Below are 144,179 nucleotides of genomic sequence, written 5' to 3' on the forward strand. Positions count from 1 at the left end.
ACGGTCCAAACGCATGAAAACACATTTCACAGGAAGCAGAAACACAAATGGTGAGTAAACATACAAAAAGTTGCTCCCCTTGTTAGTAATTAAGGAAATGCAAAAAGAGACTGTAATGACATACCACATAAACCCCACTGAATTGGCTAAAACTAAGTCTTATAATCACAAGTCAGTCTCAAAGATCAGTAGAAACTCTTACACACTGCTGGTGGGATGATAAATATACACAACCGCTTGGACACAATTTGAGAATACCTTGCTAGTTGAATGTTCACATTCCCTATAACTCAGCAATTCTACTAGTATGTACCCTACAACCGCTTCTGCACGTGCACACAAGGAGCCATCCATAAGGACATTCATAGCAAGACTGAAACGGTATTTCTACCTTCTTTCCTGCAAGCATTGAATAGATGCAAAGTCTACCTCTCTGGGTGAAGTCACCTAGAATTTTAGTTATATGCATAACTCCTTAGGGAAGTGCTTAAAAATTAACAAAGAAGATTTTTGTAGAACTACTCACTCTTTTTTTATTCTGGATAATTTTAACCTATCATCAGATTGGCAAGTCACCTCTAATAAAATATAAACTGAAGATAGATTTTTTTTTTCTTCGTTGTCTAAGCTTTTTAATTTTGTTCTCCTTTGCTATTGTCTAGTTCCAAAAGGAGCAGCTTAGTGTGAAATTTGTGGGAAAGATGCTCTTCAGAGTTTAATGTCATTATGTAGTAACCCGATGAAAATCCAGCATAAAGAATGTAGGTGTTTCTAGAAAATGCTAAAAATTATTTGAAAAATGAAGTCATAGACATAATTTCTCTAAAATGGACCGTTCAATCATAGAGTTGGAGGTTGAATAAATGAATGGATGATTGAATGAAAGGTTGTTTCAAAATGCATCATTAATGAATTGGAAATAATCAACTGTGTCACTTAGTCCTAAAAACATTCCTCTAAGGAACTATTAGCATCATATGGCAGACTTTAAAAAAAAAAAAAAATACCCAAGCCCCAGGTGAATTGAATCAGAATCTCTAGGAGAGAGGAGTAGACATTAGTATTTCTTAAAAGCCCCCGGATGAGCCTAAACTGTAACAGGTTGTGAAGCACAGAGCTACAGCCTTGTATGACTTCAAAGTGAGACCCAAGGACAACGTCACCTGGACCGTTGTTATCATTCAGAATCTTTAACCCCACCCAGACCTGCTGAATCACTCTGCAGTTTAACAAAGTCGCCAGATGACATGTAACAGTATTAAAGTTTGAGAGGCTCTGGGGAGTTGGAATTGCCTTCCATCCTGCATGCTATTCTGCTACATCTTGGATCAGGAGGTTGGGGACAGGTCTTTAAGATTCTGTTCCCACTTTAACCTGAAAATGAGTGTGGGGTGGGTGAAATAGGTGAAGGTGGTCAAAAGGTGCAAACTTCCAGGTCTAAAGTAGATAAATCCTGGGACTTCCCTGGAGGTCCAGTGGTTAAGACTCCACGCTTCCACTGCAGGGGGCATGGGTTCGATCCCTGTTTGGGGAACTAAGATCCTGCATGCTGCACGGTGCGGCCACAATCAATCAATCAATCCTGGGATGTACTGTACATCACAGTGACTATAGTTAATAACACTGTATGTATATTTGAAAGTTGCTAAGAGAGTAGATCTTAAAAGCTATCATGCGTGAGGAGCCCCAAATAGCTGAGGGTCAGACTCTGTTTCAACTTCCAATTGAATGGAACTATGTGTTCCCTGCAGAAATATCCTTCCGAGGCCACAAGCCCAAAGTCAGACAGGAAGCAGGTCTTCTTTTGGTGGTTATTTGGTGTCATAGTGAGAAGGGCCACTCCTATCCCCCCACCTTGGTTCCCAGGCCACTGCAGTCCGGTTATGGGGGCAGTGGCACCAAATGCTGGCTGCTGGTTTGGGGAACTGACTGCATCCACTAGGCAGGTACCCACCTTGCAGGGTCTTGCCTTCCAGCTGTCACCATATCTGTCTTCAGCAGGCCCCTCTATTAAGCAATCTCTTTCTAGGGAATGAAGCATGTGATAAAGCCAGTGAATTCCATGGCCAAGCTCCCACTGGCAAATGACAGCCTCTGAAAAGGCATCTTCTTTGGGGAGGAGATGCTGAGTTGCAACACCATGGTGATAGATAAGACATTCTCTAAGCTCAGGAATGTTGGTGCTGGCAGAAGTCCTGGGGGCAGGGAAGGAAAATCTGTGATGGGAGCAAAGGTCTGTCTCTCTGAGGCTGGTTCTGGCCCCTCCGTGATGGAAGGGGTCTCCGGCTGGTCCCCTTGAGGAGCAGTGCCATTTTAGGGTCTCAGTGTTGGTCACCTGCCAGCAGATTGGACATTCTGCCTTGTCAGGAGCCAGACCAGCGCTGGTGAGAGAGAGTACGCTACTGGCCTGTGCACAGCTTCCACCCCCGCCTCATGTGTCCTTTGCTCATGGACCCATGGAGCAGGCACATGGGTGGCGAGGAAGAGACTTACACACATCCACAGGGTGCATCATCTTGACCACCTGATTATTGCTCTGGGCTGCGTTGTACCTCCTAAATCCATGTGTTGAAACCCTAACCCCCGTGTGTCTGTATTTGGAGACAGGGCCTTAAGGAGATAATTAAAGTTAAAGGAGGTCATACGGGTGGAGCACTAATCCAATAGGACTGTTGCCCTTAGAAGAAGAGGACGATTATATGTTCATTATAGCTTAGTAAAGCTGGAAAAAAATTTTAATAAAAATGAGGAGCAAAGGGAAGAAAAGACCAAGAGACGTCAAAAAGCCCTCTATGCATGCTCAGAGGAGAGGCCAGGTGAGGACGGAGAGAAGGCCACCTTCTATAAACCAGGAAGAGAGGCCACACCAGAAACCAGTCCTGGTGGCACCTTGAGCTCGGACTTTGAGCCTCCACAACTGTGGGAAGATAAATGGTTGTTGTTTAAGCCTCCCAGTCTGTGGAACTGTATTCTGACAGCCTGTGTACGTTCTGTGCACATTCCAAAAAGTCCAGCCACACGTCTCTCCCCAAGCTCTCCTGTCACTAAACAGACAATTTATTTTTTCCAAGTCCCCAATCAACGTGGTGAACATGTTACCACTGGCCATGAATTGGATGGATGGCATTCCTCAGACCTCCTTCCCTTCCATACGGAATAAACCAGAAGGAATGCCTGGAGTTCCGCCCACTGGGGGGACCGCCTCTCCCTCCCTACTTTCAGGCCATCCCTGCGCAGGGCCGCAGCTCAGCGGCTCATCCCTGCTGTCTGGTTCCACCCTACCATATGCATCCATTAATAAATCCAGCCCCGCTTTTCCTCCTCTGTATAGGCTGCAGGGAACTTGCCATTCAGGCCATCAGCATGTGTTGAGAGGCAGTCAGGCAGTAGGGAGAGGTACCGTGGAGCCTGGACTGACTGAGCTGTGGTTTCCAGACCTGCAGAACTTGGTCTCAATGTATCATTCACACTTTACAGCGATGCTGCTGGGCATGTCCCGGGCGTGATGGGCAGCTTAAATCACATAGTCCTTTGTGACCCAGGGTCAAATGTTCAGTCCCTATGGGGCTCTGCAACAGTCCAGGAGCTGCTTTTCAACTGAAAAACTAGTTATCAGCAGTTGACTTTACTTGGGTCCTATTGGGCTTGCCAGGAGCCCCCGATAGCATCTCTGTCTGCCTCAGATCCTTCCACGCCACTGGGTCTGCTGCTCAGACTGCTTGTAACGCAGCCTGGATTTGTTTCTGAACCCCTTTCATACCCTGTGCCCACTCAAAACCAGTAGCCTTGTCAGATACCCAGTAATTAGGTCAGAGCGGCACACAGAAAATTATGGTTTAGTTTGCCTCTAAACTCGCTACATGTTGTGTCTCCTATGTGGTACACGGGGCGAGATGCAGCAGCTATCTCTCCCATGTAGCAGGAGACACCCCAACGTGCCCCAGACCACTGGGCCCCTGGAACCATCAGTGATGTCGCAGCCGTGGACTTCCCAGGGGGTTATCTCCCAACTTCTTCAAGTCCACGTGTTACCAACGCACCTGAGATGCCTGCCACCTCCTGCTCCCCAAATCAAATTAGCATAATGCCATCAGTGTAATGGGCCAGCGCCATGCCCCATAGAATAGCGAGACAAGCAAGCTCCCTCCAGATTATATTACGACAGCAGGATTCGATTTAGCTCTAAGGCGGGACAGTTAAGATATAGTGCTATCCTTGGCACATGAAGGCAAACTACTTCTAATTTTTTTTTTTTTTTTTTTGCAGATAGAGAAAGGGCATAGTGTAAGCATTTTCCAGATAATTAGGTGCATACCAGGTGCCTGAAAGTGTTGCCTTTCGAGCAGCCAACCCACAGCAACCCTGCTAAGAGAAAGCCAGGGTAATGAATTTGCCAATCGGTCTCCAATCTCCTGCTGGTGCCTCCAATTACCTAAGTCCATCTGAAAACCAATCCTACAGGTCAGCCCGTGGGACACAGGCAGAGTGGAGAAGGTGGAGATTGGGTCAGAGATGCAAATGGAAACCAGCCACCGTACTGGAACATGACATAGCACACACCAGATAAACGAATGAATAATTAGATCCTGCTCCAATGTTAAGGAAGGAGTCCTTTCTTAAGAATAGAATTTAGGAGTCATGTCACTGGGCAGGAAGCTTTCTGGATCAAACCGATTGAAGTTAGACTGCCAGGACAGGATGCACTTTCTGACTATTTAATATACAATGGAGTCAGAGATCTTATATGCTAGCAAGGGCAGGATTTGAGGTTTTGAAAATTCTAGTGTCCTCTGCTGATACACCAGTGTTTCAACCGTCTCCTTAATGAGGTTGAGTTTTATCACAACCTAATGCCTCCCGCTTTCCGCTCGAGTTGGGGCACATTCTTCCTTCTGGAGATTATCAGGAGGTACAGGGTATTAAGATATTGGCACCTATGAACCTTGAGGACATTATACTAAGTGAAATGAGCCAGTCACAAAAAGACAAATACTGCATGATTCCAATGAGATGAGGTACCTAGGGTAGTCAAACTCACAGAGACAGAAAGTAGAATGGCGGTTGCCAGGGGTTAGGGGGAGAGGAAATGGGGAGTTATTATTTAATGGGTACAGAGTTTCAGTTGTGCAAGATGAAAAGAGTTCTGGAGAAGGATGGAGGAAACAGTTGCACAAGAATATGAATGTACTTAATGCCACTGACCTGTACACTTAAAACTGGTTAAGATGTTAAATTGTATGTCGTGTATTTTACTACAGTTTTAAAAATTGGGGGAAAAAAGACATTGGTACCTGCTGTAGAAAAGCATACTTTAGAGATTCCTCAACTGATTAAAATCCCAGCATTACCACTTACTAGCCTTGGACAAGTTACTTAACCTCTCAGACCCTCAATTTCCTTACTTCTAAACTGGTATTGATAATGCCTATCTCACTGGGATACTGAGAGAATTAGGGGGATAATATGCATAAGCATTTCCAGCAGAAGCCCTTTATAGACCCTGATGCCCTTTGTCCTTTGAAAGAAAAACACAGGAAAGGAACCATCTTAGGACAGGCAGGCAGCTCTCAGAGGCAGCTTGTTTGGGCCCATCCTGTCCCATGAGGCATAAGGACACGTACAGATAGATCCCTTAGGTGCTGACCACCCTCGCCTACAGGGATTATACATTTTCACATGCTGTTTCACATGCGGTTCCTTCTTCCTTTCTGTTCTGGCCACACCCCTCCTCTTGTGCCGACAGAAAACCTGATCATCCTTCAGATCTCAGCTTAAACACCCTTTCCTTTGCAGGCCTTTTCTCACCTGGTCAGGGAATCCCTCCTATAACACTGTGCTAATGCCATTAGTTGTCTGTTCAGCTACTCAAGATCATAAACCCCACGAGAAAAGGGACCATGTCTGTCTTCTTCCCACTTGTAAGCCCAGAGCCGAGTAGATCCCAGGGAAATGGGAAAGGATGTAGGAAAACAGTGGAAGGACGTGGGGGCCTTGAGAACAAGAAAGCACCATCCTTGACCAAGACATTTTAGAAGATTCATAGAAGACAGAAAGTGGATAGACAGTGGATCACAGCAGAACAAAATGATAACTCCAGACCACCATGGAAGGAGTGGCTGTCTTTCCCGGCAGAGCCCTGGAGCAATTCCAGGACTTGGAGTCAGCAAGTTGGGAAGAAGGAGGGATGACTTGAAGGGCCATCTGTAGACTGGCTCAGACAGTTAGTCCCTCCCCTCCATGAAATATCTGGAGAAGCACCACTTACTTACTGGGGCCGCAGCCCTGGGAGTCCCGACTCCGACAGTGTAAAAGCTGTTTCGTGAAGGGGTGGGGGCAGCAGACTGAGGCAGAGCGGGGGCTAAGACTTGGGACCCCACACGGAGCCCCAGGTAAAGGTCTCCACTATCAGAGGGGATTCCTGTTGGTTCTCACAATTCCGAGCCTGCCTGTGAAGGGGACGGACCCCTTTACACAGACTTCTTAGCCAGCCCCCGGTTCTGGTGGGGATGGAGGGTGGGAGCGGGGCGGGGGAGAGACCTTTCAGGTAAACGGGTCTATAGCTATTTGCAAAGGAAACGCATGTAAGTTGCCTGTAAAAATCAATGTGTCCCATCATTCCTGAGCCAAGCCATGCCAATCAAAGATCGTAGCGGTTTAAAAGCAACTAATGCTGTGAAAGGCCAGAGAGTGGGAGAGAAGAAACAACACTTAAAAAAAAACCTTCCTAATCTAAACTCCAAAAGATAGACTATTTATCCATTGAAAAGAAGAATAGAAACAGATGGCCATGAAAAAAGAGCCCTGAGAAAATTCAAAATTCTCAAAAATTAAAAACATGATTGCTAAAATGAAAACTCAAAAGTAGAAGGTCTGAGCGAAGTAAAAGATCAAACAGTGATCCAGAAGATACGGACAGAGAGATATTCCAAAATATGGAGCAAAAATGAGGGAAAGTTAAGAAACATAGAGGATTCGATATCTATCTAATAGGAGTTTTGGAAGGAGAGAACAGTGAATGAAAAGAAAGTGTTTAAAGAAATAACTAAAGATAATTTCCCTGAACTGAAAAAAACCTTAAGTGTTCAGGTGGAAAAAGTTGACTCGTACCAAAGACAAGGAATTAAATACACACACACACACACACACACACACACACACACAGACTTATTTTGATTAAGGTCCAGAATGCCAAGTTTAAAAAGAAAACCGCTAAATTTTGCAGTGAGGAAAGAAAAGAAGTCTCTCATAGGAAATAAGGAATACATTAGAATCAGGAATATCTAAAGTGACATCGTTTGCTAAAACATAGGGGAGCAACGACCCCCAAACTTAAAACTACATCCAATCAGACAAGCAAATGTGAGGATAAAATTAAAATGTTAAGCACTCACAAAGTTTCTCTCTCCATATTCCCTTTCTGGAAAAATTAATCAAGGATGTGCTTCTCCCAAAGGGAGAAGGAATCCACGAAAGAGGGAGGTGTGAAGCCCAGAAGCCCAGGAACCACAGGGGGTCATGTGTGTAACAGGCCTGGAGAGCTGTCAGTTCAGATTAAAACGGGAAGTAAAACCCCAACAAGAAGATGTCTTTAGGAAAAAAATAGATTTCATTACACACATGGAATATTTAGGAACCTAGAAATACTTAATGACAAAGTGAAGATATTTCAATAACTACATGTAAACACGCACACACACATACACACAAAAGGAAACTAGAAACTGGGGAAGACAAAACAAATGCTGTACAAGCTAGTCATGATCCGAACAGGAAGCTAATTAAAACGTGATTTTGAGCTATGCAGAGAATTTAGAAAAGTCTTTCATCGTGACGCAGGTGTCATGACACTATACTTTTCTGTGGGTTCAATCGCATCACTTGTTTTTTCACTGAACCTCTATACAGAGCACAAAAGACTTAATTATAGTTGTAGGACAGAATGAAGATGTAAGAGCAATGGCAAACTTGAACAGAAATAGGGAACGGGAGAGAAGCAGAAAGACCTGCAGATCCGTGGTGACCTCACCTCACAGGGTGGCCGCCTTTTACAGAGCTTAGGAGAGCTCGGAGGGAAACCCCTTTCCCCTGCGGAGTGGGATCTAGAGAAGGGAAAGGGAAAGGGGAAAAGGGGGTTTTGTACCCCAGAGCCTGGCTTCAGCAGTGACCGTGGCTTTGGTCTTTAATCTCAGGTGGGACTTTCTGTCCTCATCACCATAGGAGTCAGATTCTCAGCCACCGCTGCTTGTTTTGAGACCCACAGCCCAGGTCCCACTCGGCTCTTACCGTTTCTTTTCTCTTTCTTGTCCTCATGAGTAATTGTCTTATTTCTGAGCCATGTTCTATCTTTTTTTAAAAAAGTTTCCTCTGTGTATATTTCGTTTGGCATTGCTTACTGTTTTCACAGAGGATGAAATGCACCTTGCTGCACCATCTTGACTGGAAAGCCATTGTATTACTGCTATAATTCTTAAAATGATATCTTAAAACATGGAAAATCCATTCCTCTCTCCTTGTAGGATCTAATCTGCAAGATACTGACATTGTGTAGTTATTGGTTTTTATACACATGCAAAACCAGAACTTATCTTTCAGATCAACACAGTATCCCTTTTCTGAACTCCGAAACAGAGTTATTCCATGAGGGAAACCGAGGCACGGGAGAGGGTACCATTGATGTTCAAGTGGTTCACCCACCCTCAACCTGTGCCCCGCCCCTCCTGCCCCCAACCCCGCCTTCGGGGAGGAGCATATGCAAATACCTCAGAGTTCTGAGAGGTCCGCGTGTAATCTCCACCCGCGGTGTGTTAACAGTCGCCCGCCCGGTCAGCACATTTCTCCTTACAGGTCACCCTAAGCCACTTCTGCTTCTTCCCTTCTCTCCCGTCTCAGCGGAGATGAACAGCTGGCCCTCCTCTGCCTCCTCCTCCTCTCCCCTCTCCTCTGGGGCAGAGTCCATTGGGTAGCAGGAGATCATTATTTAGTCACCCTCTAGCCGTTTCTTTCCCTGGCTGGCTCACGCTCCTTCCTTAAAGGTCTGTCCTAGGTCTTATTCTGAGCAGTTAGTCATCTGGTGGCTTTTCTTCGAAATCCTTCCTAGGCGCTTTTCCTCGCTAAGCGCTGAGGTCGGAATGGATTGGACACTCTTCTGGTAAACATTTCCAGGAGGGCTGAGACCGTAATCCTTTTCATAATTCTTAGGATTAAAACATGAAACACAATGAAGCAAACCACTGACAACTGTGCCCTAACAAATAAGGAAGCAAATACATAAAGTTGGGGGGTTGACCTCATTCTTAAACATTATCATTCTGTTTCCTGCTCTGAGCCAGCCTGTTATCTGCCGGGCTGTTTTCCTCCCAGTGTCCATTCTCTCCATTTTTTGTGCTCAAACCCCCAGTTATTGGTTAGATACATGACCACTCAGAGTAAAGACTGTTTCCTAGGCTCCCTCATAACTTGATGGGACTCTGAGACCAAGTTCTGACCAATGGAATGTTAATGGAAGTGTTGGATACAACTACTGACAAATATTTTTAAAGGGTAAGGGCAGGCCCTTTCTCCCCCTTTCTCCTTCTCACTGCCTGGAAAAGGAGATCAGATGGTAGGGATCCCTCCAGGGCCATGAGGCAACTCTCTGTGGATGGAGAGCAATACAACGAAAGGCCCCCGGATCCAGATAATCACGTACTGGTTAGAGCAGCCCTGGCTACCTGCTGGCTTATTTAGTGTGTGAGAGAAATTAAATTCTGTTTTCCTAAACTGCTGGTGTGTAAGTGTGTGTGGCGGGGAGGGTATTTATTTATTTCATGAAGCTAAACCTGATTAAGCGGCCCTTGGAATGTGTTTATATATGTTTCGTTTTGTTTTGTTTCGCTTGCAGAGGATGATACAGACAGAGAATATCCAGCTGGTTGTGTTTTTCTCTCCTCTGTGTATGAGCAGCTCAGGGGTACCAAATGCTTACTATATACCACGTATTTGGTATGCCTGGTTTCATTGAATCCTGACATAAACCTAGGATGCTATTCTTATTTTCACTTTAAATGAGAGTACACTGACACCCGGAGGTTAAATAACCATGCTCAAGGTCACATCCCACAGCCTGACCCTACAGCCCACCCTCCTGGCATGTGAGCATTGATTCTGTTCCCCAAGGACCTACCGCAAAGGTGTTCATAAAAGTTACCATGCGTTGAGTCCTTGCTCCATGCAGGCACTGTGCTGGGACAGAAAGCAAATTCTAGAAAGGCTGGAGTGAATTGGTATAGGGGAAGCAGAGCAGGCAAGGTAGCTAGGGGCTCAAATTGTGTGTTTCCAAATTCAGAGCGCCTCTCAGCAGTGCTGTGTAGTGCAATATTCCTCTTTCCACTGATGCATTTTGAAATTGTGATTGATAGATGCATTCCTTTTGAAGCTCAGTAATCCAGGATTCTTTCTTGTTCTTTCGTCTAAATTATTCTCTTAAATGGCTTCACCTGGACTTTCCCTTTGTTTTATGTTGAGAATATTGATGTCATAAGAATCTTATTCATCACATGCTGATATTAATTCTGGAAAGTAATTACTCTGAGGTACATTTTATCTTACTCACATCCAAACTAATTATGAGACGATAGAATATGAAGTATGATAAAAATACAGTAATTTATCAGCTATTGACCTGGAGATATTATACATGACTTAAGCCACAAATAAAGTCAAATGAAAGATTCATTAGTGTCACTTTCATAAACTAACAGACTAACATTAAAAAATCATCCCCTTTTAGACTAACAACCTTTGGAAAATTCAATACTCAATATAGTCAATAAACTATTGATTGATGACACATGAAAATAACCGTTCTTAGTTATTCTCCTTTAGCTGTTCTTGAACAGGAGACAACTCTTCATTTCCACTTTGAACAATTTGTAAGGTGAAATTTCAGTCCAAATTAAACTATCCTTGTGAAATTCTTTCATAAATTTTTACGCTCCTTTCTGGCTGCTTGAATAATCAACCTCACCATCTTTTTAATTGAGAATTACAGATAAAAGCATGACTCAGAGCTGAATATCAATCCTACACATTGTAACTTTGAACCAATATTGCAAATTAGATTCTCTGAGCCATTTTTTTTTCATGCTGATGCACTATAATGACACAAATAATATCAGTTGCAGGATATAAGAACTACTTTTCCTAGGAAACTTGTTCATAGGGCTTTGAACTACCTAACTAGTTCTTGAATATGGAAGCAGTGTTGTTTCTGTAGTACCATGCCATTGTAAGAAGAAATGGTGAAGCATAAAAACAACTTAAAAAGAGACAAACTCTATAGTTTTGATCACTGTTAAAAAATAAAATAAAAATTCTATATTGCAAAAATGTGGCATTCAAAAAAAGCAAACTACAAATTTGTAAAAATAAATATTTAAGACAAAAATATAGAGAGCTCATACAAATAACTTAAAAAACCATAGGACACCAACAGAAGCGTGGGCAAAGACTTCAGATACATAATTCACAAAAGAAGCGTTACCAATAGCTAATAAACTTAAGAAAAGTTACTCTCGAAAACAAAGAGATGCAAATTAAAATGCACAGTGATTTTTAAATATATAAGCAAATATTTTAAAATAATGCACCATTAAATAGAAGTGGTTGGAGTGGACAGCCTTGCTTTGTTCCTGATCTTAGGGGGAAAGGATTTGGTCTGAAACCATTAACTGTGATGCTAGTTGTACATTTTTCAGATTCTCTCTCTTTTTTTTTTTTTTTCAAACTCCCAGTCCATCTCTCAGATGATCTTTTTTATTTTTTTCAGTTTTTAAAATAATTTTTATTGGAGTATAGTTGCTTTACAATATTGTGTTAGTTTCTACTGTACCTCAGATGCTCTTGATCGGGTTGAGAAATCTTCTTTTTATTCCAAAATTCCCTTCTGTTCTCTATTTTGACAATAATGCTCAAGGTTGGCAACAATGCAACAAGACACGATACTCTGCTGTGGGAGTGTAAGTCTGCACACTCTCTAGAAATCATGTTAGCAATATGTATCAAATATTTTGTGCCATATTTTATGTCAGTCCTTTTGTTTCTATACAGTTGACCTAAGAAAGTCATCTGATACATGGTTAAAGATTTATTTACAAAGATATTCATTGGAATGTTATTCACAATAGTGGCAAATTGAAACTAACGTAAGGTCAATATTGGAGGATGGTTAGGGTAATTATGGCCAAACATAAAAGAGAATAATACGCAACTATTCAATTTCAATTTACAGAGTCTTTTTAATGCCATGTGAAAATGCTTACAAGTGGGGCAAAAGTATGATAAAGACAAGATGTGGCCCAGGAACTTGGTTTCAGAGTCAAGGAGGTGCGATGAATGGATTTGAAGTGACAGGGCTCTGAGATGCTGATCAGGGACATGATGTGGGGACCAGAGACTGAGTGAAGACCCAAAGTAGGGTCGCAAAACCATAACTCTGCATTCAGTGGGGGAAGAGGTAGAACGCAATGTAGGGAAAAAGAAACAGAGAGTCATCAGCGAGGAAAGGCAGAACGTGGAGGCGACAGAGACGGCGCTGCTTTAATACGGAAAGCAGAATGTTCTCCTCCGTAAGTCCGCCCATCCTGAGCACCAGAGTGAGATCCAGCACTCCAGACCGGACTCTCTTCAAACTGCAGACGAAAAAGACTGGAAGGAAATACACCAAAACGTTAACCGTGATTTTTGTCTGAATGGTGGATTATGGGTGACTCTAATTTCTTTCTTCATGCTTTTACATGTTTTCAAAGTTTTATAATGACAGAGAAGTATTTTTAAGAATTTCCGACCATAGAAAATCAGCTTTTTAATTCCCTGTGCCAAGTTCAGAAACATACTACAATGGGACAAAATAACTAAAAGATGACAAGACTTCAGGGTACATCCTCTTAATCTCCAGGCCAACTGCCAGTTGCTTTATAGATGAACTTTCTCCCCAAGTGTCCTCAAGGCACTGCAGTCACCTATGCCGAGTTGAAACCGTGTCAGATATGTTTCCTTAAACAGTTGTTTCAGGTGTAGCAGTCCATGGGCAGTTTTTTAAATAACTAGTCTTAACATATTCATTCAGTCATTCACTGTGTTCCCACTAGATGGTGAAAGTATTACAAAGACGAAGTAACTAGGTCTATATGTCTTATGTTCAAAGTCCTCATGTGGCACGTAGGCTAGAAGCAGAACAAATGAGCAAAGCAGGAGTTTTAGAGAAGCGAAAGAATACTTCTGCCTGAAGAGATCAGGGCAGTCTTCACAGTGGAGGTGATATTTGGACTTTACCTTAAAGTAAACGGGGTTCCAACACGTAGCGAGTGGAGGATGCCATGATCTCCCTGAGGGCAGGAACTATATTTATCTTGTTCACTACTTGTTCTGTAGCTACTTATTCTGTAGCTACTAGCTCGTTCCTGGTGCTTAGTCGGTGTTCAGCAAACATTTATTTAATGAACATTTGTGGGCAGGGTAGAGAGAAGAGACACATAATCAAATTCTCAGCAGTGGGGAAACAGGTTTATTCATACAAAAGCTACTTTTCTTTTGTGGAAGGATAGCTGGGTGAGGAGGAACATTGGAATTTAAACTGGAAAGTTATATACGGAGTCCAGGTATGCTAGACTAAGGAGCACACAGTAGGTAATCATGATGGTGGACTAGAAATGTTCATCTGGAGTGGTTTTCAAAATCAATGGAATAGATCAAAAGTGAAGAGACCAAGTGTAAATCTATTAAAAGAGTATTGGGTAGGGACTTCCCTGGTGGTCCAGTGGGTGAGACTCCATGCTTCCAATTCAGGGGGCCCGGATTCAATCCCTGGCTGGGGAACCAGATCCCGCATGCCGCAACTGAGACCCAACACAGCCTAAATAAATAAATATTTTTTTAAAAAAATAGAGAATTGGGGCTTCCCTGGTGGCGCAGTGGTTGAGAATCCGCCTGCCGATGCAGGGGACGCAGGTTCGTGCCCCGGTCCGGGAGGATCCCACATGCTGTGGAGCGGCTGGGCCCGTGAGCCATGGCCACTGAGCCTGCGCGTCCGGAGACTGTGCTCCGCAACGGGAGAGGCCACAGCAGTGAGAGGCCCGCGTACCGCGAAAAAAAAAAGAGAACTGGGGAAATGTGGATGCAGACTGTGTATTTGATGTTAAAGAATTATTGTTTTTTAAAATTTTATTTTATTTACTTTATTTATTTATTGGCTGTTTTGGGTCTTTGTTGCTGCACATGGGCTTTCTCTAGTTGCAGTGAGCAGGGGCTACTCTTCGCTGCGGTGCACGGGCTTCTCATTGTGGTGACTTCTCTTGTTTCAGAGCATGGGCTCTAGGGCGCATGGGCTTCAGTGGTTGTAGCACGTGGGCTCTAGAGCGCAGGCTCAGTAGTTGTGGCGCATGGGCTTAGTTGCTTCGCGGCATGTGGGATCTTCCCGGACCAGGGCTCAAACCCGTGTCCCCTGCATTGGCAGGCAGATTCTTAACCACTGCGCCACTAGGGAAGCCCCGAGGAATTATTGTTCATTTAGGTGTGATAATAATATTTTGGTGATCTCTTAAAGAAATACAAGGAAATATTTACAGATAAAATAATATGATGTCTGGATTTACCTCAAAATCATCCTGGAGGGTCCAGGGGTAGGGGCACCGATGAAACAAGCATGGCTATGTATTGATAACTGCCAAACTGGGGGATGGCAAAGGAACTTTCTGGGGTGATGAGAAGGTTCTATATATTGATTAGGGGTGGCAGTTAAACAAATACATACATTTATCAAAACATCGTACACTTCAAATCCATGCATTTTACCATATGTAAATTTTTTGTAGAAAAATTGGGTGATGGGTAAATTGGGTTGATTTTACTATTCCCTCTACTTTTTTTTTTTTTTGCGGTACGCGGGCCTCTCACTGCTGCGGCCTCTCCCGCTGCGGAGCACAGGCTCCGGATGCGCAGGCTCAGCGGCCATGGCTCACGGGCCCAGCCGCTCCGCGGCACGTGGGATCTTCCCGGACCGGGGCACGAACCCATGTCCCCTGCATCGGCAGGCGGACTCTCAACCACTGCGCCACCAGGGAAGCCCCCCTCTACTTTTTTATATGTTTGAAAATTTTCATAAAAAATAAAAAAGAAGAAGAAAAGAAAGAGAAGAAGGAAGAAATCTGCTAAAGCATTGGAAGCAGGAGAATTACTTAAATTAGAGCGGAGGCATGGAGTGAAGGGGCACAGATTAAGACTGACACCTTTTCAGGTTCAAACAGGTGATGGATCGCTGGATGGTGCAGGGTTCTGCCTCACTGGAGCACTCACACAGTGTTGCGGAACTGCAATTGGCTTGGGTTGCTTTAACCGAGGCATTAAGAGGAGACAGCACAAAATAATGTATTCGGTATTGTCTGATGCAGCTCCCATTTTCTGCAACCAACTCCATTATCAGCATCATCAAAACGCCTACTTGATATTCTTATCCACAAAACTGTTGCTATGTCATCTCTGAAGGAAAGAAAAAAAAAAGACAGTGAGAAGAAAATTTCTTTTATGTGCTTTGGTTATAGGATTGAGCCTTTCTCAGGCCATTTAATAGTAGACCCAGGAGGAAAGGTATTTAGGGCTTTCCAGGGTAGGCCTAATCCTGAAGAGGTCTGGCCCGGTAATTACTGTGCCCTGAGTGCCTTCTTCTGTTGGAACCTATGTCCATGGGATAGACCATATTGCCATTTTCATGTCTGTTGATTTGTTTGTTTTGTTTTTTTTTTTTTTGCAGTACGCGGGCCTCTCACTGTTGTGGCTTCTCCTGTTGCAGAGCACAGGCTCCAGACGCACAGGCTCAGCGGCCATGGCTCACGGGCCCAGCTGCTCTGCAGCATGTGGGATCTTCCCGGACCGGGGCACGAACCCGCGTCCCCTGCATCGGCAGGCGGACTCTCAACCACTGCGCCACCAGGGAAACCCTGTTGATTTGTTTTTATTTTAATATTTGAATGGGAACAATCTGGGAATATTTTCGTTCAGATTTGATATTATGATGACTAAAAATGACTATCAGTGGTGCTTAATGTAAGTTTATGATAACATTCTGAATTACATTCAAACGAGTTAAACATACTGCCCCAGAGATACGCTGACAGGATGGAAAGAAGACATGACCAGAGGCAGCTCTGGCCTGGAAGTGGATCGTTCCCCTAATCCCACCAAATGGATGCATTTACCCAGCATCTGTTCCTTGCTTCTTCCCTTCTCCTTTTTTCAGACCTTAAATTTAATCTTCTGGTTCTGAAGATCAGAAGTCTGACGCATGTCTCACTGGGCTACACTCAAGGTCCGGATGGGGCTGTATTCCTTTCTGGACACTCCAGGAAGGGGTCCATTTCCTTGCGTTTTTCAGCTTTGAGGACCCACCTGTTTTCCCTGGCTTGAGCCCCCTTTGGCCATCTTCAAAGCCAGCATCCTAGCATCTCCCTGACCCCGCTTTCATCAACACATTTTGCTTCTTCCCTTCTGACCGAATGCTTGCTTTGGCCAGGGTGGTCTTCATCCCTCAGACAGCCTTGTGCCTCAAGGGGACAGCCCAGCTCTGGGGGTGAGCCCGCTTAGTCAAAGCAAATCCCCCTACCCCCCGCCAGTGATCTGTTCAGAAACTAACTTTTGTCCATTTCCTCCCCTTAACTGTGAACTCCATGAGAATGTGGATGGTCATCTGCTTTGCCAAGCGTCTGGAACAGCGCCGGGCACGTAGTTCTCACTTAATAAATGAATTTATCTTTTTCATTCCTCTTCAGCAAACTTTAACTGATCACCTGTTTTATGTCAGGGACTCTTCTGAGTGCTGGGGATGAGAAGATGTATAAGACTCCAGGAGTCTAGCAGGGGAGACAGACGATTCCCTAACAATGCGCCGTGATAGACACTGTCATGAAGTTGAAGGGAGAAGGCTGAGTGGGCACTGCCTGCAGGAGACGGGCAAGGCTTCCCAGCACCTCCGACATCCAGCAGACCGTGGAGGATGAGCAGAGGTTTGCCAGGTGAAGAATTAGGGCAAATGCAGTGACCACACAATTTGTTGCCTAAGCCAGGACACTTTGGAGAGCGAAAGGAAGGCTATTAATAATTACACCGAGCAACAGGTGTAAGCAGAGACTGTTCTGGGCAAACCAGGCCACATGCTCCTTCTTGGCGGGAGGAGCAACGTGGGCGAAGGCAGAGGTGGCAGAAGCGCGAGGGGAGAGGGAGACCTCAGTGTGTTGGGATGAGAAGTGGGCGCGGTTGGGGAGGAGCTGGTGTGGCAGGTGGGCGCCAAGGCGAGGGACCTGTCCTGGCGAGCAGAGAACTTCAGCTTGGTCCTGCAGCCCTGGGGACCTGTGGGGCTTCTCGGCGGCAGAGCACCAGGCAGGTTTGCATCTGGAGACAACAGCTCTGGCTGTCCCAGGGAGAGAGGCCCAGAGGGACCCAGACTAGAGGAGGGAGACCAGAATGGAGGCTGGTGCGGTGGCTCGTTAGGGGATGCTGGGCCCTGATCTCAAGCGGGATGGGAGGGCAGGTCCCAAAGGAAGCACATACACTAGGTGTTCCTGAGGTGGAACTGATGGAAGGGCAGAGGTGGGAAAGCAGAGACGGGTGATGCTCAAGTGTCCAACCTCGGTGACTGGTGGCTCCTGCTGGGGACACGCAGAAAATGACCTCAGCTGCCTGGCAGACTCAGAGTCATCGGGGAGCAGGTACAGGAAGCTGAACCTCGCAGGGCCAAGTGCCCAGCCAAGCGGGCAAGCCAAAAGCTAAGTCACTCGATCCAAAGGGTCAGCACAGGTGGAAAAGAGGGAGACCGGGGAAGCCTGTGAAGGAGAAGCACTAAAGCAGACGGGCAGAGGGGCAGGGACCGAGGCCTGGTTTCAAGCTGAGCCACAGGCATACCTGGCGTGTCTGTAGCCTCCGCATCCCAGTCATGCTTCAGAATGGAGCAGGGATCCCCGGGCAGACCCCCGGGAGCGCTGAGAAGACAGCGCCTAAGGGTGGCAGAAGAGGTGAATCTGGAGGCAAGTCAACGTAACTGAAGTGATCTGTGGGACCAGAGGGCAAAGGAAGTCCGTATGAAGGAACACTGGCGTTATCTGTAAGTCCTTGGTGAGTTTTTTTAATGATTGTTTTTTATTGTGCTAAAATATATGTAACATAAAATGTACCATTTGAACCATTTTTAAGTGTACAGTTCAATGGCATTAAGTACATTCACATTCCTGTCCAACCATCACCACCGTGTATACCCAAATCCCTTTCAACAGCCTCAACAGAGACTCTGTACTCATCACACACCAATTCTCCGTTCCCCCTCCTCCCAGCCCCTGGCTTCCACTGTTCTACTTTTTGCCTCTAGGAATTTAACTATTTTAGATACTTCTTGTGAGTAGGATTATACAGTATTTGTCCTTCTGCTACTGGCTTATTTCACTTAGCATAGTGTCCTCAAGGCTTATCCATATTGTAGCATGTGTCAGAATTTTGTTCCTTTTTCAGGCTGAATAATATTCCATTATATATATTTGCCATAGTTTGTTTATCCACTCATCCGTTGATGGACTCTTGGGTTGTTTCCACATCTGGCTATTGTGAATTCATTACTCTTTGAATCAAGCAACCATACACTGTTCTGAATCATCTTGTTGAGGAGAAAAGAGGAAAGAATCCAGGGAGGCAGCCAGGCACTCTTTTATCTCACACATCCTGGGGGCCAGCTGTGGTTCTGAGTCCTTATGTGCAGTATCTCATTTAATCTCCCCAACAACTTGATGAAGTAGGGATCTTCCCTTCGTATAACGAGGAAACTGGAGCTTAGAGGGTAAAGGGCTTGTTCAGGATCGCAGACTGGATATCCTCTGTGGGTGGAGGGGAGGGACTCGGCCAAGGCGGCACCCTAATTCTTAACTTGAAGCCCATTGGTATCTCGGGAGTCGACTACTACTAACAACCGTAGAGCTTTATAAAATCTGTTTTTCCCTTATTTATTATTTTCGTCGTCTATTTCCTATTTCTTAGTAATGATTGACAGTGGAATCCTTAAAATAAAAAGCTCCTTGCTGCTTACAGGCAGCAAAAACAAGGAAGCAGTTCCTCTGGGGACACTGTGTGCCCAGGTTGTCAAAAGGAGCAGCCCTGGGCTTGAGCCTTGGAAAGATGGGCGTGCGTTTCCCTGTTACCTGGAAGACCTATTCAAAGATATTCTGGTATCATCTGTCGTTTGTGTATCCTCAGGTTTTGTGTCAGAAAGCAGATATATCTGCTCCTATGTGTAACTGTTGTTAAAAGGAAAAAAAAGTAAAATTTCTACCACGCGTAGTAGAATTGACCAGAAGGAATTGGGAAAGGTTAAGGGAAAGAAAAAAACAAGCCCTACAAAAACACCCAGAAAAGGTTAAGTTGCCTGGGGAGATGAGCACTCTTCCTGTGCTGGGGAAAAGCACAGGACTGTTCTGTGGACAGGTGTTGGGTAATGGTGGTCATGTGATCATGGATCACGTGATCACGTGAGGAACTGTGATCACTTCACCTCGTTTCTGTTGGGGCCTGGAGGATGGAGCGCCAGGAACAGAGAGGACTTTCTGGGCTCACTTCCCTTCTTCCCATCTCTCATTTCCTCTACAGCCTCTTCCTTTTGACAGAGCAGGAGAAACACCCATTGCTAGCCCTCCTGAAGCAGGCAAACGAAAGCTTGCCCTTCTGTAAAGAGACTGTTATCTTCCTTCACTTGCAGAGTCTGAGCCAGTGCAGGCAGAAGAGCCCAGAGTCCTAAGGAAGGAAGTGTCAGAGTTCAAGTGTGTGTTCTATTTAGGCAGAGACAGACCAGAATTGAACTAGGCTTGCACTAAGTTACTTAAAAAAATTTTTTTTTTGGTTTGGATTGTGCCTAGTAACTTAAAAATATTGTCGCATAACTGTCTTTTATTTAAGTTTAAAAAAATTCAATTTACTTAATTTTTGAAATAGTTATACATTTGCATGTTTGCAAACTCAAAAAGCATAAAAAGTATGCAGTAAAGTTCTCTCTTCCATCTTGTTCGCCAATTCACCCATTCCCACTTCCACAATCCTGGGAAATCACCATGAACTATTTCTTGTATGTCTGACAGGAGTTTCTGTATGCTAAATATATTTTGGAATTTTTGCGTTTAACATTGCTATGCTCTGCTGTTTCAATAATTTTTAAAAAGAAGAAGTGGGAGCCATGCCTGTTTGTCTCAAGTGATGACAGATCTTGTGTGTCCCAGGAAACCCCCAGTGGGTATGCTGCCCCGTACTAGGTGCCCTAGGCAGGCTCCTCGAGGTCAAGTGCCCAGGAGGCCTGGTGGGCGGGAAGAGGCAAAAATGGCAGTAAAATCACAAGTCAGAGCCGAACGTTTACAATACAAACTCCAAGTGTATGGTTAAACTCTGGTAAATCATATAGAAAAGCCACCCTGACATTTTTGAGAAGCAGGTGGTTAAGGAGAGGGCAGGATGAAGCGAGAAGCTGTCTCCAGAGGAAAAAACCTAGAGGCACAGTAAAGAAAATCAGAGCTGTGTTTGGGGAAGTTGCAGATGCTTGAGACTTTCTGGAGTCCAGAAAGTACATTTTCTTTTCTTTTCCTTTTTTCCTTTTTTTTTCTGATGAACTTTCTCATAAGAGCTGAGTAAATGCTGAACTGAAAATGGGAAACTCCAGACGGAAGGCAGTCAGAGAAACAGCAGAGTATCTGCGAGCGCTTTCTTTTTTTTTCGGCGGTACGCGGGCCTCTCACTGCTGTGGCCTCTCTCGTTGCGGAGCACAGGCTCCGGACGCGCAGGCTCAGCGGCCATGGCTCACGGGCCCAGCCGCTCCGCGGCATGTGGGATCTTCCCGGACCGGGGCACGAACCCATGTCCCCTGCATCGGCAGGCGGACTCTCAACCACTGCGCCACCAGGGAAGCCCTGCAAGTGCTTTCTGAGACTTCACATTCATTGTGTTGATCAGTCAAGATAAATCAGCTCTATGTACCAGGATTCTTCTGTTTTTATTTGCTCTGGAGGCGGACATACTTAAAGTGTAGGTGTTTTATCCGTTTCTGTTCATTCACTAACATTTATTTATTGAGCACTTACTGTCCTTTCTCAGGCCTTGGGGACAGAACTCTAAAATAGGTTTCCAGTTCTCTTGAGCTTACATGAGAGGAGGGGATCTGGTGGCATCAGGGCCAGAGGAGGTGACCCTGTAAAGGAGGGGGAGTGTTCCAGGGAGAAGGAACGGCCAGAACAAATGCTCAGAGGTGGCATGGAGCTTGTCGGTGCTTGAGGAATAAGACAGGCAAGTGTTACTTAAAAGATATAATTATATTACTCTTTGAGATTTCCCAACTTTTCCCATTGGATCAGGTGACCCTACTCTCTAGTAAGGGGTAGCATTTTGGATGACCCAAAGAAGAAACAATCACTTTCTTCTCTGAACCCTTATAATACTATAAGTCACACAACTGGTACTTAAAGTGATTTGTGTACAAGTCTTCTCTCTCAACCAGATGGCATGCGTTTTTACTTTTTCCTTTTTTTTTTTAATTTATTTTATTTTTTGGCTGCATTGGGTCTTCGTTGCTGTGCGCGGGCTTTCTCTAGTTGCGGCGAGCGGGGGCTACTCTTCATTGTGGTGCATGGGCTTCTCATTGTGGTGGCTTCTCTTGTTGCAGAGCACGAGCTCTAGGCTCGCAGGCTTCAGTAGTTGTGGCATGTGGGCTCTAGAGCGCAGGCTCAGTAGTTATGGTGCATGGGCTTAATTGCTCCACGGCATGTGGGATCTTCCCGGGCCAGGGCTCGAACCTGTGTCCCCTGCATTGGTAGGCGGATTCTTAACCGCTGCGCCACCAGGGAAGTCCTGATGGCACGCTCTTTGAAGGAACAAGCTTCTTTGTTCCCTGTTTCCAACAAGACTTCACGAGTCAGAGGTACTCAACAGATATGTATTGACTAAAAAAAAACAATTCAGATGCACATTGCTGAGTAATTACATGACTGGAATGGATCATGTTTGTATCCAGGGTTGTCGCTTTATGGCTCTGTCTCTCTCTCTTCTCCCCTTTTCACAGAAGAAAGGGGTGGCTGATGGAAGCATTTGAAAAGGTAGCCCCTTCTCAAGTTAAGCTCTGCAACTTTTGCACTTTTCCTAAACAGCCGGGATGCTCCCCAGCCTCCTGCAGTCAGGTTCTGCTTAGTGAGGAGCTAAGTACGAAAGAAAATATTCCAGTTTACCTCTGTGCTCACCGGAAGTCAAGGTTTTCTCCCCAGGTACCTACGTGTTAGTTTGATGTCTCCTTGAGATTCTCTGCCATGTTTAGCCTCAACAAATTCCAGGGTGGGAATCCAAATGGAGATTATGAAGAACAAGAAACAGGTTTTCTGGTAGGCTGATTCTACCACTTGGTACTGATGGATATGATGGTAGAGGTTCCAGAGACCATAATCCCTGCTGGTGTCCCTGTGGGTCAGATTGTCCCCTTAACATTCCACACTCATCTCCACAGACTCCACAGAACACCCAGTGTCGCAGCCTTAGACGTCCCTCTGGCTCCCATGGGTCAGTGCCCGTGACTTTCCCTCTGCCTTCCCCTCCCCCGCTACTGTCCATCCTATTCTTCTGGATTATGAGGCTGTCCTCAGCTTGTCCCTCCTGCAGGCAGGGTTAGTCTCACCTGCCTCAGAGCTGACTGCACTTAGTTCTCCATTCTCCCAGCTCATTTTCCATAAAACTCATCTGTCTACTCCCTGAGCGCACAGATTTCTCTTAATCATCAGTAGATGACCAAGAGATATCTGTTTTAATGAATGAACTCATTTTTCAGTTTTAAATAGAATGTAAAGGGGCTGTGCCTTTGGCCCTCTTTGAAAACCTAGATTTAAATAACGACAAAGGTTTAGATACATTAGCTATATGCTATGCTGCCCGGCAAATCAGAGTCATATATCCATAGGGCATATGCTTTGACTTTACTCATCTGAATTAGAAATCAGCCTTGAAAAGTAAGTCACTGATTTGTTGATTCAAACCAACAAAAGAACATCAGTGTTTTGATTCACATCCACCTCTGGACAGCTGGATGATGTTAATTAACGCCACCAAGAAGGTTCATTCATTCAGCTGTCAACGAGCAGGGTAGAGAAGGGGAGAGACCCTGGGTTTTCAAGTCAGAGTGTCTGGGTGTGGCCCCTGGCCCTGCACTGGCTGGGCAGGGCCATGGTGAACGTGGTAAAATGAGCACAAAATGATCCAGCTCCAAGGGCCCTGGGAGGTTACATTGGAAAATGCATCTAAAATACTAATCAGGGGCTTCCCTGGTGGCGCAGTGGTTGAGAGTCCGCCTGCCGATGTAGGGTACACGGGTTCGTGCCGCGGTCTGGGAAGATCCCACATGCCGTGGAGCGGCTGGGCCCGTGAGCCATGGCCGCTGAGCCTGCACGTCCAGAGCCTGTGCCCCGCAACGGGAGAGGCCACAGCAGTGAGAGGCCCACGTACCGCAAAATAAATAAATAAATAAATAACAAAATAAAATAAAATACTAATCAGGCGACTGGCACACGGCAGAGGCTTGTTATATCAGAGAGAGTAAACTGGCAGCCTGAGGGCAGTACTTGCCCATCCTGACTTTTAAAATGTTGATACCGAATGTCCATTCAAAGCTCTCCAGTCTATGCTGAGTGCCAGGCACTTTTCTAACTGTGTCTCCATGTTTTATCCTTGTCACACCCCTCTGGGGTAGAAATAATCATTACCCTTATTTTCCAGATGAGGGAAGTGAGACAAAGAAATACTTACCTGTGTTTATTTTGTAGCTGTAACCTGGTCCCAAAGGAGTGAGTGCCTCTCAGCCTCCTTCTGTTAGAATCAGAATGAGGCACTTTGACTTGAGCTGGGTTAGCAGGGTGGATACAAGTGTGGCCTCTGGAGCTGGGTCAAAATCCTTGTTCCATCATTTATTACTTGTGCAACCTTGGGAAAGTTCTCTCTGTGCCTCCGTTTCTTCATCTAGAAAATGGGGACGATAATAGCGCCTACTCCGCTGGGTTGTTATGGGGATTTGAGGAACTGCTTGGCGCACGCGTAATTCCTTGATAAGCACTCCCTGTGCTGCGGCTGTCTTCCATGCCTCTCCACCCCCTCTCCACACATCCTTCCTCGCCCCATCAAGGGCAGCACAGCATTTCACCCATTGATGTCAGCTGGTGCAAACCCAAATGGCTTCGTGGAAAAGAGAGGTGGCAGAAATATATGAAGTGGCACGTGGTTAAGTGGAGACAGGAAGAGAACAGAAAAGATGAAGTGGCTTGCAAGGAACTGGACCGGAAAGGATTGTGTAAAATTATTCAAACAAAACCATTTAAAAACGTCGTGCTAACCAAATGGAATGAGCTTGCCCTAATTTGTTTACTTGCTTGGTCCCTGAAGTTATCTGGGTGTAATTTGTAGCTGATACACTCAGGAAGGCCTGAAAGAGGTCAGTTGTACACAAACTCATCTTTCCCTACGTACAATGAAGCTCTTTGTAAAGCTGACACGGTTGCAGGTAAAAACTGTATTCTAAGTCTAGATGATCCCTTTCAAGTTCTGGGGGTACACGTGTGACATTTCAGCTATATCTTATCTTCATCTGCATTACATATGGTAAAAAACAAACAAACAAACAAAAAAACACCCCAGTGCATCACCTAGCACATGGAAGATTCTCTCTTTACGTTTGTGCCTTTCCATTCAACCTTAACGCTGGGGAGGTGAGGCATTGGGAGGTTTGCTATTAGGATCTGTGTTATCACCTGTGAACTTATTTTTTAAATTTTTGAAAATTTAAAATCTTTTGGCCACGCCACGCGTCATGGGGGATCTTAGTTCCCCGACCAGGGATCAAACCTGTGTCTCCTGCATTGGAAGCGTGGAGTCTTAACCAGTGGACTGCCAGGGAAGTCCCTCATCTGTGAATTTAGATGGCTATAACATCAACTAAACAACTTCAGATAATTCTACCAGAAATCCATTTAGAAAAGCCCTTGTTCTTACACACACTTACGTGTAAACCTGGTGGCCTCTGTTCCATGGACAAGGAAAGATCTTGGTGGGCAGCCTAGATGGAGATGGGGCTCAAATTCTGACACATTAGACCTGTTCAACGGGACAGAATGACAACTAGACTTTCATCCAAATAGATGAGACAGATAGGGTCCAGTCTGTCATGCGCATGGCAACACTGGTAGGAGGCCCAGGCATGCCCTGGAGGTCTAAGCAGGATGGAACATAGCAAGAAACAACTCAGGTGGGTGATACTTCCAAGTCTAGGCAGGGAAATGGGGAGGTGGTCCAGCTACCTGAATGTGTGGTTCTGGCACATTCTAGCACTGGCTCGGGTATCAGGGCAATGAGGGAAGTCCCGGCTTCCAGGGAGGCAGGTGCCTGTAGCAGCAGGCCAGCTACTATGGGACTTGGCTATATTCTGTGTGCAATTTTGTTTCCCCCAAGCAAGCTTATAATGGAAATCACTATGGAAACAGCATGCATGTACCAGAAATCTATTTTTCACCTAAATTTTGTTTGAATGTTTTGTGTTTTAAATGTTTTGAACTGAAGAGTTAAGGCATATCTGATTTTAGAGATTCGTCTGTCATTTGTCGTTTCTGCCCCACTGAAATGGGGGAAACTAAAAAAGCATCCCATCAGTTCTTCAATCGTGAAAAATCACAAGCTTTCTAATACAATAATTTATAAAGTTATTCTACTAACTTGAACTTCTTTCTCAAATAGGAAGAAACGAAGCTGAGCTGTCTGACACGAAGAACAGGGTGCAATGATGCATTTTATCGAAGCGGAAAATAGGAACTATCCCCCCTGGCTAATACTGCTTCAGCATTTCTCACAGGACATTTTTCTTACTTGCGGGACTTCTTGTCCCTGGGAATAACATCATCACTGCTGGGTTGAGATCCTTCCCTATTTTGCAACTCAACTTTCAGAACAAGTATATTTAGATACTATATTTATAACCAAATGCTAAATTTATGGCCAACAAGCGGGCGGAAATCAGCTTCGCCCCCTTCCCCATAATTTACCTTTCTTAATTCAAGGAGCCAAATATAGTTTCTCCTTTGCCTCTTTCATTTTTAATTAATTAATTTGTCTTTCGCGAAATTACGGTGTTCTGACCCAGGTTATTCACCCAATGTATGTAAAAAGAAACCACCTTACATTTTAGGTGCTTGGGACATTGGATGACCCGGGCTATTTTAACCGTTCAGAAGCAGGTTTCTTCCCACCACACCCAGAATTATCGAGATCACCCCCTCACTTTTCTGTCTGGGCTAGCTGTTCCCTCGCCCTTGGTAGAGGCTGCTGGTCAGCCCCTTCCAGGATTGACGCTGGTCGCCCCCAGCACCCTTCTTGCCCCTCTCGCGGCGCGCGGGCTCTAGGACCGCGAGGGCCGCGGGCGGGAGGCGGTGGCCCCTCCGAGCCCCGCCCCGGCCGAGCGCGGGGTGGAGCCGGCGCGGGAGTTCCCCGAGTCGCGCGCTCCGGAGCCGGGGAGGCATCCGCGGGGAGCGGGCGGTGCCGGCGCGGGGAGTGGGCGGGGCCCCGAGGGGTGGGCGGGGCGCGCCGCCGGGCAGTGCAGCTGCCAGCAGGCCGGGCATTAGGGCCTCGGCGGAGCCCGCTCCCCAGTGCGCTGGGCGGGGTGTGCGGCGGGCGGCTTCGCGGGCAGGCGCGGGCCGCGAGGCAGCGGCTGCGCCCTGCGCCGGGGAGGAGCCGGGGGCGGGCGGGCAGCCGGCAGGCGGGGGCTGGGGCCCGCGGCGGGGAGTGCCGGAGCGCCGGCGGCGACGACGGCAGCGGCGGCTGAGCAGGGTCGGTGCGTGGGTCCGCGGCAGCTCGGGGTCCGCCCGCTGGCTGCGGTGCGAGCGGGCGGCCCGGTTGCCCTCCTCCCCCGCCCGCCGCCGCCGCCGCTGTGATTGGGTGGAAGATGGCGCTGGGCGGATGGAAATCCTAATGACAGTCTCCAAATTCGCCTCCATCTGTACCATGGTAGGTGAGGCGGGAGGGCGCGGGCGGCCCTCGTCCCCGCCCTCGCCGCCCGCGGGGCCTAGCGCGGGGACCGTGGCCGGGAGGGGGCGGCGCGGGCCGGGCGGGGGCGGTTGGACGGCGGGGCGCAAGCAAGCGCGGAGCGGCCCCGGGAGGCTGGCGCGCGAGGGTGGCCGACGGGGGCGGCGCGGGTCGTCGGTGCCCGGGCTCGGCCGCGGGTCCCTGCGGCGCCGGGCTGTGGGCGCGCGAGCCGGGCCGCGGGCCCGGCCGGGGCCGGAGGTGGAAGTACACGAGCGGCGCCCGCGTTTCCGTCCGGCGGCGCACGGGTTCGGGCCCGGCTGGCCGGGCCCGGAGGGTCCCCAGCGGGCGAGGGGCTGCGGCGGGAAGGCAGGGTCCCCTTCCCGGCCGCGAGGGCACGGAAGTCGGCTCAGGTTTCCTCCCCGCGCCTCTGGCGAGGCCGAGTCCCCGCCGGCGCCGAGGGGAAGGGGGTGTGTGTGAAGGTGGAAACTTTAAATAAGTGCTGTCGAAAATTTCCCCCTTTTCTCCTCTTCTGAGAGGAACAAGCTCTCCCGTTTCCAGCTGCGTGTCAAGGTGGCAATCTTGTCTTTGGGAATCCACGTTGATCTTCAAAGCAGCTTAAGCGTTCCTGTCATCTGTTTACTTGAACGCCCCAGACGCATCAGTGTGTGGCTTCAAGTGTTTCTGTGCAGGAACTGACGGCAAGGGTTGCTGTCTGTGTTTTACTGGGGCTTTTAAATCGACTTTAAGGGAAAAGTACTAATGCCTGTGGAAAAGTCCCGAGTTGAGCAGAACGTGGGTGCGTTTAAATCTTGGTGTTTTGTGGTTGGTCAGAAGAACCAGTTTTCCACACGGTGGGGCGAATTCGTTTTATTAGCTCCTTATGACTTACATCTTGCCATCTTAAGTATGAGCCATCACAGAAAAAAAGTTATTTTTCACCACGTGGGCCTAGTGATGATGTTATTAAAGACTTCTGAAATCTTTCCTTCTGTTTTATGGCTTATCAGACCTTTTTATGCATGTGGGAGATCCCCCCCCCCCAGCAATCTTCCATTTAAGGGTGGTACGTTTCATATACCTTTCTTTAAGGAGCGGTGAATCAGATAGAAAAGATGCTTTAGAAGCAGATTCTGTACTGCACGCTGAGGAACAGTATAAAAATGGCTGAAATCAAGTGGGATTAAAATCTACAGTATTAAAGACATCACACTGAAGAATGAATCATGAAGAATCCATTTCCTTAAATGGATGTTTGTTTTTCTTGCACAATTCATATTTTAGGAACCATTGATGTTAAAGGGACTGTATTTTTTTTAATTTTCTTTTTTTAAAAATTAATTAATTTATTTTTGGCTGTGTTGTGTCTTCATTGTGCTTCATTCGTTGCGGTGCGTGGGCTTCTCATTGCGGTGGCTTCTCTTGTTGCGGAGCATGGGCTCTAGGTGCGTGGGCTTCAGTAGTTGAGGCTCACAGGCTCAGTAGTTGTGGCTCGCGGGCTTTAGAGCGCATGCTCAGTAGTTGTGGCGCACGGGCTTAGTTGCTCCGCGGCATGTGGGATCTTCCTGGAACAGGGCTCGAACCCGTGTCCCCTGCATTGGCAGGCGGATTCTTAACCACTGCGCCACCAGGGAAGCTGAAAGGGACTGTATTAAAAGGATATCCAAGGATCAGGTAGATTAATTATTTTTAGATATGCCAGTTTTTATTGTCTTTCTAAAGGAATGTGATAATTAAGTCTTTGAAAGTGATAATCTTACCAGATTGCTGAGCTACACAGATTGTCAGGTCATAGTTCACTGTCAAAGTCTAGAGTTTGTGGAGTGATGTGTTGCTCTTCACTGTTTCATCCACTCAAGTATATCAGGTATACATTTAGCACCTACTACGCAGAAGAGGGTGTGCTGAGTGCTGGGGATACAGCAGTGATCAAGACAGCCTCTGCTTTCATAGTGTTTACATTCTAGTTAAGAGAGACAAACAATATTCACATAAACGTATTAATATATGCTCTAATCAGGTTAAGAAAATGAGGCAGAGAGAGATTTGCCAAGTCAAACACTGAGTAAGTGGGATTTTGATCTCGAGAATTTTAGACTCCAAAACTCTCTCTAGGGCTTCCGCTCAGGTGCATTAATCACATGCGGTGTGTGTGTATTGTTGGCAGATAGGGAAACATCAGTGGCCGGCCAAATGAGATTGATCCAAAAAGTAGTGTTAAAATTGTATGTGCCTGTGTTCATATTTGAAGACATTCTGGTGCGCTCCCAAGGTAGTGCTAAATATGTCCAAGTATCCTGCAATCTTATTCTTTAAAGAGAACTTCCGTCTGTCTTCTGAGGTGCTACAAAATTGACAGTCAAGAAGAGCAAAGGTATTTATCTCTGTGCCTTTGTAGATTTCTGACCTGGTCACAGCTGTCTCTCAAGCAGGTAGCCTTCCTTGAATAATCTTAGCCCTGTCCCTCCCCACCCTCCATCCCCCTCATACAATTTCACAGCAGTTTTGTGATCTCAGTAGCACTTACCATACTTGCTGTGTTGTAAATTTTTCTGTTATCTCCTTATTGGATTCTGAAGGCCTTAAGCGAAAGGACTATCATTTATTTCACAGCTTGGTGGAGGAGTACCTTCTGCATACAGTAAAAGTCCCTCCGCATCCTTCATTTCTGCTGATGTCTGGGGGCAGTAAGTTTGGTTAAACATGTCTGAGGTTGGGGTTGTGTGTGGGGTGATGCAGAGGAGAGGGGCTGGTCCTAATGACAATTATCTCTCAGAATCCGCAGCTGTGAAAACGCTTATAATGAGTTGACGTTTTATTCTATAAATAATAACGTTGACATAATTTTTTCACATGTCAACACAAGGTACCTGGGCAAATAGCAATACCTTAATAGGATTAAGTAACTGTTAAAAACAAATCTCTTTTGATGTGTCTTATTCTAGATCACAGTTGTTCCTCTGACATGCGAAAGTCAGTTAAGTTTGTTTCTCTTAAGTTAGTGTTACAGCCTGACAGTGTGAGTGATTATGTTTAGGTTGCAATGAATCAATTTGCAGGGTACCTCTAGAAATGCCTCTTGTTGTTTGCCCATGAAATAATTTCAGTGTCACGTGGTGCTTGTTTTGCTGATGAAGTAGCTTCAGACTTCAGGGCCTGGCGCAGAGTAGCTACCTAATATTTAATATTATACCTCATAATTGTGAAATAATGGGGAAAGTGACCGAATGCATGTAGAGGAATGGCCTGTGTTTTGAAATTGAGGTGGAGGCTGTAGAGCAGCTTGTGGTGGCCCAGGAGTAGAAAGTGACCATACGGGTCAGGGTTGTTAGGAAGCACAGCGCTGGGGGCTCCACGGATGTGAGAAGCACCCCCGCTTCCTGTTTGGGTTGTAGGAGTCCTGGCGGGGAAGGGCGTGCAGGGAGGGGGTTGAATAAAGGAGAAGTCGTTGCAGGGGAACGTGGTCGATCGTGGGGTGGCCTGGCTCCTTGCCCACCCTCAGTCACTGGGTGTCAGCTAGATCCCCTAGAACATGGTGTCATTGAAGCCAAGGCCACAAGTCTGCTGCTTGGTGGGTCTGAGAGGTTTGCTTTGAAAAAGCCTGTACCCAGCACAGCACCCTGCGCGTGGGAAACTTTAAGCTGACTGCACTTACTGCAGGAAAGTCACAGGTGAGACTGGCTCTTTGTCTTTTCTTATTGTTTGAGTCTCACTGGGGTCACTCACGCAGAGTCAGGTGCGTGTGTGGTCAGTGCAGTTTATCATTCCAGAGGGAGGGGCGGGAGGAAAACCTCAAACCCCGCGGTGCCTTGCTCGGCGGGGTGCGGGGTAGGCTCTTCATGTAGTCCGAATATTAGAGTAAATGATAGCAGCCCTTGTTCCTTCTTGAGAAATAGGGTGGCTGTGATTCTTTTATTAGCGAAATATTTAATTCATTTTTATTAATATTTTAGTAGTAAAAAAGTGTTTCCTGTGATGGGAACATTCAAAGTGAGTTGCCATTGGTTTAATAATTTTGCTGTTTTTAATGTTAATTTAGGAGAGATGAAAACTTCAAAAATAAGGAGTCTTCTGTCATATAAATGGTTGGATAAGGAATGTTTGAACATGTGTTTGAGGACCTTAGCAGAGAGATTCTTTAGAATAAGTTTTATTTAAGCCTGCTGATCATTCGAATTTGGCTAAAATACATATTGGACATTAAAAATTGCACATTCTCATTATAGAAAATTTGGAACGTATTCTATAAAAAAGAGTTTGGAAACTCTTAAGGCAGCAGAAAAGAAAATAACTTACTTTCCCTCCCAGACCTTGTCTTGTCTATTTTTAATTTATTTTTATTTTTTAAATTTATTTTTAATTTATATTATTTATTTTTGGCTGCATTGGGTCTTTGTTGCTGCGCATGGGCTTTCTCTAGTTGCAGTGAGCGGGGGCTACTCTTCGTTGCGGTGTGCGGGCTTCTTGTTGCGGAGCACGGGCTCTAGGCGCACAGGTTTCAGTAGTTGTGGCATGCTGGCTTCAGTAGTTGTGGCATGCAGGCTCGGTAGTTGTGGCTCGTGGGCTCTAGAGCGCATGCTCAGTAGTTGTGGCGTACGGGCTTAGTTGCTCCGTGGCATGTGGCATCTTCCCGGACCAGGGCTTGAACCCGTGTCCCCCGCATTGGCAGGTGGATTCTTAACCACTGCACCACCAGGGAAGTCCGTCTTGTCTTTTTCAAAAAACTATGCCCTAGGTAAAATTTCACATTTCAGTTTTCCACGTGAATTATTGGCACTTACCACAAATAAAGGTAAGACCATTGGGATTTGAAACTTTTCATATGCTTAAAAAGTATCATTTTAAATACCATGTTCAATTAGGTGAAACAGGTATAAAGACTCTAGTCTCATATCATTTGGCTTTGCTTACCTCTTGGTGGTTTTCTCCTTCCACCTCCAACTAATCTTTTTATAATAGATCTCTGAGTAGGTTAATTATTTACTGTCCCACGACCCATGTGGCCAGTTCAGCCAGACTTGATCGCAACATACCTAGTTTTCTTCCTTGGTTCTGGGCTTCTGATAGGCCCCCAGAGACTGAGTCCACTTCCATTTTCTCACAAGTTCTTTCTTCCTGCCTTTAAAGTCAGATTTATTGAAGCTCTCCTGAAACTTTTACTGTCTCAGGAAAGATTATTTAAGCATTTGTTTAGCTAGCATTAATTCCTTTCCAGAAACCTTCATTTTTTAGATTTAAATAATCTGATTTTGTGTTGAATTCTCTTTCAGTAGCTCAATTCCAGAAACTTAATATAGTATTTTGTAATGTATCCTACTGCATGGTATATTAAAAAGAGCAGTTGGACCAGAAGGAAACTTCTAATCCAAATTTTGACATTTAGATCTGTGCATATGGGAAAGTCTCCTAAAACTTTGTGGGTTGGTTTTTCTCATCTGTAAAATAAAGGGGTTGGACTAGACGCGTAAATATTCCTTCTGTGTTTGTTTCCTTCTAGATCGAAAACTCAGTATTCTCTGATCCTTTGAGTGTTTATAAATTTTATTTTATTTTATTTTTTATTTTATCTTTTTGTGGTACACGGGCCTCTCACTGTTGCGGCCACTCCCGTTGCGGAGCACAGGCTCCGGACGCGCAGGCTCAGCGGCCATGGCTCACAGGCCCAGCCGCTCCGCGGCATGTGGGATCTTCCCGGACCAGGGCACGAACCCACGGCCCCTGCATTGGCAGGCAGACTCTCAACCACTGCACCACCAGGGAAGCCCTATAAATGATTGTTGATACCATCATTTTGGGAATGCTAATTGTGTTTAATTGATTTTCTTTTACCTGTTTGACCCCCTTCACCCATTTCTCTCCACCCCCCCACCTCCACCACCTCTGGCAAACACCAGTCTGTTCTTTGTTCTATGAGACTTTTTTTTTTTTAAGATTCCACATATAAGTGAGATAATATGGTATTTGTCTTTGACTTACTTCACTTAGCATAATACCCATGATATTCATCCATGTCGTCGAAAATGGTAAGACTTTTAGTCCTTTTTTATGGCTGAGTAATATTCCATTGTATACATGTACCACATCTTCTTTATCCATTCATCCATTGATGACATCAGGTTGTTTCCATATCTTGGCTGTTGTAAATAACGCTGCCTTGAACATAGGCATGCATTTATCTTTTTGAGTTAGTATTTTTGTTTTATTTGATAAATATCCAGAAGAGGAGTTGCTGGATCATATAGTAGTTTTATTTTTAATTTTTTGAGGGACCTCCATATTGTTTTCCATAGTTGCTGCACCAACTTACATTCCCACCAACAGTGCACAGTGTGGTTCCCTTTTCTCTACATCCTCACCAACACTTGTTATTTCTTGTCTTTTTGACACATTCTGACAGGTATGAGGTGATATCTCATTGTGGTTTTGATTTGTATTTCTGTGATGGTTAATGATGTACAGCATCTTTTCATGTTACTGTTGGCTATGTGTATGTCTTCTTTTGAAAAATGTCTATTCAGATCTTCTGTCCATTTTTTGATCGCATTGGTTTTTTTTGCTGTTGAGTTGTCTGAGTTCTTTTATGTATTTTGGATATTAGTCCCTTATCAGATATATGATTTGCAGTAGTTTCTCCCATTCAGTAGGTTGCATCTGATGATGTTTTAAATAATATAAGGTGCGTGGAATTAGATATAGTTAAATATGAATTATACTTAGTTTCCTAGTTTGTTTTTTTCTTGTTTGTTTGTTTGTTTTTTTGGCCACGCCGGTTGGCTTCTGGGATCTTAGTTCACTGACCCGGGATTGAACCCTCACTCCCTGCAGTGGAAGCATAGAGTCTTAACTGCTGGACCACCAGGGAGGTCCCCCTGTTTGTTTTTTTTTTTTTAATGTTATAGAATTTATGGAAAATTACGGTCCAAAGTAAATATTTCTTCCTTCAAAAATATTTACTGGAGGTTAGTGATAGCACCATTTTATTCATTAACAGGCTAATCCACGCTGTTTACTTATTTTTGACGTTGTTTTCTTTAACGATGCCATTTTAAAAAAAGATTTGAGGGACTTCCCTGGTGGCGCAGTGGTTAAGAATCCACCTGCCAATGCAGGGGACACAGGTTTGATCACTGGTCAGGGAAGATCCCACATGCCACGGAGCAACTAAGCCCTTGTGCCACAGCTACTGAGCCTGCGCTCTAGAGCCTGCGAGCCACAACTACTGAAGCCCGCGTGCCACAACTCCTGAAGCCCAGGTGCCTAGAGCCCATGCTCTGCAACAAGTGAAGCCACTGCAATGAGAAGCCCAAGCACCGCAACGAAGAGTAGCCCCCACTCGCAGCAACTAGAGAAAGCTTGTGCACAGCAGCAAAGACCCAGCACAGCCAAAAATAATAAATACATTAAATTAAATTTAAAAAAAAGATTTGAATTTGTACCCTTTTTGAGATTCTGCATTTATTTTTGTGGGTGTGAGTGTGACCTTGAACAAGTTACTTCGCTGTGCCACGGTTTTCTTGTCTGTAAAATGGGGGTGAAATAATGTCTACTTCATAGGGTTATAGAATGGTACCTGGCCCAGGGTTAATCATCTGTAGTGTTTGTAGTTATTATTATTACCTTTGTAAAGTGACTTGCTCCCCTCCATGAGGTAAGGACTCATTGGCACTACTAATTCTAGTAACCAAAATTGAAATTTTTAAAGTAAAATGCAGTTATTTTAGTTCATTTTCATCATAAGAAAAATTAGTTTATTAATACTATATGCCGCTGAGAAAGCAGACATTTACTTTGAAGTTAAGTGAGCTAGATTATTATATTGCAAACTAAGAATGTAGATTATCTTTTTTCCCTGTTTTGAATATTTTGTAGAAAGATTTTATTCCTTTCGTATGGGAATAAAAATGTTCTAATTTGTAACATTCTCAAATATGTTCTAGAAGTTTAGATAAGTTGGGAATACTACTTTTAGAAGAAAAGTCTTATTTTTTCTACCAAAAAAATAGCATACCAACTTTTTGTCATTGTTAGAATGAAGTGTGTGTTAGCTTCAGGCCTTATTTCCTTTCAGATTTTCCTGTTCTTTCCTGAGGCCATATTGTTGCACTTGATTCACTCATGCCTCTGCCCCCACTGGAATGATATCTCTTGTTGGCCTGCGGTGCAGTTACCCAACCTGCTTTTTTTAGAAGAGGATTATTTGAATATCTGTAAAATAAGGTGTCGGTAGAAAAGGGTAAATGCTAGATGTTGTGAGGCGTTAATGGGTTGCTGAATTTAAAAATTTAATCAGAGACCCAGTATTGTTGAAAATAACTATACATAAGACTTCATCATTTAAAACCTTGTGCATAGAAGTTGTATTAGAAGGGGAGAGACAGTTTATATACGTAATTCGTTTTGGAAGAAAACCTATGAAGTCTTTACTTTCACAGAAGTACTCAGTCAAGAATGTTGTGATATCATGTAGTGTGAAGTACGTGATATTTAATGTAGAACGTGATTGCGTGAGGTGCTGTGTATCTTCACTCTCCTGTGTGTTCACTGGCTTATCCTTTGCTGCCGCTGCTTCAAAAGAAAGATCATTAGCTTTTCCTAAGAGTTGTGTGGTGTCTACGGAATGTCTAAGCGTGCTTAGAATCTCCATCTGTAGTCGTCCATGCATCTAAAGCTGCATGCCAATAACAATTTATTTCCAACTGAAAACAAGAAGTGGATGTTCTTCCAGTGATAACGGACAGATGTTCTTATTGAAATGCTTCGTAGGTGCAGGAACCAACCAGCATTTCCTCCTTGTGAATAGTGGTGTACTTTAATGGAGTTAGAATATTATTGCCTTTGATTTTATTTTAGTGCTTTTTATTTCAGTGACCTAAGTAAGCCTTCTGCCTGATGGTAAGTATATAAGTGCTTTTCATGGAAGGAGGGGTGGATTTATTATTTTTAAGCTAATAGCGACGTGTTCTCTGTCTTTTGTTTTTTTTTGTAAAGTGTCTTTCTTCATGAGTACTTTCAGGAAGCATTCGTGGAGGCTTGCATTCTGTCAGGGTGTATGTGGGTCCTGAGAATACAGAGATGACCATGATAAGCTCTGGTCTTACAGAGCTTCCCATTCGGTGTGTCCCGAATGGGTTATGGTCGTGCAGAGAACACCCAACTTCTGGTGGGTTTTCCCTGTGAAAATCCAGCCTTCACCTGATGACCACACTTGAAAATCTGCATCTTCTTCGCTTGTCTTCTTCTCTGAAGACATTTATAGATTGCCCTTTTCAACTGAAAAGATGTAAGTGGACTCTTCCACCTTTTCTGTCTCTCTGTTTGTGGTTTGTTCTATTACTTTAGTCCTTTCAAGGTGGCATGGCTGCCTTGCCCTTCCTTTCTCGTGTCCTGCCGTCTCTCTCTCTTGGTTGCAGTGTTTCACCCCAGATGTCACCATCTTTCCTTTTTACTTCTGGGACCGCACTGTGCTTATTATACCACCTCAGCGTGTTCTGTTAATGATGACCAGGGTCATCTCGGCAAACTTGGTGAGGTGGGAGGTGACTTCTGTAGTTTTCAGCTTCCCGGGGAATGTGTGTGGAGATCTGGCGCTCGGTGGCCTTAGTGGTGCTGGTGCTGAGTACTTCGCAAGCCGGTTTAGCAAACGTAGAGACGATAAATCCAGGCTGGATGCTTAACAAGAATTAGGATATTTGGGTCCATTTTTGGTTGACGTAAAGCTGGTGAGCCCTCTCTAAATGGGACGTGGTGCTGTGACAGGAAGAAGGCTGGGCTGAGTAGGCGTGGCCCTGTTGAGAAATGAAATTTCATGATAGAATATTTGTAAAAAGCTTCAGAATTGTATTCCTGGTAGACATGGAGTGGTTGGTAAATATTATTTTTTTAAAGCTGTCAATTATATATTTTTATTGTATTTAAATGCTAGAAAAAAGTATTCGAAAGCATTTATCTCTTCATCTATTTATTTGTAATACCGCAGAACTCCTCTTTAAATACTTGCCTATGGGAAATTTTTATTAATAGACCTATTTTTGTCTTATTTTCCTTCTGTCTTTTTTACAGCCAACCTATGTTTAGTACTGATTCTGAACTATAATGACGTGGTCGCTTTTAGAAATGGGGTGGTATATATGCCTTTGAGGTTGAATGAATTGTTTTGAACTATCAAAATGAGGATTTTAAAAGTGAAATAAACCACTCAGGTTTAGCTGTATGCATTGTTAAAGAATACTATGACCTTTGGTTTCCTTGGAAACAGTAGTTTCTTTTAATTCTTCATTTTTAAAAAGTCAAAAAAAATTATTATTTTAAAGAGTACAAAATTGTGTGAAGTAAAAAAAACCTATCTCTTGCAAAGAGAAGGAGGGGGCAGCCCTTTCCAAGAGTTAATTATTTGTTAGAGTCTGTGTGTGTGTGTTTGTGTGGCTGGATATTACCTGAGCATATATAAACATACAGTATTGTGTGTGTCATCACCCCCCCCAATAAAATTTGCAACTTGCTCTTTTCACTTAATGTATTGAATATAATGGACATTTTTCTTTGTCATTATATTGCTTCATTCTAGGTCAGAACTGTGCTCATTTCTCCATCATCTTCAGTGTTGATCATACTAGAAAGGTTGGATTATATAATACTGATTGCATATTTTCATTTTCTTTAACGTCAATTGTGTTGGTTTCCTAGGGCTGCCAAAACCAAGAACCCCAAACTGTGGTTTAAAATAACAGAGTTTTACGGTCTCACAGCTCTGGAGGCCAGAGTCCAAAATCAGCAGGGGCTGGGGGGTGGGCAGAGCTGGCGCCTTTGGAGGCTGTGGGGAGGCTGCTCTCTGCCTTTCTCCTGTAGCTTCGGGTGGTTCCCGGGCAGTCTTTAGTTTGTGGATGCATCACTCCAGTCTTTGCTTCATCTTCACTTGATGTCCTCCACTTTGTCTCTGTTCCTTCATATCGTCTTCCCTCGGTCCACGCCTGTTTCTGTGTCCACATTTCCCCTTTTTATACGGACGTCAGTCATACTGGATTAGGGCTCACCCTGATGACCTTTAACTTGATTACCCTTGTAATGACCCTGTTTCCAAATAAGGTTCATATTCTGAGGTACTGGGGGTTAGGACTTTCAGGTGTTTTTATTGGGGGATACGATTTATCCCAATGCAACAATGGAGCAGTCAGGTTCATTTTTACAAATCAGTATCAGTGATGTTCATTAAGTAGGTTATGTACTAGACACTAGAGTTGCATTTAAGTTTCAGACTTTGTCCTCAAAGGACTTGCAGTCCTTTATATATTTTTTTCATATATATGAAAAAATCAATAATGAAAGTAAAATGCTACATTAGAAAACACTTAATGCAAAAGAAAGCAATAAAGGGGAAATAGGAAAAAAGACAGGAGTCGGAAAAAATTTATAAAATTATAAATTTTACCATATACATCTTAGCTTGTCAGAATCACCTTTAGATTTATACTAGCATAATTCCAGTGGTGTATAGGAATGTTATTCCTATATATGTCCGTTCCCTTTCTCCCCTTTTAGGGCTTTATTTTTATATATATTACATCTGTTAATGTTATAAACACAGCAATACATTGTCATAATTAGTACTTTACCATCTATTTGCTAAGCCCATTACAGCTTTGCTCCAACCCGCCCCTTTGTGCTGTTACTGGTATATGTATGACGTATATTACATTTATCTATACCATGGGCCCAGTAATACTTTATATATTGTACATACATAACTATCTTATACAATTGCTTTTTAAATCAGTTAAGAGGAGAAAGAAAAAAATGTGTTTATGGTGTCCTCTGTAGTGAAACAGTTGCTGTCACGGGTCCTCTTGTTTTGTTCATGTGGACAACAACTATTACCTGAGGTCATGTGCTTTCATCCTGAACAGCCTCCTTTAGTATTTCTTGTTAAGTCGTGTCTGCTAGCAAAAAGTTGTCAGGGTTGTTTGGTTTGGTTTGGTCTGGGAAAATCATTGTTTCACCTTTAGTCTGAAAGCTTTGCCAGATTTAGTATTCTTGGCTGGCAGTTTTTTTATCTGAGCACTTTGACTGTGTTACCCCACTGCCTTCTTGCTGCCTCGTTTCTGTTGAGAAGTCAGCTGTCAGTATTATTGGCGTCCCTTCTAAGCGACTCATCCTTTTTCTCTTGCTGCTTTCAAGTTTTTCTCCTTGTCTTTGACTTTCAGCATTTTCACTATCATGTGCCTGTTTTGTGGGTCTCTTTGTGTTTTTAACCTATATATTCTTTTTTAAAAGAATAAATTTATTTATATTTATTTTTGGCTGAGTTGGATCTTTGTTGCTGCACGCGGGCTTTCTCTAGTTGGAGTGAGCGGGGGCTACTCTTCGTTGTGGTGCGCGGGCTTCTTACTGCGGTGGCTTCTCTTGTGGAGCACGGGCTCTACGTGCATGGGCTGCAGTAGTTGTGGCTCGTGGGCTCAGTAGTTGTGGCTCGCAGGCTCTAGAGTGCAGGCTCAGTAGTTGTGGCTCACGGGCTTAGTTGCTCCGCGGCATGTGGGATCTTCCTGGACCAGGGCTCGAACCCGTGTCCCCTGCATTGGCAGGCGGATTCTTAACCACTGCGCCACCAGGGAAGCCCTGACCTATATATTCTTAAATTCTGGTTTATGTTAAATGCCTGTACCTTTCAGTTGGGAGTTTGTTTTTTTTGGGGGGGGGGAACATTTTCGTTATAGTATAACATATCAACTTTGTAGGTCAGAATGATTAGATTAATTCAGAATCGTTACGTCTCAACCAAGAATATATTACTATAGTTAAATATTACATTCTCACAGAAGACATTCATAAGAAAATTGGACTCAAACTAAAATGAAATGATAGTATGAATTCCTTTCATGAGTTATATGTTGTTGTGCCTGTAGATTAGCTTCACTGTGTATTTATTCTACAGATCAAATTGTTTAGTGTTCTTTGGAAAGGCAGTGGTTATGAGGGTGTCCCGCTGCATGTTTATCGGATGGTGTATTAGATTTCTAGGGCTTCTGTAACAAGAGCTGCAAACTGGGTGGCATAGAACAAGGGAAATTTATTGTCTTACAGTTCTGGAGGCCAGAAGTCCAAATCCAAGGTGTTGGCAGTGTTATGCCCCCTCTGAAGATGTTAGAGAAACATCTGTTCCAGGCCTCTCCTAGCCTCTGATAGCCTCACCTGGAAGTATTGAGCCTCAGGTGTTCCTTGGTTTGTCAATGGCCACTTTTACCTGTGTCCCTTCACATCATCTTCCCTCTGTGTGTGTCTGTGTCTAAATTTCCCCTTTTTATAAGGACATCAGTCATTGGATTTGGGCTCACCTTAATGACCTCATTCTAACTTGATTACTTCTGTAAAGACCCAGTTTCTAAGTAAGGTCACAATCCAAGCTACTGGGAGTTAAGACTGCCATATATCTTTTTTTGGGGCGAGGGATACAGTTCAATTCATAACAGATGGCTTAAAGGAGTATTGCCATCTTAAGTTCTTTCAGAAATAAGATAGGGACTCAAGGAACTGTAGTTTTTTAAGGGGAGTAGCAATTAGTTAGTTTGGGTATCTTTTAAACTAACTAGTTTAAATATCTCTAACCTCACTTATGAGCCAGGATTGGAGCTCTGTAGTTGGTGGAATTTATACTTAATTTTGCATTAAACTAATAGTGGCTGACCTTTTCTGGAAGTCGATGTATCAGTAGTTAGCTGACTGCTTGATTTTTTTTTTTCCTCTTTGTGACTGCTCAATCCGTCACCTTCTACCCAGCCTCCCACACCCAAGTCTTTCACAGCTGTGTAATATTTTCTTTTAGTTACATGGATACTTAATAAGAAATTTTACTGTTTTACTGATTATAAAAGGAATAAATGTTTGTGATGGACAGCAATGTGTAAAGAAACTAAAAGTCACCTATAACCCATTAATCAATTACTAGTATTTGACAACATGTTTTTTGTATGTTCTCTTGGTCTTTTCCATATGTGGCAAACATGGTTTTTAAAACACAATTTGTATTAAATATTCTTTTACTGTCCTGTGGGTAATTGAGTTAATTATTAATGTTAGTGCTCTCAAATCAGACATTTTAATATATTCGCTCGTATATCTTTCTAGTCTGTGATGTCTTGGAAACCAAGATATATTTTTGTTGTTTCTCATTTTTTCTGTTGATAACAAAAGTTTGGTGTAACAGATTTAGAGAGTTTTGGAGTTAAAAAAGGACCTTATGACAACTAGCCTTTTATAGTAACAAGTAGTACAGGGGAACTAAGTCTGAGATCCCGATATTTCACAGTGATAAGCAGATTCTAAATGAACTCCTTCAACATAGTGGTTTAGATTGAAGTTATGTGGGAACTAGTTTATGTTATTATTAATTTGTCCTTCCTTCTGAGAAGCTACCAAACTGGAATAGCAAGCATTGGAAGAAAGTGGTTATGCAGGAAGTCTTCAACTAACAGACTGATTTCCAAAGATCTTTTTTTTTCAAAGGTCTTTTTAAAGTCAGTTGATTGGCGCTCATTATTGATTCTCCCATAGAAACAGTGTATAAATTCAGCTCATTAGCCAAACGGACAAGATGTGTTTTAGCCCTGATCGGTTACTCTGGCTCAGCAGCATCGTGGCACGTGGTTCACGCAGAAGGGCTACCGTTGCCACGTGGAAAAGTGGGGCTCAGAGTTTCATGTCTTTTGCTACCTGTCATTCTTCAAGAAGGAGACTCACTGGGAAATGTCTTACACTTGTATGGTTACTTGAGGAGAACCTGACGTTTGGGGAGGGTAGTGTGATGAAGAGTAGGCGTTCTGTGTCTGACACAGACCCGCGTTCAAGTTTCCCCTCTGCCATTTATTAGTTACAACTTTGGACATATTCCCTTAAACCCTTGAGTTTACTTTACATGTAAAATGGACCAAAAATAATATGTGTAACAATTGGGTAGTGCTTACTGTGTGCTTGACATTATTCTAAGTCCTTTACATGTATTAATTCATTTAGTTTTCACAGTAGTTCTTTGAGGTTGGAACTGGTGTTATCTTTTACCGATAAGAAAACTGAGGCACAGGTAGCTTAAGGAGGTTTCCCAGTGTCTTACAGAGCTGGGATTCAAATCCCTGGAAGTCTGGATCCAGAGTCTTTGTTTATAATTGCCATACTCAACTGCTTGTCCAAAAATACTGCTCTGAGGTTACTAGGAGGAGTAAATAAGATAGTATGTCAGGGGTCTGGTTCAGTAAATGTTAGGTCCCTTCTTCAGCTCCTTAGGTGTCTGCGAGCAACCCTGTGTTTTCATGGCTCACTGTGTACTCAGTCACAAATTATGAATTCCCTGTATCAGCAAAATGAGTTTTAATAACACACTAGCACTTCTCTTGATTTGTCTACACATTAGCTTCTTACTGCAGGTGGAAATCCCCAGTCAAAATTTAGGCAGTTTCGGGGACTTCCCTGGTAGCGCAGTGGTCAAGAATCCGCCTGCCAATGCAGGGGACATGAGTTCGAGCCCTGGTCCGGGAAGATCCCACATGCCACGGAGCAACTAAGCCCGTGCGCCACAACTACTGAGCCCATGCGCCTAGAAACCATGCTCTGCAACAAGAGAAGCCACCGCAAGGAGAAGTCCACGCACCACTACGAAGAGTAGCCCGCGCTTGCTGCAACTAGAGAAAGCCTGCATGCAGCAACGAAGACCCAGTGCAGCCAAAAATAAATAAATAAATGTGTTAAAAATTTAGGCAGTTTTGGGTGAGTAGAAAGGGGGAGGGACAGACACGGGGAAGGGTCTGTCCAGCACCGTGGTGGAGTCACTGGATGTCAGGGATCATCAGCGCCTGTAAACCCTGGCGCGTCAGCACTTCCCACCGGGGAGTAGGGCCTTCTCTTTGTAGTTTTGAATTATACTTACCTCTTTCTTAATTTAGGTTCTAATGAAAAAAATTAACCTTTAGATTAAAAGTTACACACATATTCAATGAAGGAAATCATATTTTTAATAGTTCACATTAATATTTTCAAATTAGATTTAACATTAGTTTTTTCCCCTTAACTTCTTTGAATGCTCTTCCTTTTTAATTGGAGTGCTTACAGAAGGCTTTAGTGGAATTCCTGTGTAGTGTTTTGAAGTTATGTAGTAATCTGTAGTTTTAGTACGTTGTTTTGGCTGAATACTCACTGTCAGCTGACATGGAAATAATTGTGAAATCTTCCAATCTCTTGTTGGAGCAGATGAACATTTTGCAATTAAAAATTTTAAATTTCAAGTTAAGATCTTTTAAAATGAATCTGTTATAGCTAGATATAGCTTCATTTACGTATGAAGAAAGAGTAGTATTAGTCAAATTTCCAGTCTCTTAAGGATTCAAAGTGCTAATTTTGGTTTTGTTATCTATAAAATTAGGATAATATCTAAAAGGGTTGTTTTGAAGATAAAATAGATTATATATATCAAGTACCTAGTATCGTCCTTGGCCCATTATAGATACTTAATAAATGGTACCTCTTATTATTATTATAATATTATTGTAGCTTATATTGCCTATGGGGACATAATAAGCCTTAAAAATTATTTGTTTGATTAATATACCTTGTTGATATAGATCAAGATTTCATAATCTAAAACTTTTGACTTTCTATATGTTTTCATAACTATACTGATTTGCTTAACGTATAAGTATAAACCTCAGTGAATTTTCAGATTAAATACACCTGTGTACCAGCTCCAATATTAAGAAACAACATTATCAGCACTTCTGATGCCACCGTCATGTTCCCTCCCAGTCACTACCCACCATCTTCCCACCATCTTCTCTTTCATGGGACAGTGCAGGAGTTTCTCTATTTTTTCTCTGTTAGGCCCTACCAAAAACATACTGTATGTATTAAAAGAACTAGTCTGTTTTTGAGATTAGAATTATGTTAGATGAGAAACTGTAAATGGGCTTCGTAAATAGCTTTTTACGTTGCATATTGTGATTTTTAATGAAAGTACACTAGTAATATGTTTTGCAAGTAGGAAGTGAGCTTTTAATTTGTATTTTACCTTATTATAGGGTAATTAGTAGAACCTTTTTGAGGGACAATAATCCTAGAATATCTTTTTCACTGTCACTTGTACATTGATGGTGAACAACAAAGGCAGAACTTCAGTTTCCTTTTCTGTAGGGATAAGTCAAGTTTGTATACTCCGTCCTTAGCATAGTACCTAGTTCACATTAGCCATATAAGAAATTGTTTTTAAATTAAATATCGGAATCAGTATAGGCAAGTACTTGTGTATGACTTTACCTGCATTTATTTATATCCTACCATGTAAGATAATTTAAGGTGGGCCTTGCATGTTTAGAATTGCTGTGGGAAAACTGTCTTTCTAAAGGAGTTTCAGACATTAAGTTTATCTAAGAACGACAGTTTTTGAAACAGCTTTATACATGTGTGTAGCATAAGCTGTAGGAAATTTATCACAGCTGTAGGAACGTAGGGTATATCAGCGTTACAGGAACTAATCATACTCCATTCAGATGTAAGCGAAGGCGCTCCGTTAAGTGTGTCTGCATCTTAAATGTTATATTTTTATCTGTATGCTGAACTTCTTTGCCGAAGAAATCATCAGTCTGGGAAAAGTCCAGCAAAATGTTAACAGTAATAGTTAGAGATGTGTAGTGTATTCGGTAGGAGCAAACTGAAAAGAATAAGGTGACTGTGCCTGGCAAGATAATGATTAACATATAGAATGTGAATACAAGGCTGCGGGATCATTTATTGTCTCACCTGGGGCCCTTTGGAAGTGAAGGGTGTGCCGTGGCACCTGGCATACTGTCTCAGGCAGGGCGGGGCGGCGTCCTCCTACTGCATAGTGAGCATGGATTATCCTAGAGTTCTAGAATCATGATTTCTTTAAACTCAAGAGAAGGAATAATAGCACAACTAAAGGGGCAAACACGATACAAAATGTGGCAAATGTAGAGCTTTGGAACTGAAAATAGTCACAAATTTAGCAGCTTAAGCCAACACACATTTATCATATAACAGATCCACTGCCAGTTGAGGCTGTGATGAGAACTGAGCTCTGGCCGACACACTGATTGCAGCCTTGCAGAGGGCAGGGCTGAGTGAGGGCCCTGGCTTTTGGCTGGCTGTTAGCGCTGAGAGATTGCCTACAGTTCCCTCTCCTCCATGGAACCTGTCCTCCGTGTAATCCTCTCCTCCATGCGGCGCCCTCTCTGCCAGGGGATGGGCTGTCTCACAGCACTGCAGCTTGTTTCTTCGAAGCCAGAGAGCAAGCCTGGGAGCAATGCAGACTCTTCTACAACCACAGAATCGTCGTCCCGTGACGTTGTCGTGTTCTGTTGGTTGGAAGCAAGTCACTGGCCCTGCCCACACTTGAGGAGAACGCTTTAATTCTGTCCACCACAATGATGCGTTCACAATCAGTGAGAAGTCTCAGTCTGACTGAGGTTTAATTCTTGCTTTGTGTGGTAAACATCTTACTTGTGATTATATTATGTGGAGGGGCTGCCTCTTTCTGAACTAATCAGTTATCTGTGTCACTTATTTGGCAGTTAATCGTGTTTTGCATTTTGTTTTAACCAAGCGTAGTCTCTTTTTATTACAGAAAAACAGACATAAGGTAGATGCATAGTATCATGTGCCGCCGTGCACCTATCCACTGGCTGCGGCCCAGAGCACCTCTTGACCAGCCAGTGTCTCCTTCCGTCCCACCTACTGTAAACCTCCCGGATTATTTTGAGGCAAATCCTGGGTATCGCTTTATTATCGAAATATTGTGTGACTTAACGTTTTATGTGCTGGATCCTGGTCTTCCTCTTCTGTACTGTATGTTCCCTGCGGATGTGGACTGTCTAGTCCATACCTTGCTTTGTCCTCGTGGTGCCTAGTGGGTAGGCAGCTACACACATGTGCGCAAAGTCATTTCAGAATCCGCCGGCGGTGGGGCCTCGCCGGCTCTTCGCAGTTGCTTTTCACGTGGACCTGTGTTGGGGAGACAGTCCCCTGATAACATAGCTCCGCAGTAACTCCGGCCTCTGGTGGGAAGAATTCTAGCCGGAGTTCTGCCTGACTTGTAGACGGAAGGAACCCCGTGAACACAAAGCTCGTGGGTTCCGGGTGGGGCGTCTCACCCAGCTCGACAGTGAAGGAAGCATGTTTCCCTCGCCCCCCTCCCCAGCTTGCTCTGGCTGCGCATGTGGACATATGGTCGTATCCTATGTAGAAAACAGCAGATATCTTAGGATTCGTGTATTTCGTAGACCTCGATGTTTAAGCGTTTGAATATGTAAATGTTTAGGGATGCGGCTGATGTAGTAAAGGGTTACCTATATTTAATTTATAAGTTTTGTTACCCATAGAGATCTGAGATAAAAAGTAAATTGTGAATGTTTTCGTTCATTTTGTGATGTAATTTGATTCATCTTCGGATTGTTCGTAGGCATCTTTAGCAGCAGCGTTTTGTTCTCGATACTTTTGTGGCATCCGGTGCAGTTGGTCCGAGCGCGTCATCTCTCCTTTCGTTTAAGTGCGTCTATCCCTACGGGCAGCACTGCTAAATTGGTCTTGAAGCATTGGTGGGTACTGTGGCTTGGAATGGCATATCTGTTCCTGTAATATTGACCACTGGTTTTTGCTTGCTTGTTTGCCGGTATCGCCATATAACGTATCAGTGATTGCTGACCTAGTCTACCCTTTATGAAAGTGATTTTAAAGGCGCCTTTGTTATAACATCCATCACGTACTATAATGAGATCGTATCTCTAGCATAATTAATACATGTGTTCAAATTTCTGACTTCTTTTCTAAAGGAATTAGAATTATCATTTATTGGGGTTGTTTCAGACTTCCTCGGATAACCCTTTGTTGTTCAAAATGAAGTAATTGTGAGAGTGTTGTTTGGTAATAGGAGAGACTCTAGGGGACCGGGATGGAAAGAAGCTCCCTCTTCTCCGAGGGTGCCCCGTCTTTTTGGGCAGGTGATGTGTGCATTCTCACCCTGGACTCACTGAACTCTTACTTCTCCCTCCTCTTGGACTGAATAGGGGAGACCTTTTTTTCCCCTTTTGCTGTGTCAGTTTCAGAATGTAACAGAAGATGAGTCTAGATGGCAAGCCAAATGTGATAAAGAAATTTTAGAAATTGAATTGCTTTTGGTCAAAGCACGTCCCTGGACATTGCCTCCAAGTTCTGTCCCATGGGCCTTCAGCAACCCTATAAAGAGAGCTTCTTTAGTCCTTTTTGTCTGAGTGTGCTGACACATTTCAGTTATATGTATGACTAGTAAAATTATTTTTTATAAATTAGAACAAGTTTGAATATTTTTCTGAAGTAGATAATTGATCTGTAAATTTCTCATACATTTCTGTATGTCATATTGAAGAGAACACTGTTGGACATTCTTGCTGGGAGCAGTGGTCTGACTGAAACAGCCTTTGGTGAGGGCTGCGCGCTTCTGCTGAGATTGATTCAGCACCAGAGGGGCTCTTCCCATTACTGTAGGTGTTTATTAGTAAAGTTTTTTATATGATTTAGATAATATATTCTGTGGAGAGTAGACTCCTTGAAGTAATACACTTGTTAAAATAAGAACTCCTGTTTTATAAGAAATCTGTCCTAAAGGACCCTGAGGCCAGTCTGTGCACATCCACCTCTCAGGCAGTGTCTGTGGGAGTAACAGAAAGATGTGTCTGCACGCGTGTGCTGAGTGGCTGCTCGTGCTTAGTTCATTAAACTTCAGCAGAGGTAGAGGGTAAATGGTGCTACCGATGGACCAGATCTTTTTGAGGAATTCCTAGAGGATTGGAAAGTAGTGACAGGAAAGAAAAGAACCACTGAACAGAACAATTGACTGTGGTCCTGCCAGGAGAGCCCTCGTGGAAGCTTGAATTTGGAGCCTGCCGTTCACGGTTGGCGTGTGGCTGTGATGCCATCACCATGGTAATCGCTGGAAGAGCTGGCTCAGGGGAGCCTTCTCTCTTCCTGTTCACACAGAGTAGCTGGCACGTGGGGTCAGGCCAGAGACGTGGTCTTTGCAGAGAGCGGGTGACCTCCTATCTGGGGGGCGGATAGGCCATTAGGGCTCAGGAGTGGAGAGATCAGGGAGGGGCGTGTGGTGGGCCGGTGTCCCTGCAGACGTGGGGCTGGGATGCAGCCACCCTCAGCCACGCCCCCTGGTACTCGGCCTCCCTACTCCTCCAAGCACCCGCTTCCTTGGAACTGGGAACCACCGCTTTCAGGACAAGTGCGGAGGAATCCCAGCCAGAGATACCGATGCTGGTCATCTTTCATTCACGAGTCAGAACAGCTAAGCAAGGATTTCCAGAAACTTAAGGAAAAGCGGGAGCTTGAAAGAGAACAAGAAACTTGGTTCTCCTTTAAGTGGCAGTAGTTTAATGACCAAGGGCCACATTTCTGTTCCTTCGCTTTGTTCTTTTTGGCTTTCCTGTACCGCCTTCTGTTGCAGTGATATTTTCTTTGTTTTCTGGCAGTCACCTGTAAAGCCTTTCGCGTGCGTAACTAAGCTTTTCTTACGTCGAAGTTGTTCAGCACCTTTCTCCCCTTCTGCTTCGAGCCAAGCTCCTGAGCGGCGTTAGCTGCCCCCTGGGCCGCTGTCCGTGGAGCTCTTGGGTTTTGAGTAAAGGGTGGCAGATCTAGTTGTCACTACAGAAGCAAATGTAAGTGTTACGGTCCCTGCGTAAGTAAACAAGTGGAGGAAGGAGAGAGGGAGAGGCAGAGGCAGCTGGTTTCATAGCGGGATTTAGTCCTTTATGAAATTGGTTAATCTAGCTAGAGATTTAAATGTAGAATTACTAGATTCCCTAAAGCAGTATTAAATCTAATGATTTGTAATAAAAATTAGGAGGTGACATGGGGAAGGAGAGTTGGAGGAGTGTGTGTGTGCCAGTTTTTCATTTGCAGGGCAGATTTAAAGCTGTTGACGAGATAACGATTATTTACAGCTGTGATAATAACCACCTAGAGCTGAAACCAAGCTGGTCCCAGCCGGTGTCTCTGGGGAAAGGACCTGAAGGGAGGGAGTGGCAATTAACACTTAGGTTTTACTCTCTACCCTCCACAGTTTGCATTGTTTTTCAGTTTGTGAACCTGCAGTATTTATTAAATAAAAGTGTTACACAAGGCATACAAAAGGGATCTGATGCTGGTTCTAGTCTTTACTACAGCTGTCCAGAGGGAGCTAACTTCAGACTTTTGGATAGATTAAAGAGCTGTGGGGCTTCCCTGGTGGCGCAGTGGTTGAGAGTCCGCCTGCCGATGCAGGGGACACGGGTTCGTGCCCCGGTCCGGGAGGATCCCACATGCCACGGAGCGGCTGGGCCCGTGAGCCATGGCCACTGGGCCTGCGCGTCTGGAGCCTGTGCTCCGCAACGGGAGAGGCCACAAAAAAGAGCTGCGTATTTTCCTTCTACCTACACAAGTAGCTTCCAAAACAAAGTACAAGTAAAGTACTTCACTGTCTTCTATTGGAATTTTCCATTGTGTTGATCAGTTTGCTAAAACGATCACTTAGGAGAATTTGAGTGACTGATGCTTCTAATTCCTTTACGAAGTGAAGTTTCACCCTCGTTGTTTGATTTCCACACCTGTGAGCTCAGCAGAGTAGGTGTTTCCCTGTGTTAAAAGGTGAGGAGACCAAGCCAGCTACAGTGACTTGTTCATGGCTCATGAAGTGGTGCGGAGCTTGGGCTCAGACTCTGTCCCCGATTCCGGGCCCCCGCTGGTCCCGCTGCCTCCGCACGGGAAGTTTATAATGTCGCCAAACTCAGGTTCCCACGCTGATTTCTCCCTGCATTCTGAAAATTGTATTCTAGTTGTATTTAAAGTATGTAAATCTGTGTTTATTTTAAAAGATGAATTTTACTGCAGTTCTTAAGAAGGGCCACCCGTGAACACTGGGTGTCATTCAGCCTCTTGCTGTTTCAGCAGCTGAAGGACACTTACTCTCAGCCCTGCTGAGCGGATCTTTTCTCAGACATAGGTGCGTCCCAGAATTTTCCTGATGTCTTTGTTTTGCACTGTTGTAGCTTGCTGAATCAAAGCAGTTGAATGTAGATGTTGTTTGCTTCAAGGATTAACTTATCTTTTTGGGCTTGTGACACTAAACAAGCCGCACTTGGCCTTATCTGATCCCTGCAGTTATGTTTTTCACCCAAGAAATTTTGAATTTCAGCAAGTGACTTGCCCTCCAGGAAAACGATGGTGGGAAAGGAAGCGTCTTTATTAACTCTTGTTTTGGGATCCCAGTGTAGCATCCTTGACCCTTGATCACCCGGTCTTTTTCTTTTTTTCTTAAAATTGTGGTCAAATATATATAACATAAAATTGGCCATTTTAATTTTACGTGTAGATTTCAGTAACATAATTACATTCAGCATATTGTGCAACCGTCACCACTATCTAATTCCAAAATGTTTTCATCACCCCAACCGGAAGCTCTGTAGTCGTTCAGTAAAACTCCCCATTCCTCACTGCCCTCCCTGTCTGCAGACTTCACTGCCCTCTAGTCTGCTTTCTTTTTTTGTTTTTTTTAGTCTGCTTCTGTCTTCTGTGGATTTGTCTGTTGTAGGTATTTCATGTACGTGGAATCATATACTGTTTGTCCTCTTACGTCTGGCTTATTTCACTTAGCATAATGTTTTCAAAGTTCATGCGTGTTGTAGCATGAATCCGTACTTCATTTCTTTATATGGCTGAATAATATTCCGTTATATTATTCCACATTTTGTTTATTCCTCTCTTGATGGACATTTGGAGTTGTCTCTGCCTTTTGGCTATAATGACTAATGCTGCTGTGAACACTGACACACAAGTGTCTGACTTCCTGTTTTCACATCTTTTGGATATATACCTAGGATTGAAATTGTTGCGCCAGATGGTAACGCCATATTTAATTTTTGGAGGAACCACCAAATTTCTTCACATCCTCACCAATGCTTGTTATTTTCCATTTTTTTCCCCTGGATTCCGGCCATCCTGTTGGGTGCGCAGTGGTACATTGTGATTTTGGTTTGCATTTCTCTAATGAGTCGTGATACTGAGCATCTTTAAACGTAATTATTTGCCAGTTGTATATCATCTCTGGAGAAATGTCAATTCAAGTCATTTGCCCAGTTTTTAATTGGGTGGGTTGTTTGTTCTTGAGTTGTTGGAGTTCTTTACTTTGGATATTTATCCCACTTGGTCAATAATTCCTTTAATATGTTGCTGAATTGGGTTTGTTGGTGCTTTGTTGAGGTTTTTGCATCTACTCGTAAGGAATATTGCCTGTAGTTTATAGAGTCTTAGTCTGGCTTCAGAGTCAGGGTAATGCTGGTTTCATAAAATGAGTTAGAAAGGGTTCTCAATTTATCAGAAGAGTTTTACAACCCCTGGTCGTAAGTGTTCTGCAGTAGTTGATGCTGAGGCTTTTTCAGCTGAATGGTGTTGGTGGAGGGGCTGACCCCTGGAACTTCCGGCTCTGTCCTTTCTGTGACATCATTCCACTTTGAGTGATGTTTTGGACAGGACTCCACGTGGTACCAGCTGCAGCCAGTTCCTTTCTATATTTGACAAAACTATTTAAGTTTGATGATAATTTTAGTTTTTATTACAGTTAGCCCCTAGAATCCGGAGTATGAACTCTGTTGTTATAGTAACAGAATAAGTCAGTCAATAATTTACATAATTTTGATTTCACTTCGACTTAATAATACCTTTTAACTCTGTGGTGATTTTCCTCTCAGGAATCTGAGGGACTTTACAAATCATTCACTTTACTGTAACATAGGATTTGGGGAAAATACAGGTGTTCATGTTTTCTCAAGTGAAAGAGCATTGCCCCACATTTTCTGATTGAGCACCACCGCACAGGTCAGGCAGCCAAGTCAGGTGTCTGAGGGTTGGCCTGGTACCAGTCCAGGGCCCCTTGTTTTTGATAGAGCTGAAACATTTGGTAACACAGAATGTTAAAACTGTCAAGAATGTGGTAGAAAGGGCTTAAAATGATGAGACATTTCTTGTAATTTTTTTTGGCCATGCAGGTGAATCTCTGCATTGAAAGGTATGCAGAGATGCTGTGAAAACCAAACCTTGCCCCCTTTTTTGGTCGTAGGTATGGTGCCAGTGATGGAGTTCAGATATAGCCGTGTTTTAAATGTTTAACCGTCCATGAAGGTATTTTGTGAATTATTTGGCGTTGGTAGAAGGGTTGGATTTGTAAAACTCATTGTGCCCATTCAAATCATTAAGTATGTTTGGTCATGTTGGAGAATTTTCTTTCTGATGTTATTGTTAAGCTAAACGTGAAGGAGTCACAGAGTAATTCTCCCTAAAGATGTCCAGTGTCGCCGCTGTTACTTCGGCAGAGACGAATTAACGAGATTTTTTCAGTAGTTCCTTGTCTCGTGATCACATACAGGTCAAAGCATGGGTTTTTTGGTTGTGGCACCAGGTCAGTGCCAACACTTTTCCATTCCTTGACTGACTTCAAAGATTTGAAGTGCATCTATGTCTTTATTCTCGTCATATAAATATTCTCTGTAAGTAACACACATTTAGCCACGAATTATATAAACAAACTTTTCATTGACGATATTAGGTCAGGTAATTTGAAGGTTGTAGCTTTTAGCTCACGTCTGATAGGAACATTGAGTTTTAGTGGATATTTGAATTTTTAGAGGTTAAAATTATATGCCTGTTGTTTTGGGTTTGGTCGTTAGTCGTTGATTTACAATAGTGATGCAGATGTGTAATTTGTTGCTTAGCTTCTGTTTTTTTTTTAATTTTTTTAAATTTTTTGCGGTACGCGGGCCTGCGGCCTCTCCCGTTGCGGAGCACAGGCTCCGGACGCGCAGGCTCAGCGGCCATGGCTCACGGGCCCAGCCGCTCCGCGGCATGTGGGATCTTCCCGGACCGGGGCACGAACCCGTGTCCCCGGCATCGGCAGGCGGACTCTCAACCACTGCGCCACCAGGGAAGCCCTAAGCTTCTGTTTTTTACATGGCATGTCTGTACATGTATCACTTTTAGGTGAAAAGGATTACATAAGTGCCGACTTCTGAGTAACTTTAAATTTTCAGTCTTTGGCCAGTGGTTAATCATAGAACTGAGTTTTCCCGAAGAGCTTAGATGAGGAATTTTACACGTGTAATATGTGCTTATGGTGGCAGTTGAAGGAGAAAGTAAGCTCCTTTAATTTCTTCTGGGAAGAATCCTGGGGGCGGGGTGTGGTCAGGCGGGTAGGAGGGAGGATGAGACATACACACGGACGTGTGCACACCTACCGTTGTACAGTGAACTTGTACGGTTTCCCGTTCTTTGAGGAGCTCACGGAGATGGCTTCCGGAGGACCTGCCTCGGGCCCTGCCTCGTGCGCTGGCCTTGGGCTCTGACCTCCCTGCGCGGCTGAGTGTTGCTGGCAGCACAGCCCGTCTCGCCAGGGTGGCTCTGCCCCGTGTGGCCGCTGCTTCTCAAAAGCACTTGCAGCCCCTGTGATCTGCTGCAACAGGGCAGCGCCGTCTTAGGTCCGGGCCAGTCCCGGGGTCCTTTGTCCTTTCTGTGGAGCCCGTTTTAACTCTGATGGCAGAGTTACAAGCAGAGAAGACCACTGTGGCGGGCCTAAGATTCTTAGAATGACTGTCCTGAGTGTGGGACCCCCAGATCCTTCATCAGTCACTGTGGGAATTTCAGGTCTTCGAGGGGTCCAGCCCAAGGTGGGAGTAGGAAGGGGCAGAGGGACTGCGTGTTCAGTGCCTTCTGTGCCAGGCTTCGCTCTGAACGCCTCCTGTCCATTTGGTGGAAACAGGCCACAGAGGGGCTGTCGTTTGCCCTGTTTGGGAGATGGGGGAAGTGGGGTTCGGGGTGAAATAGCTTGCCCTAAATTCGCACCTTCAATGTGACTCTATATTGCTACTGTTTTAGAATTGAAGCATTTTAGGTTTTCAGTAGGTGCCACACATCTGGTCTCTCTCACCTTGCTGGTGAGGAAAGTGAGCAGTGATTTGCAGAAGGTGACGCTGCTTAGTTGTTCACGTGTTAGAACCAGGCCAGGAAGGCAGGCCTCCTGGTTTGTGGGCCTCGCTCAGTGCCGCACAGCCTGAGCTGGAGGGGGACGCGCCCTCACTCACGTGCATCAGGGCACGTGCAAAGCGCTGATGAAAATACCTCGGAAGGAAAATCGAGGCTTGGCTTTTTTCGTTCTGTTTGTGAAGCCTTCCCCGAATTCTCCAGCTCTCAGCGTCTCCTGTCCTGACACCCTGTAGTGCGTACTGTGTTGTAGCAGAGCAGTTTGGTATCTGTTCTCTCCTTTATAACTTTAGATTTATTTTAAAAATAATTTTCTACCTGTCATCATGAAGAACTAATTTTTTTCACTGTGTACTCCCCAATTGGGTTATGACTTCGGCAGTTTCTCTGTATCCTTTTTAATGTATATCAAAAGTTTTCTGACTTGAACCCACAGTGAAAATTAGCTTTACAGTTAGACCTCATGTATGCATACTGGAATATTGGAACCAAAGTTCCACAAACCGTTGTTTACTCTTGGTAGGGAGATGTACTGTCATCTGTTCTGTTTTACTGAAAAAGACACTGGTGGCTGTGACCCACTGAGTTGTCCTCACCCTGCCACTAATGGGTGTGACTGTTTGAAAATAACGTTCCACAGTGTTTGGCACAGAGCTGTGCAGAAGTACTCAGATGCTTACTGAGGTTCATCCTTTCTGAAGGACTGCTGCTTTGAGATGATTTTTATGATGCCTGAAACTGAGGGTATGGAAATGGTTTGTTTTTTCATTAAAATGTTTGTTGTCTTTGACTTAGTTTCGGGGGTACAGCGTTTCCCGGGAGAACAGGCATGGACTTTCAGCCTTCTCTTTCTTCTCCGTTTTCTTGTTTAGGAGACAGAAACTTGTTTCTTACATCTTCGTACTTTGGAGTCATCCTTTTACAGCAGTCAGAGGATGTGTTCACATCCTCACGTCAGCTCTTCCTGTGCCTCCAGAACTGTTCTTAGTTTGCTAAGGTCACTTGCTCCTTTGACCATCAGGAAGCCTTTCCTGCCCGTTTTGGCAGTTCTCCTTTGGGTACTGACCTGATCTGACCCACTTCAGTATTAACCTTGGAATGGTAAACACTGGATTCTAAGATATGACTTGAAACACAGAAGTGGGGAAAATGTATTTTCTCATGTTTGTATTAAATACAGATTATCTACTATAAAGAACTGTAACTATCTAATGTAAAGGAGGAAGTGCCGGCCGGCCGTATCTGTGGGTTCCACATCCGAGGATTGAAAATATTTGGGAAAAAAATTCTGGAAAGTTCCAAAAAGCAAAACTTGAATTTGCTGTGTGTTGGCAACTATTTGCATAGCATTTACATTGCATTGAGGATTATAAGTCATTGAGAGATGACTTACAGCGTACGGGAGGGTGTGCATAGGTTATACTCAGGTACTGCACCACTTCACATAAGGGTCTTGAGCATCCTTGGATTTTGGTACACGTGGAGGTCCTTGGAACCAATTCCCCACAGATACTGAGGGACGACTGTATTCTTGATAAGTATGTTTTCTTGATGGAGATGTTCATCTTCTAGGTTTTCATCACTTTTTTATTTCCTACTAAAATGTATTAAGTACCCTGTCTTCTTAAACAGTATACACTGAACATAATTAGCTTTTCAAAATGATATGTCTTCATAGATACCATTTTCTACCAGGGTCTAGCTTTAGATTGTGGAAGAGATTTCCTTAATTTACTTTCTTGAAAACATTCCTGGGTGTCAGTTTGCTTTTGTGTAATTGTTTCTTTCTCATAATGGCACACGCAGGGCAGTCAGATGTGTGTTTTCCACGGTTGACTGTGTAAACAGTATTTAATCAGAAGCAGCTGTCTCCCAAGTGATTTTCTTTTTTCCTATTTGCAGATGGTATCTTCAAAACATAGGTATCCTTATCAACAAATAAAGGGTATCCTTATAGTTTCAACTTGCTCTTCTTTCGCTTGGGTGGTTATTTTTGGCATGATTCAGCGTTCTAAGAATCATACTAGGTAGGTTTAAGGAGGCTCACTCCATGGCCTGCAAAGTCTTACGTGGGATGATTGTTTCTGAGGATGATGCTGTACTAACTTTCATCCAGAGCCTTGTTAGTGTCTGACCTTTAATAGACTGTGCAACATTTTATCCTTAATGTTTTAATAAGATTGGAAGAGCCAGTAGGTTCACACATTGTTAGAAATGTGGGGATGGAGGTACTATAGAGATCAAGATCTTACATACGAGATAACCCAGATCCCGAGAGAGCAGCCTTTTTTCTCAAGGTATTACAGTTAGTTAGTGGCATGGCCAGAGCCAGACTCAAGCCTGTAGCTTTGCTAGTTGAGTGCTATTTTTAGTGTACCCTGGTCTCTCTCAGTAACTCCATAATGGCTCCACTTTTCTATGAAATTCTTTCCGTAAAACAATACTTCCTATTTTTAATAAACCTTTAGTTTCAATTAGTAGCATTATATTGACAGGGATATTGATTTTAAAATATTATCCAATATTAACCTTGTTTCTCAAGCACAGCTATTGAGGTTTTTTTTCTTTCTGATTTTATTTATTTATTTATTTTATTAAACTTTTTTTTTTTAAGAACAGTTTTAGTTTCACAGCAAAATTGAAGGGAAAGTACAGAGATTTCCCATATACCTCCTGCCCGCATGTGCACAGCCTCACCCCTTGTCAACAGCGCCTCCGGAGTGGCACACTTATTACAATTGATGAACCTATGCTGACACAGCATAATCACCTAAAGTTCATAGTTTACACTACAGTGTACCCTTGGTGTACTTTCTGTGGGTTTGAACAAACGTACAATGACATGTATTCATCATTATAGTATCGTACAGAGTATTTTCACTGCCCTAAAAATCCTCTCAGCTCTGCCTGTTCATCCCTCCTTCTCCTTAATCCCTGGGAACCACTGTTGTTTTGTTGTTGTTGTTTTGAACTGTCTTCATAGTTACCATTGAGTTTTTAACTTTCAATTAATTTTTATATTTAAAAGTTTTATAATTTTTATATTTAGAAGTTTATTTGGTTCTTTAAAAAAATCAGCTTAGGCTTTAAATTCTCATCTTTGTTCTTATAATCTGGCTTCTGCTATTTCTTTGCACATATTAAGCATTTGTTCTATATCATGTCTGAAATAGTCCTGGTATTTAATATCTTGAATCGAATTCTGCCATCTGTGCTTCTGCTGGCTTTTACTCGTGGTGCTTTGTTTTTCTGTGTATGTGTGATTTTTGATTGTGAACTCAAATCTCTTGGAGTTTTATTTGTGGGAATTCTTCGTGGGGTGGATTGAATTTGTCTTCTAGAGTGAGTTTGTAATTCTGTTGGTTGCTAGTTGTAGGGTGGAAGAGGGCACTGTCAGCTCAGAACCTCTTTGAATTACATTTTCTGCCTGATTTTGTTTGTTTGTAAGATCATATAGCATGTGTGAATTTGGGTCACAAGCTTTGATTAGGGCCAGCTTGTGGTTATGACTGTTGGGAAGATATTTATCATCTCCCCCACTCCCACACCAAGGACAAGTCAGGCAGGTTTCGTTGCCATCTCCTTCTGTGGTGCAGGGTTATTTCCCGTTCCCCCTTAGCTGAAGACGTAGCCCTCTTGGGCTCACTGTCATGCTGGGGTCTTCTGCTGGCCTCCCTGTCTTTGGTGGGCCCTAAGCTTCAGCACCTGGTTACCATGTTCTGTTCCATCCAGCTGTCAGAGTAGGGTGCACAGGTCACTAGTGTTGGCAGGTGACCTCCATGTAAAATCTGTGTTTGGCATTTGCTTATCTCCCAGGGTTCTCCCATGGCTTCGTTTTTTGGTTTCTGCAGATTCCTTATTTTCTCACCAGCTCAGTAAATTATTATTGTTTTAATTAAAAAATTCATTCACCTTTCGGTTGTTTTCATCAGGAGGGTCACGAATATCTAATTACTTCTTCTTGATGAATTTGTAGTAATAGGTACTGAGTCTAAAATAATCTTATGTAAGTTACAAAAATGGAGACAGAACGGTCAGAAAAAATGTCATCTTCCTTCTGAGCGTGCTGTTCTCAGACAAAACAGATGAATCCTGTTCCTCACGAAAGCTTTAGAGCAGAAATTCCTAACTGAGAACACCAACGTTTCTTCCCTTTATCCCTGTAAAGAATCGTGATTTTGTAAAGCATTGTTAATTGCAGTAGGGTCCTATTTCTCAAGTGTGGGGATGCAGGGCTGTTCAGAGCCATTACTGTTGGATGTTGACTTGTTCTAGGCTCAGCTTAAATCTTGCGGTGCTCGACTGTTATTTGACTTGATAGGGAGTGTCAGCCTTCAATAACATCTTCAAGGGATGATGTTTGAGAACTCTGGTAAACGTACTAAAAATTGTGTGGCAAGTTTTCGGCTTCGTGGTGGTTTTTCACCAGTTAGACTAACTGTAGTGTTGAAAACACTTAAATTTTAAAAAAAGCACTCATCGGGAACTGGATTGCCTTGTCTACACTTTGCCTTTGTAGTTAGCATTTGGCTAGAGGTAGGCGTGTGCTCTGGTCATTTCTGCAACAAAGTCTTGAATTCCTGCCGTGGGACTCTCCTCCTGTAGTTCACAGGATCCGCTCTGCAGCGTAATTATGCTGTACTGAGGTATAGTTTACTGTGCTGTGCCTTACTTTAGAAGTGTCGCCGAGCAAATCCCGTCCTCTCTGTACTGTCCGTGTCGATCTGCTGCCCTTGCCGTATCTGCAGCCACAGTCCCTCCCTGTCGAATCGTGTTGCTCGGCACGTGTGGGTTGGCTTAGAATTCCCGGGAGCTTTGTGTTACTACAGTAGTGTCCTCAGAAGTGTCGATAAAAGGGATTGGAAATATGACAGAATGTTAAGTTAGAAGGCACTTTAGAAATTACCGGATCTTCGGCTGTGAAAACCTAAGTTTGTGTAAACGCTTACTTGAAAACCCAACAGATAAGCTTAGAGCTGGGGGTTTAGAAAATTGCTGAGGAGACTGGCCCTTTTATTTTGCAAATAAACATTCTTAAATTACCAGAAAGGTTAAAGGACAGTGGTCTGAGTTTCCGCTTCATCGCACTTAACCTCCTCCTCAGTCCAGCCTCGTTGGATTGTGGTTCTGCTGGTGGTTCGGCTTTGGGGGAGTATCATGAGGGTTCTTCCAGGGGCCGTGTTGTGGAGTTGGCCAGATTGAGGAGATGATCTGTTTTTTTTAATGAAGCTTCCTCATTTTCTCCTTCTGATTTTTGTTTCCTTCTCTTGTTATTTCTTAGCTATTGCATGGAGCCGGTCATATTTATTAATATTACTGGCCAATGAGAGTAGCTTTTCTTCCCCTTGGAATTGAAGGGAAGGGAGAGAAGAGAAGCAGCATTTACGGACAGCGGCTCACGTACAAGGCACAGCCAGATGCTTTCACAAAAGCTTCAGCTCAGTTTATTCGTAGCCGCTCTGTAAAGTAGTTGGTACCATTTCCCTCTTACCCTTAGGGACTTGAGGCACAGAGAGGCTAAGAACTCGAACCGTAGTCAAAACTACCCTGAGGCCAGGATGGGTGGGGGAAGGGCTTTCTGAGCAGCGCCTGGAAGCGTGTAGGGACACCAGTGGGACATGGGGTGGTCAGAGCACACGGGTGTGGCACGCGATCGGTGTTACAGCGGAGAATGCTCACATGGTGTTCTGTTCTTGCTTCATCCCGAGGGCCAGAAATGCTTTCCCCAGGTCTGTGTACCGGCATTTTATTGTCCCAAGTACATAGATGCATGAGGTCGTGCTTTGGATGATAGCACCTTTTCTTGTCTTTTTTTTTGTGTGTGTGGGAAAGGGGTTATACTCATTTGAATACACCAATATAAGTTTAAATTCTTGCATGTGGCTTAGTGATAGTTTTCAATATATGTGAGGAAATTCTGCGACAAGATACTTGAGCTGGCAGGGGCGGAGAGCGGGCTTGTAGCCTTCCACCAAGACGGTTCTATTCAGTGGATCTTGAAGTCGCTGTAATAACTGAATTTCATGTTGTTATAAAACAGTTCATGGAGAGCCAAATTTAGAAATAAATAGTATCTGTGAACTAGTGATTGTGTCGGGGATTTATAGAAAGCCGAATAGTAATTCCTAAATTAAAAAAATAAAGACAGTATCGTGTATATATCCAAGTGCTGGATGGCTGGAGGGCATTTTAGAGGAAATGTCTCATTGTGGTGGAACTCGACCACCAACCCACCCGGTCCCTTCCATCAGTACTTACTTCAGGCCTGGCCCATCAGGAAGTTGAAGAGGCGTCGTCTGACAAAAAGGTCTGGGCTTCCCAGGCTTAGGAAACAGCAGGGGTGGGCTATGGGCACCCGGTGGTGTTGACCGTGGTCGCACCCTTGGGGAGGCATGGTGCGTGTGTCGTGTTGTCGTCTTGTGTGCAGCCCCGCAAGGTGGTGTTGGGCCGTCTTGTGAGTAGTATCAGCTGTACTTGTCTGGTAGGGTGTGTCCTTGGGAATTTCCAGGTAGACTGATGCAGAGTTACTGTGCTCTCAGAACTGCTTTTACTTCCCTTTCAGGCTACGTCTTGAGCCCATTTGCTAGTGTGTGCTGGTACTCAGGGCCTGTGTGCTGCCCACCACTTCCCCCGACTCCCCGTCCCTTTTCTTTCGGAGACCTCAGATGCACAGAATTGAGTCGGTCGTATTCCTGAGACCATGACACACAGTTACTGTCTGGGCAAGGCCCCTCTTTTGTTGGGCTTTATTTTATTTTTTCCTTTTTGTCCTTCACCCTGCAGTTCCACATCCCGGCCCTCTTCCAGCCCCACTCAAGTGGGTTTCATGTACATTCTTCCAGCCCGTTGGCCATGTACTGTTTTATATATATATGTGGATCTCGTTTTTACTTTGTTTACTTAATATTATGTTTTTGACAAGTATCCGTGTTTTTGTATGTAAACCTAGTTCATTTATTCTGACTGCTACATAGTATGCTGTCATTTTATAGACCATCTAGACTGCAGTCAGCTGTGCAGTCGTCAGTGACATTTCAGCAAACGTTCTTGTCACCTTTAATTCTGTGTGAGAAGGTTTCAGGTATATACCTCTGAAGAAGTGTTAGGTCACTGAATATATGCATATTTAATTTCACAGAATTTCAGCTCTCTGAGATGGCTGCTCTGAGATTACACTCCTGTTAGACCATGTGATTCAGCAGGGGCTCACGTCCATTACTTAAAACAAGGAACAGGATTTGATATAATTCCTTGATCCAGGCTTTGTCCATGAGAATGTTCCTGCAAACTAGTTTTTGGTCATATTATTAAAAGCCTTTATTCTTCACTATCACCCTTTGTTTTCTTTCCATAATGTTAGGTAGTTATAGGAAACAAGAAAATTATTATTATTATTTTTTTTTTTTTTTTGCGGTACGCGGGTCTCTCACTGTTGTGGCCTCTCCCATTGCGGAGCACAGGCTCCGGACGCGCAGGCTCAGCGGCCATGGCTCACGGGCCCAGCCGCTCCGCGGCATGTGGGATCTTCCCGGAGTGGGGCACGAACCCGTGTCCCCTGCATCGGCAGGCGGACTCTCAACCACTGCGCCACCAGGGAAGCCCCAACAAGAAAATTATTTTAAGGGTTTCTCTGTAATGTGTATATAATTGTGACAGTATTGGGAAAATACTGTAAATACTAAGATGTCTGTTTTTCATTTTATAGGGCGCCAATGCCTCGGCATTAGAGAAAGAGATTGGTCCAGAACAGTTTCCAGTCAATGAGCACTATTTTGGATTAGTCAATGTAAGTATCCGTTGATACATAGCCTTCAAATTATGCTTGGAAGTAGTGTTAAGAATGATGAATGCAGTTCATAATTTATTAAAGGAAATTTGTTCCTTTGTATCAGTAGACTTAATGCCAAGAAACATGACTTGGAATTTCAAAATGATCTCTAATGGGAGGGAAACAACATTGCCTGAAGTCTTTTTTTTTTTTTTAATTTATTATTTATTTATTATTATTATTTTCTTTGGCTGTGTTGGGTCTTCATGGCGGTGTGCGGGCTTCTCACTGTGGTGGCTTCTCTTGTTGCAGAGCCCGGGCTCTAGGTGCACAAGCTTCAGTAGTTGTGGCTCATGGGTTCTCTAGAGCACACGCTCAGTAGTTGTGGCGCACGGGCTTAGTTGCTCTGTGGCATGTGGGATCTTCCTGGACCAGGCTCAAACCCGTGTCCCCTGCATTGGCAGGCGGATTCTTAACCACTGTGCCACCAGGGAAGTCCCCATTGCCTGAAGTCTTAAGAGTCTTGGAACAGTTTCTAACTTGTCGGCCTGATTTTTTTTCCTATTTTGTGTCAGAATTTTCTCATAACCAAAATTTCATATGGCCTAGACCAAATGATCTCTTTGATTCTTTGAGAATTATTTACGTGTCTAAATATAAGTGATCCAAATGTACAGATATAAATACAGTTTTGTAACTGCCCCCATGTGTCTATAGCGTCTTTGTCAGTTTGCTTCTGGCGTTGTTCCAGTGGTATAGATTTAAAAGTGTGAAATATAAGGAAAAAACATAGCCTTGCCCTTATGGAGGTAATCATTGTAATTATACATTATTAAAACTTTGGAAGAACTTTCTTTAGAAGTTTTAACTCTTTCCTGAATCATGAGAAAACACCACCAATCTTTGTTATGTAGTTGTCATGTCAGTTTATGCTGTACTGTACTGTTAGGTGGATCCATGGTGAGTGTTTTAAAATATGTGTATTGGTGATAATACAGGTAAGAAAGTAAGTTATGCTGAACAGATTGGTGTGTTACTGAGTACTAGCACGTCATTATGTACATAGATTCCTTGTGCAATTTGAGGAGGGCAGTTGCGTGGTATGTGTGTCTTGCCTTGCTTGGGGACCCTTCTCTGTCTGTCTGCGCTGGGCATAAGCTAGTAACACAGGGTCAGCAGTGCCCACCCTCCTCCTCTTCCCCTCCCTAGAGGAGGCCACTCATTAGTCCTCGGGCTATTTTTTCTGGAATGTATCCTTACAGCCTAAATAAGGTACTTATACTGCCATTAAAAAAAAAACAACGAACTACTGACTTCCTGTTTTGGCAGATGAGAAACTTCACTCTCTTTTCTCACCATCCCTGCCCAACTTCACTTTCCCCCGTTCTCCCAATATGGAATTAATCATTGCTTTATTTTTCCATGTCCTAAACTTTCATTTGTTCTTCCCAAAGCCTTCAGCAGAACTAAAGAAAGCCAAAAAGACCTTCTCAGTATCCGTTTCCACTGAGCCGTGCCTGTCAGGTACCACCCAGCCCCCCGTGCTCCTCCTGTGCAGCCTGTACCTGGCGATGTCTCTTGCATCGCCCTTCACATTCCCTGCACTTGTCTCCTTTCCTTCTTCCCGACTTCTTTCCGGGTTTTTCCTCCCTTGCTTTGTGGAACACCTTCTGTAGATGCTTGTTTAGGAAATGTGCATGGATACAGACTTTGAGATCTTGTATATTTAAGACTGTTTTGGTTATTGTTAGAGCTAGATATCCTTCCTAGGTTACATCAGGGCTTACTCCACTGCTTTCTGGCTTCTGTTGATGCTGAGAGGGTGGATGCCATTCTGGTTCTCGATCTCTTATGTACAGGGCTTTTTTTTTCCCCCTTTAAAACGTTTTTGGGAGGCCTTAAGGATATTCTCTATCCACAGTGTTCTGAAATCTAATCCTGTGTCTTGATGGGGACCCTGTTGTGCTGAGTGTTTATGGACCCATTCAGACTGATGATTTATTTCCCTCAGTTGTAAAACATTTCTGATACTATTATTGGGATAATTTTCTTCCTATCGTTGTAATTTCTCTGTTTTGTCTTTTTTTGATATGGTTAGTTGTTATACTGAAACACTTAGACTGAGTCTTTATTTTTCTTATTCTCCCATTTTTGATCATCTGCCTTATTCTACATTTTAGACTATATCTTCAACTTTTTTGTCCAGCTCATTGCATTTTTTATTTCTTACAATGTTACCTTTTTTTCTTCTCTTGTTTCATGGGGGCAGTATTTTCTGTTCCTTTTCGCAGGATGTCATTTATAGTTTTTGTTGTTGCTGAGGTTTTCTGATGCTTACTGGATTGCTTCTGAGACCTTGGAGTTTATTCCCCGCCCCCTTTTAAACTTTGGTATCTTTCCTGTTGGAAGCTTTCCTCAAATTGTACTCATCTGTAAGGGTGAAATGCTGAAAGGATGACTGGGGCTTCTTGTGTTGTGGTGGGGCTGCTCTTTCAGTCTAGAGTGGCCCCTGGCGAATGCCCCTCCCTCCCACGGCCCCCATCCCATTTCAGTATCTGGAGCTGTCTCTCTGGGGCTGTTTATCTTCTGCCGGGAAGCCTCCTCCGGCGCCTGTCTGGGGTGGGGGTGGGGGGTTATTCGGGGTTTTATTTGGTCCTGTTTCCTGCTCGGTGCCTCACTGCTGTCCTTAAGGGTTCTCCACCCAGAGTCTCCTCTTCATCTTCTGCGGAGACTAAACCTGCAGCTGAAGGAAGAGTTGAGTACCTGGGGGTCTAAATGGTCCTTTTAAAGACTGACGACCAGACTTGTGTTCTCAGAGGTCCCCACCCCACAAAACGTCTCTGACCCTTTAGAGGTGAGTCCGTTGTTACCCATTTGTCTCTTAGAGACATTTGGGCTACTTCTCCGTCTGCCTTCTGTTTTCTGGAAGTTCGCTGATACCTCTAATCTCTCATTGTCTTCTTTGGCCTTTTGAGTTTTTGCCTAATCTGTTCTTTTACTGTCATTTTATTGGGGTATCATGGGGAGGAGAGTTAGATGAATATGTTTAATTTTTCTTGTTTATTGAGCAGGCTGGCCTCTACTTCTGATATCTGATGCGCACACTTACAGAGTTGTCTAGGGATCAGAAGAAGCCTCCTTTCAGTTCTGGGGGTGGCAGACCCCAGCTCTTCAGTCTCGTTGCCCTTTCCCTGTGGCTGTGGCTACCGCCCTTACTTGGCTCAGCCTCCAAAGCTAATTTGTGTCTTAAATTGTAGAAAAGTTGTGCCGATTTTTAGTGTCCCAGAAGAACCCATTTTCCTTAGTTAGAATAGTAGTATTTTCTATATTGAAGGCTGTTTTCCCTTTACCTTCTCCAGCATAAACATTCCAATCTCTCCATTTTGTGTCTAACTGACTTTTTTGCAGATAACCTCAAAACAAGTAAACGAATCTTAAAGCTCTATATTATTTTTTCTTCTGCTGGTATGTTGTTTTTAATTGGATACCAGTATCCAAATACCAGTGTTGATTGTGTGTAAAAAAAACAAACAAAAAAAGTTTCTAAGAAGGTATCATTTTTACTACTTCACGTGCATCGGTCTAAATTCAAAAGGTAGAATTTGTATTTCTCCCTGAAGCTGAGTAACCGAGATTCAGTAAAACCAAGGAAAGCAGGAATTTCTGAGAACAGTTTCTGATCTCTGTGCCTGGCTATTATGATGAAGAATTGAGATCCCTAAGGTAGCCAGGGCTCCAGCTGTGAAAGATTGAGGAACACCTTGAATTATATGCAGAAATAAATTGGTGGTCGGAGTAGATGCAGCAGAACTAGGATAGTGATGAACTTCTTCTTTGATCTGTGCCCTCAGGCTACTTCGCAGCTGTGTTGCCTGCCTTTAACCGTTTTCCATAAGCCCTGTTTTCAGCTCTTAAATTGTCATCACCCTTCTCTCTGGTTTCCTTCCCCCTTTTTTCTTTGTAGAGCTATCACACTATTATAGAGTCCCTTAAAAATTAAGGTTGGAGCTTTGAGGGGTCGGGGAGATGGCTTAGTTAATTGAGAGGTGAACATTTGAACATCTTCCTCCTGTCCCTGTGCCTGTCTGCCCAGTAGTTAGTGTTATAAACAACATGGAAGGTAGCTGCTTTAAGGCACTTGGTGGTTAATCTTTCCTAGCAATTGGATTCTGTTAAAGTGAGGCACATGTACATTTTCTTTTCATCAGTCTGTTCTTAGCTAAGTGTGCAGGTTCATTTTAATTGCTCTTACAAAAAGCTAATACTGAAAAGGGTTCCCATTAGATCTGCCTGATTGGATCCCTTTTTGCGACCGACCAGTAAGTGGTAGAATCACTCAATAGCACTTGCTTTTGGGAAATAGTGTGTGTATTTGGGCAGTTAGAAAATTAGACTTTTTTTCTTTTTTTTATGGCGAGAAGGGAAAAAAAAAACCCCCAAACCCCACAGTTAATTAATCTACCAGAAAATTCAGAGTGGTTACTCTTCACTTTGTTAATAACAGTCTGTTTTCCATTATTTTCAGTTGTAGATGTTTTTATCTTGGAGGAATATTTTCACAAAGGATAGCTTTTATGGCCGTTTACTCTTAATGGTAACTCTGATGCCATCACTGTGATTTACATAATACATAGAGTGGGGATTTCCTGTTGGGTTAACTCTTGTTAATACGTTAGTATCTCTGATGGTACAGGATGTTAGGAGAGGGGAAATACTTGTGTGGCTCGGGGTGCAGAAGCCGCCTTGAGGAGGGAGAGGAGCCTGTGGAAGCTTTTCTCTCGCTGTGAAATACCCACCTTATGTGCCTGCTGTTTATAGTCAGCTAAATTCTTTGAAAGCAAATTGTTTAATCTGATAAACCAGATTGCCTTTTTCCTTTGTCTTGTAGCTAATGAGTACTTATTTTAGTAAAGTTGATAGTAGTGATTTAGACTAGTAGTATCTCTTTCCTACTTTCTGTGCAGTCTCTCCATTTTTAAAAAATTTTATTATTATTATTATTTTGGCTGCACTGGGTCTTCGTTGCTGCACGCGGGCTTTCTCCAGTTGTGGCGAGCGGGGGCTGCTCTTCGTTGTGGTGCCCGGGCCTCTCACCGCAGTGGGTTCTCTTGTTGCGGAGCACGGGCTCCAGGCGCGTGGGCTTCAGTAGTTATGGCTCACGGGCTCTAGTAGAGCACAGGCTCAGTAGTTGTGGCACACGGGCTTAGTTGCTCTGCGGCATGTGGGATCTTCCCGGACCAGGGATCGAACCCTTGTCCCCTGCATTGGCAGGCGGATTCCCAACCACGGCGCTAGCAGTGAAGCCCAGTCTCTCCATTTTTAATAGCCTTTTAAAAATCATCTCATTATATGATTTTATTTTAATTTTCTAACACAATAGGTTCCCAAACACAAGTAGGTTTGTGGGGCTAGACCGTTATAAAAGTCTTTTTAACCTGAATTGCTAGTAGTCACTAGTTGGAACTCTGAATCCAGGGAACAGGGGCCATTATGGAGGAGAGTGAGAAATAAAAATGGAAGGTTTTGTAGGTTGTAAAGTTGATTAGGCCTGTGTCTCTTGGTTCTGTTTTCTTTTGCATTGGTTTCCTTTTCCTTTAGCTTCTCTCCACCTGATGGCCATCTTATATCATCAGAGATCCCAGACCGTCCATATCAAACCTGACCAAAGAACTCTGCCCCAAGGCCTCTGGCCAGATTGGATCCAGTGCCCGACCCTGTTGCAGGGTCTACAAAAGAGCTTGTGACTGACAGTCGTACAGAGCTTGCACAGAGAAGTGGGTTCCCGTGAGGAAGCCTGGGGCAGGGGGGCAAGGGAGGGGGGAGGAACAGATGTCCATGGGAATCTGGATTAGGTTCACCTGGCTGCAGAGAGGGGGTGGGTAGGGGCACGTGGGGTCTAGACCTATGTAAAACAGGGCCACCTGAACAGATTGTGGTTGGGGGAGGAGGGCCTTCCCGTAGAAGGGAGGGTGTTCACAGGATGGCACTGTCGCCAGCCAGCATGGAAGACCGTGGGGCACTTAAACATTTAAAAACATTTTTTAAAGGTAATACTGTTGACATAATTGTGATTAAAACCAGTAGTTTCCAAATGAAATATGTAAGATGATTCATTGGGGACCAAAGTATGAGCATTTCTAGTGTTTATTTTTATCTAAAAAGGAAAGATATAGGTTAAGCTTTACTAATTCTTAATAATTGGTTGACACTGGCACCCATACTACTCTGTCCATGTGTGTAGTGTTCCTATGTCACTGCAAGTTGCATAGTACCAAAGGCTAACAGTATCACCCCTCTTATTCATTTGTGCTGTTGCAATCTATTATGATTCAAGTGGAGACTTAGAGATTACAGGATTTAATCTATTTCAGCTAAGCTAATTTTTCAAAAGGGACAGATGGCTCAAAAAGGTTGTTTCAAAAATAACCACGTAGTGATGAGGTATTCCGAACTATGGTAAGTGCTTCATGGAGATCATTCATTTAATTCTTTGCAAGGTTGTAGAGGTGGGTGCTGTTATAAATGGCATTTACAGATGAGGAAACCGACGAAGAGAGAGTGGCCTGGTAATTTCCTAGGGTCGGGTAGCAGAACCAGACTTGAACCTAGATAGCTTGGTTTCAGATCCTGTGTGCTCAGTGGCCAGGCTTTGCTGCTGTCAAGACAGATAATTACTTAAATGAATTCAAACAAATTTGATAGATAGGATCGACTATCTAATACCATAGTTTAGAAAGTAAAGGCTGTCAAGGAGAGAGTCTTTTCCACTTGGACCTATGTATGTATCTTTACGGAGATACCTTTTTCAACTTTGATATCCCTTAGAACTACATAGCCAAATAACTGAACTGTCAAATCGCTCTATTAAAATCTATAACCCATAGTTTACAAAAAAGCATACTGTCTCATCGCTCTTACTTAATAATTTTTAGTGAAAATAAAAAATTAATATAATAATTTGAAATGTTCATCTTAATCACATTTGTTGTATTTTTAGTGTACACAATGCAGTACATATATTATTTCTAAACAAATATGCATGTATTAGGGATATGTGCTCAAAATGATCTTATCGATGGGGATATGAGAAATCTTTTTTTTTTTTTTTTTCCCCAAGACTCAGAGAAAGCAGGGATAGGTCACTGTGTTCAATAAACAATTGAGAAGTCAGTGATGAGACCTTTAATATTTGTTTCCCCTGATTTTAAACCTGGTCATGCCTTTGATCTTCAGAACCAGCTGAAAAAGCACAGGGTAGGTTTCAATCCTATTCAGAAGCAAGAGTGCAGAGGAAATCATCCCAGACAGTCTTTTGCATGAAAGCTATATACTTGAAGGATGTGTTTTTAGGTTTCAGGAACTTCAGTGAAAGTCACTACTAAAAATCAGGGAAATTGAAGGAAAAGCTTCAAAGTTACGAATAAGATTGAAAGTTAGTTTATTCTGGAGAAATAGTAGTAGTTTCAACCTTTACTTTTTCTTTAATGGGGTTGATGAAGGTAAGTAAAGAAGACCATAGTAGAAAGCCTCCAAGGTTGGTTGTAATGTTACCTATTGCTTGTAGTCAGAAGATTAACAGGAGGCGGACTTCAGCAGTCTCCACATGCCAGTTCCTTAGCTTATTTTATTTGCTTTTTTATTAGTGGGTCAAAAGCTTCATCATCATAATTGTTTCTAATATACTGTGAGCTGCTGTCTTTTGTTTATCTACCTGCTCTGTGGAAGTTGTTAGAGTTCCCTGTTGTTTATTCTTTAATAAAATGTCCAAATTATGGGGATTGTATCTTCTGTTCAGTTTACAAAGCCATAGTTTGTTGGTCATTGGAGTCATTAGACTGTTGTACAATTACTAGTATTTTTCAGACTAATTAATACTGATTAATTGGTAAGATAATCTTGGTCGTATTGGAGATTGTACTGCAGGTGTACTTAGCCCCTGGATAGGCTCTATTGAAGGATATCCATGGTTGTATTCATGATCAATGATATCTATGCATCACTGTCATATACTTTTAGCATTTCTCTGGAAAGCCTGTAAACACATCTGTCTTTACGAAATCAGTTCTTGGCTCCGCCTAGCAATGTGAACATAGAAGTTGTAAATCTTCGCTGAGTCCGTTGTCCTGTTCCTTTTTTGGGGTATTTAACTTCTTCCTCTGTTCCCTGAGTATCTTGTAAATTGGTAGTTCAGTCTAGACACGTGGTTAAAGTTTAGGGATTTGATTTTGTTTGTTAAGGCAAGAATACTTTATAGGAATTGCTACATATTTCTTGGTGCACCACATCACGGGATGTAAAGTTTGGGCTGTTCATTTTGAATGATGCTGGAAGGCATTGGGCGTTCAGGTCTGAGCCCCCCATTTTAAAGTTCCCCACCAACCTTTAACCAAATGTTTTAGGTATCCAGGGATAATTATCACCCAATCCATTATTTACAATGATTTCTTCTGGATTTATTAGCCAGAATTATTCTCTAAACAGTAACTTTAACGCCCCCTGAAATATGGTTTTTATGAGAAAGGTGGGGTAGAACTTTGATGCTTTCCTTTTTTATATTCTTGTTTACAACTTCCACTGGAGTCTAATAAACCACGTAGATATTTGTGTAGTTGATGTGCTTTTTAATCCATTGCAGTAATTCTTTTTGATGAAAGTTGGCTCTTCAAGCCACACGAAAAGATATTGCAGGCTAATCTTGTACATTGTACATTTCCTGTCCATTACGTTGTATAGCCGTATCTGTAAGTCGTCCTCCTTCCTTTTTGTGGGAGAAGGGTTTTTAGAGGCCACAGTCTGGATTCAGGGGAAATTTATTGATGTGGAGGCCTTTCAGTGGACAGAACCTGAGAACGCAAACACACACACACACTTTAAGATTTACAAAGAGGCATGAGTTTATACTGCTAGTTCTAATTCCAATTTAACTTTAAAGGGCTTTTACTCTTCTGATTTTTACTATTGTATCTTTTTTCCTTTACGTTAAAAAATTTGATTACGGGCTTCCCTGATGGCACAGTGGTTACGAATCTGCCTGCCAATGCAGGAGACGTGGGTTTGAGCCCTGGTCCAGGAAGAGCCCACGTGCTGCAGAGCAACTAAGCCCATGCACCACAACTACTGAGCCTGCACTCTAGAGCCCGCATGCCACAACTACTGAGCCCACGAGCCACAACTACTGAGCCCGTGCACCACAACTGCTGAAGCCCACGCGCCTAGAGCCCGTGCTCCGCAACAAGAGAAGCCACCACAGTGAGAAGCCCACGCACCCCAACGAAGAGTAGCCCCTGCTCACCACAACTGAAGAAAGCCTGTGCGCAGCAAAGAAGACCTAACACAGCCAAAAATAAATTTAAAAACATTTTTTTTTGATTCCTAGGGGATATTAACATAATTCCTTCCTTGCTTTGTCTTACAGTGTATCTTTAGTGGTTTCAAAATAGCAATATCAATGGGTTAATTCTAACAGTGTGAGTACTGAATGCTGTTTTAAGACTTCTTTGTTCTTTTTGTTCTTAGACTGTAGTTCAGTAGGCATGGATAGTAAAAATTCTGTGTTTTAAAGTTATTTGAAGTCATTCTTTTCTTTTTTTTTTAAAGCTTTATTTATTTATTTATTTTAAAATTTATTTGGTTGTGTTGGGGTTTTTTTTGCTGTGCACGGGCTTTCTCTAGTTGTGGCGAGTGGGGGCTACTCTTCCTTGTGGTGCCGGCTTCTCATTGCGGTGGCTTCTCTTGTTGCGGAGCACGGGCTCTACGCGCATGGGCTTCAGTAGTTGCGGCTCGTGGGCTCTAGTTGTGGCACACAGGCTTAGTTGCTCTGCAGCGTGTGGGATCTTCCCAGACCAGGGCTCGAACCCGTGTCCCCTGCATTGGCAGGTGGATTTTTAACCACTGCACCACCAGGGAAGCCCTCACTCTTTTCTTTACGTAGTTCTACCACCAACTTGGTACACGTTTAGGTCTGATTTATTTCTATTTATTTTCAATTTTAGGAATTTATTCTGTCTTTTTCATTTTAATTTAGTTTTTAAAAATATGGTTACAAGGTAAACTTTTTATAACCGTGTACGTGTACAGCAGTCTCACTTTCATTGCTCTTACTCTTTTCCCTTTCTCTATATATAACCATTTTTATTAGCTTTTGATATATTCTTCCTAGTTTTAAAATATAAGCAAACGTGTGCATGTATTTATGGACATAATTGAAGAGTGCCCGTTCTTCAGCATTCTTCTCCACTTGCCTGTTTCTGGTTACTGTATGCCTGACCCCGCCCCGTGGCAGTTCTCTGAGAACTGTCCTCGTCCCTTGTTTACTCCCCAGCTCCTCAGTGATGGACTTCTAGGGGTTTTATTAGCCAGCTTTGGGAGTCAGTGTCTATTAATGGGAAGGAAAAAAGAAGGCGAAAAATATTTATTAAACCCTGTGTTATTTTCTCTGTAAAGTAGGATGACTTTCTCCCCTGTTATTAAAGAGAAGGAAACTGAGGCTGAGTGATCAGTCACCTGCTCCAGGCCACGTGGCCAGTGAGAGGTGGGGCTGCAGTTCAGGCTTCAACTCTGGAGCCGAGTCCACGTCCTTCTGACGGATGGAGAAAAATGTGACCTGGCATTTCGGCATTTCAGTGGTTCTTAGGCTGTCACGTTGATGACTTTTTCATCTAATATTTCAGAGTATCTTGTTTTTCCTTATTTTTTGTTTTTGTTTATTTTTTGGATGGCACTGAAGAACCTGATAGTAAACCTCACTCTTACGTTTTTTTTTAAAGAATTTTTGAGAGTTACATTTTTACACGTACAGTATAGAAAATGCTTTGTATACAGCCAGTACTGTCATAACAGTGGGAATTGGAAAAGGAATTCGCCAGAAGCCTAAACCTTGACTAATCTCACTATTTAAATATGTAGTTCTTTAACTCAGTTTTGATAAAGGCCAGATTTATTGCATGTATTTTTCTTCCGTTTTAACCTGAAACTGATGCCAGGAGCACCCATTTAATGTTAGAATTGGGTGATTTGCAATCAGGACAGTTACTTGTACTCTCAGATGCCTTTTAAGTTATGAGGATCATCAATTCCCTGTCTTGTCTTTCTCTTCTCTCAGCTTTAGACATAGACATTCTTTCTCTGAAAACTGTGTTGCCTCAAATTTAACAAAAATGTTTTTTTCTCTTCTAGTTTGGGAATACTTGCTACTGCAATTCAGTTCTTCAAGCACTTTATTTCTGTCGTCCATTTCGGGAAAAAGTTCTCGCGTACAAGAGTCAGCCTAGGAAGAAGGAGAGTCTTCTTACGTGCTTAGCAGACCTCTTCCACAGCATCGCTACCCAGAAGAAAAAGGTTGGAGTCATACCTCCTAAGAAGTTCATAACAAGATTACGGAAAGAAAATGGTAATTCTTCTACTTCTTTTTTTTTTGCGGTTCGCGGGCCTCTCACTGCTGTGGCCTCTCCTGCTGCGGAGCACAGGCTCCGGACGCGCAGGCTCAGCGGCCATGGCTCACGGGCCCAGCCGCTCCGCGGCATGTGGGATCTTCCCGGACCGGGGCACGAACTTGTGTCCCCTGCATCGACAGGCGGACTCCCAACCACTGTGCCACTAGGGAAGCCCTCGTCTACTTCTTAATGTATTGCTTATTTAACAGGAAGATCAGGTGCAACAAGCATCAACTGATGATGCGTTAGCTGCTGAAAAGCCAGCGGTGATATTCCTGTCTCTAACGCAGTGCCAGTTTAGTGACGAGACAGTCACACAGTGATTACTGTGAGGTGTGATTGCTGTTTGAAGTATGTTGTACAAAGATCAAATTCTGTGTGCCAGGAAATGAGAAATCATAATTTCTCTTTTTTGCCTGCTTGGCTTTTCTATCAAGAAGAGTTGTGGGGTTTTGGGGTGTTTTTCTTTCACTTATTGTTCATTTGTTGTTCTCATAATGCTTTCATGTATGTTAACTCATTTGATCCTTACGATAACCTGATGAGAGAGCATGTTATTTACCCCATTTTAGCCATGAAAAAAACAGAAGCTAAAAGACTTGCCAGGAGTCACACCCCAGGGAAAAGAAAGACCTAACACAATAAAGTAAACTTTCTGGCTTAGGGTAGGTAGTTTTAACTTTACCTCCTGTCCCCACCCCACTTTTAAAAATAGTTACTGATTGCATCCCACTTCTCTTTTCTCTCTTAAAATATTTTTCATTTAATTTTCATAGCAAGTGCATAAGTTAGACATTACTTCCTCACTTTACGTGATGTCACTGGCTCTCAGAGACGTTAAGGGCACCTGTCAAGCCCCGCATTTCTTCCTGACATCTGAGCCCAGTGTTCTGTCCAGTGTGGTGTGCTACCTCAGAAGGTTCACTTGGACTCAAGAAACGTGTAGAATGCTGCTTGTTTGTTCGTTCGTTTGGATGTAGGCATTTCAATCACTGCAGAAATAAAATTGAGCAGTGTTTTTCGTTAGATTTGTTATCTATTAAATATATATAATGATGCGCACAGAAATATGACCTGAGAAGTCTTTAGTGTTGGTTTTTAAACACATCAGTGGGGAGGCCTGCCCTTAAGTCAGTTGACACTGTTCATTATCACATGAATTGAGATGAGCATGGGTCATATCTCGTTCCCTAAAACATATGAAGGTGCTGAAATAATATGGCTCTAGGTTACTACTCTTTTTGTTTTTGTGGTACGCGGGCCTCTCACTGTCGCGGCCTCCCCCGCCGCAGAGCACAGGCTCCGGATGCGCAGGCCCAGTGGACATGGCTCACGGGCCCAGCCGCTCCGCGGCATGTGGGATCTTCCCGGACCGGGGCACGAACCTGCGTCCCCTGTATTCGCGGGCGGACTCTCAACCACTGCGCCACCAGGGAAGCCCTAGGTTACTACTCTTGAATCTGATACCTATGTTAAAAATTTTGTTCATTTTCTCCATATACAAATATAGATCAGTTGATTAATTGCTCACAAAAACACATCTTTTTTGTGTTCCCCTGACTAAAGCTAAACCTACTTACTTTCTTGAATTGCAGATATGTATAGTATCTTCTGTTGGTAAGAAAGCCAAGTACAACTCTGTTAGAATGTGGACTGAGTGATTCAAGTCTTCTCAGAGAGTCTTTTTGTCTGTGTTGGTAGTAAACTTAGAAAATTTTGTCCTGGTAGAAAACTCATGTACTGTTAACCCGTGAGCAACATGGGTTTGAACTGCGCGGCTTCACTTGTATGAGGATTTTTTCCAATAGTAAATGCTGTGGCACTGCAGCATCTGCAGTGGCTCGAATCCACAGGTGCCGGCCAGGTACAGAGGAACCACGTATACAGGGGGCCAACTGTGAGTTATGTGTGGATTTTCAGCTGTGCAGAGGGTCACCTCTCCTAACCCCTGCTTTGTTCAAGGGTCAGCTGTACATGATAATTGAACATGCCATCCTTTCTCAGTGATTTTGTTAGTATTTTAGAAATGTTCAACATCGGAAACATAAACTTATACCGAATGCATATTATTTTCCTTTTCATGTAATAGTACATTTTCCTTGACCTTATTGTTTAATAATATATCGCATGTATTCTGTCTTAGTTTGGGCTGCTGTAACAAAATTACCATAGACTGGGTGGGTTAAACAGTAAACATTTATTTCTCAGTCTGGAGGCCAGGCAGTCCAGGGTTAGGGTGCCGGCAGATTCACTGACGGGTGAGGGCTGTCTTCCTGGTTTGCAGACAGCCACCTTCTCGCTGTGGCCTCTTACGGCGAAGAGAGAGGGAGAAGCAAGCTCTCTCGAGTCTCTTATAAGAGCACTATTCTCAGCCCTTAAGACCTAAATGAGATCCCAAGGGTCCCATCGCGAGATAGCATCATACTGGCGATTAGGGTCCCATCATATGAATTTGGAGAGGGGCAGGTGCATGCAGTCCATAACATTATCTTTACCTGAACAATGATTTTTAAATTTAGATCGACTCTCCTGCTGAACGCTGAGTTCACGTTTCTGTGTTTTGAAAGTTCTGTGTGGTTCAGTACCTGCAGCTTTATATGTTTGCTTATCAAAGCTGGGGTATCTTTCCGGTATTTGTTATTTTTTAGGAGTTCCATTTTTTTGAATTTTTTTGTGGGTTTAGGCAGAGTCAATTGATACACAGTAGACTTTTTAATTACTTTGTTGAATGAAATTGATTCCAGAATGAATATTCCAAACCCATCTTTTCATTAGCTTTGTTTCATTTTTCTATACCTCAGAAATAATATTTAATAGACAACCATGTTTATTACTTGATGTTGCTGGCTTTTGTAAATATGTTTTGATTTTTGGCTTTTGACTTTTTTCCCGCTAATTAATGTAGAGGAGAGCATGCAAATCAAAGAAGATTTAATAAGGTATCCATTGCATAACCCTAGTGAGATTTTATTGTCTGGTTTGTTTTAAATCTCTGGGAAGTGTATTACCTATTTCAACATCTCCACTAACTTTCATTGTTGGAGTGTTCTTTTTTCTTCATATTAGTTTATTAATTATACACCCTTTTTTTTTATTTTTATTTTTTGCTATATGCGGGCCTCTCACTGTTGTGGCCTCTCCCGTTGCGGAGCACAGGCTCACAGGCCCAGCCGCTCTGCAGCATGTGGGATCTTCCCGGACCGGGGCACGAACCTGTGTCCCCTGCATTGGCAGGCGGACTCTCAACCACTGCGCCACCAGGGAAGCCCCTCATTGTAGTTTTGATTTGCATTTTCCTAATAATTAGTGATGTTGAGCATTTGTTCATGTGCCTCTCGGCCATCTGTATGTGTTCTTTGGTGAAATGTCTATTTAGGTCTTCCACCAATTTTTTAATTGAATTATTTTTTTGATATTGAGCTCCATGACCTGTTTGTATATTTTGGAAATCCTTTGTTGTTTTATTTGCAAATATATTCTCCTATCCTGAGGGTTGTCTTTTTGTCTTGTTTATGGTTTCCTTTGCTGTGAAAAAGCTTTTAAGTTTAATTAAGTCCCATGTGTTTATTTTTGTTTTTATTTCCTTTACTGTAGGAGGTGGGTCAAAAAAGATATTGCTGTGGTTTATGTCAAACAGTGTTTTTCCTATGTTTTCCTCTAAGGGTTTTATAGTGTCTGGTCTTAGATTTAGGTCTTTAATCCATTTGGAGTTTATTTTTGTGTATGGTGTTAGGGAGTGTTCTAATTTCATTCTTTTACATGTAGCTGTCCAGTTTTCCCAGCACCACTTACTGAAGAGGCTGCCTTTCCTCCATTGTATGTTCTTGCCTCCTTTGTCATAAATTAGGTGCCCATATGTGTGTGGGTTTATCTCTGGGCATTCTATCCTGTACTGTTGATCTACATTTGTTTTTGTGCCAGTACCATACTGTCTTGATTACTGTAGCTTTGTGGTATAGTTTGAAGTTGGGGAGCCTGATTTCCTCCAACTCCGTTTTTCTTTCTCAAGGTTGCTTTGGCTATTCGGGGTCTTTTGTGTTTCCATACGAATTGTAAAATTTTTTGTTCTAATTCTGTGAAGAATGTCATTGGTAGTTTGATAGGGATTGCATTGAATCTGTAGATTGCTTTGGGTAGTATAGTCATTTTCACAATATTGATTCTTCCAATCCAAGAACATGGTATATTTCTCCATCTGTTTATGTTATCTTTGAATTCTTTCATCAGTGTTTTATAGTCTTCTGAGTACAAGTCTTTTGCCTCCTTAGGCAGGTTTATTCCTAGGTATTTTATTCCTTTTGTTGCAATGGTAAATGGGAGCGTTTCCTTAATTTCTCTTTCTGATTTTTCGTTGTTGGTGTACAGGAATGCCAGAGATTTCTGTGCATTAATTTTGTATCCTGCAAGCTTACCAAATTCATTGATTAGTTCTAGCAGTTTTCTGGTGGCATCTTTGGATTTTCTATATATAATATCATGTCATCTGAAACAGAGACAGTTTTACTTCTTCTTTTCCAATTTGTATTCCTTTTACTTCTTTTTCTTCTCTGATTGCTGTGGCTAGGACTTCCAAAACTATGTTGGGTAAGAGTGGCGAGAGTGGACATCCTTGTCTTCTCCTGACAAGGATGAAGTGGAAATGCTTTCAGTTTTCCACCATTGAGTATGATGCTTGCTGTGGGTTTGTCATATATGGCCTTTATTATGTTGAGGTAGGTTCCCTCTATGCCCATTTTCTGGAGAGTTTTTATCATAGATCGGTATTAAATTTTGTCAAAAGCTTTTTCTGCATCTACTGAGATGATCATATGATTTTTATTCCTTAATTTGCTAATGTGGGGTATCCCATTGATTGATTTGCGTATATTGGAGAATCCTTGCATCCCTGGGATAAATCCCACTTGATCATGGTGTATGATCCTTTTAATGTGTTGTTGGATTCTGTTTGCTAGTATTTTGTTCAGGATTTTTGCATCTATGTTCATCAGTGATATTGGTTTTTAATTTTCTTTTTTTGTGATACCTGTTTCTGGTTTTGGTATCAGGGTGATGGTGGTTTCATAGAATGAATTTGGGAGTGTTTCTCCCTCTGCAACTTTTTGGAAGAGTTTGAGAAGGATGGGTGTTAGCTGTTCTCTAAATGTTTGATAGAATTCACCTGTGAAGCCATCTGGTCCTGGACTTTTGTTCGTTGGAAGATTTTTAATTATGGTTTCAATTTCACTACTTGTGATAGGTCTGTTTATTATTTCTAATTCTTCCTGGTTCAGTCTTGGAAAATTGTACCTTTCCAAGAATTTGTCCATTTCTTTGTGGTTGTACATTTTATTGGCATATAGTTGTTTGTAGTAGTCTCTTATAATCCTTTGTATTCCTGCAGTGTCAGTTGTGATTTCTCCTTTTTCATTTCTAATTTTATTGATTTGTGTTCTCTCCCGTTTTTTCTTGATGAGTCTGGCTAGGGTTTATCAGTTTTGTTTATCTTCTCAAAGAACCAGCTTTTAGTTTTATTGATGTTTTCTTCATTTCTATTTCATTTATTTCTGCTCTGATCTTTATGATTTCTTTCCTTCTACTGACTTTGGGTTTTCTTTGTTCTTTCTTTAGTTGTTGTAAGTCTGTAGGGTTAGACTGTTTACTTGAGATTTTTCTTGTTTCTTGAGGTGAGATTGAATTGCTATAAACTTTCCTCTTAGAACTGCTTTTGCTGCATCCCATAGGTTTTGGGTCGTCGTGTTTTCATTGTCATTTGTTTCTGTGTATTTTTTAATTTCTTCTTTGATTCCTTCAGTGATCTCTTGGTTATTTAGTAGCGCACTGTTTAGCTTCTGTGTATTTGTGTTTCTTACACTTTTCTTTCCTGTAATTGATTTCCAGTCTCATAGCATTGTGGTCAGAAAAGATGCTTGATACGATTTCAACTTTCTTAAATTTTCTGAGGCTTGATTTGTGACCCAAGATGTGATCTATCCTGGAGAATGTTCCATGTGCACTTGAAAAGAAAGTGTATTCTACCACTTTTGGGTGGAATGTTCTATAAATATCAATTAAATCTATCTGGTCTGTTGTATCATTTAAAGCTTGTATTTCCTTATTTATTTTCTGTTGGATGATCTGTCCACTGGTGTAAGTGGCGTGTTAAAGGACCCTACTGTTATTGTGTTACTGTCGATTTCTCCTTTCATGGTTGTTAAAATTCGCCTTATGTGTTGAGGTGCTCCTATGTTGGGGCATAAACATTTATAATTGTTATATCTTCTTCTTGGATTGATCCTTTTATCATTATGTAGTGTCCGTCCTTATCTCTTGTAACAGTCTTTATTTTAAAGTCTGTTTTATCTGATACAAGTATTGCTACTCCAGCTTTCTTTTGATTTCCCTGTGCATGGAATATCTTTTTCCATCCCTTCACTTGCAGTCTGTATGTGTCCGTAGGTCTGAAGTAGGTCTCTTGTAGACAGCATATGTATGGGTCTTGTTTTTGTATCCATTCAGTCAGTCTGTGTCTTTTGGTTGGGGCATTTAATCCACTTACATTCAAGGTTATTATTGACATGTATGTTCCTATTACCATTTTCTTAATTGTTTTGGGTTTGTTTTTGTGGGTCTTTTTCTTCTCTTGTGTTTCCTGCCTAGAGAAGTTCCTTTAGCATTTGTTGTGAAGCTGGTTTGGTGGTGCTGAATTCTGTTAGCGTTTGCTTGTCTGAAAAGCTTTTGATTTCTCTGTTGAATCTGAATGAGATCGTTGCTGGTAGAGCAATCTTGGTTGTAGGTTTTTCTCTTTCCTCACTTTAAGTATATCCTGCCACTCCCTTCTGGCCTGTAGAATTCCTGCTGAAAAATCAGCTGATAACCTTATGGGGATTCCTTTGCATGTTATTTTTTGTTTTTCCCTTGCTGCTTTTAATATTTTTTCTTTGAATTTAATTTTTGTTATTTTGATTAGTATGTGTCTTGGTGTGTTTTTCCTAGGGTTTATCCTTTATGGGACTCTCTGTGCTTCCAGGACTTGGGTGACTATTTCCTTTCCCATGTTAGGGAAGTTTTGGACTGTAATGTCTTCTCATATTTTCTCAGACCTTTTCTTTTTCTCTTCTGGGACCCCTATGATTTGAATGTCGGTGTGTTTAGTGTTGTCCCAGAGGTGTCTTAGGCTGTCTTCATTTCTTTTCATTCTTTTCTCTTTACTCTGTTCCAGAGCAGTGAATTCCAGCATTGTGTCTTCCAGGTCACTTATCCATTCTTCTGCCTCTGTTGTTCTGTTATGGATTCCTTCTAGTGTATTTTTCATTTCAGTTACTGTGTTGTTCATCGCTGTTTGTTTGTTCTTTAGTTTTTCTAGATCTTTGTTAAACGTTTCTTGTATTTTCTCATCCGTGCCTCCATTCTACTTCTGAGATTCTGGATCATCTTTACTATCACTACTCTGAATTCTTTTTCAGGTAGATTGCCTATTTCCTCTTCATTTATTTGGTCTTATAGGTTTTTACCTTGATCCTTCACCTTTGACATATTTTTTGTCATCTCATTTTTTTTTTTTTTTTTTATGAGTGGCATTGTGTTCCTGTCTTACTGGTTGTTTGGCCTGAGGTTTCCAACACTGGAGTTTGTAGGCCGTTGTGTAGAGCTGGGTCTTGGTGCTCAGCTGAGGACCTTTGTGAGACCTCAATCCAGTGAATATTCCCTGGGGTCTGAGGTTCTCTGTTAGTCCAGTGGTTTCGACACAGAGCTCCCACCGCAGGAGCTTCAGCCAGATCCCCTGCTCGTGAACCAAGATCCCGCAAGCCACGTGGGGTGGCAAAAAAAAAAAAAAAAAAAAAAAAGAGAACAATAACAAAGTAAAAAAATAAAATTAGAGTAGGAAACTAACAGATATGTTAGAAAGACTATAAAAATAAAAATATAGATGAATCAACAACCGGAGAGTACATCAGTACCACAATAATAGAAAAAGAGGAGGAGGGAGAAGGAAAAGAAAAGAAAGAAAAGGAGAAAAAAGAGGGGGAAAAGGCCTTGGCTGTGGAGGGCGGGGCCTAAGCAAGGGCGAGGTTTGGGTAGTGGGCGGGGCCTATTCTTAGGACCCACAGGACTGGAAAAGGCCCTGGGGCTGTGGGGGGTGGGGCTTAGGCTCAAGGAACAGAAGGGGCCCAGGCGTGCCCCCCACCCCTGGTCTCAGAGGGCGAGAGACCTCACCTGGGAGCCCAGCAGGCTTCCTGGGCTCTAGTGGGCTGGGCAAACGCCCTACTCTCCTCTCCTGCTCCTCCCACCTGCCTTTCCTGTTCTCCTCTCGGCCTCCCTCCTATGCCCCCGGGGCCAGGGAGAGGGGTGGACCCTGGAGGGCAGAGGAGCGGCCTGGGAGCCCAGCAGGCTCCCCGGGCTGAGTGGGCAGGGCACACGCCCTGCGCTCCTCTCCCTCTCCTCCGGGAGGGTCCCTCCCATCTGCCTCTCCTGCTCTCCCCAGCCTCCCTCCTGGCCCACGAGGCCTGGAGGGGGCTTTCGAGCGGGGGTACCAGCCTGGGCGCTTAGCAGGCTTCCCGGCGCAAGTGGGCCAGGCCATTGCCCTCTGTTCCTCTCCCACTCCTCCCGAAGGGCCCTTCCCGCCTGCCTCTCCTGATCTCCCCGGCCTCAGGGGCGCCGATCCTGTCTGGCTTCCACTTCTCCTCCCGCTTCAGTCCCCCCACGTCCTACCTGTTCACTTGGGGGTTCCTCTCGTCTCCTTGGGCGTCAAGGCCCCCACAAGTGGCTGGCAGGCGCCCTAGTTGGGAGACGCTAACTCGGCATCTTCCCACACCGCCATCTTAGAATGTATTTTCTGGAGTGTTCTTAAATCAGTCTCCTTCCATGTTACGTTAAAAACGTCCCATTCTGTATTCCCAGTGGATGTTAGCTCTATATTGTTTTAACCACTATTGCTTTATATTACTAATCATTTAGATATCCCTTGGAAAGAATCTATTTTAATTTCAGTAATGGATTTTTGTTTTTAAAATTTTCATTTATGTTACCTATTCACAGCAGAAGACACTATAGCACTGTGCTCCTGCACGTGGTGTGACAGCAGTTGCTCCATATGTATGTTGTCTCTGATGACGGGGATATTTGCATTGCATTAATGATTAAAAGCTTAGTCTTTACTGTGTTCCAGGCACTGTGCAGGAATTAGGGATAATGAAATAAGACAGACCTCTGCCCTCATGGGGCTGACATTCTAGCGAGAAAGACAGACAAACAGTTACGTAAGATAATGTGTCATTGCTACAAATAAAAGTAAGCAGGGCAAGGTGGTAGAGGATGAGGGAGTTGATAAGTGGTGTGAGAGCAGAGATGTGAAGTGAGAGACAAGTCATTTGAAGATCAGAAGCAGGGTTGTTCCAAGCAGGTAGGACAGAAACTGCACTTGCCCTGAGTGCTTGAAGGACAGCAAGAAAATTACTGCAGGTAGAGAGGAGTGAGATGAAGGTCAAGTCAGAGAGAAGGAAGGGCCAGGCAGCTCCCGGTTTATTGTGAAAAGGCCACGGGAGGCCCCTGGAGGGCTCCGCTCTGCATCAGAAGGTCCCCTGGCCGCCGGGGGCCTGGCGGCAGGAAGGGGCGCCCATGGGCAGCGCGAGGAGAAGCATGGCGACTGGCCGGGAGACCCCTGCAGTCGTGGAGGTAGGAGACGAAGCCGTCCGCTTATGACCATTGACTCCTGTCAGCTCTCCCTTGTTTAGAAGAGTTAACACACAGGTTTGTGACCTAACCAACTGAGTTGACGCAGCTGGATCATCTAAGGAGGACTTGAAGTCAGACCAGCTGGCTCGAGGCAAAGTGCATTATTCACGTGGTTGTTTGGGGCCAAGTTTATTCTTCTCATGTCGTCTGAGCTGTTCCAACCCCTGTTGTCTGTTCCTTCATTCATTCACTCGAGAAATGTCAGGCACGTCTAATGTGCGGCAGTACTGTTCTGAGTGCGGGGGGTACAGCAGTGAGTGCAGGAGGAGGGGTGCTGCTTCTCAGGGAACCTGTATGTGCACAGCGGCATTCCAGGTGCTATGCAGAGACACAGGTACAAAAATATAAACACATTCAAGTGTTCGTCCTCCTCAAGCGAGGAAATGACTACTTGTTCACAAATAACAGCTATGAAATAGATTTTAGTAAATAATTTCTCATGTTCATTAATCCTTTTTCTCCAAAAGAGCATGAAAGGTATTTTGTATGATGAAAAGCTGTAGCTATTTCTGAATTATGAAGAAAACTTACTTTCAGGCAGTGATTCAGTTTCCCTCTTTTATTTTTTTTGCTTTGATGTTACAGCTGTACCAGGACTTTGATAGCTTATACGTTTCATATACGTTTATTTAATATTGACATTGTCTGTCTCTCCCGCTAGACTGTCAGTTCCTCAGTGTCGGGAGCCATTTGTTTCTATGTACCTTTGTAGTCCGAGGACTTAATCCAGTTCCTGGCACATCGGGGGTGCTTACTAGATATTTGTTGGGTGAGTGAATGCATGAGTGAATTTGTTTAATTTGCCAAAGCAAGTTTGAAGTCCGCCTTGCCCATTATGCTGCTTTGCAGAGAAGAAAGCCACCCAGAAGAAAGCTAAGGGTTTAGAAATTAGATATAATACAGTTTACAGGGACTGTTGTGAGGCCATTTAGTCGATGATGTTTGGATGTTTACGTGGTCTTGGTTGATGTTTAAAACTACAGTGGCTGCTCGTAGTTTAGGCTCTGCAAGGTTCTGGTATGTTCGGTTTACTATGTTTATAGAAAATGGATGATAATATTTAAAATATTTTAACAAAATAGAGTATTTTCTGATTTACTTTGCATCTCATTTGTAGAGCATTCAGGTCAATTGAGGTATTTCTTTGAATATGATGTCATTGTTCTGTATTAAAGGAACATCCCCCCCCAAAAGATATCTTTTTAAAAAATCTTTTAAAAAAATAAAAACATTTGCATATTTCTGCTTTACAAAAATATTTGTTTTGAAAAACATGCATGTATGCTAAAATAATTTAAGAGGGAAGAGTGAGTCTAGCTTGTGGCATTAAGCCGTCATGTAGCTACCCACTGTGGTGAATTATTCATCCCTCACCCTAACCAGGCCCTTAGCAGTGGTTACAAGTCTTTTTCCTGGCCCTCTCCCATCATCCCTCCCTCTGTATTCTCCATGACCCCCCAGTCTGTTTCCACTTTGTTCAAGACCCCGAATTGCCTCTAGCATAATCTCCCTGTAGTCCTCATCTTAGTGGGCCTCCTGAGGTTGGTGATTCTAGATTTGTGACCTGGGGAGGGGTGAGTGAGAGATGGAAGTTCTTGGTCTTTGAGGGGCCCCATTCACGTCCAGGAGCTGCCTGGACACAGAGCAGGTTAGGGCAGGAGTCGGGGTGGATGGAGAAACCATGGGTCAGGCCATTAGTGGGCGAGGGGAGGTTAGCCATGACCACAGAAGGGTGAGGGTTAAGGGTAGGATGGCCAGATCTTATGCGCTTTCTTGATTGAGGGAGAGTTTTTTTTTTTTTTTTTGCGGTACGCGGGCCTCTCACTGTTGTGGCCTCTCCCGTTGCGGAGCACAGGCTCTGGACGCGCAGGCTCAGCGGCCATGGCTCACGGGCCCAGCCGCTCCGCGGCATGTGGGATCCTCCCGGACCGGGGCACGAACCCACGTCCCCTGCATCGGTAGGCGGACTCTCAACCACTGCGCCACCAGGGAAGCCCGAGGGAGAGTTTTTATATGCAAGTGAAAGTGTAGTGGTTTAGGGGTGGCAGCAGGAAGCTAGAAGATGCCAAAGGTTGAAGAAATGGGGAGTTTAGAACAGAAAGCAGCTCTTAGAAGGAACAGCAGACAAAGGGTTGCAAAAGAAGAAAATCCCAAGGATGAGGAAGGAAATGAGGTACAATAAGTGGAGGCTGGGAGACTGGGGGGAGGGGCAGGGCGGTGTTCTTAGGGATGGAGGTTATTGCCATGAGAGGCAAGGGGAAAGGTCGTTGACCTCAGTCATCTCAGCCTTGGCATAGACCGGTCCATTGGCGGCGCCACCTGAGGGTTCCGAGCACGACCTGGCTTGATCTCGGAGACGGAGAGGATGGCCGGAGGGTTTGCAGAGGTGCAGGCGTCTCACGGTGTGGGTGGCGTGCAGTGACGTCTGCCGGAGCAGGTGGTGGGAGTGGTGTCAGATGCTTTGGATTCACTGTCCCTCGTGGGCAAAACCCAGAAGACACGCAGTACAGCAAATTAAAGATCAGTTAGAGATTAAGTCCACATGGACTAATGCAGGGACTCTTAGGACTCAGGGCTTTTATTGTTCTTAAAAATAACATAGGGAGTTTGTTTAAGGATAATCAAGCCCCTCAGGACAGACTTATGGCAGAGAAGTGAAGTGTGGCTCCAGGTGCAGTCCTGCATCATTGTGTTGGCCTGTGACATGCCCGTGGCCAGAGGTGGAGCCACAGGATGGAGCAGACAGTCCTGCTCTAGCACCTGCATCTTAAATGTGATACTTTTCAGAGGTCTTTTTGACACCTAGATTAAAATCATTATTTTCTTTTAATGTTCATGAAAATGAATATTTTCACTTGCTCCCATTTTATCTTTATAATAACCTTGCAGAGGAAGATGGCATTCCATTTTAGAGACAGGAAAATCAAGACCTTTTTCGTTACAGTGGGGTTGAATGTTTTTTCATGTGTTTTATTTAAACTTTTGAGTTTTGTTTCTATAAATTGTTGATTTCAAGTCCTTTGCCAACTTTGTATTTTCTGTTGTGTTGAAATAAACTCTTTATATTATATGTTGAAGATGTTAATAACTTTCAGGTTTCACTGTTTTTAACTTTTTCAATGAGTTCTAATGCATGGAACTCAGTTTTATGCAGTCATGTCTGTAGCTCTTCTAAAATGTAATTTTTTAATTCCTTTTATTTTAGGAAGGCTCTCCTTAAATTTTCTTCTCAATTTCTATTCTATCGTTTAAAAAACTGTAAACTGTGAACTTCCTGGCACTTATTAAATGTTTACGGAAGCTCTGAAGGTGAAGCTTCCTGACTGGGTGGTCATCTGAGTGCGTTTTGTTGGCTGGACCGCGGGCGCCTTGTGTGGCCAGGTGGACCCGGCTGCCTGTGTGTGGCTCGCTGGGGCCGGATGGCCTGGCTTGAATCCGGGCCCTGCCGCTTCCTGGCAGTGACTTTACCACTTGATCCCCTTTCCTCGCTTGTGAAATACCGTTAATAGCAGTGTCACAGGGCATGAGACCCTGCCCCTGAAGTCCTTCCTCTTCAGGCTCAGGGTGCGTGATGCAAGCACAGGTCAAGCACTTAATGTTAGCGACCCTCAGGTTTCCACGACATTTACTTATTCCTGTAACTACAGGGAACGTTCCACAGAGTTACAGACCTCACATTTGGAAGGGGCCTTAGAGATTCTCTGGATTAAATAGGTAGTTCATGATGCCTTTGTTCCCTAAGCCTGACTGCACAGCAGAGTCACCTGGAGGAGCTTTGAAAAGTGCAGGTTCCAGGCCTCATCTCTGACTTAATCAGAATCTCTAGCATGTATGGCCCAGTATTTTTTAATGTTAACAACTTCCTCTGTGGTTCTTATGCATTTGCGTTGGCACTGCCAAGAGGTTGTCCAGCTTCTACTTTAAAACTTTCCATGTTGGGACTTCCCTGGTGGTGCAGTGGTTAAGAATCCGCCTGCCAATGCAGGGGATGCTGGTTCAATCCCTGATCCAGGAAGATCCCACATGCTGCGGAGCAACTAAGCCCGTGCGCCACAACTACTGAGCCTGCGCTCTAGAGCCTGCGAGCCACAACTACTGAGCCCACGTGCCACAACTACTGAAGCCTCCGCGCCTAGAGCCCATGCTCTGCAACAAGAGAAGCCACCGCAGTGAGAAGCCCGCGCACCGCAACGAAGAGCAGCTCCCGCTCGCCGCAACTAGAGAAAGCCCGCGCGCAGCAACAAAGACCCAATGCAGCAGCCAAAAATAAAAAAAACTTGCCATGTTGTAATATTTGTGGAGTAATGGATTAAATGAGTTAATAAAAAGCCATTGTTTCTTATCTCCTCAGTACATTATGTGTGAGGATAGGTTTTGCTCTTTTCTCATTGATCTATTAGTATTCTTTTAAAGATTCTCTTTCATCGTAACTTTATTTTCTCCGAATTCAGTCATAATGTGTATATGTGAAAGATACCTATTTCTTGTACCTTACTCTAACAGTTCCAAACATTTTACTTAGCTCTGATAGAATACTATTCTTTTTTAAATTTAGTTTTTTAATGAAGTTATTAATTCTGAAATATGCTTATTTTCAGAGCTTTTTGACAACTACATGCAGCAAGATGCCCATGAATTCTTAAATTACCTACTAAACACGATTGCCGATATCTTACAAGAAGAGAGAAAGCAGGAAAAGCAAAATGGTCGTTTGCCCAACGGTAATATTGACAGTGAAAATAACAACAGCACACCAGACCCAACGTGGGTTCATGAGATTTTTCAGGGAACATTAACTAATGAAACCAGATGTCTTACTTGTGAAACTGTAAGTATATCATAAAATTTCGTGTAGAACAAATCTAATCCATTATATTCAGCGTTCTTTGAGCATGGGCATGAGAGATGCACTGGGAAGTTGTAATCCTCAGGTGTAGAGTATATGACTGCGACAGATGTGCCTCTCAGTTGTCCGCTGGTTAATAGTGAATACTGAGGTGGCAGAGAAGTACTTGCTGCCGTTTGAACTATTTGAGTTTGTTTCACTACAAGAGACCGTAGAGCCATATTCTGGAAATTATAGTCTTAGTTGAGCTCGTGAAACCTACAGGTCAGGGAAGTATATTAATCTGTTGCCCCTTTTCCTACAATCATGTTTGTTGTTTATGGTTGGAATAACAACTGAAGCCTACTGCGCACACTCAAGGAGGGAAACTACCCACTTGCCGGGTAGTTTGTAAAGATGAGCAGTAGGTAAATCTCTTGAAAACGATTTACTCGTAGGGTTGGATAACGCAGGCCTCCTGTTAAGTTCTTACCTTGTTCTCCCTTGACTCTTACTTAGGCATCTTTATCCAGTTCTGCCAGTGACCCCTTTACAGCACAGCCTCCTCTCAGCACAGGGTCTGGTTTTAGAGTTTAGTGGTTTGCATCGCATGTGGTCACCATGCTTCCTTTAGCCTCCTGCAATCTGGAACATGTTCATAGTCTTCTTCTCTTTTATGATACTTACATTTTTAAAGACTGTGCCCCTCCCCCTTTTAATCTAACATTCCTCGTATCAAGTTTGCCTGATGTTTCCTTCTAATTAGATGCAGGTTGTGCATTCTTTTTTCTTTTCTTTTATTAATTAATTTTTTATTTTTGGCCGCATTGGGTCTTCGTTGCTGCACGCTGGCTTTCTCTAGTTGTGGCAAGCGGGGGCTACTCTTTGTTTTGGTGCGCGGGCTTCTCATTGCGGTGGTTTGTCTTGTGGAGCACGGGCCCTAGGCACACGGACCTCAGTAGTTGTAGTTGCAGCACGTGGGCTCAGTAGTCGTGGTGCATGGGCTTAGTTGCTCCGTGGCATGTGGGATCTTCCCAGACCAGGGCTCGAACCTGTGTCCCCTGCATTGGCAGGCGGTTTCTTAACCCCTGCGCCACCAGGGAAGCCCCGGTTTGTACATTCTTGGCCAGAACAATTCATAGTTAATGTGTCCTCGTCAGGATATCACATACAGGCACACAGTTCCTTCTGCCCCTCGTTGGTAAAATTAATTTTGATCTCCGATTCACGATGTTGTTCAGTTTCTCCACTTCATAATGACTGTTTTTTATGCCCTTGTAACTAGTAGGGAGACTGTGGGAGACACAGATATTCTTGTTCCTCATCAGAATCTCCCCCCAGACTTAGCATTCACTGATGATTTTTGCCCAATCCAGTCTTTACTGAGATGGTTGTACTGCTAGTTTTTAGTAGCAGAGGAGAGTAGCGTGGTCAACTGGAAAAGAGTCCACAAGCTAGAAAGGTAAGGGAAATGCTTTATGGATGTTGGAAAGAATAACATAGTCTACTCAGTTAACTGAATCAGATAAACTTATACTGGCAGAGACTAATGAGGAACTCTTTTTTTTTTTTTCTTTTTAAATAGATTTAAGAAAAATGGAGTGGAAAGTACAGAGAGTTCCCAAATTGCCCCCCTCCCCACTTCCCCCTAATGGTAACATCCTTGGCATTAGTAAGGTATATTTGTTGCAGTTGATGGGCCAATGTCGATACGTTATTATCTGAAATCCATAGTTTACTTAAGGGTTCATTCTTGGTGCTGTCTGTTCTTTGATTTCTCTTTGTTTTGACAAATGTATAATGATGTGTCAGTCACTACAGTATCCTGCAGAGTGGTTTCACTCTGTGCTCCACGGATTCCTGCTTCCCTCCTCCTCAACCCCTGGCAGCCACTGGTTGTTTTACTGCCTCCATAGTTTTGCCTTTTCCAGATGCCATGTGGTTGGAATCGCAGAGTATGCAGCCTTTGCAGATTGGCTTCTTTCACTGAGCAGTGTGTATTTGAGGTTCCTGCATGTCTGGTCCCAGCTTGACAGCTCATTTCTTTTTACTGCTGAATTACGATTTATTGTCTGGAGGTACCAGAGTTTATCCATTCACCTACTGAAGGACATGTAGGTTGCTTCCAAGTTTTGATAATTATGAACAAAGCTGTTATGAACGTGCATGTGCAGGTTTTTGTGTGGGCATAACTTCTCAGCCTCTTTGGTTAGTACAGCGCTGAGCACAGTTGCTGGATCGCGTGGTAAGAAGAGTATGTTTAGTTGCGTGAGGAGCTACCAGCGTGGCTGCACCATTGCACATTCCCGCCAGCTGTGAGTGAGAGTTCCTGTTGCTGCACATCCTTATCAGCGGGTGCTGTTGTCAGCGTTTTGGATTTTAGCTGTTCTATTGTAGATGTGTAGTGGTGTCTTGTTTTAATTTGCACTTTCCTGATGACATATGATATGGAGCATCTTTTCATGTGCTTGTTTGCCATCTGTACATCTTCTTTGGTGAGGTATCTGTACTGGTCTTTGACCCATTTTTAAAATCAGGTTGTTTGTTTTCCTGTTGTTGAGTTTTAAGAGTTCTTTGTATATTTTGGATACCAGTCCTTTATCAGGTGTGTCTCTTGCAGAGATTTCCTCCCAGTCTGTGGCTTGTCTTCTCATCCTCTGAACCGTGTCTTTGGTAGATGAGAAGTTTTTAAGTATTAAATTTTAATTTTAATAAAGTCCAGTTTTTTCCTTCATGGAAATGCTTTCGATGTTCTTTAAATGCTTTTGGTGTTGTATTGAAAAGTCATCACAAACCGTCAACGGGTGTAGAGTTGTTGCGAGTGGGAGGCCCCGGGAACCGAGTCGGAGGTCCCTCCCATTGCATTGCGTCGTCTCCTTGCACGTAGGAAAAGTGATGACTAAAGTTCTGTCCTACTCCAGTTCAGATGAATAAATAGTAACTTCATTTTTATAAGATGATTTATTCATAATTCAAACAGAACATTGTTCAATTTTGGGGGGAAATAAAAGAAAGTCATAAGTGAAGATTACAGTTTGGCATTTTGGGCTAAATTTTTTTCTTAAATGATAAAACAATACAGATATCACATCCTTTGCCAAACATTCTCATTCAGTCTCGGCCTTTTTTTTTAAGAAATAGTGTATATGGTACAGTTTGTTCTATGCTTCACAGTATTACCAAGATTAGGAGAAGTAATGGAATTTCACATCACAGTAGCCTTTGCCAGTAAGCAGCCACAGGTGCACTTTGGTGTCTTACCTCTACGTATAATGAAAGTTACTCATTCAGTGTCCTTTTGAATAACTTGGGGGGAAAAGGATTCTTTATATACTTAATTATACTTAATAATACTAATAATAGAGTGCACTTAATTCTATCATTTTGGAACAGTGATTAAAGAAATCAAAGGTTGTAAAGCAATTATACTCCAATGAAGATGTTTATAAAAAAAAAATCAAAGGTATTTCCCTATTTTTATAGATAAGCAGCAAAGATGAAGATTTTTTAGACCTTTCTGTTGACGTGGAACAAAACACATCCATTACTCACTGCTTAAGGTAAGTGCAGAGTTATTTATTTTGACATGTAATGACTGTCTTTGGGTTTAGAATATTTTTAAATGAATACATACCTTTCTGGTATAGACAGAATCATTTTGTGTTTTACACAGGGGTTTTAGCAACACAGAAACTCTATGCAGTGAATACAAATACTACTGTGAAGAGTGCCGCAGCAAACAGGAAGCACATAAACGGTAAGTCAGCGTGTTTGACATTTATAGCGATTCTTTGCCAGTGCTGTGGATGGGCTTTTCTAGCTGAAAGCGATCTAGGACAATTTGCAATGAGAAAACATTCTTTCTTTTATCACCAACAGCTCAGACTCATTAGGTAATTCCTAGATAAACAGTATTCAACTCTGTACCCTCAGGTGACTTTCTGCATTTAGTGACTGTTTAATAATCATAAACCAATACAGTTAACATATTTTGCTTTGAAGCTTTCTTGATTATGTAAAGTTTTTCTTGGTGAGGAAGGATGAGGGGAAAGTACTTTACTCACCCTCACCCTAGTTTCCACTGTTCCTACATGGCGTTTTGTACCTTCTCTCAGTATATTATTATGAAGACGGTATTTTGGTATCAAGGAATTGAATCATCATCATCATCATCATCCTGATTATTTTACTTTTTAGTTTGAATCAAACTCAGAAAAGTTGCGTGAACAATACTAACAATGTGTTTTTTTTACCCTAAACCATTTGAGAGTGAGTTCCTGATATGATGTCCCAAGATCCTGGACACTTGGGTAGCTATTTCCTACCAAAAAGGAAGTCTCCTATGTACTGTATCCATCCAGGTCAGGAAAGTAACACTGATGTGTTATTGTTATCGTAGACCTTATTTTAGTGTCACCAGATATCCCAGTAATGTTCTCTATAGAAAAAAGGATCCAGTCCAGAATTACACATTGCATTTAGTATTCATGTCTCTTTAGTCTTTTTTACATTTAGAACAGTTCCTTAGTCTTTTCTTGACTTTCCTTATCTTGGCACTTGAAAATTACAGATTAGTTATTTTATAGAATGTTCTTCTTTGGGTTTGTCTCATGTTTTTGTATGATTAGGTTCAGGTTATGTATTTTGGGCAGGAATCATGCAGAAGGTGTTCTTCTCATTGTGTTCTTTTAAATGGCACACGATTCTAATATGTGTCAAGTGTCAGGGTTCCTAAGACACTCCTGGATTTGGTGATTGACTAGAAGGACTTGCAGGACTCAGCATATATAGTCGTGCTCACAGCTGAGATTTACAGGGAAAGGGGACAAGTACAACCAGCCAAGGGGAAGCCAGGCCAGCTTGCAAGAGTCCTGTCCCCGTGGAGTCACACAGACGTACTTAGTTCCTCCAGCATCAAATGTGATAACACGGGAGAAGTGTTGTCTCCCAGGGAAGCTCTTTACCAACTCGGTGGCCGAGATTTATTGGGGGCTGGACACGTAGGCGTCCTCTGCCTGGCATGTACCAAAATTCCAGGCTCCCGGGGCTTCCCTGGTGGCGCGGTGGTTGAGAGTCCGCCTGCCGATGCAGGGGAGGGGGGTTCATGCCCCGGTCCAGGAAGATGCCCCGTGCTGCGGAGCGGCTGGGCCCGTGAGCCATGGCCGCTGAGCCTGCGCGTCCGGAGCCTGTGCTCCGCAACGCGAGAGGCCACAGCAGTGAGAGGCCCGCGTACCGCAAAAAAAAAAAAAAAAAAAAAAAAATTCCAGGCTCCTGGAAGGAAAGCAGGTGTTCAGCATAAACCATATGATTTGCACAGACAGTTCTCAGGGGCATCGAGACACGCTTGTCAGTTAGGAAACGGTGGGAACACCCCCCAATCAAGTTCCCAGATGTTAGCCCAGGACCATCCTCGCACCCGGCCTTTCCGAGGACAGTCTGAGGGCTGCTCTGGGACTCTGTCTTGCACATCCCGTGACTGGTACTGTTCTCTTTGGACACATGACTAAGGTGCTGTCTCCCAGGGTTCTTCACTGTGAAGCTGTGCTTTTCCCCAGTTGTAATTCATATGTATTTTGAGATTGAAAGTTTGATGAGAAATGGGGATATTTACAGTTTTTTTCATTTTTTAAATCTCAGTGAGGACTCAGAGATTCCTGTTTTATCCCGTGGGTAATGATTGTCTCGTTTATTTTCATGTTCACATTATCCCGATTTGGCCAGCAGGAGCCCCTTCCCGCTGCCTCCTGTGTTTTTTGCCCCGTCCCTTCGTTCTCCAGCCCCTCTTTACTCTGTAGTGCAACAAGATGTCCAGGCTCGCTTTGTACCTTCCTTGCCGCCCACACTGGTACCAGCCGTTTCTCGAAGGAGCCCTGGTTCCTTTTAGGGGGAAAATAACATTTAAAAACCAGGACCGTGGTATAGGTGTGCTCGTTGCCGTTGCCGTGTCACTGTTCCTGGGCCCACTTAGTGAACAGAGCTGGAGGACATGCGTGCTCGTGTGTGTACATATGTACACACATTTACATCTGTGCTTATTTATCTGTTGGTCTATCTGTATCGAAAAACCACAAATTCACAACAGTACCTCCAGTTTCATCCAACACCATAGGGTTTATTCTGGTTTTCTCCTTTTTAATATCTGTAAGCCCCTCCTCTGACAGTACAGATTGGCTCCCATTATCCTTATATATTTAATAGTTTGGTCAGTGCCCCTGTAGGTAGCCAGGCTTATCACCGCACCCCTGCCCCCCAGAAATAAACCTGCATTTGTATGCTCAATGATCTTCAACAGATGGTGGTGGGAAAACCTGGTATCCACATGCAAAAGATTGAAGTTGGATCCTTACTTCATACCATTCACAAAAATTAACTCAAAATTGGTTAAAGACCTAACCATAACACCTGAAACTATAAAACTCTTAGAAGGAAACATAGGGGAAAAAAAAGCCTCACGATGTTGAGTATGGCAGTGATTTCTTGAATATGACACCAAAAGCACAAGCAACAAAAGCAAAAACAGATAAATGGGACTATATCAAACTTAAAAACTTATGTGCAACAAAGGAAACAACGGAATGAAATGACATGAATGGGAGAAAATATTTGCAGAATATTAACAGAATGGGAGAAAATATTTGAAAACCAGATATCTATCTGATAAGAGGTTAATATCCAGAATATAAAGAACTCACACAACTCAACAGTAGAAACCACATCACCCAATTAAAAATTGGGCAAAGGACTTGAGTAAACATTTCTCCAAAGATGACATACAGATGTCCAACAAGCATATGAAAAGATAACATAACTAATTATCTGGGAAATGCAAATCAAAACCACAGTAAGATACCACCTCACATTAGTTAGGATGGCCACTTTCAAATAAAAAGAGAAAATAATGAGTGTTGATAAGGATATGCAGAAAAGGGAACTGTGTATTGTTGGTGGAAATGTAAAATGTTGCAGCCACTGTGGAAAACAGTGTGAAGGTTCCTCAAAAGTATTAAAAATAGAATTACCGTATGATCCCGCATTCTGCTTCTAAGTACATATCCAAAAGAACTGATAACAGGATTTTCAAAGAGATATGTGCATTCCCATGTTCATTGCTCTAGTATTTACAATAACCAAGAAGAGGTGGAGGCAACTTAAATGTCTGCTGACAGTCACACATGGTCATAGGTCGTGTTCCCCTCACCCCCAGCACCATGTGCCCCAGTTAGTCGTGCTTGACATTAAGTTTATAAGAGGAAACTGTGGAATTTTATGTACAATTATTAAGCTTTTCTGTGTGGTCAAGACTTGCCCTTTTTTTTCCTAATATAAAAATTTAAAGCTATAAATTTTCCTCTAAACGCTGCTTTGGCTGTGTTCCCACAAATTTTAACGTGGTATTTGCGTTATCATCCATTTAAAAATCTATTCTAATTTCCCTTGTGATTTTGTCTTTGTCCCATGGATTATTTAGAAGCATATAGCTTAGTTTCCATATTTCAGGGGGATTTTGCTCTTTTTTTGTTTTTTAATTTTTGTCAGGAAAATATATCCTGTGATCTCTGCCTTTTGGAAGTTATTGAGACTTCTTTCATTGTCCAGTACATTAATGAATGTCCAGTTGTACTTGAGAAGAACATATATTCTTCAGTTTGAAATGGAGTGTTCCATAAATGTTGATTAGATCCGTAATTTGGTTGTTCATACCTTCCCTATTCCTACTGACTTTTTTGGTTAGAGAAGTCTGTTAAAGACTTTACCTCTGTGCATTTATCTGTTTATTTCTTTAATTCTATCAAATTTGGTACTTGGTACTTGAAGATTGTGTCCTCTTGATTAGTTGGCCCTCTTTATTGTGGAATGTCCTTCTTTTTTGTTTTTGGAATGTCCTTCTTTATCTCTAGTAACACTCCTTGGCTTGGGTTCTACTTTGTCTGATATTAGAATCAGCCAGAGCCAGCTTTGCTGACTTTGTTAATGTCTTTTTCCATCCTTCTACTTTTTAAAAATAGTTTTAAATTATGATTAGATATTATCTAATTATAATTAGATAATAGGAAGGTAAATACCTCTTACATTAGTGCAAAATGAACACACCTTATTGTTTTAAAGATGTAAAAGCAAGAAAATGTAGATCATAAATTCATCCAAATTTTAATCATTGTGTAGTAGGTAAATGCCATTTAAAAAAATCTAAATGGAAAATTAACTTATAAGTCAGTTTACAGAAGATAAAAATCAATGTCGGGGACTTCCCTGGTGGTCCAGGGCTTGAGACTCTGTGCTCGCAATGCAGGGGGCCCAGGTTTGATCCCTGGTCAAGGAACTAGATCCCACGTGCTGCAACTAAGACCCGGCACAGCATGCATGCATGCATGCGTGCATGCGTGCATACGTAAATCAATACATTTAAAAAATCAATGTCTATTTCAAACTTTAACTAAAAAGGAAAAAAAGTTCTCTGTCCTCCCGTTTTTTTCTTCAGTATATTTGTCTTTTGGAGAAAACATTACATTCTGAGACCACTTTTTTAACAACAGTGACAGAGATCAAGAGGTCCCTAAGGTCACCCTTCTCCACACATGTTTGAATGGAAGGAAAACTAGAATCCTATCAATTCTTTGGTGTGTTGGTGGAATTGGTGTTTCAAGCAGGAAATGAACTTCTTAGTTCTTCCTTCTGCTGCACAATCTCCATGATGAATTGGACTCAGCTTATGTATGTGTTCATTTCTTCCTGAGCCATTTCAGTATGAGAAGAATTTTGTGAGATAGTCTCTCATCATCTATAAAATGTGGCTCCACAAATATTTGTGTTTGACTTTATCCTGTGTCTCTTCACAAGTGTTGGGTTTCCTCTGGGAAGAAGTGCTGCTGGGAGGATTCGTGTTCCTCCCGTGTTGTCTGATGGGGCGTGTTTTATAAGCCAGCGTTTGGACATGTTCTGTTTTCTCCATTTGGGCCTTTCCCCCTCTGCTCTGGCTTAATTTCTAAAAGGACATTTTTCCTAACCCCCAGGTCATATCTGTCTCCTCTTCCTAATCTTAACTGCCTGTATCTAATATACTACTAACATATTTAACACTTAGAAAAATCCTTGTGGGTTTGCACCTCACTGGACATTTTCAAAGGATAGTTTGCTTTTATTGTTTTGAAAGAGTTTGTTTTAGCAACTCTGTACCAGTTTAATTGAACATCTGATGTTTAAGAGTTGGATTCCTGTATATATAAATATATATCTTGACTTTTTTACTTTCCGTATTTTCCCATGCCATTTAGAAACTTTCAACAACATTGTTTGAAGTTGTAAAATACTCTGTTGTGTTTGTATTGTAATGTATTTCAGCGTTTCATGTTGTTGAATAGCTAGGATTCTCCCACTTTTTCACAATATAAAATAACTCCAGAACTGAATTCTTCTCAGAAGTCTTGTATTTGAGATGATATATTTAGTCTTGATTCCTGAGGCAAAGGCCATAAAGGCTGTTAATTCGTATTGCTAGATTGCTTTCCAGGAACGATTAGGTTTTACATTTATTTTCGCTAATGTTTTCCAAAAGCCAGGTTAATAAACACTTCTGGAATAATAAGCTACCGCACCACATTTAAGACCTGTAGAATGCAGATCTAGAATGGTGCTATAAAATGAGTTGTTTTCACTTCGTTAGAGGCAGAGGTTTAATACGTTTCATTTTTTAATCATGAAAAGTGTTTTGCTTCACTGAACACACACAGAATTCAGTTCTGTAGTGTTTGTCAAGTACCTGCGTGTGCCAGGTGGAGAAATATAATACAAGAGATGGTTCCTGTCCGTCCGGAGTCCAGACCCTAGAAGAGAAGGACCCGTAATCATCTAAATGTTTTATAGTGTAATAAACTGTACAGATATGAAGTGAGCGTGTAAAGTGCTGATGGAGGGTTGAGGAGAACAGCTATTTGCGCCAGAAGATCAGGCGTCGGCGCTGAAGTGAAATGGGGGAGCAGAGGCATCTCGGGGAGAGGCTGCCCGGAGGGGTCCTTCAGGGCGTTGGGGGATGGGGAAGCCCGTGCTTTACAGGTGAAAGCTTCACTCCTGCGTTTCCAGGTTATTTTGTTCCCTTTCCAGGATGCACGCAGCCACCGCTCTCACTAAGGAGCTGCTCCTTGTCTCTGGCAAACGCCTTTAATGGATGGTCTTTAATGCTTTTCTCACTGTCTCCTGCTCTCAGTCTGTTACTGAATTATATAGCTGAATAGAACAAATGGATCTCAGCCTCCATTCACCTCCGAAGGAGTGAGCGGCCTTAAGGAACTGGTTTTTCCTGCAGCTGGCACAGTGACCTATATTTCAGAAGTACAGAGTTCTTAATAAAGGAATGTACCATCATATCTCTTTGGGAGCCGTACCGAGTGCTGTGTCAGATTATGTGGTTTGGTGATGATGGGGGGCAGGGGCCGTCTTAAGACTTTCAGAATTTTGCTTTGCTAATACAAAAGTCATGGGTAGAAATATGCAAAAGTGGGCAGTGCCAGGCTATGAAAACGATCAACTGTTACTTGAATCGTGAAGTTTGGTAGTTCTTTTAAGGACATGGTGAACGTCTTATGAAATTTTGTTTTCATGTTTATTTTAACAGGATGAAAGTTAAAAAGCTGCCCATGATTCTAGCTCTGCATCTGAAAAGATTTAAATACATGGATCAACTTCATCGATACACAAAACTTTCTTACCGGGTCGTTTTTCCCTTAGAACTTCGTCTATTTAACACTTCAGGCGATGCAACCAATCCTGACAGAATGTACGACCTCGTGGCCGTCGTGGTTCACTGTGGAAGGTAACAGGGCCCTGGGCCATGGTGGCAGGATGCTCGGTGGTGGGCAGGTGCACGCACAGGACGCTCGTGAGCCGCTCAGATATGCAGGCCCTTTGGAGGTTTCCGTAGCCCTCGGTGCTGTAGGACGAAAATAAGTTTATTTCAAATGGATATTTCAGATGCATTTTACCATTTCATTCTTAAAACCTTTACATATTAAAATAGTGTGTTATTGCCTGGATTTGGTACTTGTTCTTATTATTTAAATATTATTCTGGGAACTTTAAGTCCTGTTAGTTTTTCGTTTCCTTTTTTCTTGATTATTGGTTAAAAAAAAACACTGCTTAAAGCGATTTTACAAAGTAAGTTCTTTCTGAGATTAATTGGATATGTTCATCATGTTAATGATTGTGAAAAACGCTTTAAAAGGTTTTGGAGATAATCTTCAAAGATAAGCTTTCTGATTTTATCAGTCCGTGTGTTTGTTTCCTGTTAGCCAATAGAGTGTACTATCTCATCTGTAGATCTTAATTTATAGAATAGCTCAAAAAATTCTCAAACCACAGGAGTGTCACATAATCAACATTTATATTTGGAACATACAGTCTTCATTGACTGTTTAGAATTTCCTGTAATAATTTTATTTTTTATTTATTTATTTTTGGCCGCACTGTGCAGCTTGTGGGATCTTAGTTCCCCGACCAGGGATGGAACCCAGGCCCTGGCAGTGAAAGTGCTGAGTCCTGACCCCTGGGCCTCCAGGGAATTTCCTCCTGTAATAATTTTAAAACAGGTCACTCATCCTTTTCCCCCTGGCTGTTGCAAACTTGTACTAACAGCGTGTTGTACTCCAGCCTCTCCTTAGCTGTCCCTCCCTCTCCCAGCTTTCTGCTCAGAATATGTCAGGACAGCTGGGAGGGAGTCCACTTCTGTCACAGTCTTTAACCTCCATGGTCTGTGTCAGCCCATCTCCTGCCTCTTATCCTCAGCAGAAATCTTTGTTTTCCATTTTCGGAGCATTATGTTTCTAAAGAAAGAGTGATGACATCTGAACAGAGGAAAACAATATCGGGTACCTTACAGAACCCTGGTGTGATGATCAGACTGGAGGTTTATTTTAGCATTAAAAGTGGTGTTTTTTTTTAAGTTTTGAGGTATTTTCCTCTACAGTGAAAAAGTACTACCTTTGTGTCATTTTGTCACCTAAGATATTCATCTCAACTATGGAATCAAAGATCTGAGGAAACTTGGAGGCAGCTTATTCTTATATCTGAAGTTGCTACTTTTAAAATAGTATTCACCATAAAGAATAATCTGTGTTGAAAATTACTTCAAAGTCTGTAATATAATAATTGTGGTAGAATTATAATTTGATTTTAAAAGTATATATAAGCTTTTATAGTGAGTCATACTTAAACTGGGAGAGGTTAAAAATCTTTGACGTGTTCTTTGTAAAGAATTTCTTTTAGGGACTTCCCTGGCGGTCCAGTGGTTAGGACTCTGCGCTTCTGCTGCAGGGGACACGGGGTTCGATCCCTGGTCAGGGAACTAAGATCCTGCAAGCCACGAGGCACAGCCAAAAAAAAAAAAGAATTTCTTTTAAAAGAAATAATCCCACCTTTATTTTTACATTCTTCTAGATTTCTGTATTCCAGATTTGTTGAAAATGAGATGCAGAGGCAATTATAATAATTATAATGGTGCTAAGAGTTAAGTACTTAAAGCTAGCACTAATAATACTAAAAAAAAGTCACTTGTTTAAAGAAGTTTATGAAGTTGGAGCTTGATTTCAGAGCCCAGGATTCGATATCTGTACTTTTTCAAGCATCACATGGAATCCTTCCTCGAGAAAAACTATTGCCGAGGGTTGAGACTCAGAAATAACTACGTGCGTTGTTTTGTAGTTTAATTCAGCGTGTCCTGCCTGTGATCACCTCTCCTCCTCCCAAAAAAATGCTAGAAATTTTTATTTAAATCTTTTATAGAAGCAAATTGGAAAATCACTTCAAAAATAATAATTTTAGGGCTTCCCTGGTGGCGCAGTGGTTGAGAGTCCACCTGCTGATGCAGGGGACGCAGGTTCGTGCCCCGGTCCGGGAAGATCCCACATGCCGCGGAGGGGCTGGCCCCGTGAACCGTGGCCGCTGAGCCTGCGTGTCCGGAGCCTGTGCTCCACAACGGGAGAGGCCACAACAGTGAGAGGCCCGCGTACCGCAAAAAAATAATAAAAATAAAATAAAAATTAAATTTAAAAAATTAAAAAAATAATAATAATTTTAGGGCTTCCCTGGTGGCACAGAGGTTGAGAGTCCGCCTGCCAATGCAGGGGACATGGGTTCGTGCCCCGGTCCGGGAAGATCCCACATGCCGCGGAGCGGCTGGGCCCGTGAGCCATGGCCGCTGAGCCTGCGCGTCTGGAGCCTGTGCTCCGCAACGGGGGAGGCCACAACAGTGAGAGGCCCGCGTATCGCAAAATAATAATAATAATAATAATTTTAAAAGGCAACAAAGAATTTTATAGTATAGCTTTATATAAAGAGAATACTGGTTATATCTCTCAGAGTAGAGTACTGATTATTTGGTCTTAAAATTGAATGCCAGTTCAGATCAATGTAGCTTGATCTTTTGGGGGAAAGAATAGGTAAGGAATATTTTTATCTGTTTCAGTTTTTCTACTTTATAAAACGTGGAATATAGGGCATAGAAGAGCAATGCTAATAAACTTTGTATAAAATTAACTTTTATTTCTCTTTGTTTCAGTGGTCCCAATCGAGGCCATTATATTGCAATAGTTAAGAGTCATGATTTTTGGTTGTTGTTTGATGACGACATTGTAGAAGTAAGTAGTTTCCTAATTTCTTGTTTTTCTTCAAAGTTGTGTGTGTATTTTGCTCTTAACTTTTTCCTTCCAGCTTCTCATTGTATATGACAGGTCTTCAGATTGTAGTCTAATTTCTACTTCTTGCTCCCTAACATCCAGTCCCATTGCTGTAATGGTCAGCTAACCTTTAAAATGTTTAGAGGGCTTCCCTGGTGGCGCAGTGGTTGAGGGTCCGCCTGCCGATGCAGGGGACACGGGTTCGTGCCCCGGTCTGGGAAGATCCCACATGCCGTGGAGCGGCTGGGCCCGTGAGCCATGCCCGCTGAGCCTGCGCGTCTGGGGCCTGTGCTCAGCAACGGGAGAGGCCGCAGCAGTGAGACGCCTGCATACCGCAAAAAAAAAAAAAAAAAAAAAGTTTAGAATAGGAACTTCCCTGGTGGCACAGTGGTTAAGAATCTACCAGCCAATGCAGGGGACACGGGATTGACACCTGGTCCGGGAAGATGCCACGTGCTGCGGAGCACGTAAGCCTGTGCACCACAACTACTGAGCCTGCGCTCTAGAGCCCGTGAGCCACAACTACTGAGCCCGCCTGCCACAAGTACTGAGCCCGCATGCCACAACTACTGAAGCCTGCGTGCTTAGAGCCTGTGTTCCACAACAAGACAAGCCACCTCAATGAGAAGCCCTCACACCTGCACAGCAACCAAGAGCAGCCCCTGCTCGCCACAACTAGAGAAAGCCCGCGTGCAGCAACGAAGATCCAACACAGCCATAGACAGATAGATAGATAGATAGATAGAGGAATAAATAAAATTTTAAAAAATGTTTAGAATAAAACAAGGGAAATCTTTCAACAACAGAGCTAGTTTAAAAAAAAACACTAGGGCTTCCCTGGTGGTGCAGTGGTTGAGAGTCCGCCTGCCGATGCAGGGGATGCGGGTTCGTGCCCCGGTCCGGGAAGATCCCACATGCAGCGGAGTGGCTGGGCCCATGAGCCATGGCCGCTGAGCCTGCGTGTCCGGAGCCTGTGCTCCGCAACAGGAGAGGCCACAACAGTGAGAGGACCGCGTACCGCAAAAAAAAAAAAAAAACACTATTAACAAAATAACTTATTGAGCTATAAGGCACAGTAAAGCATGCAAATTTTAAACAACTTAAATTTTTACATGTGAATGCGCGCCCACACGTAACCGCCATCTAGATCAAGATATAGTATATTTTCAACACCCCAAGAAGCTCCCTTATTCCTCCTCCTGGTCAGTACCCACAGCTTTCCTCCCCTAGCCACCATCCTCTGGAATCCACTATTTTGAATTTTACTATGTTACTGTGATGAATTTTGCCTGTGTTTGAATACGAGGGGCTCATCCAGTATGACTGCTTTTGTGTCTGGCTTTTTCACTCATCAGTACCTGTGCAACTCAATCTTGTTGCCTGCAATGGTAGTTCTTTCTTTATTGCTGTCTGATTTTCCATTGTACGGCTATACCACGTTAGAAACTTGACTTTTTGTCCATTGTTGACTATTACAAATAAAACTGCCTTGATTATCCTTGTACAAGTCTTTTGTTGGACATAGGCCCTCATTTTCCTTGGGTGTATTGTAGATTGAACCATATGAAACAGCCATTTTTGTAGGTCCCAAATGGTTGACAATTAGTGGTTTCCTATAGTTCAGGGTAGAATAGAATTGCTGGGTCACACACAGGGTGATTGTATGTTCAGCCTTAGAAGATGATGCTAAACATTCTCCCCAGCGTCTGTACCATTTTACGTTCCTCCCCGCTATGCATGAGAGTTGCATTTGTTCCACGTTCTCACCAGTACTTGGCATCGTCCGTCTTTTTAATTTAAGCCATTTGGGTTGTGCAGAGCTGTTTTATGAATGAGAAAATGAAAGGCATTATTCTAAGAAAGCTTGAAGATTTTATTGGATTCAAGCAGTTCAAAGAGCTTGTTTTTGTACTAAAGTTTGTGTTTTGCCTCACAGAAAATAGATGCACAAGCTATCGAAGAATTCTACGGGTTGACGTCAGATATCTCAAAGAACTCTGAGTCTGGCTACATCCTTTTCTATCAGTCCCGGGACTGAGGGAACCGCGATGAAGAGAGACCTTCTGCCTCATTTCTTCTCTGATTATTTGGGAAAGGATCAAGCACCAGTTTTCCAAGAAAAGAGAAATGCAGGAAGCTCAGGGGGCAGTAGCACACTTTGCACACAGTAAAGCAAAGACTGGATTAACACGCTCTTCCTACTGTGGTAGTTGATTGATTTGCTCAGGTATCATGCTGTCTGCACAGTTCCATACAACGAGGCAGTGAAATCAGAGATACCAGCTCCTCTTGTAAAACAGCCTTCCAGTAATTGACATGCATTTTCTCTTCATTAATTGCACCAGTAATGATTGAACTCCTTGGGGGTGCAGTAGAAAGAAAAGGAATCTGTGAGGTTGTACTGACAATTGCAGGAGATGATGTTGAACACACTGCATACATTTGCCTGGTTGAACACATCGAGAAGCAGTACTGGGTGGTCTTTTCAAGCGTAAACCAGAAATACTTTTGGGCCCAACACTTGCAGTTGCCTTCCTGATGTAAAGAAACTAACAGATACTAGAATCCAGTGTCAGGAAGACAAATACGTTTGCTTCTCTGAAGAAGCTTATAATAATATACAGTATATGTATATCTAGGGAACAGTTGGTCAAAAGTGGCTTTTTGTTTCCCCAAGGGGAAAGACTGGCTTTGTAATTATAATTTTTTTCCTTATTTATTTTACTTAAAACTGGTAGAGTCTAAGTATTGTATGAAGTGCCCATGATTCTGTCGTAAATTTCAGCATATTTTTATTAGTTTTTGTCAGTTTAACTAATCCTTTTGTTTCTGTTTTTAAGGTGAATTTTAAACTCTGTTTTAAATCATAAGTTACCTTAAGAAAAATAGCAATGAGAGGAGGTACATACTCTTTTTCGGGAGGAACTGATATCTCTGGCTAAAGATTTGTCCTAGTTGTCACTTATTTCATTCAGTTTTAATTTCAGTAAAATTAAAAACTATCCCAAATTCCCTGTCATTGTGGAATGATCTAAGAAGTCCTGGTGCGGTGGTGGTGTGCGGCCTTGAGAGTTCGTCAGTGCTCTGCTTCAGGTTGAGGCCACGTTTGGAAAACTCATGTCATAGCAGCTACGTTACTTTCAAATGTTCTTTATCCTGGAAAGAAGTGATCCATCCCAGCCCCAGCTCCTGGAGAGCTAACAGACCCTGTGAGGGTTACATTTTAATGAGGTCGACCAGAAGTACTTTGAAAGCAAGTCTTTTTTTATTTTTTTTCCCCTTCCACCTTTACAGATGTTATTGGAATTTAACTTTGTGTTTAAGACTTCATTCTGTTGGGAGTTTCAAGAAGTAATATGTGTGATGCAAGATGTATGTAAACCGTTGCAGTTGACACTTTGCCATGCATCAAGAAGTTGTCTGACAGTGGCCGAATGTAACTTGCTGAAAATAATTGAATATATATTCAAGATAATAGCAATCAGGCCTTAGATGTTCTTTATTCATGTTTTTTCGAGGCAGGAATCTTTTTCTTTTAATCGTTGTAATTTTGTAAACTTATTTTACTAATACTGTTGAATCTGAAAAACAAGCAACAAAAAAATGTTTTGTCTGCTGCTATTATTAACATTTATTATCTGTATCTTTTAGCTCAGGAAATGACTTCACCTGTTCGTTCCATGGATCGATCCTTAACAGGGTCACTTAGCTAATGGGGCTGTTGAAACAGATGTACTGGGAGAAAATGATGATATATTTTGACAGATTGCTTTTTAAGAGACAGTTTCTAAAGCCTTGCCCTGGCTGGAGTGGTTCTGGTGCAGATTATATGGCCTGCCTGATCCACCACCACGGCACAGAGAATCACAACCAAGAGTGTGGGCAAGGTGATAGCCGCGGAGGTGGAGGCATCTTTTATTTTGAGGGCTTTAGCCAAATTGTCTTGGAATTTAAAGCGAAATTTCTACAGCTTTCAGTATGGAGACGAGGAGTAACGTGAAGCTGAACCAGTTTTTCCTTGCGTTGGGCCACAACATGTATGAGAAAGAGAGATGAAGTCATTTGCATAAAGGTACAGCCTTGGGTTACTACGTTGTGTTTGTTTTTACATTTTGCATTTAAAAAAACGTACAGTGAAGTAAAAGCCAAGGTTAGATTTCCTATTAAAGCAAGTTCTAGCGTTGTTTTTGAGTTCCATGGTAGTCACACACTGTTCACATCTACACCCTGTTTAATAGGATGACTTGTCGGGAGGGGACGATGGGGTGACGGTTGTCAGTTTTCTGTGTACACTCTGAGTGCAGCTGCATCTACGTAAAATGTCTTGAAGCTTCTCAGAAATACAGTATACTTTAAAAACATGTAGGGTTAGGGTCGGGGGGGAAAATGCAGATACAGTAAGTAAGAAAAGTGACCCATATCGAACACGTTGTGAGGTTGTGTGCTGGTCCGACTGATGGAACTGAGGGGTGGGTTTCAGTTGTAAATGGTGGCTGATTGCTGTCTAACTGTGTACATGTATGTTGGGATGGCTATCCCATATTTTGTATATTGGAATAAAAATTTCTATAAATTATCATAACTGAAAGTAAATATTCTAAATTAAGTCTCACTTCTAAGTCACATGGCTTCTGTCTTGGCGGCTTTACCTTTAGAAGTTGGCTCGAGACAGGAGCCCTGAGACTCTGGGCAAAGAGAAGAGGTGAGGAATGTAATATATGGGTCTCGTCACCTCTAACCGTCCGTGTAGGGTTTTTTCTTTCCTTGACGGCAGTAGAAAGACCTCACTCCCATAACTTACTACTCTTGATACTTTCTTTAAAGCTACTTTTCAATAAAGATTCTCTCATGAGGTATTTACCTGGGAGTTGGGAGGCTAAGGCGCTCAGGTCCTGGCTCTTCAGTGAATTTAATTGTGTGACCTTGGGCAAGTCACTTAACCTCTCTGTGCTTCAGTCTCCCTATCTTGTAAAATGGGAGTAATACCTACCTCACAGGGTTGTTGTGGGGATTAATTAGATATAATATCTGTAAAGCATCTAAGGTTCTTGAAGAAGGCGCTATATAAATACAAAATAATATCTATTAAAGTTGGTTTATTTGTGCTTGTGGGGTTTTGTGTGTTTTTTCCTTTTTTACTCAAATGCATTTGCAAACTAGAAGTACTACACACTTCGGACACTGTGTTACTGGTTTTGCTCAGAAGTTACTACTTTTGGGACCCAAAGAGATTTTCCCAGAACACATCCCGTTTGTGTAAAATAGCATTCCGTACGTGCCTGCGTGTTTCTTCAGCACGTACCTTGCATTTATTTGTCTTTATTTAGTAGCATTGTCCTTCCAAAAATCCCAAGTTTAGAAATGTAAACTTAGAATCTCAGAGGGCAAGGTATCTTAACAGTCACTGTTGCTAGCACCCCTCCTCCCTTCCAGGGTGGTACTTGCTCCTGTAAAATCAGCACTTGAACTTGAGAACTTGAAGCTTCGTCAGCTGTTGAGTGACTGCTGTTTATTTATCCTCACCATTCTTGGGAACCCTGGCCTGGAGGCGCTCTTGTTTATTCACGTCTCTGAAGGACTGTTCTCAGAGTGAACACAGTACCCGTAGGTGGGGAACTGAGATAATCATCTGTATCATGTTGAACTTTGAGTAGATGACACTGTCTGTTTTCAAGAGTTTTTCGTGGACTGTTGGAAAGCCAAGACCACCCCTCCCGTTTTCCAAGTTCCTTTGTCTTCCAGTACCTGTGCCTGTTATTTGAAAGCTCTTCCTCTTCTCCTCATTGATGTGTTTTCTGTGATAACCCTTTTTTTTTAAATCCAGAGCTGCTGAAATAGCCCATCATTTTTGAGTTGAGCATGTGATAGGCCCTGGACTCAGCATTTTACCTTTTTAAAAGCTTCATCTTGAAGACAGTGTCTATGAGGTTCATTTTACAAAAGAGGAAACTAAGGCTTTTCAGAGGTTAAGTGATTTTTCCCAAAGTCACTCAGCTGGAAGGTAGTAGATCCAGGTGTCAGTGGATCTGAACCCCTTGTTTCCCTGTGGAAGGTTCTAAATTACTCTCAGGAATTCTCCCTCAAGCAGCCACTATGGACCCCTGATTTCTGAAGAAACAAGCTTACACGATCCATCATATGCCACTTAACTATAATCCACCTTAATACTGGGCTCCTTTCTTAAATTTCCTCACCTGCTGTCCATGATGTGCCCTATAATTAAACTGATCTAGGACTTAATGAAAACGTCATACCTTCTAATTGTTTTCAAAGAAGCAAAACTCTTTGAAGATCAAAAAAACAGTCCCACTCCACTGAGAAGTCGTTCCCGAATCTGGATAATGAGCAGAATCACTGGAGGAATCTTACAAACGTTCAGATTCCCGAGATCCATCCCCGAAGATTTTGACTGAAGATGAGAAATCGAGTTCTCAAGGGCTTCCAGGTGATTCTCATCACCCAGGTTTGGGCCTGTGTTAGAACTCACCTGAAGTTCTAGATCAGGGTTTCTATAAGTTCACTGCCAACCTGGAGTTGACCTGTTGGGAGCATTGTCAAAAAGTCAAATCATCTAAGGAATACTCATGGGATACTGAAGAGGGACAGAACTCTTGTCTTTACGTACAGCATCTGAAGGGCTGCCGTCTAGGGGGTGTTTTGCTTCTAGGGTTGAGTTGGGACATAGCAATGGGAAGAGCAGAAAGGCCCTTAAGTACAAGGGAGAGCTCTCTGTTGGCTCAGCAGTGAGAGAAGACAAGAAATGAAGCCTCGAGCAGACGCGTTTTACCATTGGCAGGTGGGGTGCCTAGACCGGCTCAGAGGTTGTGCTAGAAAAACAAGCTCCTTCCCACGTGAGGCTGCAGGGACAGGGCGGACAGGGAGCCATGCATCCTAGGCCAGGGCTCGTATTCCCTCCACATCACACTGCCCTGCATCTTTTAAACTAGCTGGACGTCGGGTGCTGTCATTTACCGCAGGGAGAATCTAGATTGCACTGGTCAGTTAGGGTGGGAAGCACCCCTTCGCCTGTCCCTGACTTGAAAAGAGGTAGGTGGGTTGAGCAAAGCACACCCGTCTCTAGGTTTCAGGTGGCAGGAGCTGATTTCGTATGCTGTCAGTTTGTGCGGGCACAGCGGCCTTGGGTGAACCTACCCTGCATGAAAGACGCACTCCACCGTCTCTCAAAATACTTTCCTTTGGAGAACACTCAGGTTCTTGAGATTTAGGGACCTCCGAATTGTGGCCAACTTGGTAGAAGACATTAAAACGTGACCAAGGAGCGATGGCTCCCCTTGTGCGGTGGTGCAGCCCTTGCCCAGTACATCCTGGCAAGCGCATGTTGGGTCATTGACAAGATTGCGGAAGAAGAGGCGTGATTTTACTGTGCTCGGCCGTGTCGTCACAGAGCCTCACCCACTGCAAGGCCCAGGAACAGGACCGTGATCGCATACTGTCTGTGCACAGTTTGGGGTGATAAAAGCAATGATGACTTGTGTTGTTTATAACCTATTTACTGAAACTTCCGTTTGCTGGTAGCTTTTCCCTTCAGGAAGGAACCATTTTCCAAATGGAGTTTGTTTTAGGATGCAAAAATGAATTTTTGGGCTTCCCTGGTGGCGCAGTGGTTGAGAGTCCGCCTGCCGATGCAGGGGATGCGGGTTCGTGCCCCGGTCCGGGAAGATCCCACGTGCCGCGGAGCGGCTGGGCCCGTGAGCCATGGCCGCTGAGCCTGCGCGTCCGGAGCCTGTGCTCTGCAACGGGAGAGGCCACAGCAGTGCGAGGCCCGCGTACCGCAAAAAAACAAACAACAAAAAAGAATTTCTTGGCTGGACTTGACTGGTTAGTTTTTAATAACCTGCCAGAGTGTCGCACTTATTTAAGGAAAAATAAAAAGTGATGATAGGATGATGAGGAACGTAGACTTACAAAATGGCCTGTCCGTGGATAAGATGATTAGATGGGATCATGGAAGCTTCAGAAAATATAAGCATCTTACCTATTTTCCCAGCATTACATGTATTTATCATTCTAAAAGCCATCTCAATTATTGCACTCTGCCCAACAGATGTATATTTTAAGTTCCTATCGTGAACCCAAGTATGAGCAATGTAGTGTCTGGACTTCCATACATCATATCTACTCTATTTTACCATATATTAAGCTATTGACGAGAACCGGTTTGAACTTACATTGATTTACTGAACGTAGTTACACAGTGAGATAAGGCTTAAGATCCTATCCCAAAGCAGGCAGGCAGGCAGGGGTGGGAGATTTGTGCTCTGAGAAGCAAATCCTGAGCTGTGGTGTGGAGAGGGGTCTGGAGGGGCCAGAGTTGGGTGTGTGTGATGAAGCTTCAGGGCAACAGGACTCTGCCGCGGGCTGGCTGGGGCGCGGGCGAGGGGAGCAGTGTCTAGGAGGACTCCTGGATTTGTCTCACTAGCACAGCTTACGACACAGAAGCCTTCTGCTGAGAAGCCTGGAGGAGGGCCAGCTTGGGGGTTACGTCATAGTACTCCACGGTATGAATACCACGGTTTCTTTATAAGCATTTGCTTTTGTGTGTGTGTGGTATGCGGGCCTCTCACTGCTGTGGCCTCTCCCGTTGCGGAGCACAGGCTCCGGACGCACAGGCTCAGCGGCCATGGCTCACGGGCCCAGCCGCTCCGCGGCATGTGGGATCTTCCCGGACCGGGGCACGAACCCGCGTCCCCTACATCTGCAGGCGGACTCTCAACCACTGCGCCACCAGGGAAGCCCCATAAGCATTTGCTTTTAACAAACTCACACTGCCTGGCAGTTCGGGGAGGCCTAGCCCTGATGGCCGGGGAGTCACTGGAATTCACACGCTCAGGATCTATTAGCCTCTGTCCCACATGCCACGGGGCAAAGCTTTAACAGTAGAATTTGAGATTAGGTACAAAGTTGAAATGGCTCTTGTACTTCTGAGATAATTACTCTGTGGCCAGGGAACTCCCAGAATGTGTTACAAGGTCTACAGTGATTCCGAGGTATTTAATAGCTGAGGACAGATTGGTAAGCTTAGCAGCCTCGTGGTGAAGAATGTTGGGTGTCTTGAAAGCTTTTATTGGAAATGAATCGTATCTATCCTCTGCTCTGGCATAAATAATTTCCTTCTATGGAAAGGTGATATGTCTTAAGGACCGTGGAGGGGCTTTAGAACGAGAGAAAAAAAAAATGCAGTTGAAGGGCAACTTGCAAAGTTTTCAAAGGAAGTTTTGTGAAGTGAATTTACTGCTAGACAGATTGAAGTCCAGTCTGATGAATCTGATGGACCTGCCCCAGGAGCCAGGTGCCACTCTGTGAGATGCAGGGGTTGCAGTCCCATAGGAGGAGGGCTGATTCCAGGGCAGCCTTGCAGTCCCCGGTTCACTGGTATCAAATATGCTCCCATTCTCTCCACGGGGAACTCTTGTCAGAGATAGCTGCTGACGCGTCAAGTTTCTCCGACACAGATCTCTTGGTATCCTTCCCAGCACCAATCTAGATCTGAACTGGTGGTCACTTGGTGACCGTAATGTTCATTGCCTTCTCCTTTATATGCCGGGCTAATCAGACACACATTAAGTGGGCAGCGAGCCAGCCCTTCAGAGCCTCAGGACCCAGTCCCATAGCCCGTAAGCCTGCTTTCCTCATTTATAAAATGGCAAAAGTAAGGCCATCTTGAAGGAATGTCATAAATGGAATTGAGATACATGTAAGATACACCTGGTACAGTTCAGGGCGACAGTCCCTCAACAGCGTTGTCTAGAAACTTCAGCGGAAACCTAGTACTGATTTCTTAGATATTGAAGAGTTATTATGTGAAAAGCATCACTTCAGTTGTTGCAGGGGATGTAAAGATGGCTAAGACACCATTTCTGTTCTCACGGCGCTCACAGCGTAGAAAATAAGCTCATAGTTGAAGAAAGACAAAACGTGAGTAAAATGTTCTTCAGTTTCCGCAGGAGGTGTCAGAGGAGACTCACGTGGTTTAGAGCGCATCCCAGCTCCGCTCCACGTGTCAGCTGAGCAAATGCCGGGCTTCATTCAGCTCCTCGCCTGTGAAATAGACATCACTGGATGCTGCCTGAGGGTCCAGAGGGTGAGGATTGCATTGCAAGGGCTCAGCCAGTGCCAGCAGGGATCTATTGATGCAGCTCCTGTGATTGAGCGCCCACTGTGTGCCGCCAGCTTCCAAGAGCACAGAGTGAGGCCTTGTGCAGCTCAGTGGAGGAAGCAGGCAAGCCAGTAATTAACTGCAAGGATACAGGGTGTGGAGAGCCCTGATGGGGACGTAAGTAAGACAACGCAGGAACACAGAGGCAGAGCATCTAAATCAGACTGCAGACAGGGAAGGCGCCCAGAGGAAACGCCACTTGAGCCGAGCTTTCCAGGAGAAGTGAGGGTTATTCAGAAGAAGGAGGGGATAGAGAGGGGACGCCTCTGATTATAAAGAAGACAGTATGTGAGAAAGTGCTGTGGACAGGAAGCGTCACGTCCTTGGGAGGCGCGGCTGTAGCGTGGTCAGAACCAAGAGGCAAGGAAGGTAAGGCTGTAAATCCAAGAGCGTAATCGATCAGGTAAGGAGTCTGGATTTTCCTAAAAGGCAGAGAGGGGACCTCGGGAGCGTTCTAAGCAGAGGACTGATTTCTCAGAGCGACGCTTGCGAAGAGCCTTTTAGCAGATTCCTCCTGCCTGGAAGAGGAAGACCAGTGAGAAGGCTGTGGTCATCCGGCTGAGAAGGCGTGAGAGCCTGGCCAAGGGGCGGCTTTGGGGGTGGGGGGCGGGTTTGGGACACCAGATGCTGAGATGGGATCTTTAGGACGTGACTGCCATGGTGGGGTTCTTGCGGGTTCTCTTGCAGGCCGTTTGGTCCCTCTCTTCACGCTCCGGTGGGGCAACCTCACCTACTCCACGCCTCCGACTATCAGCGACGCTAGTGACAAATCTTTACCTGTTGCCTAGGTGCCTTGAGCTCCAGGCCCTTCTAGCCAGCTGTCACGTGGGCCGCTCCATCCAGATGTTACACAGGCACCTCAGACTCACCTGGCTCAACCCCCATCCTGCCCTCACTCACGTACACAGGTCAGAGACTGGGAATCGTCCTCCACGCCTTTATGTCCATCCTGCCAATACATCCAGACCTCAAGTCCTCTCAGGACGACCCTCTAAATCTCCTGAGCCCACCTACTTTGATATCTCTAGGCCATGGCTTTGGTCCAGGTCGCCACCACCTTGTGCCTCCTAATCAGCATTTCGGCCTCCAGTCCTGGCCTCGGTAAATCCATTCCCCACAGTGAAATTTGAGGGCTCTTTTTTTTTTTTAATTTATTTATTTCTGGCTGCGTTGGGTCTTCGTTGCTGTGCCCAGGCTTTCTCTAGTTGCGGTGAGCGGGGGCTACTCTTCGTTGCAGTGCACAGGCTTCTCATTGCGGTGGCCTCTCTTGTTGCGGAGCACGGACTCCAGGCCCACGGGCTTCAGTAGTTGTGGCTCGCGGGCTCTAGAGCGCAGGCTCAGTAGTTGTCGTGCATGGGCTTAGTTGCTCCGCGGCATGTGGGATCTTCCCGGACCAGGGCTTGAAACCGTGTCCCCTGCATTGGCAGGTGGATTCTTAACCACTGAGCCACCAGGGAAGCCCCTGAGGGCTCTTTTTAAAGCGCGCACACTTCCTGAATACATGCTGGAAGAACTCATCTAAAATGCACACATGAAATGGGACCGAGCTAGTGCAGAACGAGATCGTGTGGCTGATTCACTGGGAATTCTCAACACGAGCCGCTTCACTGCTGTGTCTTAAACGGAGCAAGCGTTTTGCTGAGTGCAAATGTCTGAATATTCATTAGGTGGAGATTTGGAAAAATGGCTTAAAAATTTTTACATCCGTCTTCTGTGCACATCATAGAATGTTTCCTGGAAGTAGTCAAGGGAGAAATCAGACAGCCAGCTCCTTGTTCCAATGTCATTCCCTGGATAAAACCTCTTTGCCCCATTGATTTGAAGAAATGCCACCTCCATCAGGTCCTGAAATCCCGCATGAACTTGGAGCTCTCTGGGGCCCTCTCTTCGGCTTCCAGACCTGCCTGTCTAGTCCCAGGACCACATAGCTGTGAACCCCATGGTCTTCACGTCTTAGTAGCACTTCAGTGAAAAATAATACGGACAAGCATACAGGAGTGCCTAGTGCTTTCTGTCTGTGACTATTTAATACATTTCAGAAAGTATTTGGGCACTGATTTTTTTTTTCACAGAACGCTATTGGCGTCCTGTGGAACACAGGCATTCCCTGGATTTGAGAAATACTGAACTTGTACATCTTGCTTTAGAAAGGCCCAGCAGGCCTGTTGACCCAGGAGGAGGTCAGACTCACGCGGCTTTTACTGTGCACCTGCTCTGGCCAAGCATCGTGCAGGAAAGTGTTCAGGTGTCTCGTCTCGTTTAATCCCCACCTCAACCCTTTGGAGCAGCGGTCATGCCCTCTGTTTTACTGGGAAGGGTGGGAGATTCAGGGGCTGTGTTCCGACGAACGTCTAATACCTACCGAGCAGCGTGCCAAGTGCTGGGGTGGACGGCTGCTTCTGCCCACGCCCTGTCCTCAGTCACGCTGCACTGTGGCTGCAGCCCCAGGAACAGGAGTGACGGGGCGACTTAGGGAGCACTTGTGAGCAGGCCGGGGCTCGCCCTACCCTCGCACCGCCTGGTGCTTCTCCCCTGCGGGAGCTGGGAGACGCTGGGCTCGAGTTTGCAGCCTGCACAGTGGACCGCTCTCACCCTACCTCCACTCCCAGGCCCAGCTTTTCTGCCCCGGGCCTTAGAGCGGGCCGTGCCCTCTGCCCTCATCCTCATCGTACCCTCACGGATTCCTCAGCAGGATGTCACTGCCGCCCTGGGCCGTCGTGTCCTGGGCTCTCCTGGCCACCAGAGGGCCGTGGCCGGCCGGGCCCCCTGCGGGCAGGATGGAGCTGCCTCTCAAACCCAGGACCCGCCACGGCGAGGCCAGCTGGGTAGAGCAGTGACGTTTACGTGATGCAATAACGCAATACGGCCCCCACCAAACTCCTGGGCACGCGCCACACCTGCCCCCCATCTCCCTCGTTTACTCAACAGATACTTACGAACCTCCCGCCGAGACACGGGGCTAAACATCAGATTTATCCGTTGTTTCCATGGAACAGTGCCTCGGGGTTCAGGCTGCGGGTCCAAGGTTTGAGAGCATCAAAGTGGAGAGATCACAAACTCTCAAAGGGAAGTAAAATGTCTGGACACACCATCCAACCATGTTGTTAGGAGGGTCCTTCCTGCACCTGCACTATGGACGCCAGCGCCCCTGACGCTGTGCACGTCATTGACCTTGACCGCTGAAGCCTAATTCTCCAGTTTATGAAAGGATATTACCTTCGTGAGCAGTGTGAGATGGGATCAGAGTTCCGTGCAGGGCAGTGTTTGCACAACTCAGCCCAGCTCTTTGGTTTCCCAGCAATTGTTACGGAAGCAAGAGCCGGTGCCGCGATCCACTGATGACTCCGGAACAGGGCGGGCAGACTGGGGGTGTGGAGAGACGGGAGGCCGCTCCCCACAAGTGCTCCTAGCCTAGTGCCGTGGGCCCTTTACATCTCAGCAACTGCTTCTGCGACAGAGCAATCCTTCATTTTGATAGTTTACGCACATAATTTGGTTCCATGCGGGCGTCTTGTCAGACTCAGGCAGTGAGTCCCCAAAACCAAGGCGGGGTGAGTTGAATGGGGGAAATTATTGTTTTCTCAAGGATTAAAATAAACAGAGAGGATGGGTTATTACATACTCAATAATGTTGGCCCCTTGATTAAAAATACAAATGTAATTCAGCTCAAAATCATTCTCTAGTTTGCTGTTCTACAAAATTAGATTCCAGTCATAAATGAGCTGACTCTCTTAAACACAAGCCTTTTCCCTCACGTCAACCGTCTCTGGAGAAACAGCCTTCCTAGCTTGGATTTTCCATGGATGGAATTTTGGCCAAAACATGACTAATCTGCTTCCTACAATCATTAAAGGCTAAGAGGCAACATGGCAGAATGGGGAAGCTTGGACTTTGGAATCCGATCAACCTGGATTCTTTACCTGACCAGCTGTGTGAGTTTTGGTCAAGTTACTTAACCTCTCTGAGTCTATTTTTTCAGGTAAACAAATGAAATAAATTAAAACATTTAAAATGAGGATGACAATGTCTACCTGATGTGGTTGTTTTTAGGTGTTCAGATACTGTATATAAAAGTGCATGACATAGTACTTGGCAAAGATTAGGCCCTCAGGATATGGTAACCAGTACTATTACTAATGCTCAGTAGAACTCAGATTAGAAGGCTGTACACATTGGTTCCAGAACCCAAGGGCTTTTTCCTCATCGTAGAAAGGGAAATACACTAAGCCAGTGGTTCTCAGTTTCTGCAGCTGATTAGAATCTCCTGGGAAACCTCCAAAGATTCTGCTTTTTTTTTGCGGTACGCGGACCCCCCCACTGCCACGGCCTCTCCCGCCGCAGAGCACAGTCTCCGGACGCACAGGCCCAGCTGCCACAGCTCACGGGCCCAGCCACCCCGCGGCACGTGGGACCATCCCAGACTGGGGCACGAACCCACGCCCCCTGCATCGGCAGGCGGACTCCCAACCACTGCGCCACCAGGGAAGCCCCAAAGATTCTGCTTTTAACTGATCTGGGATGAGGCCGGGTGTTCTTCTTCCCTTTTTTTTTTCAACTGAAAAATAGTTGACATACAATATTATACGATTTCAGGTGTACACCACAGTGATTTGAATTTATATATATTATGAATTAATCACCACGGTAAATCTAGTAGCCATCTGTCCCCGTACAAGGTTATCACAGCCCTATTGACTGTATTCTCTGTGCTGTACGTTACATCCCCGTGACTTACTTACTTTACAGCTGGAGGTTGGTACCTCGCAATCCCCTTCACCTATTTCAGTCATCCCCCCCACCCCTCCCTCTGGCGACCACCTGTTTGTTCTCTGTATCTATGAGTCTTTTTCTGTTTTGTTATGTTTGTTTGTTTTGTTTTTTAGATTCCACATATGAGTGAACTCATATGGTATTTGTCTTTCTCTGCCTGACCTATGTCATTTAGCATAGTACCCGCTAGGTCCATCCACGTTGTCACAAATGGCGAGATTTCTTAGGGGCTCACGTATCTTTTCCAATTAGCGTTTTCATTTTCTTCAGATACATCCTCAGAAGTGGAGTTGCTGGATCGTATGGTAGTTCTATTTTTAAGTTTTTGAGGAACCTCCATAGCGACTGCACCTGTTCACATTCCCACTAAGAGTGCAGGAGGGTCCCACTTCTCCGCATCCTTGTCAACGCTCGTTATTTCTTGTCTCTGACAATAGCCCTTCTGACAGGTGTGCGGTGATACCTCATTATGGTTTTGATTTGCATTTCCCTGACGATTAGTGATGTTGAGCATCTTTTTAATGTGTTTATTGGCCATTTGTATGTCGTCTTTGGCAAAATGTCTACTCAGGTCCTCTGCCCATTTTTAAACGATTGTTTGTGTTTTTGATATTGAGTTGTGTGAGTTCTTTATATATTCTGGATATGAACCCCTTATCAAATATATCGCTTGTAAATGTCTTCTCCTATTCAGTAGGCAGCCTTTTCATTTTGTTGCTGGTTTCCATCACTGTGCAAAAGCTTTTTAGTTTGATGTAGTCCCAATTGTTTATTTTTACTTTTGTTGCCCTAGCCCGAGGAAACAGATCCAAAAACATATCACTAAGACTGATGTCAAAGAGCCCGTGTCTTCTTCTAGGAATTCTGTGTTTCCACATTCTTTTAAACATGCACTTAATGCGCTGTCAGGGCTGAGAAGCCCTGCTCTGCGTCCTAATCAGCTGGGACAGGCTGACCAGACGTCAGGAAGCCTCACAGTGGTATTCGCTTGGGGTCTGGCCTTCAGCCTCATACGTTCAGAACTATCTTATCAGAACCCTCGAGGTCATTGGTCTTGGAGAGACAGACACATGGTGAGATTCAAATGGAGAGGTCTGAATGTCATCTTATTAATTTATGATGAAGAATATACCTGTCAAACTGACCAAGTATATGTGTTGGCCTGAACAGCGTATTTTCCGTCTAAGCAAACTCCTAAGGAAGCCACGTGATGAGGAAGGACTCGGAACAGAGGAAGTGGCCCCGTGGTTTGAACGTTGACTGCCGTCGGGCCTGAGATCCCACGAAGGGTATGTGCCCTTTGGGAAGGCTGGATGCACCGGCCCTCTTTGCCAGGTCCTCTGTCACCCGTGAATCGGTCTGCACGGCATGTCGTCGGTTTGCTTCCAGATCATCTTTTCAGGTCACCATGATCAGGTCATTCAGAAATGGATTCCAGAATGGGAGTCAAGGCAGCAGAACTAGCTCACATCTGGGTCTAACAAAATGACTGGTCATTCCATCAGAGAAGGGGAAGGTCTGGACCGTGGCTCTGTTTTTTTTTTTTAATATAAATTTATTTATTTTTAATTTCGGCTGCGTTGCTGTGCACAGGCTTTCTCTAGTTGTGGCGAGCGGGGGCTACTCTTTGGGCTTCTCATTATGGTGGCTTCTCTTGTTGCAGGGCACAGGCTCTAGGGCGCATGGGCTTCAGTGATTGTAGCACGTGGGCTCTAGAGCGCAGGCTCAGTAGCTGTGGCTCACGGGCTTAGTTGCCCCGCGGCACGTGGGATCTTCCCGGACCAGAGCTTAAACCCATGTTCTCTGCACTGGCAGGCGGGTTCTTAAACCACTGCGCCACCAGGGAAGTCCCTGTAGCTCTGGTTTGATGAGAGCAGGTGTCATAAACATACATATGAGTGCCCCAGAGGAAAGGACCTGGGCCTTGAGCTCTGTCCTTCTCATTCCCAAGGAAGATTTGAAAACTGCCATGAAAGCTGTGGCTAAAATTTTGCCTGAAGGATTATAAACATTTAACTTGGCTTGTAGAGCTCATTACTGATTCCACATCTGGGCCGAGTTGGGGATGGTGGACCAGGGTCCAGCAGCTTCTGAAGCCCGTACATCTGAGGAGAGGATGAACGTCCTATGACCAATGTGCGTGTGATCCTGCCAGGCCGGGTTCCCAGCAGGGGGACATTAGGAAGAGGGTGTCAGGGAGTGACCGGATGGGAGGAGACCCACAACTGAGGCCATCATTCCCCATCAGCACGTGGGTGACAAATGACCAGAAGAACAGGGTGACTGAGACATTGGGGTTGTATAAAATGTTACCCAGGGAGGAAAGCAGGAGCTCAAAGTTAGGTTCACTTCGGGTTCAGAGTCTTTTGGTTTTTTTTTCTGGCCACACCGAGTGGCTTGGGGGATCTTAGTTCCCTGACCAGGAATTGAACCTGGGCCCCCTGCAGTGGAAGCACCGAATCTTAACCACTGGGCCGCCAGGGAACTCCCCAGAAGTCTGTCTTTTAAAAAGGATTAATTTATTTAGAATTTAAAGATCACCAAAGAATTGAGGATGACTATCCGGTCTTTCTTACTAGAGAGTGAGAGCTAGGTTTGGTTTACTAACCAATGATACAGGTTAACTGTATTGATAGAAACCCAGCATTCAGTATGGCTCTGATACTAACTTTAGTTCCTTCTCACGAATGCTAGTTCCTTGGCCGGGGGGGCAGAGGGAAATCTCTTGCCTAGGCTGTGTTTGGATCTTTGCTACATTTAGCCACCCTAATTTTGCTTTTCTGATTCTCTCCTGTGGGACCCAGACCGGTTTCCATCAGATAAACCATGTGCTTGCGTCAGGGACTTGTTTTCTACAGGAGTCCTATTTTCCGACCTCCTCTATGCTGTCTCACTGGAGCAAACTCGCTGGCAGGTAGCAATGAACCTGGTGTCTCCCCAGCTCACCTGCACACCTTTGAGGGGAGCTGGGTTTGTTCCTAAACCCGCTGATGCCCGTGGTTCATGTTATTGTACTTAGGAAATGTGATTACACACTAAGAAGTCAGCCCATTAACTATTACATACGTGAATATAACGAGTGTAAAAGGGAGAACTGCTTCTCTGAAAGCTGAGTTGAATGATTTGGAAAGATTCAATACAGGTAACTTAAAGATTTGCTTTAAAGTAAGTGTAGGGGAGACTGGGGGAAAATAATTTAAGAACGGAAGCATTCTGTACTGAAATTGCTTTTCAACGGTCTGTAAGATCTCCTGCCCATTTAAAGTCATCAGAATTTGAAATTGTAGATAACACATTATAGGTGTGATTTATGCAAAAAAGGAGACAGCAAGAATCCCCAGTTGGGGCACTGCGCAAAGAAAAGGCTTTGGCCCTGGGTCAAAATACTGGCAAATAATTGGCCATATATATGTGTTTTAAGGTAAAATAAAATGTTTAAAGTATTTATATAATTCTTAAATCACTGATTCATCCATTTAACACATACTTACTGAGTGCCTACTGTGTGTCAGTGTTCTCAGCTCTGGGAATGCAGAAATGATTCAGACCAACCAAGTCCCTGTGCTCAGAATGTACATTCTCGTGTAGGAGTCGGCAGGAAACAGGCGTGTGATATATACCTGTGACGTCATGCACCTCTGTGAACCGTGCAGGTGAGCAGAGCCGGTGATGGGGTGAGGAGGCAGGGGCAGGAAAGGCCTCTGTAATGAGGACACGTGAGAGCAGAGAGGGAATCACGTGGAGAGCCACGTGGAGATCAAAGGGAAGACTATAGGGGCAGAGGGACCAGTGGGGCAAGACCCCCAGCCGGGCCTGAGCTGGACGTACTGAAGGAACCTGGGGGAGCGGGTTGGAAGGCGAGTACTTCGGGGTGAGGAGAGACACCGGCAGGGCCACGTCACCGTGGGGGTGACTTTGGATCTTACTCAGAAAATGAGGGAAGCCACGTGGTGGGAGGGATGGGAGGAAGGAGCCTGGCTAGGTCTGATTTCTCATTTTATTTTTATTTATTTATGTTTTTTGCGGTACGTGGGCCCCTCACTGCTGTGGCCTCTCCCGCTGCGGAGCACAGGCTCCAGACGCGCAGGCTCAGCGGCCATGGCTCACGGGCCCAGCCGCTCCGCGGCATGTGGGATCTTCTCAGACCGGGGCACGAGCCCGTGTCCCCTGCATCGGCAGGCAGACTCTCAACCACTGCGCCACCAGGGAAGCCCTGATTTCTCATTTTAAAAGGCCGCTCTGCTGCTGTATGGAGAATTGAAGATAGAGGGACAAAGGTGGAAGCCGGAAGTCACAAATGGCACAGACAGGGCCCAGCCAGCGATGCCCAGTTGGACGAGCAGGGAGGACCGGACGCCCAGGGCGGTGCGGGGAAGCGAGAGAAGCAGGCGGAGGCGGAGGGAGTGACCCTTACAAGCGGCCTGATGGACACGGAAGGGAGGGGGAGGGGGGCTTAGGGAAGGGACAGGGATGTTGGTGGGCGCGTCCCGGGGGGATGGGAGCGGAGGGGCGCCCTGGAGGGCGAGGTGCTGCGGCCTTTGAGTTCATTAGAGGGAAGAAGGCGGGACTGGGTTCAGCGACGACGAGGAAGCCTGCTTTCCGTCTGTCTCCGCAGCTGATGCGTTGGGAGGTGGGCCCAGGCCGCTCTTGCCCATTTTTGGCGGCGCCGCCCGTGGAAGCTGCTCAGCGGAATTCCGCAGAGGGAAAACAAGCCCGAGGCTGACACTTCTCAGGCTTTAGGTAGACGCTCTGCGGTTGGAAGGCTTTTGGAAAGTGTCTGTTATGGGAATGTATTTTATATACAGGTGTCAGCAATCTATTAAAAAAAAAAAAAGTTCCCGGAAGCCTCGGGACCTGGCGCGGACCGGAAATATCCCGCATCAGGTCACCCTTGGGGACCAGGAATTTCTGGAGGGATGGAAGAAGGAGCATGGTTCAGAGATGTTACCCCGACGGCCTGGCTTTAATTTTCTGCCATTTCTGCCTCAACCCCGCGGTTCCGGCCCTTGGGAACAGCCGATGCCAACAGGTTGAAGATCCTAAACCTTTGAATTTTGCCCCAGCACAGCCCTGCTTGCCCTTGATAAGCCCGAGACCGGGAGGTGAAGGCAGACGTGTGCTTTTTATAACAAGAAAGCCCCACGTGGGTCCTTACAATCTAGTGTGGCCCCTGTGAGGGATTCCTCTTTCCTGGGCTGGAGGCAGGTCAGGGCCCCGAACCCAAACAGGCTGAGTGGGCCTTGCTTCACAGCCCACACCTGCCTCTTTCCTGGTAGGAAACAGGCATTCCTGCCTAGAAAGGGCCTGCCCATCAGGGAGAGGCCAGAGCCCAGGCCTCCATCCCAGGATGAGCTGCCTACCTCCCTGGGCCGTCTGGGTGGGGAGGGGGCTGAGGGTGCAGGCAGGATCAGGTGCCTGAGGGGACCAGAGGAGGAGAGGGTGACGCTTCTCCAGGCAGGACAGCTCCTGGGGGCGCTCGACCAGACTTTATTAAGTTTTGAAAATATTGCTTTTACTGGTACATAACAACCAGCATATCTAAAGTTGCATAAAAATATAGGTACAATTTAATACCTGCAGCCTAGAAGTCCCCTGTGTGCGTCTTTCTGGTCAACCCCCTGACCTCCCAGAATGACCAACAACCTGACTGTGTGATAACCATCTCTTTACTGCCCTTTATAGTGCAAGCATGCATGTGTGTACCTTGAACACTGTACTTTAGCGTTATTTCTAAACTGCACAGGAATGGAGTCACGTTCCGTTCCTTTATCCTGCTTCTTTCTCAAAGCATCGTGCTTTGAGATCCATCCACGCTGTTGTGCGCAGACTTAGTGCACTGGTTTTCACTGCTTATAGGATTCTCTCCAGTGAGTAGATCACAGTTACTTATTCATTTGACTGTAGACTGGGAATTGGCCGTTGTACAGGGCTGCTGGCAGTGGGCAATGCTGTTATGAATATTTCTGAATATGAGTCACACGTGCAGTTTCTCTGTGGGCTGTACCTTGCGAAATGGAAGTTCTGGGTTTGCGTATCTGTAATTTTAAAGATGATGCTGAACTGTTTTTCAAAGAGGTATCTGGGTTGTCCAAATCTATATCCTTGCTGACTTTCATGTTTGTTAATTATGAAAAGAGTATGTCAAAATCACCTACTATGTGTGTAGATTTGTCTATTTGTCCTTTTAGTTCAGTCATTTTTTTTGCTTTATATACTTAAATGTAGGTTATTAGATATATCAGATTGTTACATCTTCTTGGTCAATTGATCATATTCAAAACAATTTCGATTTCAACGCAAGAATGTTGATAAGAGCACTGTGTATTGCCGGTAACGCCGGACAGCCCCACATGGGAACCTGTCCAAATGTGATCATTTTGTCATTACGAAGTGACCCTTCTTATCTCTGTGGATGCTTTTTTTTTTGCGGTACACGGGCCTCTCACTGTTGTGGCCTCTCCCGTTGCGGAGCACAGGCTCTGGACGCCCACGCTCAGCGGCCATGGCTCACGGGCCCAGCTGCTCCGCGGCACGTGGGATCCTCCCGGACCGGGGCACGAACCCGCGTCCCCTGCATCGGCAGGCAGACTCCCAACCACTGCACCACCAGGGAAGCCCTCTGTGGATGCTTTTTGCTTTGAAGTCAGTTTTGGACTTCTAACCTTGTTGCCTCCAGGATCCTAGAGATCCTAGAGAGCCAGAGGGAGTGAGTTTGCTGAGTGAGCCCAAGAGGGCAGGAGAGAGAGTCAGGCTGACCCCCTTGAGCCGCCCGGCCCTTGGGGCTCAGAGAGGTTGGGGGACCCTCAGTCCACGCCCTCCTGGGGACTGGAAGGAGGCGGGGAGGGGGGAGCAGAGCCTTGAGGACAGCGCTCCCCATCGGAACACCTGCTGGGTGGGGGGTCAGCTGCCCACACACGGCTTTTCCACGTGCTCACCCCACCGCTCTGAGATTCGGTTTCTAAGGCTCTTGTTTCCATGCTGTGATGTGGTTGTCGACAGTATTTTCAGAGGAGGAGCTTTGAAATGCGAAGGCATTTATGACAGTGGAGTGACTCAGGCTGGGGCTCTGCTGTGGGTGACTCAGGAGCTGGGCCCGGGGTGGAGGGTGTTCTGGGGCTCATAGGGCTTGTTACTGGGCAGTGAACAGGAGCCTAGACCCCTTCAACCGAGATGCAGCCTCCTCGGCTGCCCTGAGAGGCCGGCGGAGTCTGGAACTTGGGCTCGGCGACAGGACAGGAATGGAGCTGGCCCAGGCCAGCGGGTCATAGCTTCCCTCTGTGTGCGTGTCAGTGCGGACACGGCGGCTGAAGCCAGATTCTGACTCACCCCCTTGCTCATCTCTGCTTAGTGTCACCTTAAAGCTGGTCAGCAGAGAGACCATGTGCGTCTGTGCGCTTCACAAGTGGGGACCTTCCAGACCTGCCCGGCTTTCCACCTCACCAAGAAACGTCCTACCTTCTTTGAGCGCTCCAGCCCCCAAATCAGCGGTCCCCTGGTCCCACAGTCATTGGAATTGTGCCCTTGTAAGTAATAAGTTCACTAGTATGGGATCAACCAACACTGTCTTATTGGGTGAGTTCCAGTGTTTTTAATCTTCATGTATCTTAAATCTGATGTGGAGCCTAAAACCCCAAATGTACTCCTTCAGTCAGGCCCTCTGTGCTTTGGCGTCAACGGCCGGCATTCTTGTGTGTTCAGTAAACTCTCTTTGGGAAAGAAAGGGGTAAACTTAGATTCTCCTCCAGATCTACAGATGCAATTTCAAAATGACATCTCCACCGAAGGACCTAGATGCCCGCTGGCTGTGCATGCTGGGTCATTCTGTGTGTGTGTGTGTGTGTGTGTGTGTGTGTGTGTGTGTGTGTGTGTGTGTGACTGAGTGGTATTTGGAAGCCTGCATGCCTCTTTCCTATAGTTAGAAATTACTTGGCAGGTCAAAACAGTGAGCTCCAGGCCTTATTCTCTGTCTTGAATTTATAGACAAAGGACCTTAGCTCCTTGAGGCTGATGTGAGACAGCAACAACCTGTTTTAGCTCTTTTGTGGATGAGCCGGGACCAGTGTGCAGGGACATGGACGGATAGGGTGGGGACATGTGAGAAGGCAGGTCCAGGCCTGAGGGCTGTGGGTGTGACAGCGGGAGAAAGTTTGGACGGACGCTTATAAGGTAGAAAAGAGCAGAAAAACAGGTTGTGCGAGTTCAGGGGCCAGTTAAGTAGGACGTTTCATCTCATTCCTTGTGTGTTTTTCCCAGGGATCTAGAACTAGTTTTTCCTCCACAGTCATGTGCATCGTCGCCAGGGACACAGAGAAGACATGCCGGCCAGGGACACAGGGAGGAGATGCCGGCTCTTGCCTCCAGACTGGTCACCCTGTGGTACCACCTTGGGTTGGGCTGCAACACTTCCTGCTTTTTAGGAGACATGGGAGCTCCAGAATCCATCTGTTTCCGAAGCAGAGTGTGTGATGCATGTGTTCCTCTCCCCAAAACACTTATTAAATGCTCTTCAGTGCAAGGCACTGCCTGCACCTACATTTTCACACTGAAAATGGCTGGTGAGTATTGGCGTTGGTCAGAGTGCCATGACTCCACGGGGCTGGTGTACAGCTGAACGCCTCCCTTAACTTGGAAGCAACTCTAGGGATGAAAGGAAAATGACCCACAGCCCAGGGATGTCACGGTCAGCTGGGCTTGCCCCCGAGTTCCTACCTCTGCAGCTGAGTGTGTTCAACACATGTTTGTGGGGATAGTGTCAAGGCATCGTGGAGATCAGTGACTTCAGTTGGAAGTCGATGCATCCTTGGGGTGTCTCTGACCCCCATCTGACAGTGCCCGGGCAGGACCTGAGCATCCCCATGCTAAGAGCCGTAGCTGCCTCTCAGTGCCCTGCCTGGGGCTCAGGCCCTGTGCAGAGTAGGCTTGTTCCTAATCAAGCCAGAGCCTTGCATGGCTGAGGAAATCGGAGCCTGAAGAGTTCTGCCCCACCCCCCAGCCAGTCCCCAGAAGAGCTCAGCGTTAGCCCTCGTGTTTCTGGCCTCGGCTCGTGGTCTGTCCATTACCCCGCCCGGCATAGTTTCCATCTTTGTCTTTCTCATTTCCTTGGTTTCGTTTCCCGCTCTCCAGAGAAGCTATCCAGAGGCGACTCTTGCACAGAGGGACACTTTCCTGGAAGCCCAAACACCTGCCCAAAGTCCTTGCTCTGCAGGATCCCCGGTAGGTGCCTCACCTGCTCGTGCTCAAGCCTTAGGCCCCCGGCTGTGCCCCTCTGGTCGGCCGAGTCATGTCCTGCTGTCTTTGCACCCCAGGGCCGAGCCCCACCTGGAATGCGGTAAGCGCTCTCTGTGGACAGAGCCTCCCTCCTTCCTCGCCCCCCTGCACCCCCAGCCCTTCCTCCTACAGCGCAGTGTCCTGACTGTCCCCCAGGGCCACCTGCTGGCCTTCTCAGCATGCCACGGTCTCCCAGGCTGTCGGATCACTGGACAGCCCTGAGGGAGAAAGTGCCGTGGGATCTGGGTCAATGGATGAAGCCAGGCAGCAGGGAGCGTCTGAGGGAGATGGACTGAGCTTGCCTCAAGGTTCAAACCTAACTCTGGTTTCCTCCTTACAGGCCTGTGCGGGGCCCCAGAAGGTGCGGGAAGTTAGCATTCAAGTTACTCTGCTGCATATGGGTTGGCAGTTGGTTCTGTGTTTGAAAGAGCAGCTGACGTTTAGCTGAGCCCGTGACAGGAGGGTTCCGGACAAAGGAGTGACCTGTTTCTCACAGGGCCCTGCGTACGGTTTGGTGGCCTAGGAGAGCCACGAGTTTGCATCAGCGAAGGCTTCTGCCCAGGAAGCCCGTCCAGCTTATTCTGGGCAACTGCTGGGACTCCCTGCAGTCCAGGTGAGAAGAAACCTCAGCTCAGGGCTGGCCGTGAAGGGTTGGGGACCCCCCACCCCGGGGTACAGAGTGGCTGGAGAACTACCCTTATGGCTTGACGGCGGGGTCCCGTCTCCCGCAGCCAACCCTGCAGGTGCAGCTGAGTCAGGAACCACAGACAAGGCGAGACTTGGGGCCCTGTAGCCCGGTGGTCGCGTTACAGGCAAGAGGTGACTTTTGGCTCACGTGATTCAAGACCTATTTTGTCACAGAAATACAAAGTAGCAAGACAAAGCAAAGAAGTCATTAACTGTTATTATTGTTGCTGTAGAGTTGCTTTATGTTTGTTATAAAAACAAAATTCACCTGAGTAAACTTGAAGATCTGATTGGCTTTGTTAGCTGAGTCGTGAATTGGGCAGCATCCCATCCAGGTGGGAGCTCGAGGGGTTTTTATAGGGGGAAGGAGGGCGGGGGAGGGGAGCTATTAGCCAAAGAAAAGAAAGGATTGTTCCAGGCCAGGCTGATCTCTTCTGGGAGAAGGGGAGGCAGGGGTCGTACCTCACCAGCCTTGATCAGGAAATAGCAGATTGGCTGCTTTAAAGGTGACATTTCTATGAGGGATTGAAACTGCCATTAAGGGGCTTCCCTGGTGGCGCAGTGGTTACAAATCCGCCTGCCAGTGCAGGGCACACGGGTTCGAGCCCTGGTCTGGGAAGATCCCAGAGCCCGTGAGCCACAACTACTGAGCCCGCGAGCCACAACTACTGGAGCCCACCCACCTAGAGCCTGTGCTCCACAACAAGAGAAGCCACCGCAGTGAGAAGCCCGCGCACCACAAAGAAGAGTAGCCCCTGCTCGCCACAAGCAGAGAAAGACCGCGCGCAGCAACAAAGACCCAATGCAGCCATAAATAAATAAATAACAAAAAACAAAAACTCTAAAAAAGAAAGAAAGGAACTGCCATGAAATCTTGGTTCACTGCGGGGTGAGGGTGGGGCACAAATGGCTCCACGTGGGGCTTGTAATTCCTTCTTCACCGTTTCCTCAGCCAGTGGCTCTGACATTTCTTGGAGTCCTCTCCCCTAAATGAACAGGGTAGGGTCCAGGGTGCGGTTTGGGCTTCCTTATAGAGTGTTTCATCTCATCTAACTTCTGCTCCAAAGTTGGTGAACTTCAGGCAAATTTTTCACCATGTGCACATGGTAAATACTTGGGTGATATTTTTATAGGCACCCAAAATACTTTAAATTATAATGTTAGTGAATGAGAAAATAATAGCACACGAATCATCAAAATCACTCCCAGGATTTCCAGTGTTTAAGAACAGCCTGGCTCAGGGGGTCCTGAACCCAGAGTTTCCAGCTGAAATGGTACTCCCGTGGTGATACTGCATGTATAATAAAAATATATATTTGGTTTTGTCCCAGGTTCCTGGCACAGGGCTTCTAGCCCCCTTGGAATTTCCTGAGTGATAGAGGTGATTGGGACCGCTTTTGTTATTCATAGCAAGCCCCTTTTGACCTCATTCAAATTTATGTTAATGAGGTGGCTCTGGGAGGATGGAGACTGGTTGCCAGAGGGACCAACCCTGTGATTAAAGGATTGGAACTTTCAGCCTCAACCCTGGACCTCTGGGGAGGGGGTAGGGCTGGAGATTGAGTCCAGGCTCCAAAGGCCTGGGATGTAATCCATCAGCCTTTGTAACGAAGCTTCCATGAAAACCCAAACTCAAGGGCTTTGGAGAGCTTCCAGGTAGGTGAACACTGGGAGGTCTGGGAGGGAGGCGCACCTGGAACTCTTCGGGCCCCTCCCCACACACCTGGCCCTGCGCATCCCTTCCATGTGGTTGCTCCTGAGGTGAAGCCTTTATCATAAATTGGTAATAGTAAGTGAACTGTTTCCCTGGGTTCTGTGAGCTGTTCTAGCAAATTACTGAACCTGACGGGGGGTTGTGGGAACATCCAATTTGTAGCCAAGCTGGGCAGAAGTTGTGGCTACCCTGGGGAGCCACTCCCTGTGACTGGTGTCTGAGGCTGGGGACAGTCTTGCGGGATGGGGCCCTTAACCTGTGGGCTGACTCTGGGCGGTCAGTGTCAGAAGTGAGTTAAGTTGTAGGGCACCCAGTCAGTGTTGCTTGGTGTGGAAAAACCCGCACTTCAGTATCTGAAGTGTGTGGAGTACAGAAGCCGAGGTTTTTCTTTTAACCATGGTTTGCAGTATAAACACAACTTATAGTTTCCCTGTCCTACCAGCTTTGAAATTGTGTGCTGCTGCTTCTTTTTTTTTTCGGTACGCGGGCCTCTCACTGCTGTGGCCTCTCCCGTTGCGGAGCACAGGCTCCGGACGCGCAGGCTCAGTGGCCACGGCTCACGGGCCCAGCCGCTCCGCGGCATGTGGGATCTTCCTGGACCGGGGCACGAACCCGCGTCCCCTGCATCAGCAGGCGGACTCTCAACCGCTGCGCCACCAGGGAAGCCCAAAATCGTGTGCTTCTTGGTGAATTCTTACAATCTGCAAACATTCGAATCGTTGGCAAAGTGAAGCTTTAATAATATTTTAAATGACACCATTTCAACTTTGCCTAGTTTGAATTAGTGTGAGATATATTCGTTCACTGAACAAATCTTTTTGGAGTGACTTCTGTGGACCGGCGTCTTATAGGTGTTGGAGATTCAGCAGCGACAAAACCAAGTCCCCACCTCTGAGGACTTAATAGTCTCAAGGGGGGACTGACAATAAACAAATAATTGATATGATATGAGGTCAGGTAAGGTAAATTCGGCGAACAGAAATAAAGCAGAGGAAGGGATAAGGAAAGATGGAGGAAGAGGTGTGGTTTCAGATAGGTTACCAGACGGGGGGAGGGGAAGGGCAGAGGCAGCAGCAAGCCATCGGAGTGTCTGGTGACTTTTTAACACACACCTATTAACTGTGTCTTTGGGCAAGTGATTTACTTAATTTTTCTGAGTCTGTTTGCTCATCTGTTGAACCAGGTTGTTAGTAATACTTGGCTCACAGGGTCGTGGTAAATATAGAATGTGATCCTGTGCCTCAAACCTTTATCTCTGACCCCAGCACATACAGAGGATGTGCTGAAAACAAGGTGACTGTCACTATTATTATGACTATTGTGATTATTATCACCAGGAATAGTAAGGTCTTTGAAAGGACTTACTACCATTCAAGGCACGGACTCGGGCAGAGCACAGAGGCAGCCTCTCCTGGGAAATGTCTAAACTGTAAACACGTCTGTGGATATTTAAACACACTAACCCTCCTGCTGACAGGCGCTGGTGAGGGCTGAGGGCGAGAGAGCTGAGCCCAGGGTCACTGAAGAGACTGTAGAGTGGGATTTTAGAGGACACGCTCATCATGAGTAGGTAACTTTAGGGCTGAAATTGGATATGACTTGAGAGTTCCTAGCCTGAAGGAGAAGAATGCCATCCAGATACCACTAATGCCATCTTCAGTATCTTTTGTGCATGCTCTATTGATAGGACGGAGCGTTTTGCAAGCTCCTATCAACACCCTGGAATTATGCTTAGTATGTGGAGAGAGGTGTACAAGTGCACACACACACACCCCTCGAACACGTGCAGGCCACCAGGAACAGGTGCAGCCCCCCTCCAGGCCTCCCTCCTCCTCCTGTTCTCCTTTTCTGTTTTTTAAAGTTTTTTTTTTTTTAAATCTATTTTTTTCTAGTTGATAAAACCTATATTCAGGAGGGTTACAGGTGTTGATGAAATAAAGTATTTATTGATCAAAATCAGTAAATAATATACCGAAGAGAGAGTGGTGTTCAGAAGAAAGGATGTCTCCGTGTAAGTTTCCACTTCCAGTTAGTTTTGTTTATAACTCTTGTGAATTTGTTCCAAAGCAACTGATAGGTTAGGGAAAAATTTGAGCAAACGTGAACTTTGCGTTTGCCCGTGAGCATCAAGTCGTATCCAACTGAACTGAGCAGGGTAGGAATTCTCAACATGCGCACGTGCACACGCGTACACACACAGACACGAGCACGCACACATGCACAACGCGCACACACTCCTGTACAAACACGCACGCGCGCACGCACATACGCACAGCCCGCGTCCACGCGCATGCACGCGTACGCACGCACGCACGCGTACGCACGCACAGGCACGAGCACGCACAATGCATGCGTACGTAGGTAGCCGGACACCTCAGGCAGCTCCCGGCGAGCTCACTTCACCACGCCTGTGGTCCCAAAAGGCTGGGCTTTCCTCTGCTTTTGCACAGGTGAGCTTTTCTATATTAAAGAAAAAAGAGGAAACAGTCGTTCCACGCCGCGCACGTCTAAGGCTCCAGGTTCACAACTCCAGGGAGCGTGTGCGGGGAAGGCATCTTTTGTGTGTGCGCACCTTCACCCAAATCCGCGAATGCTGCAGGAGCCACCCGTTTCCACGCCGTCCTGGCTGGCTCAGTGGTTTCAGGCCTCGCTGCAGTTTCCAAAGCACGGAGCGCCGGTGATAGAAAACGAAAAGGTCGAAAACAGATGTCCAGCAGTGATTCCCAAGTTAATTGTAAAAGAAGTCTATAATGTTGGCTTAGATTTTCAACTTCGATGAAACAGATATTTACTGTAAACACCTGCTTCAAAGGCCCTATCTCTCCAAGGCAGAAACACATGCCTCAGGATAAAAGGCTGGAAAGATTGCTTCCCTTTGACAGTGTCGAGGAAAACCGAGGACAGCGGGCCCTACCCGTTCCCCGTGGGTGTCACACTTTCCACCGTCCTCGAGGACACGGAGGCTGCAGCCCCGCCCAGCCCCCCGTTCGCAAGCCCGCTTCAGGTCGTTTCCAAGGTAAGGTGCTGTGCTCATTTTCCTATGTTTGTGTTTATGAGCCGTCTATCATGTTAAAACTGCCACCGTTTTCGCTCGGGTGCTGTCTGTTTTGAACGTGTCCCTGGTATTTAGTTGTTTCTGGGCCCCATTTACTCCCGTAAGCCCGGTGCTGTTTATTGAGTGATTTTGTGTCCAGCAGTGGTTTTTAGGAACACAGATGTCACGTTGAAGCGCAACGGACTGTATTTGCCAATCGTTTGTCAGCTGCGTTACTTGGTGATTACTCAGTAATCTCGGCACGTGGCCCCGAGTGACTCAGGGTGGAGTGTAGGGGGGAGCCAGTGTTAATATTTTGAGGAGCCTCACGTTTATGTATTAACTGACTTTTTATTATGTAGTTTTCCAAACATACACAAATGTTCCTTCTTTAAATGTTGAAAATATCTACCTGGAGCTCATCATGTAAGAGAGCCCAGGGACTGGCAGTCAGGAAAGGACGCTAGGGCCAGCATCAAAAACCCAGTTAGGGGGGACTTCCCTGGCGGTCCAGTGGTTAGGACGCTGCGCTTCCACTGCAGGGGGCACGAGTTCAGTCCCTGGTCAGGGAACTGAGATCCTGCAAGCGAACAAAAACCCAGCTGGGAAGTGGGACCTGGAGACAAAACCAACCGGAGACAATTGGAGAAAACACCCCCAGGTGTCCGTGATCTGGGCAGACTCTCGGGTGAGAGGCACAGGTTGGAAGGTATCCTGGGGAAAGCGCTGCAGCTGCGAGGATTTGGGGTGGGCGGAGTCGGGAGGTGGGAGTTACGAGCAAGAGAAAAACGCGTCCAAGGGCGTCGGCATGAGGAGGTCACCACACTTCTGTCAAGACCAGTGAATCATCTGGGGCTCCTGGCGTCCAGTGTTGGCCTCTGGCGGTGATGCTTGGGCGTCCGACCAGCTTAGGGTCGGTCAGCAGTTTGGAGCCTCCCAGCTGCAATCCTGGGTCCGTACAGCAGAGGGAATGTATTCACATTGGTGCGAAACGCCCCAGTAAAAGCCACCAAATTCATACCTGGAGGGAGCAGAGGGCGGGACTCCTTTCCTGGGGCTTACTTGGATCAGGTAACGCCAGCCGGCCTCCTGTCTTCACTAGGGACCTGGTGGAAAGCTCAGAGAGGCTGCAGGACAGGAAGAGCCCTGGCGGGTGCAATGGCATCTTGGTAACCTGACCTCCCCCCGCCCCCGCCCGGGTTTATCCCGGAGGAGGCTGACTGGAGAGGCCGGGGAGGGGTCCCCCCAGCACAGCACACCCCCAGGAGCACGCTCACCCCGCATTCAGCTGTCGGGGACTGCTTAGATGCAGAGGGAATAATCTCTCCTCAGCTGCTCCGTCAAACTTCCTCGCATTCCGCAGGGTCTGACGCCCCCCACCCCGGCACTGCTTCCTGCTCCGGGGCAGGGGCTGCAGTCCCTTCGCTGGTGGTGGCGGGGAGCTGCACCTCTCCTCCTCCTTGGCGGCGATGGGCAGTACCGCTACCCTGACAAGTCCCCGCTGACCACCTCCCTCCCCTCTCTTCCCATCACTGCCCCACCTCGATGGAGACTGTGTCTGGGGCACCTCTGAGCGATGTCCACGTAGATGGCCCGGCACCTCTAGAATACGTGGGTACCTGTCATCTCTTGTTCTCGGCCACGGGGCCTTGGCTGAAACACCAAGAAAATGACAGTGCCTTTGGTTACAGTCCTACACACATGGATCATCTGTGAATTTACTGCTCTATCCCATTGGTCCCTTTGTGTGTCTGGTGCCACAGCTACCGTGTTTTGCTAATATGGTGAATTATACAGATTGATTTTCTCATGTTAAATCAACTTTGCATTCCTGGGGCAAATCCCATTAGGCCATGGTGCGTTACCCATTTAATATATTGTTGCATTCTGTTTGTTAATACTTTGTTTAAAAACTTGTATACTTGTTTGTAGCTTTCTTGTCTTGTAATTTCTTTTAGTTTTAGTATCAGATAATGCTGACCTCATAGAGTGAGTTGGGAAATAATCTTTCTTCTTCCATTTTCTGGGAAAGTTTGTGTAAATGTGTATTATTTCTTCCTTCCTTCCAAATATTTGGTAAAAATTACGAAATTTACCACCAGAATTTACAACCTTTAGGCTTGTGGTTTTCTTTGTGGGAAGTTTTTAAATGACTAATTCAACTTTTTAACTTTTTAATAGGTCTTTTCAGATTTTTCTATTCGTTCTTGAGTCCGTCTTGATCATTTGTGTCTTCCTAGGAATTTTTCTGTCTTATTTCAGTTGTGTAATTTGTTGGTGTGATATTATGGTTTTTAATGAGAAATATATATTTGATTTTCGTCCCTGGTCCTGGCACAGAACACCTGAAACGCATGGGATTTCCTAAGTGATGAGAGTGATAATGGTGTCTCTTGTTATGTTAATGAGGTAACTTTTAGAAAGTCACTAGGTAACCTAGGGATGGGGACTGGTTGCCAGAGGAAGCAACCCCATGATTAAAAGGTTGGAAATTTCAGTCCACCCACCACCCCCTCAGGGGAGGGGAGGGGAGAGGGGCTTGAGCTTGAGTTCAATCACCAATGGCCAATGACCTAATCAACCATGATTATATAATGAAGCCTCCATAAAACCCCAAAGGGATGGCTTCATAGAGCTTCCAGGTATGTGAACAAGTGGATTTGCTGGGAGAGTGGTGTGCCTGGAGGAGGCGTGGAAGCTCTGTGCCCCTTTCCCCATACCTTGCCCTATGCATCTCTTCCCGCCAGCTGTTACTGAATTATATCTTTTCATAATAAACCGGTACTCTAGTGAGCGGAATGTTTCTCTGAGTTCTATGAGTGACTCTAACAAATTGATCATACCCAACCAGGGATCGTGGGTATCACTGGCTGGTCTACAGCCAGTCAGTCTGAAGCACAGGTGACAACCTGGACTTGCGATGGGTTCCTGAAGTGGGGGAGGGGTGAGCAGTCTTGTAGGACTGAACCTTTAACCTGTGGAATCTGATGCTGCCTCCAGGTAGATAGTGTCAGAATTGAGTTGAGCCCAGCTGGTGCTGGAGAACTGCTTGGTGATATGGGGAAGAAAAGCACACATCGGAGTTGGCATCAGGTTATCCATAATGCTCTATTCTATTTCTATTTATCATCTTCTATTTTCTGTAGAGTCTGTAGTAGTGCTTCATTCATGACATATAATTATGTCTTCTCTCCTTTTTTCATGGCTAGTCTAGCAAAAGGTTTATCAATCTTGACTTTTTCAAAGAACCAGCTTTGGTTGCTTGATTTTCTCTGTTGTGTTTTTTCTGTTTCATTGATTTGTTCTCTGACACTTATTATTTCCTTCTATTTACTTTGGGCTTGATCTGTTTTTCTTTTACTAGTTTCTTTGGACAGATACCTAAATTATTGATTTTAGATATATTTTTTCTAATACAGTTGGCCCTTGAACAACACCGGTTTGAACTGTGCGGGTCCACTTATATGCAGATCTTTTTTCAATAAAAACGTACGACAGTCCTACACAGTCTGAAGTTGGTTGAATCTGTGGATTCGGATATGTAGATGCAGAACCCCAGATACGGAGGGCTGACTCTAAAGTTGGACGTGAAGTTTTGACGGCTTGTTGAATTTCTGGGTGAAAGAATATTCTGGCCCCTCCATTCTGCTTGAACTTCATTTCTTAACATAGCCCCCACTCCACCTTTACCCACATAAAAAATGACTGCATACTCATGTATGACTGAATATACCATGTGGAAACAGCTGAGATGAGGTATGTCTGGCTCACAGAATACATGGTATCTCTTCCCGTCCACCCCAAGTATCTATTTATGGCTACTGATTTAAATGAGGGCAGAAAAGCTCTCGGTGGAAAACAAACTACATCTGAAACTGGGCTCCATACAGTTCGGGGGTGTTTAGCAATGAGGCTGGGACCAAGGCAAGAGCATGAGCTGATGGGGGGTAGTCATAGTGTAAAGAGGGGCTCTGAGGCAATTCGAGAGGATTCATTGAGGGTTCTGTACAAGACAGACGGGGGTGGGGTGGTGTCTTCAGGACAGGCTGGAGGGTGGTGTGTAGATCTGCTCTGACCCAGCCCTAAGGATGAGGTGTGTGTTATGGGGAGAAAAAGACTGTAGTCCTAACCCATGGAACTGTCCTGTAATTCCCAGCACTTTATCTCTTAAGGCCAGACACACCTGATGAGGGAGCCGTTCTCACTCTCACTTCTCAGGGTCTGCCAGGCCGTTAGGTCACGCAAAGTCTGAGGTCCATCGACAGAGATCTATAGCTTGGAGTAGTGGAGGCTGCATGGCAGTGCTGGGCTCAAGGGTAGAGATGGTTGGTGGTACCCTGGACTGCATATGAGGAAACAAAAGATAGTACTTTGGGACTGCCGGAAATGAATGGGAGCATGGAGGGGGCTTAGTGGTAGAGGTGGGAGCTAAGGACCATAGTTATCTGGATCTCGATTTTGTGGCGCTGTTACTTGCCTACCCAATAGGTAAAGAACACTGATTTTGTTTAGTCCAACGCTAGTAGCAATATTCACTCAGAAGTTGGGTGCAGTCCTGGGGGATTAGTTGAGTGTTGGAGGCATCATGGTACCCCATTTTCCTTTGTCAGCCATTGGTTCATGAGTGGGTACATGACCCACTTCTGGCCAATGAAACATAGAGGGGGACCACCAAGAGGTGTGATGATTAATTTTATGTGTCAACTTGGCTGGGCCATGGGGTGCCCAGATATTTAGTCAGATATTATTCTGGGTGTTTAAGTGAGGGTGTTTTGGGATGAGAGTCACATTTAAATAAGTAGACTGAGTAAAGCAGGTTGCCCTCCCTAATGTGGGTGGGCCTCATCTAATCAGTTGAAGGTCTGGATAGGACTGAAAGGCTGGCTGACAACCTTTGAACTGGAACATTGGCTCTTTCCCGTGTTCAGACTTGAACTGAAACGTCGGCTCTTCCTGGGCTTAGAGCCTGCTGGCCTTCTGACCCGAGCTTACAACACTCACTGTCCCAGTTCTCAGGCCTTCAGACTTGGACCAGAATCATACCATTGCCTCCCCTGGGTCTCCAGCTTGACGACTCACCCTGCAGATCTTGGTACTTCTCAGCCTCCATGGTTGCATGAGCCAATTCCTCATAATGAATCTCTCTCTTCTCTCTTGAGAAACAAACAGATATGTATGTATGTGTGTGTGTGTGTGTGTGTATATATATATATATATATTCATTCATTCATTCATTCATTCATTCTGGGAGAGATTTTTCTCCCTGATGGAAAAGAAGAGCCGTCTCAGGAGAAGCACCCTTTGCTCTTGGCTTTGATTCGGTTGTGGGAGGATGGGCCGTCTAGAGCTGTAACAGTCATCTTTGATTATAAGAACATAAGATGAGGAGAGCTGTGCTGGGGAAGCAGGATAGAAAGACAGAAGCCTGACCCTTGGTGACATTCTGAGTCGCCGGACCCACTGTGGAAGAGCCTGGTCCAGGCAACTCCTTGAAGTTTAACCCTTGCTACCCAAAGTGTGGTCCACACCTCACACTGATGGTATTATCCGTTATATTGGCCAATTATGTTGTCATTTATGTTCCACATTTCTAACGAGCTTGTGCAGAAGCTCAGGCCCCATCCCAGGTCTTCTCATTTGAACCATTTAATCATTTAAAAATCAGCATCTTCATTTTAACCAGATCCCTGGGTGATTTGTATGCGCCCTGAGGTTTGGAAGGCCCTGGCTTGGGTGAGTTTTACCTGGGTGTTATTTTTCTTGCCCCTGAGCACATCCTAATAGAATTGACGTGACCTCTTTCGGATCTGTAGACGGAAGGTGGTGAATGTTTGGCTGCTGTGCTTCTCTGACCTCGAGGTGCCCCTTCTTTCTTGCTTGTTCCTTCAGACAGGCTGGTCTCTGTCCCTTGCTCCCACTTTTTCACGCGGCTAACGTATCTCCTTCAAGACACAGCTAAGGCATCTCCTCCTCCAGAAAGCCCGCCTGACTGCCCCCAGGTAGAATCTGGAGCACTTCCTACAGTGGTTACTGTGTCCTCTTTTATTTGCATCTTACTTGGCTAGAACCTGGGCGCCGTAAGGAAAATCTGTTTTTACTCTTTGTACCCTGCACGCCTGTCCACTGTCTGACACTTGCTAACAGCTGAAGAAGTGTTTCCGAAAGGCTGAGCGAGTAGTGCTTTGCCGGCCCGCTCCTTGCTGCTGTGTCCTACTCCAGCAGACGTCTGGGCATCCGAGGCACACGGATGGGGCAGGAAGCCGGGATGGGATTAGGGAACGAGGAGACTGGCTGGCCAGCAGCTGTCTCTCCTGCCATCTCACCCCCTGGTCCCCCAGAGAGGACACAAGTCAGAAGCAGCTGCTGGGCCCCCCTCTCCCTCCTCCTCCCTCCCCTCTCTCTTTCCCAGGGACAAATGTCACAAAGCCGCCGACAGCTGAGGAAGCAACGTTTGGGCAGAGAGGAGACCCCACAAGTATGAGCTGGAGCTGGAAGCGCTCCGGTCCTCCCCCTGGACTGGGGCCAGTCTGTGGATGCCACCAAGCCCCTCAGGCTCCGGCTGTCCTTTTAAAATCAGAGTGGAGTGGTGATAAAACCTCACGAGGACAGGGGCCGCCACAGCCCACTGCTAGTTACGCTGAGGGCCTGGCGCGTTCTTATTAAGAGATGATTAGGGGTGTGATGTTTCTCCCTTGCTAGAGGCAGCGTCGTTTGTTTCCATAGACGGAGGCTTTCAGCAGAAGCAGCCCGGCTTTAATCTTGGGTAGGCGGGGGGCCGTTGCTGGGAGTGGGTCCCCCGGCGTGAACGTGGGACTCCGCTGGGGAGGTGGTCAAGCTGCTGTCCCCCAGCGGCCCTAGGCAGGGCCTTGGCCCCGTTGGGCGGCGCTCCTGTGTGTCTGGCGTGCGCGCATGTTGGGGCCGTTTGGCGAATCAGCTCCTGGGCTGAGCGGCCCCTCTGCCCACCTGGCCCTTTGTGCAGATGTGCTAATTGGTCTGACTGCAGGCAGAGGAAAGTACCGAGGGCTCACGGTGGGGACGCGGACTGTCTGTCCCCAGAGGGGCCTGCGGGGAACAGTCCTTTGGGCAGCAGTGGAGATGGCAAAGCCACGATTAATTCGTTCATTTTGCAGATGTTTGCGGGCGAGCCCTTGTCACCAGGAGCCAGGTGGGCCCTCAGGATTCAGATCTGGAGGACCTATTCCTGCCCTCAGAGCGCCCCATCCAGCAGGGAAGACAGACAGACAGACAGTCTGATGTAGAAAGTGCTGAGATAGAGGCAACCACAGGGAACGAAGGGAACAGAACTGAGACTGAGGGGTCAGAGTGTGTCCCAGAGGAGGGATGCCTGAGCCGCTTCTTGGAAGGACAAGGCCGGAGAGGAGGAGACTGACATCCACTCAGTACTGACCACGTGCCCAGCACAGTGCAGGCCACAAAACCCACCTCTCATCCCATGACCCTCCACAGATGGGGACCAAGGCTCGCAGAGGCTCCCCGGCTGACCTGAGGTCACAGGGGAGCCTCCAGAGCCTTACGCCATGAGGTGCTGCCCAACAGTCATGCAGGGATGAAGGGGAGGGCCCTCCAGGCTGCATGAAGCATGTTCTCCAGTTTCTGTACTTGATGTTTGACATCTTCCTTGCTGACCAGAGAGGGACCACACTCCCCAGGGTCAGCTGATTCCTGGAGAAAGCAAAACACTGGCCCAGAGCTCCCCTTCCATCGTCTCGTATAGATGCAACAGTAAAGAAATGGAAACAAAGTTTTCCTTGAAATGAGAACTCTTAGGTGTTACTTCTCTTAACAACTTTCATATATATGGCATACAGCAGCGATCATTGTACTTATCACGTTGTACATTACATCCCTAGTACTTATTTATCTTATGACTGGAAGTTTGTACCTTTTGACCACCTTCATCCAATTATCTCCCCCCCCCCCCCAGTAACCACAAATCTGATCTCTTTTTCTATGAGTTCGTTTGTTTGATTTTAAAGTATAATTGACCTACAACACTGTGTGTGTTCCTGGTGCACAACATGGTGATTCGGTATTTCTATGCATTTCAAAATGCTCACCACGATAAGTCTAGTTACATCTGGCAGCATACAAAGGTAATCCATAATCACTAACTCTTCCCCACACTGTACGATTCATCCTGTGACTCATTTATTTCGTAGCTGGAAGTTTATACCTCTTAATCTCCCTCACCTGTTTCTTGCCTCTCCCCGGAAGTGGTTCCTTCTAGCAACCACCTGTTTATCATCTGTATCTATGACTCTGTTTCTATTTTGTTATGTTTGTTTGTTTTTAGATTCCACATATAAGTGATATCATACAGTATTTGTCTTTTTCTGTGTGTTGTAATTCACTTAGCATAATATCCACTAGGTCCATCCATGTTGTCACAAATGGCGAGACTTCATTCTTTTTTATGGGTGAGTAATATTCCACTGCATGCATATATATACACACACACACACACACACACACACATATATACACCATATCTTCTTTATCAATTCATCTATTTATGGGCACTTAGACTGCTTCCATATTTTGGCTCTTGTAAATAATGCTGCAATGAACGTAGAGGTGCATGTATCTTTTTGAATTAGTGTTTTTGTTTTCTTTGGATAAATACCCAGGCAACCACAGGGAACGAAGGAGTAGAATTGCCGGATCCAATGATAGCTCCATTTTTAATTTTTTGAGGAGTTGGAGGTGACTTTAAATTGGGTGGTCAGAGGAGGCCTCTCTGAGGATCTAATATTTAATCTGGGGTTTGATAAGGAGGAATCAGTTACGCAAAATCTCAAGGCAGTGCAGCCCAGGTGGGGGAAACAGCTTGTGCAGATGCCCTAAGTTAGGAACAAGCTTGTATCGTTCAAGTAACTGGAAGACAGTTGGTTGTGACTGGAGCAGCGAGCTCAAGGGCAAGAGTGAAATGAGGCTGGGAGGAAGCAGGAGCTGGGTCTCACAGGCCTGGCAGACCAGAGCGAGGACTTGGCATGTCACCTTCATAACATAAGCTTAAACCTCTTGCCTCCATCTCACTTCTGCCCTTTTACCCTGACCAACCTCATCTCTCACCTGGACCATCGCGCTAATCTTCTGTCTGGTCTCCCTCTTCCCCCTTTGCCTCCCCTGATCCATTTTCCACATAAGAACCAAAGTGATCTTTTGAAGAGGATGTAGGACTTTGGCACGTTCAACCTCTGTTCCAGGCTCCTCCCGGTGTGCCTTTGTCTCCTGCGGGGGCTGGAAAGCTGAAGACCCTATTTCACAGACTCCACGCAGCTAGGGTTCCAGAAGCAGTTTAGGCTCTGCTTCCGTCAGAGGTATTTGCGGATGATGTCAAACAGTGCGAGTGAGGCGGGGAGAGACGCGGCATGGCACAGGGCATTCACTTTGGAAGGCGTGGTCTTGCAGGTGTGGCCCTGGCGCGTGCAGTGCGGCTCTGCAGCGACTGTTGGAGCTGCGGCCTGTGGGTGCGGGACTGCTGGCTCTGTGGTGCGTTCTGGGGCCGCAGGTGCAGCCTCCCCCTCCTGATTCCTCAGCTCCCCTGGTGGTGGGCTCTGTGGTGATGCTCTGGGCCCCTCCTCAAGGTCCAGTCCGCAGCCCGTTCAAAGTCTGTGAGCAGGTAATTCCCTATGTCAGATCCCTTTCTGCTTATTAAACAACCGAATGTGGTTTCTGTCGTCTTCTACTGAACTCTGAACACGAAAGCCACCCTGACCCCATCATGTCCCTGCTCCCTAACCAGAGAATAAACCCCAACGTCCTTCGTGCCCGGAAGGCCCTGCGTTCCTCAGCCGCTCGTCTGACCCCTGCACACCTTCCTCTCTCCTCTTCTCCTGCTGAGGCCTCCTCGTTGGTCGGGTTGCAGCTTTCCGTCACTCCCTCAGGGAAGCCTCCCTCTAGGGCTGCTGTAACACGGTACACAGCCTGGGTGGCTTTAACGGCAGAAACGTGTTGTCTCAAGTTCTGGAGGCCGGAAGTCTGAAATCAGGGTGCCAGCGGGGCCGGTTCCTTCCGAGACTGTGAGGGAGGATCTTGCAAGTCTCCCTCCTGGGCTTGTGCATGGCCTTCTTCACGTTCACGTGGCTTTCCTCCTATGTGGGTCTCTGTGTCCACATTTCCCTTTTTGATACGCAGAGCAGTCATACTGGATTAGAGCCCCACCCTAATGACCTCATCCTAACTAATTACATCTGCAGTGACCCTGTCTCCAAAGTCCAGTTCCATTCTGCAGCCCTGGGGGTTAGGACTTCCTCACAGACATTTGTGGAGGACACAGTTCAGCCTATAGCAGTCAGGTTCGCAGTTACTACCTGTCATCAAACCGTGTCAGAAGCTGTCAGCACAGTGTGTGACAATATGGGCATCTGCCTGGTCGGTGTTTGTCCTGCGACCAGACTGTAATTCCATTAGTTGGGAAGACGTGTCTGCTTTGTCGGTTGCTGTATCCCCGTGCTTAGCACGGTGCCCGGTGCAGAGCAAGTGTGCAAAAGGTATCCACTGAATTGGTGGAAGAATAAACTGATGAATAAATGATGATTGTCTCTCATAGCGAGTGAAAGACCTAAAAGGCCAGTGGCGCACTAGTGGCCAAATCGACCAAGTCACGGTTGTCTGTTACACAGCTCCTGTAGTTGTCTGTTGCACAGCTACTAAAGTCTGTTTCTGAAGAATTTTTAACAACGTGGGGAAATGCTTATGATTTGTCGTTATGACATAGTAGCATATAACTGTTTATGCAATTTCAGTTATTTGAAAACAAGAAGAGGAAAATGAGATAAGGTCCAGCATTGAACCTCACAATTACTGAAAATTCTGATACAAACTCTGATCAAGTTTGTCCTTTTCCACACTGAATTTAACTCCTGTTTCATTCGCTCAGTGCCTTCATGTCAGGGCTAAAGAACGATCAGCACCTTTGAAGATTAGGATCCTGTTAACTATCCTATATTCTTTGGAGCATATAAAACGAGGATATGAAAAAATAAATAGGGCCTCTGGGCTAAGATAATCTTATTTTTAGTCACTCATTTTGCCATTAATCAAACCATATCTGAATGTAAACATGATGCATTTAAACTTTTTAGTTTGCATATTTCTTCTTTAAAATAAAAAGGACTTTTTTCTGATTTCAGAACTAATACATGCTCATTATCAAGAAGTTAAATATCAAAGTAAAATAGAAACTGAAAGGATCCTAAAATTCCGCTTCAATCAGAGCAATAACCGTTAATCACATTTTGGTAATATTCTTCCCTAAACGCACACACATACGTTAACACAGATAAACGTCGTGTGGAAATGAACCCACGGTATCTGACCATCTACAAATGGCTGTTTCCGTTAAAACATTTCCTGGCCATTGCTTCATGTCAGCTTCCAGCACCTCTCTGGTTCTTTTTATCCCAGGAGGGTCTCAGACTCAGCAACTTAGGGTCTGAGAATAAGTGAGATACAGGAAGGTGACTGGTCATCTTCCCAGGGGCAGAGCGGTCCGGGTCCAGATGCCTGGATTGGTTCATTCTCTGTTGCTCATTGCTCTTCTTGGCCGTGGAGACCAGGCTCATGAACCGCATGTGTTGGGTGGTTGGATGAACCGTATGTGGCGTCCTTTTCGATGGAGGCTGCTGTGTAAGTAGCAAAATAACAGAACCAGGGCTGCCCTCTGCTATTGGAGTTAAAAGTCCCACCACTCTGCAGAGTTTTCTGAAGCCTCCAAAGGTTAGTGGAGTTATTTCACCACCGTTCGGAGCTGTGACGGAGCATGTGAAACTGGGTCAGATGGCTAAGAATATGGATTAAATCTCTCTTAAGTGGTGTGGTGATGGTATGGGGCGTGGGCTGTGTGTACATGTGTGTGTATCTGTACGCCTGGGTGTTTTGCTAACAATTTAGTAAATTTCAGTCTCCACGTTTTCTTGTTAAGCTGTAGTCTTCATGTGTCCTCAAAATTTCTCAGTGATCTATAGGTATAGCATTTTATGTTTCGGGAGTAAAAAATTGTATCTTTAAGCATATTGATACATTAATACATCTGAAACGTCAGAATTATATTTGGAGGTATTTGATGAGAAGCAGAGGTCACTGTAGGGTCTGTGAATAGCGTTTCCCCCTCAAATTTGGAGTAACACGAAGCGCCGATTTTAATCAATGTTTCAAGACTGATTTTTTCGAACGAACTCTTCCCTGCTCTGTTTTCCAGCCTCTTCTCTGGGTAAGGGCTTGTGCAGGGAAGACTTTATGTCACATTCCCAGGGAATGATGAAATCGTACCGCACTGACGGTAAATAAGGACCTCCGCTTCCAGGAGCGGGAAGACAAATCTCTGTGGAGAGGAAACGTGCAATTTGAAGTTGTTTTGAAAAGTGATTTCATTGTCTTGTATTATAGAATATTATGTGAGATGATCTATTAATTATCTCATACTTAGGACAGTTTTTTCATTGATTTAACAGAGCAACTCCGCTCACCTTCTTTCAAGGTACAGTACAAAATGTAACAGCCAACAGTTAGGAGGAAGGGGCTCTGGGGAGCATTCTTCCTGCCCGCGGTGCATACAGCACCCATGTTTATTGGTTTCACCTTTGAAACTAAGCAAAGCACCAAACACGTCCTTTTGTGTCAGAATCAGGAGATGTATTTCCGAGCAATTGCACATTATTTCAGAGATGAAGACTTAGGTGGAGCAGGTGACGAGAAGACACAAAGAAGGTCTTTGAACTTGAACCTTGATTTTGAAGTGTCATCAATGACATCTTCCTTGTCTGACGTCTGGGTGTCAGGGAGGAGGGAACTGTCTCTTGGCCCATCATGCCCAGCCCTTGGCGGAGAGAGTTCAGCGCTTTACCAGTCAGTCTGAAGCCCAAGCTGGGGTCCTGGACACAGCAGAAGCGTGCCTGACAAACGCTGCTCTAATGTGGACTTAATTCATTTAGAATTTTTTTTTTCATTACCGTTCCTAGTGTTCTTTCTGAAAGAAGCTCAGGAAAGAGAAGCAGAT

At 44.7% G+C, this 144,179-nt stretch overlaps 1 protein-coding gene across 1 annotated transcript; it reads left to right on the plus strand.

Moving 5' to 3' along the window:
• Nucleotides 1-27,015: 27,015 nt before the first annotated feature.
• USP12 (ubiquitin specific peptidase 12) lies at nucleotides 27,016-106,598 on the plus strand (the record flags this gene model as incomplete). The annotated part of the gene is made up of 9 exons (XM_082675751.1): nucleotides 27,016-27,063; nucleotides 61,814-61,894; nucleotides 73,052-73,265; nucleotides 87,618-87,847; nucleotides 91,328-91,404; nucleotides 91,518-91,601; nucleotides 98,454-98,651; nucleotides 101,391-101,469; nucleotides 103,445-106,598. 9 exons carry the CDS (start codon nucleotides 27,016-27,018, stop codon nucleotides 103,544-103,546), a joined length of 1,113 nt encoding a protein of 370 aa, XP_082531877.1. The 3' UTR covers nucleotides 103,547-106,598.
• Between the last annotated feature and the right edge of the window lie 37,581 nt (nucleotides 106,599-144,179).

The sequence above is a fragment of the Grampus griseus genome (genome assembly GCF_964374135.1).
Source record: "Grampus griseus genome assembly, chromosome: 18".
Classification (NCBI taxonomy): Eukaryota; Metazoa; Chordata; class Mammalia; order Artiodactyla; family Delphinidae; genus Grampus; species Grampus griseus.